General features: G+C 44.4%; 5 protein-coding genes, 2 long non-coding RNA genes and 1 pseudogene across 9 annotated transcripts; 4 read left to right on the top strand and 4 right to left on the bottom strand.

Annotated features, from left to right (window-relative positions):
• Positions 1 to 16,962: 16,962 nt before the first annotated feature.
• On the bottom strand, positions 16,963 to 30,979 carry LOC311131925 (phosphatidylinositol 4-kinase beta-like; the record flags this gene model as incomplete). Its single annotated transcript, XM_084165034.1, has 11 exons — positions 16,963 to 17,335; positions 17,488 to 17,608; positions 17,868 to 18,000; positions 18,288 to 18,439; positions 18,705 to 18,818; positions 18,932 to 19,055; positions 20,747 to 20,851; positions 20,972 to 21,081; positions 21,216 to 21,449; positions 21,711 to 21,938; positions 30,527 to 30,979. 11 exons carry the CDS (start codon positions 30,977 to 30,979, stop codon positions 17,154 to 17,156), a joined length of 1,956 nt encoding a protein of 651 aa, XP_084021160.1. The 3' UTR covers positions 16,963 to 17,153.
• A 5,537-nt stretch (positions 30,980 to 36,516) lies between these two features.
• LOC311132288 (uncharacterized protein) lies at positions 36,517 to 37,420 on the top strand. Its single transcript, XM_084165524.1, has 3 exons — positions 36,517 to 36,997; positions 37,096 to 37,158; positions 37,234 to 37,420. Exons 1-3 carry the CDS (start codon positions 36,610 to 36,612, stop codon positions 37,308 to 37,310), a joined length of 528 nt encoding a protein of 175 aa, XP_084021650.1. The 5' UTR covers positions 36,517 to 36,609; the 3' UTR covers positions 37,311 to 37,420.
• Positions 37,421 to 46,132: 8,712 nt separating this feature from the next.
• On the top strand, positions 46,133 to 47,312 carry LOC311131784. 2 transcript variants are annotated; one of them, XR_014613466.1, is made up of 4 exons: positions 46,133 to 46,156; positions 46,828 to 46,911; positions 47,018 to 47,122; positions 47,201 to 47,312. It is a non-coding gene; the product is annotated as an uncharacterized lncRNA (long non-coding RNA). The 2 variants fall into 2 exon arrangements; XR_014613467.1 differs by having other exon boundaries at positions 46,828 to 47,122.
• Positions 47,313 to 51,658: 4,346 nt separating this feature from the next.
• On the bottom strand, positions 51,659 to 72,485 carry LOC311132456 (phosphatidylinositol 4-kinase beta-like; the record flags this gene model as incomplete). Its single annotated transcript, XM_084165743.1, has 11 exons — positions 51,659 to 51,840; positions 51,993 to 52,113; positions 52,373 to 52,505; positions 53,130 to 53,281; positions 53,527 to 53,640; positions 53,754 to 53,877; positions 55,581 to 55,685; positions 55,806 to 55,915; positions 56,050 to 56,283; positions 56,549 to 56,776; positions 72,033 to 72,485. The coding sequence occupies 11 exons, from the start codon at positions 72,483 to 72,485 to the stop codon at positions 51,659 to 51,661; spliced, it is 1,956 nt and encodes a 651-aa protein (XP_084021869.1).
• A 4,873-nt stretch (positions 72,486 to 77,358) lies between these two features.
• On the top strand, positions 77,359 to 83,468 carry LOC311132455 (uncharacterized protein; the record flags this gene model as incomplete). Its single annotated transcript, XM_084165742.1, has 10 exons — positions 77,359 to 77,554; positions 77,972 to 78,015; positions 80,736 to 80,783; positions 80,906 to 80,986; positions 81,554 to 81,612; positions 82,023 to 82,092; positions 82,180 to 82,269; positions 82,941 to 83,024; positions 83,131 to 83,235; positions 83,334 to 83,468. The coding sequence occupies 10 exons, from the start codon at positions 77,359 to 77,361 to the stop codon at positions 83,466 to 83,468; spliced, it is 912 nt and encodes a 303-aa protein (XP_084021868.1).
• A 4,330-nt stretch (positions 83,469 to 87,798) lies between these two features.
• LOC311132454 (phosphatidylinositol 4-kinase beta-like) lies at positions 87,799 to 107,186 on the bottom strand (annotated as a pseudogene). Its single transcript has 11 exons — positions 106,734 to 107,186; positions 92,510 to 92,737; positions 92,011 to 92,244; positions 91,767 to 91,876; positions 91,542 to 91,646; positions 89,557 to 89,680; positions 89,330 to 89,443; positions 88,933 to 89,084; positions 88,513 to 88,645; positions 88,133 to 88,253; positions 87,799 to 87,980 (listed from the first exon to the last, which is right to left on the bottom strand). The product of its transcript is annotated as a phosphatidylinositol 4-kinase beta-like (transcript).
• A 10,453-nt stretch (positions 107,187 to 117,639) lies between these two features.
• Positions 117,640 to 118,128, top strand: LOC311133019. Its single transcript, XR_014613558.1, has 3 exons — positions 117,640 to 117,711; positions 117,818 to 117,922; positions 118,017 to 118,128. It is a non-coding gene; the product is annotated as an uncharacterized lncRNA (long non-coding RNA).
• Positions 118,129 to 122,694: 4,566 nt separating this feature from the next.
• LOC311132453 (phosphatidylinositol 4-kinase beta-like) lies at positions 122,695 to 140,982 on the bottom strand (the record flags this gene model as incomplete). Its single annotated transcript, XM_084165741.1, has 9 exons — positions 122,695 to 122,743; positions 123,033 to 123,184; positions 123,430 to 123,543; positions 123,657 to 123,780; positions 126,152 to 126,256; positions 126,377 to 126,486; positions 126,621 to 126,854; positions 127,116 to 127,343; positions 140,530 to 140,982. The coding sequence occupies 9 exons, from the start codon at positions 140,980 to 140,982 to the stop codon at positions 122,695 to 122,697; spliced, it is 1,569 nt and encodes a 522-aa protein (XP_084021867.1).
• Positions 140,983 to 144,179: the final 3,197 nt, after the last annotated feature.

Raw genomic sequence — 144,179 nt, 5'->3', positions numbered from 1 at the left:
AACTGTTCGCTGCTCTGGCACCCCAATGGTGGAACAAGCTCCCTCACGACGCCAGGACAGCGGAGTAACTCACCACCTTCCGGAGACATTTGAAACCCCACCTCTTTAAGGCATACCTGGGATAGGATAAAGTAATCCTTCTATCCCCCCCCCACTAATTTAAACGAATCACGACGCGGCATAGGATATCAACAGTGACAACGGTTGGCAGTTATTTAAGTGATAGTTTGACTGTCAAATCCATGAATTGGTGTGTGGCCAACAACTTTTATAGAGAGACCGCCTCAAATTTTCTGTGCCATTTCATTAAATTCTGTGCCATTTCTAAGTCCTGCACATCCCAGTGCGTGTGACAAAATCATCCTTACAAAGACAAAGATATTGATCTGTTTTAAGCAATCAATCTTCTCTTCTCTGTCATCAAGGCAAAGGGTGGCTACTTTTAAGAAAATATATTTTGATTTGTTTAACACTTTTTTGGTTACTACATGATTCCATATGTGTTATTTCATAGTTTTGATGTCTTCAATATTGTTCTACTATGTAGAAAATTGTAAAAATAAAGAAAAACCCTGGAATGAGTAGGTGTGTCCAAACTTTTGACTGTTACTGTACATACAGTATATCTATATTGCATAGTTATAACCCTTAACTAATACTGTTTATATGTGTGCATATCTTTGTCTTATAGAACCACAACAATAAGATTCCAAGTTATTCGGATTACCACAATCATATAAACATCCTCAAATACAAACAGCTGTGTCTGCATGTGTGCGTGTGGTGGTGACCAAGTGTTTAGTATGGGCCTCAACATCATGTTCTAACCGGACAGCACTATAGTGCGCAGAACCAAACCAATCAGTTATAAGTACAGTGGGGGAAAAAAGTTTTTAGTCAGCCACCAATTGTGCAAGTTCTCCCACTTAAAAAGATGAAAGAGGCCTGTAATTTTCATCATAGGTACACGTCAACTATGACAGACAAAATGAGAAAAAAAATCCAGAAAATCACATTGTAGGATTTCTTATGAATTTATTTGCAAATTATGGTGGAAAATAAGTATTTGGTCAATAACAAATGTTTCTCAATACTTTGTTACATACCCTTTGTTGGCAATGACACAGGTCAAACGTTTTCTGTAAGTCTTCACAAGGTTTTCACACACTGTCACTGTTGCTGGTGGACACCAAGTTCCTTGGTGTCCACATCACCAACGAACTATCATGGTCCAAACACACCAAGACAGTCGTGAAGAGGGCACGACAAAGCCTATTCCCCCTCAGGAGACTAAAAAGATTTGGCATGGGTCCTCAGATCCTCAAAAAATTCTACAGCTGCACCATCGAGAGCATCCTGACTGGTTGCATCACCGCCTGGTATGGCAACTGCTTGGCCTCTGACCGCAAGGCACTACAGAGGGTAGTGCGTACGGCCCAGTACATCACTGGGGCAAAGCTCCCCGCCATCAAGGACCTCTATACCAGGCGGTGTCAGAGGAAGGCCCTCAAAATTGTCAAAGACTCCAGCCACCCTAGTCATAGACTGTTCTCTCTGCTACCGCACGGCAAGCGGTACCGGAGTGCCAAGTCTAGGTCCAAAAGACTTCTCAACAGCTTCTACCCCCAAGCCATAAGACTCCTGAACAGCTAATCATGGCTACCCGGACTATTTGCACTGCCCCCCCACCCCATCCTTTTTACGCTGCTGCTACTCTGTTAAGTATTTATGCATAGTCACTTTAACTCTACCCACATGTACATATTACCTCAACTACCTCAACTAGCCGGTGCCCCCGCACATTGACTCTGCAACGGTACCCCCCTGTATATATAGCCTCCCTACTGTCACTTTATTTTACTGTATATATAGCCTCCCTACTGTCACTTTATTTTACTTCTGCTCTTTTTTCTCAACACTTTTTTGTTGTTGTTTTATTCTTACTTTTTTGTTTAAAATGAATGCACTGTTGGTTAAGGGCTGTAAGTAAGCATTTCACTGTAATGTCTGCACCTGTTGTATTCGGCGCATGTGACCAATAAAATTTGATTTGATTTGATTTGATTTTGGCCCATTCCTCCATGCAGATCTCCTCTAGAGCAGTGATGTTTTGGGGCTGTCGCTGGGCAACACAGACTTTCAACTCCCTCCAAAGATTTTCTATGGGGTTGAGATCTGGAGACTGGCTAGGCCACTCCAGGACCTTGAAATGCTTCTTACGAAGCCACTCCTTCGTTGCCCGGGCGGTGTGTTTGGGATCATTGTCATGCTGAAAGACCCAGCCACGTTTCATCTTCAATGCCCTTGCTGATGGAAGGAGGTTTTCACTCAAAATCTCACAATACCTGGCCCCATTAATTCTTTCCTTTACACGGATCAGTCGTCCTGGTCCCTTTGCAGAAAAACAGCCCCAAAGCATGATGTTTCCACCCCCATGCTTCACAGTAGGTATGGTGTTCTTTGGATGCAACTCAGCATTCTTTGTCCTCCAAACACGACGAGTTGAGTTTTTACCAAAAAGTTCTATTTTGGTTTCATCTGACCATATGACATTCTCCCAATCCTCTTCTGGATCATCCAAATGCACTCTAGCAAACTTCAGAGGGGCCTGGACATGTACTGGCTTAAGCAGGGGGACACGTCTGGCACTGCAGGATTTGAGTCCCTGGCGGCGTAGTGTGTTACTGATGGTAGGCTTTGTTATTTTGGTCCCAGCTCTCTGCAGGTCATTCACTAGGTCCCCCCGTGTGGTTCTGGGATTTTTGCTCACCGTTCTTGTGATCATTTTGACCCCACTGGGTGAGATCTTGCGTGGAGCCCCAGATCGAGGGAGATTATCAGTGGTCTTGTATGTCTTCCATTTCCTAATAATTGCTCCCACAGTTGATTTCTTCAAACCAAGCTGCTTACCTATTGCAGATTCAGTCTTCCCAGCCTGGTGCAGGTCTACAATTTTGTTTCTGGTGTCCTTTGACAGCTCTTTGGTCTTGGCCATAGTGGAGTTTGGAGTGTGACTGTTTGAGGTTGTGGACAGGTGTCTTTTATACTGATAACAAGTTCAAAAAGGTGCCATTAATACAGGTAACGAGTGGAGGACAGAGGAGCATCTTAAAGAAGAAGTTACAGGTCTGTGAGAGCCAGAAATCTTGCTTGTTTGTAGGTGACCAAATACTTATTTTCCACCATAATTTGCTAATAAATTCATTAAAAATCCTACAATATGATTTTCTGGAGAAAAAATTCTCAATTTGTCTGTCATAGTTGACGTGTACCTATGATGAAAATTACAGGCCTCTCTCATCTTTTTAAGTGGGAGAACTTGCACAATTGGTGGCTGACTAAATACTTTATTTCCCCACTGTATGCTGGTTAAAAGTATAATTAAAGAAATGCACACATTTTTTTGCCACGCATATATAGTCCATATATTTAGCTTTTTAATTGAACCATGTGTAGTACATCTAATAGAGACAATGAGAAATTCATGGTTCAACAAGACAACATAGCCATCAAAAGGGTAGAAATGTTGCATTGCACTTATGTCACAGTACTTTACAGCTTTGATTGGATACATAGAATATATTACAAAGGGTGATGTAATTATCTGAATTACTGTAGATTTGAATAGTTTAATCAGGAGTGAAGTATGGTTATAAGTCCAATGTGAAAATCTCAATTGAGGATTTCATCAATAAGTGCATCGATGATGTCGTCCCCACAGTGACCGTACGTACATACCCCAACCAGAAGCCATGGATTACAGGAAACATCCGCACTGAGCTAAAGGGTAGAGCTGCCGCTTTCAAGGAACGGGACTCTAACCCGGACGCTTATAAGAAATCCCGCTATGACCTCCGACGAACCATCAAGCAGGCAAAGAGTCAATACAGGTCTAAGATTGAATCAAACTACACTGGCTCTGACGCTCGTCGGATGTGGCAGGGCTTGAAAACTATTACAGACTACAAAGGGAAGCACAGCCGCGAGCTGCCCAGTGACACAAGCCTACCAGACGAGCTAAACCACTTCTATGCTCGCTTCGAGGCAAGCAACACTGAAGCATGCATGAGAGCACCAGCTGTTCCGGACGACTATGTGATCACGCTCTCCGTAGCCGATGTGAGTAAGACTTTTAAGCAGGTCAACATTCACAAGGCCGCAGGGCCAGACGGATTACCAGGACGTGTACTCCGAGCATGTGCTGACCAACTGGCAAGTGTCTTCACTGACATTTTCAACATGTCCCTGACTGAGTCTGTAATACCAACATGTTTCAAGCAGACCACCATAGTCCCCGTGCCCAAGAACTCTAAGATAACCTGCCTAAATGACTACCGACCCGTAGCACTGACGTCTGTAGCCATGAAGTGCTTTGAAAGACTGGTCATGGCTCACATCAACAGCATAATCCCAGAAACCCTAGACCCACTCCAATTTGCATACCGCCCCAACAGATCCACAGATGATGCAATCTCTATCGCACTCCACACTGCCCTTTCCCACCTGGACAAGAGGAACACCTACGTGAGAATGCTATTCATTGACTACAGCTCAGCATTCAACACCATAGTGCCCTCTAAGCTCATCACTAAGCTAAGGATCCTGGGACTAAACACCTCCCTCTGCAACTGGATCCTGGACTTCCTGACGGGCCGCCCCCAGGTGGTAAGGGTAGGTAACAACACATCTGCCACACTGATCCTCAACACGGGGGCCCCTCAGGGGTGCGTGCTCAGTCCCCTCCTGTACTCTCTGTTCACCCATGACTGCATGGCCAGGCACGACTCCAACACCATCATTAAAGTTTGCCGACGACACAACAGTGGTAGGCCTGATCACCGACAACGATGAGAAAGCCTATAGGGAGGAGGTCAGAGATCTGGCCGTGTGGTGCCAGGACAACAACCTCTCCCTCAACGTGACCAAGACAAAGGAGATGATTGTGGACTACAGGAAAAAAAAGAGGACTGAGCACGCCCCCATTCTCATCGACGGGGCTGTAGTGGAACAGGTTGAGAGCTTCAAGTTCCTTGGTGTCCACATCACCAACGAACTATCATGGTCCAAACACACCAAGACAGTCGTGAAGAGGGCACGACAAAGCCTATTCCCCCTCAGGAGACTAAAAAGATTTGGCATGGGTCCTCAGATCCTCAAAAAATTCTACAGCTGCACCATCGAGAGCATCCTGACTGGTTGCATCACCGCCTGGTATGGCAACTGCTTGGCCTCTGACCGCAAGGCACTACAGAGGGTAGTGCGTACGGCCCAGTACATCACTGGGGCAAAGCTCCCTGCCATCCAGGACCTCTATACCAGGCGGTGTCAGAGGAAGGCCCTCAAAATTGTCAAAGACTCCAGCCACCCTAGTCATAGACTGTTCTCTCTGCTACCGCACGGCAAGCGGTACCGGAGTGCCAAGTCTAGGTCCAAAAGACTTCTCAACAGCTTCTACCCCCAAGCCATAAGACTCCTGAACAGCTAATCATGGCTACCCGGACTATTTGCACTGCCCCCCCACCCCATCCTTTTTACGCTGCTGCTACTCTGTTAAGTAAGTATTTATGCATAGTCACTTTAACTCTACCCACATGTACATATTACCTCAACTACCTCAAACAGCCGGTGCCCCCGCACATTGACTCTGCAACGGTACCCCCCTGTATATATAGCCTCCCTACTGTCACTTTATTTTACTGTATATATAGCCTCCCTACTGTCACTTTATTTTACTTCTGCTCTTTTTTTCTCAACACTTTTTTTGTTGTTGTTGTATTCTTACTTTTTTGTTTAAAATAAATGCACTGTTGGTTAAGGGCTGTAAGTAAGCATTTCACTGTAATGTCTGCACCTGTTGTATTCGGCGCATGTGACCAATACAATTTGATTTGATTTGATTTGATTTATGAAGGAGGTGTTATTCATATACCATTCTCAAACTAAATAATCAATATATTATACTGAACAAAAATATAAATGCAACATGTAAAGTGTTGGTCCCATGTTTCATGAGCTGAAATAAAAGATCCCAGAAATGTTCAGTTCGCACAAAAAGCTTATTTCTCTCAGAATTGGTGCACCAATTTGTTTACATCCCTGTTAGTGAGTATTTCTCCTTTGCCAAGATAATCCATCCACCTGACAGGTGTGGCATATCAAGAAGCTGATTAAACAGCACACCTTGTGCTGGGGACAATAACAGGCCACTTTAAAATGTGCAGTTTTGTCACACGACACAATGTCACAGATGTCTCAAGTTTTGAGGGAGCGTGCAGTTGGCATGCTGACTGCAGGAATGGCCACCAGAGCTGTTGCAAGATAATTTAATGTTCATTTCTCTACCATAAGCCGCCTCCAATGTCGTTTTAGAGAATTTGGCCGTAAGTGCAACTGGCCTCACAACCGCAGACCACGTGTAACCACGCCAGCCCCTCCACATCCGGCTTCTTCACCTGCGGGATCATCTGAGATCAGACACCTGGATAGCTGATGAAACTGTGGGATTGCACAACTGAAGAATATCTACACACACTGTAAGAAAAAGTCGCAGGGAAGCCCATCTGCGTGCTCGTTGTACTCACCAAGGTCTTGACCTGACTGCAGTTCGGCATCGTAACTGACTTCAGTGGGCAAATGCTCACCTTCGATGGCCCCTGGCACGCTGAATAAGTGTGCTCTTCACGGATGAATCTCGCGTTGCGTTGCCGAGTGGTTTGCTGATGTCAATGTTGTGAACAGAGTCCCCCATGGTGGCAGTGGGATTACGGTATGGGCAGGCATAAGCTACGGACAACAAACACAGTTGTATTTTATCGATGGCAATTTGAATGCACAGAGATACCGTGACGAGATCCTGAGGCCCATTGTTGTGCCATTCAACAGCTGCCATCACCTCATATTTCAGCATGATAATGCACAGTCCCATGTCGCAAGGATCTGTACACAATTCCTGGGAGCTGAAAATGTCACAATTCTTCCATGGCCTGCATATTCACAAGACATCTCACCCATTGAGCATGTTTGGAATGCTCTGGATCGACATGCATGACAGCGTGTTCCAGTTCCTGCCAGTATCCAGCAACTTTGCAAAACCATCGAAGAGGAGTGGGTCAACATTCTACAGGCCTCAATCAACAGCTTGATCAACTCTATGCTAAGGAGATGTGTCCCGCTGCATGAGGCAAATGGTGGTCACACCAGATACTGACTGGTTTTCTGATCCACGCACCTATCTTTATTTAAAAAGGTATCTGTGACCAACAGATTCACATCTGCATTCCCAGTCATGTTAAATCCATAGATTAGGGCCTAAAGAATATATTTTAATTGACTGATTTCCTTATATGAACTGTAACACAGTAAATCTTTGAAATTGTTGGGTTTATATTTTTGTTCAGTGTAGATACATACTATTTATACACATATTGCCAGATTATTGCTATCAACTGCTGGCTGCAAGGTATATTACCCCGTTTGTATCTTTTGGAACAATGGTAGTCAAGTTTATAAAAATGATGTAGAATAGATGGGCTACCACAGGTGTCACAGGCATCCACAGGTCTTGACCACCATGTTACGATGCTTCTTTAGGATCACATTGTTGTTGTCGTCGTAGAAGAGTACGGAGATGGGACTGAGCTTGGTGGGTGCGCAGCACGCTTTGGGAACCTCGTCCGGCTTCAGAAGGTGAACCTGCCATGAAAAAAGGTCAATCAGACTTATTCATACATGCACTTTTATATAATCAATGATACTATCCTGTTTATAAAAGAGATATGGATTATTATTATGCAGATACTTCAGTGCTCTCCTACCTCAGTGGGCTGTGGCTTTGCCCCCCTTGTCTGAATTTGGTCAATATATTTTAAACCGGGTTGTCTGTGCTCCACAATACTTTATTATCCACTGAGTCAAAGCCTAGACTTTCAGAAGTTCAACAACAACTTCCATGAAACATGCTAAAACATTTCAATGGGCCATTGACCTAGCTAGTGACTTAAAAAGAACATTTGGTATTTTTGTTTTATTTTATACCAACAACATAGGAAATCCTCTGGTGACAAAATAGGGTCAATAGAATTAGAATGATGAGTAGGAATGGAATTGTTATAGAATTATAATGGTAAGCATAGAGTTCCAAACTCATTTCTATGGCAACACAGCTGTCAATTTTGTAAACAACAATTTTCAAAAATATGTGTTGCCAAGAGACATCGAACCGATAGAACATCTCGGCGTTCTATTGAACGTTTTCTGTTCGAAAACAACAACAACTTCAGTTTGCTGTTCAACAACAACAAACATGACAGATTTTTGAGACCTGAGACTGAAAGATCGACTGGAAAATGCCTGGGTGCTTTTCAAAATTGGTGGAGAGAGTGCGTGGACGTCGGCGGTCTACTGCGTCGACAGGTTGTTCAAATTCATTTGTGGGTTGTTTTTGTTGTCTTTTTCCGTTTTGCAGGGTTCGCAATCGTCGGGAGGTGGACAGCGACACCGACTTCGAAGAGGGTATGTTGAGTTTAAACTTCTTATTTTACCACATTTAACAATATAAATGTAATTTGTCAAATGTTGTGTATTTCTGTAATCCATCCTTGCAAGCTAACGTTGACTTTAGTGACTTTTGCTAAGAGATGCACTTTTGAACTAGTAGTACTAGCTAGCTCGCTACGTTTTACATCCTAACATTTGTTTGTTTGTATTCCAATGTTCCTAATTTTAGAATCAACTGTCCTGGATGAGGTCCAGTTGGTTGTGCCATTGGATGATGTGCTGGATGTACCACTGCTGCCAGCCATCCTTGAGGAGGTGCCAGATGTGCCGACTATCCTTGAGGTACAATTTTCAGAAAGTTTAATGTTTGAAAAGTATCCCAGATATTCAATGTGTCACTTTGACATTCTAAAAATCTTTGTTGTCTGCTTTCTGCTTTAGGAGGCCACTGGTAATTGGCAGTTGATACCGATTAGGTTTAGCTCCCTGTACTGTGGGCCTGTTGTGATCAGGGTAAGAGACCCACACACACAGTCACATCACTGTTGCAATGTTTGCTGTTTCTAACCTGAATGTATTGTAATGTCAACCCCCCGTTGTGCAGAACAATGCCGGTCCGGTGGCTAAAGCTTGGAGAACTTTCCAGTTCATCAGCCCCATTATCACCTACATGCGTGGGGGATCCCAGGTATGTGTCTTTGTCACTACCTAATCCTAATCTACATCGTCAGTGTCATGTGATCTTGATGGAAATATGTTAAAGCGATGGCTGATGTTGATTTGTTGATGTTGTCTTGTTGTTTCACTCCACAGCAGGTGGTGGTGAGGATGCACCATGCGAGTAGGGTTCGAGGCCTGGAGACTCAACTGGTGTGGGCCATCTCCAAGGAGACACACAGACTTAGTCCAGAGGGCATCCCCTACTGTGCCACCAAGGTGCAGTCCATCTCTTGGATCCAGGTAAGATGTAAATACTACTGAATTAGTATTAGATTAGGCTTTTCTTCACTTATTCCGTTTGGCCTTAACATGTCGTTTCTCTCTGTCAGTATGTGGCTGGCAGGGTGACCCAGTATGCGTCTCACCTCCGCCACGAGACGTCTGTGGCCGTGACGCATGGCTGCTACCAGGTAAATAAACAATTTCCTATGTGTATAGAATAGAAATTACAGGGCATTTTTCCATTAGATATGGTCTGTTTTCTATTAACGTGTGTTGTGTGTGTGTGTTTTGAGCAGCAAACTGATGTCTCGGTGGTGTACGCCACTCTCCACATGGGGCTGGATGGGCTGCTCTCCTCCTCGGCGTGGTCGGAGGCTGCCTCCGTCTCTACGCCCACCACTCAGCAGTTCACTGAGCCAGAGCCTGAGGGCCACAACTGCTATGAGGTCAGATGTTACACACACACATACTATTGATTAGTAGCATTAAGATCCTTCGATTGACCCATTGTTTGTCATGTCATTACATTGGTCACTGATGTTGAATAATTGTTCTGTTATTGTAGGGCTGGGAGGAGGACCTGCTGCCTGAGGAGAGGGAGGTTCCTCTGCTAAAGTGAGTCCCTCTAAATGTGTGTATAGTCTGAGCTTGTCTGATGCTGAAGGATAGTGGTCACAATGCTGTTATCCCCCATTGACATGCTCCATTCCCTCTCTTCCACAGCCTCTACCTTACCACCAAGAGAGTGGAGGACATCGGCCTGAGGCTCGTCTCCCTGCGCCAGGCCTTTACTGTGAGTGGACCCACTTTTCTTTGACTCTCTGTGTCTTCCTGTTCTGTCTGTCTCCTAGAGTAAGATGGGTGTCTCACCCTAACTCTTCCCTCTTCTCTAGACCCTGCTCGGTTCCACCCTGAGTAGGAACCATCTGTTTGTGGCGGGGAAGGTCCTACTGGGCGCACTGGTTCAGGTCCACCAGATGGTAGCTCACTAACTCATTGTCCTTCAAGGGAAAGAGAGCGTCCTCGGTGGGAAATGTGTTCTGTGCACTAACATCACTGCTCTTTGCTTTGTGATAGGACGAGGCCGAATTCATCCGTGCCTATAACGACTTTGTGGACTACCTGAGTGACCCCTCCAAGCAGATTGACATTGAGAGGGAGCTGGCTGAGGCAAATGTGAGTTAATTAACTCTTTCAAGTCTCACTTTGAGTTCTTCCACATGCATGTCTTTTATACGACACAGTAGCTGATCTATTTGAAATCATTCCTATTTTCTCCAAACGTGTTTTCTTGTCCTAGATCCATCATGTTAACCTGATAGATGTCCTTTTTGAGCTGGTGCTGTTTGGGATGATGACAGCTCAGAAATCCCTGATGGTGGTAAGTAGCATCTCGCTGGTAAATGTTTAGATGTCTGTCTATTAGCAATTTCACTTCAATTTCTCTTCTCTCCTCCTCTGTTTACTTTAGCAACCTGGTGGGTTCATGGAGCGTCTGTACACTCTCCTGTACTCCTTCCTGCCCACTGTTGCCAGCATTGAGCCAAAGGCTGAGAGATACCTGTTGCTGCTCAATGTAAGAGTCAAGAGTTTACTTCCTGTTTTCTTCCTTATTACTAGTTTACTTCCTCTTTACTCGTTCCTGGTTAACAGGGTTTCAATGCCGTTTTAGGGGGAGTAACTCTCATTGTCTCTCTCCTCTTGATAAGCTAGTAGCTCAGAGCCATTTTATATGTGTTGTGTGGTGTTCCCTTCAGGGCGGGCTGATGGCTCTGCTAGATGACATGTTTGGGCAGCAGCTGGCCTGGTATTTTAACCGAGAGTCTCTGGTCACTGAGCTCTCCAGCCTCCTCGAGTACCACCTCGAGTACCTCATGGCCAGCATGTAGTCCTACTGCAGAGACCTGAAGGGCCACACTTCTCCTCCTCTCTCTCTCTCTCTCTCTCTCTCTCTCTCTCTCTCTCTCTCTCTCTCTCTCTCTCTCTCTCTCTCTCTCTCTCTCTCTCTCTCTCTCTCTCTCTCTCTCTCTCTCTCTCTCTCTCTCTCTCTCTCTCTCTCTCTCTCTCTCTCTCATTGAGGACTTGAAGTGCTTCGTTGAACCCTGATTAGTTCACACCTATTAAATTCATGTATTCTCTTGTTTTCTCTCCCCACAGGATTCTTCTGACACTTTGCTCTGAATTTTACATTTTTAAATAAAATAAATAGTAGTTCAAAAGCATTTGTCTCTGTCTTTTCATTTATTTGATTATTTCATCACTATTTCCTATTCCTGGAGTTGTTATGAGGCTAATATTACATTATTACATGAACAATTATGCTTTATTCTTTGCATATGGAAATAAAAACCAACTTTAAGTTGATTTACATGTACTACAGGCCCACGCTTTATGGCATTGTACTGTGATGTGTGATACTGTACTATTTAAAAACATGGAGGCCTACATACACTGAGTGTACAAAACATTAAGAACACCTTGCTAATATTGAGTTGCACCCCCTGTTGCTCAGAACAGCTTCAATTTGTCGGGGCATGGACTCTACAAGGTGTCGAAAGCGTTCCAAAGGGATTCTGGCCCATGTTGACTCCAATGCTTCCCACAGTTGTGTCAAGTTGGCTGAATGACCTTTGGGTGGTGGACAATTCTTGATACACCTACTACCATACCCCGTTCAAAGGATCATAGCTTTCACCTGAATTTACCTGGTCAGTCTATGTCATGGAAAGAGCAGGTGTTCCTAATGTTTTGTACACTCAGTGTATGTTAGTTGTGTAGTAACCTGGTACAGTATAAAGTCCACCACTATAGGGCACAATTGCTTCTGTCTTGAAAGGTACTTCTCACTATCCGTACTCTATTTTAAGACTGCCATTGTAGACTCAGGTAAATTGGTTATTTTAGTTTCAGTTTGCCATAAATGTCTGAGCCATTTACCGTCATTCCCATTGAAACCAATGTTAGAGTTCATGTATAGCCCCTGGTTCACCCCAGACTTGAGTGCCCTTGACCAGCACAAAAACATCCTGTGGCGTACTGCATTAGCATCGAACAGCCCCCGCGATATGCAACTTTTCAGGGAAGTCAGGAACCAATATACACAATCAGTTAGGAAAGCAAAGGCTAGCTTTTTCAAACAGAAATGTGCATCTTGTAGCACTAACTCCAAAACGTTTTGGGACACTGTAAAGTCCATGGAGAATAAGAGCACCTCCTCCCAGCTACCCACTGCACTGAGGCTAGGAAACACTGTCACCACCGATAAATCTACGATAATCGAGAATATCAATAAGCATTTTGCTACGGCTGGCCATGCTTTCCACTTGGCTACCCCTACCCCGGCCACCAGCTCTGCACCCTCCGCTGCAACTTGCCCATGCCCCCCCCCCCACATCTCCTTCACCCAAATACAGATAGCTGATGTCCTGAAAGAGCTGCTAAATCTGGATCCCGCCGAAATTGTCGCAACCCCTATTACTAGCCTGTTCAACCTGTCTTTCGTATCGTCTGAGATCCCCAGAGATTTGGAAAGCTGCCGCGGTCATCCCCCTCTTCGAGCTGGTCATGGGTGCACCTCAGCCAAGCTCAATGTCCTAAACGATATGATAACCGCGATCGATAAAAGACAGTAATGTGCAGCCGTCTTCATCGACCTGGCCAAGGCTTTTGACTCTGTCAATCACTGCATTCTTATTGGCAGACTAAATAGCCTTGGTTTCTCAAATGACTGCCTAACCTGGTTCACCAACTACTTCTCAGATAGAGTTCAATGTGTCAAATCGGAGGGCCTGTTGTCTGGACCTCTAGCAGTCTCTAAGGGGGTGCCACAGGGTTCAAATCTCGGGCCGACTCTATTCTCTGTGTATATCAATGATGTCGCTCTTGCTGCTGGTGACTCTCAGATCTACCTCAACGCAGACGACACCATTTTGTATACATCTGGCCCTTCACTGGACACTGTGTTAACAAACCTCCAAACGAGCTTCAATGCCATACAACACTCCTTCCGTGGCCTCCAACTGCTCTTAAACGCTAGTAAAACTAAATGCATGCTCTTCAATCGAACGCTGCTTGCACCCGCCCGCCCGATTAGAATCACTACTCTCGGCGGGTCTGACTTAGAATATGTGGACAACTACAAATACCTAGGTGTCTGGTTAGACCGTAAACTCTCCTTCCAGACTCACATTAAGCATCTCCAATCCAAAGCTAAATCTACAATCGGCTTCCTATTTCTCAACAAAGTTTCCTTCACTCATGCTGCTAAACATGCCCTCGTAAAACTGACTATCCTACCGATCCTTGACTTCGGTGATGTCATTTACAAAATAGCTTCCAACACTCTACTCAGCAAATTGGATGTAGTCTATCACAGTGCCATCTGTTTTGTCACCAAAGCCCCATATACTACCCACCATTGTGACCTGTACACTCTCGTTGGCTGGCCCTCACTACATATTCGTCGCCAAACCCACTGGCTCCAGGTCATCTATAAATCACTTCTAGGCAAATCCCCGCCTTATCTTAGATCATTGGTCACCATAGCAACACCCACCCATAGTATGCGTTCCAGCAGGTATATCTCACTGGTCATCCCCAAAGTCAACGCCTCCTTTGGCCGCCATTCCTTCCAGTTCTCTGCTGCATATAGCTGGAACGGACTGCAAACATCTCTGAAGCTGGAGACACTTATCTCCCTCACTAACTTGAAGCATCAGTTGTCAGAGCAGCTTACCGATCACTGCACCTGTACACAGCCCATCTGTAATTAGCCCACCCAACTACCTCATCCCCATATTGTGATTTACATTGTTATTTATTTTGCTAATTGTGTGTTACAGCAAATAAGGTGATACAATGTTAGATCATGATATTATCTATTCAGTAGATTGAGTAGTTAAGGGAGACAGAGGCTCACCTTCCAGCCTAGGTCACTAAAGCTCACATATAATTCATGTCTCTTACAAGCCTGACGCCCACTGTTGACGTGGCTGTGATCTGAAAGGGATCAAAAAAGATGTTATGAGACAGGACAGACTGTAAAGCATGCTTTGGATGCATTGGATTTAAAATAAAGACACAATTAAATGTAAACGCAAGTTAAGTAATTTTGTAATTTGGATGAACTATCCCTTTAAACTCTGCAAAAACAAGCTTAACACCAAAAACCAGTGTTGTCCCCTGACCTTGTATGACCTCACCATGTATACTGGGCAGGGGACGGTCATATTTGGGCTTCTTCTTGCGGGGGTTGGGATTCAGGGTGTGACAGGGGGCCTGGCTGGCCCTGAAGAAGGTCACCATGAAGGGCTGTTTGGAGCAGGGGCCCCTTCAACCCAGCAAGCCTACCCACCCAGCTGACAAGGACTGGTCTGATAGAGAGAAAACAATGTGTGTGTGTGTTTGTGTGCGTGTGCGTGTGCGTGTGTGTGTGTGTGTGTGTGTGTGTGTGTGTGTGTGTGTGTGAGAGAGAGAGAGTGATACAATCTTGAGGTACACCAAAACAGCATATCTCCATTTCTATGTATTTACTAAACAATTAAAATACTATATGACATTACATTGCTACTGCACAGGTATTGGTGTAGTATTCTGAGTTAACTTGCCTCTTTATTCAATGGTATAATAATCAAGAAATCCACTTTGTGGGAAATACCCTCCCCATCTGCAGAGCATTTCCTGACCCTGACCATAGTATTAACTCTTTGAGGCTCACCCTCCTCTGTGTCCACATAGAGACTGCAGGGGTGCAGGACGTGACAAATAAACTCGAAACTGGGAATGTTTACTGGTTGCTCATGAGGTCAAGGGTAAGTCAATGTGTGGAATAAATTTAACTAGTTGTGGAAAATATTCTAGATCAAGAAAAATAAGGTAAGGAGCAAGCGCTGCATGCATACTATGTGTGCCAAACAGGTGCTGCGTAGATTACAATATAATTTTCGGACCTTTTGGAACAACGTAAACAACAATAACTACATTATAAGCGTACCAGAGAGTTTGTTATAATGTTTTTTTTGCTAAGCCTTTATCACAGCAAAGACTAAAAACAGTCACATTCATTTGTGAATGCAATTTCCGAAATGTAACGGCTTATTGTTTAAGCTAATTATTCTAAGCTCGCTTTATTTTATTTTAAAACTAACATGCTTGATTGCATTTCAAATCATGAATGACTCATATGCTGTGTGATGACATGAACGAATGAAAGATTGATTGATACAGTAGCCTATATAAGCATTGAAATATAGGCCTAAATAAGTTATAGTATTAAGACTAAACAGGATATGCTCTTAGGCCTACAGCTCGGGCTGCTATACTAAGCCTACTAATGATAATGGCAATACTTATTATAATGATGATCATAATAATATTAGTAATAATAAAAATAAGAAGGATATCAAGAAAAAGCAGGGTTATTATTATTATCATTATTATTAATTCTGACACTTTGGAACAATGTAAACAACACATCAAGTGCATGAGGCTCATTACTACATTAATGTTCCTTCAAGTATGGTGGTTTACAGAGTGAAACTAGAAAATATCTACATGATGCATGTTGGTATGACACAGTCGGCATATTCAAATGGTAAAATGTCCTGCCCTTTCCTGATGGTTTCACATACTAGACAGACTGTTGCATGGTGCTTATTCAGTACGGACAAGAGTCCCTAGAGAATTGAACTGTGACGATAGAGAACAGTCTTTTTTCTATTCATTGCATTTCTATCTATAACAATTGTTTTGGCGTTACAGTGCGTTACAGATGTGCTCTACTGAATGAGCCCCAGTTGTCCAAAACCCAGATTGAAATGAAACTGCACCTGCTATTAAGGATGGGAACAAAAACACATACAACCAGCAGCTTTGCTGCATGCTTGGACCCCTAATAAGAGATTAGTTGGTCCTAGTTAAATTTTCCAGTTTAAGTTTAAACATCGTTCAAAACACATAAAAACCTTGGATTAAGGAGTTGTTTTCCAGACAGATAACACTCATACACCAATGGTTGTTATAGTCCTTTTTCCCCTCTCTTCGGGTTGGCTCATTCTTGATAACCACAGAACTTTCAGAGAACAAAGAAAATGTCCATTAGAAAACCTCAGCAATTGATATGTCTTGTGCTTTTGTTGTCGTTACATAGTGGTTTCTCAACTTCTCAAAGTCAATTTTGCTCTAAGAACAAAAATAAGTACATATATTCTATATGTACTGCTTTGTGATGCTCTTGCACAATTGATCTACAGTTATTCATTTTTCATCCATTCTGAGAAAAGTCTTCTTGGCTCCTCTGAATATAGACCACTACCACATTGCCCCTCCCCCTTTTCAATGAAGTACCTTCTCCGATATTGATACTTATCCTTTTCGTGTGTGATTTGAACTGTGCGTTATGCCTCGTTTTAGAACAGTCAATGCGGTAAATGTCCTATGGATAGGAGGACAAGAGGGAGAGGAGGTGCGGACTCCCCCTCCACAAGGCCAAAACAAGGAGGGGGAAAACAGTGGTCCGTCTAAGACAAAGAACATACCGAGTTTGCAAACAGGTCCTGTAGCACTAGTCTATACACAAGTCCATTTTCCTAAATGTGCTGCTATGGCAAGCACACATGCGTGAGTCCATATGCACATGTTCACCACCATCTTTATATGTATGTTTGCTTGCTCTCCCATGTGGTTGTCCCATGTAGTAGAGTTTGGTGTCGAACTGTTCACATGATGCCGTTGGTGAAGTACTGGAAGCCGTCGTAAAGCTTGGTGGTGATGGAGCGCATGGAGCCATCCACCATCTGCTCCACCAGCACCTGTAGCTGCTCCTCCGTCAGGCTCATGTGGAAACGTTCCTTCAGGTAGCGGATGGTGCTGGAGCCATGGAAGCAGGGTAGGTGAGAGCCTGGTGGGGGAGGAGAGAGGGGAGACCCAGGGAGAGGGAGTCAGAGGAGTTGCAATCCCAAGACCACAGAGAAACCGGGCAGATAGATAATGTTTATGGAAAAACACCACAACACACTGGTCATGCTAATATACCGTTTTAGCTAACAGTACCTTGCTGCATGATCTCCACTATTTGGACCACCTTCTCCATGTGTTTGCGAGCAGCTATCAGGCCCTGGAGCATCAGCATCTTGTAGTAGTTGAACATGTCTCCATCCAGGCCTCCCATCACCTGAGAGAACCACAGACAACAGAGGTTAGTCTTTACACATAAAAAACCAACAGGTTATGCAGGCTACTGCAGCTAACCAGCAAACTCGCTAATAGCATCTTTGAACACTAACAAATGTATGCATTTATGCAGTGAACATTTTGTGAGGTTTCTAGCTAGATTGTTAGGCAGCTAGTTGTATGATCAATTCCACAGTGTTCTCCAGTTTACACTTATATGACAATGCAAATTCGCATGCAGTATAATTCATTTGACTCACATCCACAAATTCGCTGGTGAGCTTAAAAGCGGAGGTCTCAAAGCCCAGGTTCCTGGGCGAGCTGGACAGGATGAAGCCAAAGTCAATGTGGATTATGTGGCCCTCCGAGTCCAGGAGGATGTTTCCATTGTGTCTGGAGAAAGACAGAAAGGAGATGAGGGATAGGGGAACTGAGTAAAGGGTATAGGAATAGAGGAGAGGGTGGGATGTGGTAGTTGATATCAGACCACAAAAACTGTGTTTACACAGGCAGCCCAATTCTGACCTTCTGCCCAATTATTGGCAAAAGATCAGAATTGTGCAGCCTGTGTAAATGTAGCCAAACAGGCTCAAAGACAAAGGAAGCTAAGAGGGGAAATGGAACATGTGAGTAATGTAACGAGTGAAACTGAAGAGGGGTGAAAAGGGAGGGCTGCCCACCTGTCTTTAACCTGCAGCAGGTAGCAGATGAGACTGTAGCCGGCGCAGCTCTCCACAAAGTTGCACTGGGCGGTGAGGAAGGCCTCGGTGGTGTAGCTGCCGTGCTCCTGCAGGAAGTAGTCCAGCAGAGACAGCTGGCTCTGCTTCCTCACCTGGAGCACAGAAACAGCATTTTGTATGAAATAGCAACAGACACAGTATTCCATTAGAAAAAGCTACCGACACGGCATTCCATTAGAATTAGCAACTGACACGAAATTCCAGTGCGTGATCAACCATTACTTAGATTATCAAAATCTTTCATCCCAAGAGGTACTGGATTACATAGCTAAACAACTCGGCTTGAAGTTATTGTTAGGCAACTTTGTCATGAGATTTCAAGTGCACAATTGGGTCCATCTCATTTTCTCTGCTCACCTGGTGCAGAGAGACAGCGTTCAGCACGGGCTCGATCATCCCGCTGTCCGATGACATCACCAGGATCTTATAGGGCTTGATCCACAGGGGGACGTGCTCCTGCTCCCAGATGGACTGGAGAGGAAAGGGGAGTAGTGGAGCGAATTAGTGATTGAACGAATGCTAATAAGAATAAATAATTCAGAGCATTTCTGTGGAATGGGACTCTACTGTGGAGAGTCAAGTACCTGTAGCTGGCTGAGCACCTGGAAGGCCAGTAGCTCTTGCCTCAGGTCGTCCCCACACTTCACGATGACCGACAGCAGCCGCCAGTTTGGCAGGTGACCGTAAGGGGAGCCCTCCCTTATCCGCCTGAGGGATGGAGAGAGCGGAAAGAAATAGTGAGACACAGCAAATGACTTTACAATGCCACAATGTGTTGTCTTCGCTGCACTAAGTGGGACAGACATGTATCCTCGGGTGGGGGATTGTGTATGCCCATCCATTTTGTCTCTTCTAGTAATTACACTGCTCAAAAAAATAAAGGGAACACTTAAACAACACAATGTAACTCCAAGTCAATCACACTTCTGTGAAATCAAACTGTCCACTTAGGAAGCAACACTGATTGACAATATATTTCACATGCTGTTGTGCAAATGGAATAGACAACAGGTGGAAATTATAGGCAATTAGCAAGACACCCCCAATAAAGGAGTGGTTCTGCAGGTGGTGACCACAGACCACTTCTCAGTTCCTATGCTTCCTGGCTGATGTTTTGGTAGTGGTAGCATGAGACGGAGTCTACAACCCACACAAGTGGCTCAGGTAGTGCAGCTCATCCAGGATGGCACATCAATGCGAGCTGTGGCAAGAAGGTTTGCTGTGTCTGTCAGCGTAGTGTCCAGAGCATGGAGGCGCTACCAGGAGACAGGCCAGTACATCAGGAGACGTGGAGGAGGCCGTAGGAGGGCAACAACCCAGCAGCAGGACCGCTACCTCCGCCTTTGTGCAAGGAGGAGCAGGAGGAGCACTGCCAGAGCCCTGCAAAATGACCTCCAGCAGGCCACAAATGTGCATGTGTCTGCTCAAACGGTCAGAAACAGACTCCATGAGGGTGGTATGAGGGCCCGACGTCCACAGGTGGGGGTTGTGCTTACAGCCCAACACCGTGCAGGACGTTTGGCATTTGCCAGAGAACACCAAGATTGGCAAATTCGCCACTGGCGCCCTGTGCTCTTCACAGATGAAAGCAGGTTCACACTGAGCACGTGACCGAGTCTGGAGACGCCGTGGAGAACGTTCTGCTGCCTGCAACATCCTCCAGCATGACCGGTTTGGCGGTGGGTCAGTCATGGTGTGGGGTGGCATTTCTTTGGGGGGCTGCACAGCCCTCCATGTGCTCGCCAGAGGTAGCCTGACTGCCATTAGGTACCGAGATGAGATCCTCAGACCCCTTGTGAGACCATATGCTGGCCCTGGGTTCCTCCTAATGCAAGACAATGCTAGACCTCATGTGGCTGGAGTGTGTCTGCAGTTCCTGCAAGAGGAAGGCATTGATGCTATGACTGAATCCAATTGAGCACATCTGGGACATCATGTCTCGCTCCATCCACCAACGCCACGTTGCACCACAGACTGTCCAGGAGTTGGCGGATGCTTTAGTCCAGGTCTGGGAGGAGATCCCTCAGGAGACCATCCGCCACCTCATCAGGAGCATGCCCAGACGTTGTAGGGAGGGCATACAGGCACGTGGAGGCCACACACACACACTACTGAGCCTCATTTTGACTTGTTTTAAGGACATTACAGCAAAGATGGATCAGCCTGTAGTGTGGTTTTCCACTTTAATTTTGAGGGTGACTCCAAATCCAGACCGCCATGGGTTGATAAATTTGATTTCCATTGATAATTTTTGTGTGATTTTGTTGTCAGCACATTCAACTATGTAAAGAAAAAAGTATTTAATAAGATCATTTCATTCATTCAGATCTAGGATGTGTTATTTTAGTGTTCCCTTAATTTTTTTGAGCAGTGTATATTTCTATGTACCAATCACCCACCTGACTTTCTCCTGCCAGGGCTCCTTGAGCGCAACAGCGGACGGGTCCTCCGGATCTTTCCGGAACGTTGTGGGGGTGTGGGCCAGGTTCTCTGATAGACGTCGCCTAAGACAAAAGAAACATGCGGTTGTAAAACAGCTATCCAGACCAAAACTCTATAACAAGAAAGTCTTAAAGACAAACTACAAGCTAGCAGGGCAATTCTGTCAGGCAGTGACCCTGTACCTGATGTCGCCAGCGGCGATGAAGACAGGCTCCTTGCTCTCCGTGCTGGTGATGCTGTCCACAGAGAACTGGGAGATGTTGTCACTGCTACTGGTGTGGCCTTCTGGGAGCTGGAACCATAGAAGGACCCCAGAGTTAAAAGTACATTCAAATCTGATTCACCTCCTCCTTCCCCAACAACCTAGTCATCAAAATGTGACTTAAAGTCAGACGGTGCCACCATGTGGTTGCCATGGGTACCTACCTCCACTTCCAACTTGCCGATGTCATCCACGGCCCAGGCCTCGTCGTCGTTGTCGTAGTTGGGCACGGTGGAGAAACTGCCGGCGCGCTGCTTGGCTGTGATGCCAACGCACTCCGGGAGGAGGTTGTCCACAGAGCGGACGCTGCGGATGCATGTCTCCGGGATGCGCAGGGGAATGCCGGACGTCTCGAACCTCTCGCACTCCAGCACCTCCACGTAGATGATGTACGGGGCCTGAGAGGAAGGGGAGAATGAAGAGGTCACTGGAGTTCTAGACCTATTTTTGTAAGGTACATTTATGCAGGAAGTCCCATTGACAAAGAGCATTGGGGCCCACTCCATCTAAACTCCAGGCTCCTCAGGAAATAAATAAACTAACAAATGAGTTAACTAATTAATTGTGTCAAACTACTAGGCATTCTGGTCACCTTGTTTTTTGAGCCTGTTGTGTGTGTGTACCTCCTTATACATGTGTATTACAACAAGTTGCCTCACCTTATCTTTGGAGTTGAGCACCACGGCCTGTGTGTGGGGAATGCGCACCACGTGGTGGTCGAAGGCTGCAGTGGGCAGCCAGACGCGGGCTGGCAGCTTGTGGTTGAGCTGTGACAGCTCTGAGATGAGCTGCCAGGTCTTCTGCTCCTTGGTGGGCAGCGTGGCCAGCCGCTTTCCGATGCCCATCAGAGACTTGATGAACTCCCTCTGCAGCGTCAGGCGCAACGGCTACAGAGAGGAGGAGCGAGGTTAGGAGGAGGAGAGCTGGTTAGAATCTAGATCAAGACAGATGGCTTTTTGTGTTCTGAAGACATTTACAACAAGCTACAGCAAATAACAAGTGGCACATCTTTTTTTAGGGTCCTTCCTGGAATGACTGCACACACAAAAAAAAAAAGAGGCTGAGAAAGGAGGGAGGAAGATGGGTATGATGGGAATTGAAAGAAGGATGTTTTAGGAGCGGAATCTGAAGAGAAAACCAAGGGGAGGTATAAGACTAAGAATGCATGGGCACAGGGAGAAAGAAGCAAATAAATTAAATTCTGTCAACCCATTGCAGTACCACATACTAGCACCAGAGATCAGTACCACAATGGTTAAAATGAGAGACTTGAGCGAAACCCAGATACCAAACAAGCTCTTGGGCCTTGGAGATGTTTAGTCAATTTATGGTGTCCAATATCTTCATATTTAAAGTATGAGCAATATTCAATACCATTATAGTAGGTCAAAGTACAAATCTAGGAAGTCCTTTGTTCTACAGTCCACCATTAAGGCTACTTTGAAATTAGATAACATCTCAATCATAAGGTTACTATATAAAAAAAGTACTTACATTTTGTTTTGTTATGGAAACAAGTTCCAATTAAGTAGGCTAACATATGGGACAGTTAACATTTTTGTTAAAATACTTAACACACAAGAAAAAAAGGTTAATTTGTTAGTTCTTAGTTAAAGGTAGACTCAGTGAAATGTATGTTGCCACGAGCAGCACAGGAGATATTGAGATGAGCGAGATAAAATACTTTGCTCACACAGTCGCACTGTTACAGCATGGTAGCCAAGGGACCAAAACAGCGGAGAAGTTGAGCCTCGCACTTCAACGCTCTTAGTTGTTGTGGAAATGGACCCACTATGCTGTTTACTTTCTGCATCTACGTCATCCCACTGAGTCTACCTTTAATACCAGGTAGGCCAATTTTTGCCACATGAACTACTGCCAGTGGCGTATTTGTTGCTTAGGACTACCATGTAAAATGTGTAAACGTGTGTAATTATGACTGACTTTGACTGACTCTCCTTCAGTAAAGGTTACTCCAGGTGTCTTTACATTTAGCTGAGTCTCCCCATTCCAAAACTCCCAGAAGCATTTTTCAAAAACATGAAGCAAGTTATCCGATTACAGAGAGAAAAACAACCCAAGGGGTTGAGACCATTGCACTACATGCCAATGTCCATACTTTTATACCACAAAGAAATCATGCCCAATGCATACATGTGCTAGTTGGTGTGGACATTGAAACAGAGCCTAGAGGTGGCGTTGACACACAGATTAGGGCTAGGGCTGTTGCGGTGACCTTATTACCGCCAGTCACGAGTCGTGACCGCAGTTAAATTCCCGTTGGTAAAGGTACTCCCAATCCAAAACTGCGCAAATGAACGGTGCTGATGGATAGCCTACCAAACTTGCTAATGGCCTGGAACTCAGTGCTCTATTGTCCCTCTAATCACATCATGATTTAATTTGAATAATCTGAATGATGAGGACAAATAATTATGGGAGTTACAGTTCCTGTTCCGAAATGGACACGGGAAAGCCCCGGACCCAATATGCATTCATTTTTAAAAACTCTCCCGAAAGGACAACTGGTCTGATCCGAGTGAGGGAAGCAGCAGAAAAGCCAATTGTTTTGCTACTTTATTCAACCGGACCCATGGGAGGGGAGAGAGCGAGAGCGAGGCCGTTCAGTGTGTGTGTGAATGTATGAGTAAGCACCATGAGCCTGAGAGAGAGACCGCAACCACTGTTAACTTCTTGCTAGTTATTTATCATCCAATCCGATTATTCAGTACCTGTCTTGACTGTATCAAACTGAGAGAAGCTAGCTAACTCGGCTAATTGAGCCTAGCCATAACATTACTGCGCTTTTCACCGTCCTACCGTTAGCCTACACATAACTCCACTCAGACTATAGCGTAAATAGCAGCATACCCGTTGGCTTTTGGTTGTTGTAGCCTCTCATTTCACTTTTAATTCCATCTTCCATTGATTAGATCTCCCCCTCTCCAAATCATCAATATATAGAGTTGCATCATGCAGCCCTTTATGTTTTGATTTCTAAGACATTCCCTGGTTTATTAGCCTATCACAACTAAATCAATAATGGATTTTATTGTGATGGCTATATTAAAAATGTACTTTGACTTTTTAAAATCTAGATGTTCCAAAAGCGCGCTAAACATGTTTATGTTAATTAACGGTCAATTACCGTGAGACCGGCAGTCATTTGCATGACAATTACCGCCTGCCAAAATTTCATGACCGCCACAGCCCTAGTTAGGCCTATTCAAAACCACAGATTTTCCAGGTCGAGGAAACTGTATTTCATAGCATTTCCTTGGTCTTTTTGTGTTGACAGGCAAACCAAGCAGCTTCCTTAGCATTCTACTTTTGTAGTCAAATGTCAAAATGCCTTTCCTGTGAAGAAGTGTATTTTCTGGATCATGACCAAACGTCATGACTTCCTGACATCACTTCCAGAGTGGACAGGACGTTCTGTTGAGGAAGGGTCCCCGAGTGTTACTGGGATCGAATTTCCCTATTCAAAACAACTGATTCTGGACCCATGCTTAACGAGGCAAAATAATTGGTGTTCCAAGTGGCTGGGTAACACTTCCCAAAATTTAATTCATAGATTTGAAAAGGTAGAGTGGATATCTGCTCTATCATATAGAGTCGAGTCCTGTTAGGGCTGGCACAATTACCGTATATATTTTACCTTTATTTAACTAGGCAAAGTCAGTTAAGAACATATTCTTATTTACAATGACGGCCTACACCAGCCAAACCCAGACGACGCTGGGCCAATTCTGCACCGCCCTATGGGACTCCCAATCACGGCAAGTTGTGATACAGCCTGGAATCGAACCAGGGGGTCTGTAGTGACACCTCAAGCACTGAGATGCAGTGCCTTAGACCACTGCGCCACTCGGTTATGGATGAAGCCGGCACAAAAATAAAATAACCCGTCTTTTTTTTTGTGGAACAACTGTTCATGGACTCAACAACATGATGAAACTTTGCTCCTTGCTGAAACAAGCAAGGTGTTGTAGCAAACGAGTCTTCTGCTCTATTGCACTCCATTGTAAAGTGCAAGGGTGACAATATACACTACATTACCAAAAGTATGTAGACACCTGCTTGTCAAATATCTCATTACAAAATCGTGGGCATGTTGGAAGATGTTGGAACATTGCTGCGGGTACTTGCTTCTACTCAACCACAAGAGCATTCGTGAGGTCGGGCACTGATGTTGGGCGATTAGGCCTGGCTCGCAGTCAGCGTTCCAATTCATCCCAAAGGTGTTCGATGGGGTTGAGGACAGGGCTCTGTGCAGGCCAGTCAAGTTCTTCCACACCGATCTCAACAAACCATTTCTGTACAGACCTCGCTTTGTGCACAGGGTCATTGTCATGCTGAAACAGGAAAGGGCCTTCCCCAAACTGTTGCCACAAAGTTGGAAGCACAGAATCGTCTAGAATGTCATTGTATGCTGTAGCGTTAAGATTTCCCTTCACTGGAACTAAAGGGCTTAGCCCGAACCATGAAAAACAGCCCCAGACCATTATTCATCCTCCACCAAACTTTACAGTTGGCACTATGCATTTGGGCAGGTAGCGTTCTCCTGGCATCCGCCAAACCTAGATTAGTCCGTCGGACTGCCAAATGGTGAAGCATGATTCATCACTCCAGAGAACGCGTTTCCACTGCTCCAGAGTCCAATGGCGGTGAGCTTTACACCACTCCAGCCGACACTTGGCATTGCGTATGGTGATCTTAGGCTTGTGTGCAGCTGCTCGGCCATGGGAACCCACTTCACGTTGCTTCCAGAGGCAGTTTGGAACCCGAAGACAGACGATTTTTATGCGCCATGCGCTTCAGCACTCGCCGGTCTCGTTCAGTGAGCTTGTGTGGCCTACCACTTTGCGGCTGAGCCGTTGTTGCTCCTAGACGTTTCCACTTCACAATAACAGTACTTACAGTTTACCGGGGAAGCTCTAGCAGGGCAGGAATTTGACAAACTGACTTGTTGGAAAGGTGGCATCCTATGACGGTGCCACGTAGAAAGTCACTGAGCTCTTCAGTAAGGTAATTCTACTGCCATGGTTTGTCTATGGAGATCACATGGCTGTGCTAAATTTTATACACCTGTCAGCAACAGGTGTGGCTGAAATAGCCAAATCCACTAATTTGAAGGGGTGTCCACATACTTTTGTATATATATATAGTGCATTTGACCGCAACTGGATCCAAAAAACTGAAAATGTAATTCTCATGCTGATTAGATTTTCAAATATGTAATGCATTTCAGGAGTCTAGCCTAAAATGAGCAATTAGCTGTAGGATACTTTCCGGAATGTACCTGTATAGACAGTAACTGCTCACCCAATAGACATGTAACCAAAGTACACGTTGCTGATGACAACTGCCTTGGGGATAGAGTCGACAGGGAGACCGAGCCTGAGGCTTGGGTTACCTGCAGAACACAACAAGGTGTGGCAGAAATGCATTTTCTCTGTGTGCATGTACGTCAGCAGTAGAGCAGACGTCCTTTGCACTTGTTGTCCAGGTGATTGTTGAACACAGGGCGATGTGTTAGAATACCATTTTGTAAGGGCGGAGCTAAAATCGGGTGACAATGCATAGGTCCTCTGTACTAGCCTATCTGATAAGGAAGTCAGTCTAAAGACCTACAACTGATTTTACAGCAGTCAAATCAATGTTGAGGCATTTGCCTGCCACCGAACGTCTTTATGTTCAAGTGAATAATGCTTGACCGAACGGATAAGTAAAAAATAATAATAAATCACGCTAAAAATCACAAAAATCTAACAATTATGCTACCCCAATCAGAATTTGATCAAAGTGTCCTCTGTTATTGTAGGCCTACAGGCACGAGTGGTCTTTCAATCATGCAGTCGCAAGATGTGTTTTTGAGATCAAAGCGAGACTAGCTCCACGTGAACATGTTGATATTGATTGCTAGTTAGTGAGCTATTTACCCAGTTATAGCCAATTTTTGATCAGCAATGAAAATCTTGGAAAAGTCATGGTGTGTCCATCACCTGCATGTGTTCAAGTGGGCAGTTGCCAGAGGAGAGAGGGGGTGAGAGACATTGCGCAGCAGGTAAAATAATGATTTCGCCTATAGACTAACTAGATAGCCATTTCAAAACATAGTGAGTGGCTGGTTCTCGCTAGTTAACTATTAGCATGTATTAATGTCATTGTCATGTCAGATGTCCTATATCCAGATAAACTTTCCACCGGCACTCACGTATAACCGCAAATGGCCGACATGCAGTTGATACAGGTGTGTTGATGAAACCAATATTGCATACTCCGGTTGTAAAACAGTCTCTCAAACGCTCAGAATTTGCTAGGATTCTCCTCTATTCAATACTGGCCATGTAATTCTGACATATATATACACACACACACTACTGTTCAAAAGTTTGGGGTCACTTAGAAATGTCCTTGTTTTCAAAAGAAAAGCAATTTTTTTGTCCATTAAAATAACATCAAATTGATCAGAAATACAGTGTAATACGCGCTTTCTATTCTGGTTAGAGCGCTGTTCTGTGAAGGGAGTAGTACACAGCGTTGTACAAGATCTTCAGTTTCTTGGCATTTCTCGCATGGAATAGCCTTCAGTTCTCAGAACAAGAATAGACTGACGAGTTTCAGAAGAAAGTTGTTTGTTTCTGGCCATTTTGAGCCTGTAATCGAACCCACAATTGCTGATGCTCCAGATACTCAACTAGTCTCAAGAAGGCCAGTTTTATTGCTCCTTTAAAATCAGCACAACAGTTTTCAGCTGTGCTAAAATAATTGCAAAAGGGTTTTCTAATGATCAATTAGCCTTTTAAAATGATAAACTTGGATTAGCAAACACAACGTGCCATTGGAACACAGGACAGATGGTTGCTGATAATTGGCCTCTGTACGCCTATGTAGATATTCCATTAAAAATCTGCCGTTTCCAGCTACAACATTAACAATGTCTACACTGTATTTCTGATCAATTTGATGTTATTTTAAAAATGGACAAAGAAAATGCTTTTCTTTCAAAAACAAGGACATTTCTAAGTGACCCCAAACTTTTGAACGGTAGTGTATATAGAAACAGAAATAATTAGTGTAAAGCGACAGCTGCATCTGTAGTTAAACCCCTCATGTATGTTTCCATTGAATCCCACTCTGGGGGGAAAATGGTGCTATCTGAATCCACCACAGTGCCCCAGCCCGGCGGCTATGTTGCCAAGACGACGCGAGGTGGGCAGGAAGAGGGAAGTAGTGAGGCGGAGAGGGCATACCTGGGCACTGACAGCTGAGCCCAGACTGTAAACAAAAAAGGGCTGTAATGCAACACCCACCCAATCTGCACTGCGGGGGTGGTCCCACTCACATTACAGCGCGGCTCAAAATTGTGGACATATTTCACAGCATTCTTCTTCCTCTTCACTGTGATTGGTGCCTCTTGGTTTTTCCTCACTGTTGCAATCCAGCCAGAGGCCAAGTAAAAAGATCAAAACAAAATTAGTCAGGTCAGTCCTTAGGCCAATAACCAGGACTAACAAGATGGCGTGTGAAGCCTTATCAATAAGGACTATCAGTACAGTATTTATTATCAAAGCAAAATGGACTGCTTGGCATCCAACTAGTGATCACTGTGTACTAATACCACAGAGTTTCTAAACCCAGAGGCGCAACACGCGAGACTTCCCATAATGTTTGCGAAGCAGACTCAGCAGACCAGACCAGGGTTTGGTAAGTTAATGGGAGAAGTGAAAAATGTATTCTTAGTTGTTAAGTTTCTCGAAATCTAAATGCAACACAGATTCAAGCTAGGCTTAAGTAGCGGAAACTGTCATTACTACAACCTCATGAAAGTGACAGGTTTTTATTTGACAAAAACTTTGATATAAAGTTGTTTTTGTTGAAAATAAAAACCTGTCACTTTCATGAGGTTGTAGTAATGACAGTTTCCGCTACTTAAGCCTAGCTTGAATCTATGTGCCTTTGATTTGACGGCCTGCACGACCGTTAAACCCGACGATGTGTTTCTGCACATGAGCTTAGCTAGCTAACGTTGCCAAAACATCACCTACAAGCGTGATCGGGGATTTCTATTGGAGAAGCAGTTTCTGCCCATCTTTGCTAATACATCCTAAAGAGCAAAGTCAATAAAGCGAAGTTCCCTTGAACTCCTTTGGGCTGTTGGTTGCATTCTGTGGATTGTTAATGTGCTCCACCTGCCCTACAGGATTCTTCACAGCACAGACACAGATTAAACAGGGATCACTGGCCACAACAACATCAGCAGGGAGGTTTGATGCAGGCATACGTGGGGAAGGGAGGGGAGGAAAACAGAGTGAGGGAGAGCGAAAGAGAAGGAGAGGAGATTAGCTGAGAGAGGGATGGGTAGAGGATTTTTAAAAAGGATGACAAAAACAGGCACAAAAAACAGAATAGAGAGAGACTAGAGGTGAGAGGAAACATTGGTAGTAGGGAGAAAATGCATAACACAGCAAGATGCCTGGGAGAGTCCAAGAAAGCGTTGAACGAGGGGATAGGGACCATCTTTCTGCTATAGTTCAGGACCTTGTCCCATCTAAAACTACCCAATTTGATTTCTCATAAAATAACTGATCCCCTGATGAGAGAGAGAGAGGACTGACAGAAGGTTGCAAGCCAGACAATCAGTGAGACCGAGAGAAAGGCCAGACAAGAGGAAGCAGAAAACTTCCACAAGAACCATATCGCTCGTCAACACTGACACAAATCCTGCCCCAACACAAACATGCTCACAATAGCATCTGCTAAACAATCCAATGTCTGCAATGATAGAAAGTGACCAATTTTTTCACCAAGCTCTCCATTCGAGAGGGACCCACCCTCAACCTCACACCAGCTGCAGAGCAATCTAGCTGAGAAGTCCAGCCAAAAAGGAGAGGGAGGACACTGCACGCCCAAAACAATAGGGAGGGAACTCTGGAGATGTGGGACAGATGCTACCTAACCCCACCCCCTTCTTTATTAGTTAGACTGAGGGTAGTCTGGCTAGACCATAGAAAGAGCTGTTATAACGCTCCTCAATGTCCAAAACTCGTACTCCTGGGCTCCCAAAGAATATTCAATTTTGACAGAACAGTTTTTGCACAAGTAATATTATTGTGAGACATGGAAGACGAGCCTGCAAGTCGCAAGCAAACGCTGCACCTGCGAATAATAAAAAGTATTGCTGACTCAGCACACTCCAGCATGGCTGATCCAAGTTTCCCTTGCTGAATCCCACAGTGTTCTGTAGGACAACCATTTACTACTGACACACAGATGGAGAAAAACTTGGTATTCAGGTTACTCAGGGTTTCCTGTGCTTTATCATCCATAGGGACTATAAAAGAGAACATGTATGCAACAGGCCTACTATTAAAGATTAAAAACGTACAAAGACATTCTATACTCTACAACTCTGATCCCACTCTCCCTTCCCTCTTTTTGTATGACAAAATATGTTAAAAAAGGTACTCACCTCATCGTAGCCGCTTTCCACCTTGGGGTTGCTGGCTGTTCTCCTGAGGCTACTCCCCAGGCTTGTGCAATGCGTGGCGTCCGACTTGGATCGCTGATGTGTCCGCTTGGAAGGCGAGAGGTAGGCATCGGCAGGGATGATTTGGCTGTCGGGGGCCGGGGGCGGCTCCACGGTGTGCCTCTGGTGGTGTCGAATGTGGGCAACGTCCCGCAGCCCAGGGCTGGCGTCCGCAGCACCGGCGGGACCCATACCTTTAGAAGCTGAGTGGGGCTTTAGTTCGTCTGAGAGGATTAGCTTGCGCAGCTTGGTGCCGCGCGAGTGGCGCTGGGTAGAGATGTGCATGTCGGAGGAGTAGGCGCCGAGCAGCCATGCCGTCTGCAGGGAGAAGGCAATGCTCTGGCGGCAGCGGTGCACCACGTAGGGCCGGATGGCGTCGCCCATATCCTCGTCCATATAGGAGATGCAAAAAAGTTTGGTTAAAATTAGAGCTAAAGTTAAAGATGACTATATGGGAGTAAGAGAAGAAGAGTCCCATTTAAAGGTCCAATGCAGCTGTTTTATCTCAATTTAAAATAGTTTCTGGGTAACAATTAAGTACCTTACTGTGATTTATTTTAAATTAAAATGGTCAAAAAGAAACTAATAGCTTCTTAGCAAAGAGACATTTCTCAAGCAAGAATTTTGATAGGACTGTCTGGGAGTGGTGTGAGTGGGGAGGGGAAAACTAGCTGTTATTGACAGCGGTTTGGAGGTGTGATGTCACCAGGCAGGCCAACATTTCGTCTCACCACCATAGAATGACATTTCAGGCGTCTTTTAAAATGGCTCTTACACTAAAAACGGCATTGTAATCTTTCAGAATTTCACTGTTATTCCAACCTCAGTGTGGAATATATATAAAACACAGGAAAATCATGTTGACTACACTAAGGTTTTTAAGCAAACCTGGGACTTGAACCAACTATGAGAAGTCGGCATTTGATTTACAGTACTTACGAACAAAGGTCAGTTCAGGCGGTTACTGCAGTTTTGCGAAGGTCGGATATACAGGCCCTTTTGAAGTAGCTTCAGGGGGAGGGAATTTCAGCAATACACTACAGTACTAGACCACACCTTGAAGTCTTAATCGTCGCCACTTCTTGCTTTGTATTTAAATTGTCATGTCAGTAAAGGAAAATCTAAACAAACTCATGGTGTCCAATGACTAATTTGTCTGGTGAATGTCATTCATTATTTCACAATTGACTCATTCAACCAATATGTAATGATAATGTACACAGCTGGTTTGATATCTGTTGTTTTTACCTGCCAAGCTCCATTTTCTAATTATTGTGGAAACGTTTTTGAATGTTCTTAAAGGGTTACAGTGGAACCGGACACTAAAATGGAAGTTACTCACGCATACAAACACACATATTTATTTTCCACTTGTTGCAGGACCATTGCAGTTTTTCCAAAACCAATCATAGGTTTTTCTTCCCTTGCAGCCTCTTCTCTTCTGGCTGCCTTTGTGTTCTTTGGTTTCCACCTTTCTCATATCTTCCTTTGTCTTGAGGTCCTCCTGTTTCTTCTAGTCAGCTTTAATCCGTTGCTGTGTAAGTTTGTCCCACTCGTTCTCACTCTTAAAAGCAGCCAGATACTTGTTTCTGACTACCTTGACCCATTTCTCCTTTATGAAATCCTTCTGGGCCTTCTTAAACTTCATATCTTTGTAATGCCTCTTTTGTCCCAACTTCTTGTTCTTCTCCTACTTCTGTCTCTCATTTTCCATCTTTTTCTGCTCCATCTTTGATGGCTCTTTCCATGACAGACCAGGGGAAAGCTATTATCCTATTGATGTCACTTGTTAAATCCACTTCAAATCAGCGTAGATGAAGGGGAGGAGAGGTTAAAGCCTGGAGACATGGATTGTGTATGTGTGCCATTCAGATGGTCAATGGGCAAGACAAAATATTTAAGTGCCTTTGAACGGGGTATGGTACACTGATACGTTCTCATACTTACAGCTATACATACTCACACTTTCATACTCACATTCACACACGAACCCCACCTTCAACAGGTCTGATCACATACAAGGCCCCTGGATAGGCAATCGAGTAGGCTACTTCCTTACATCAAACTAGATGTAGCTCCGGCGCTGATGTGCTCTGGCATTTACAGGACAGAGCGTAATCACCAATTCTTGCCCTCTCACTGTTTATTCTCTTCCCCTTGCGCCTTATCGCTCTATATTTGTATCTGTTTATGCAACCTATCTTCCTTGGCCATGCATGTATGTGATAGAGACAGAGATACTAATACTTTATGGGAATTAACCCTGTTCTTAGAATCAGCACTGTAGAACATAGCGTGTATAATAAGTATAGTGTTAATTGCAGTGTAGCCTAGGTTGCCTCTGGCTATGAATGTTTCTGTACTTGTATCAGTACATTTTTGGCTAATAACATAGACCTAACAATTATTGTAAATGTGTGTTTACCTTGTGTTATAATAACCTATTTTCAATTTAAATGATAGGAATGACTGAAAAGCTGACTTCCTCCATTATAGGCTCCTGGTTGTAATTATTACATGTGTAAGCCCACAACAGCATTGCTGTTAGATAGCTTCATTTATTTAGTTAGCTATACGAAATTAATAATAGCCTAAAACGTATATTAGCTGTATGGCTAGCTTTATTCAAAATAGCAGAACATACCTGCCAGGCGACAAGTCAGCTCTCCCGCGCTGCCTCTCTTTACGCGTAAATCGTCATGCAGACTTGTGCCCTCATGGAGATTCCGTGCAGTGGATAATTAATACTGAGGTATTAATTTGTGATACTTCACTAGGCTAAAACAAGGTTTACTCGTTCATTCGTGTCGGTCAACCACTGAAAACATAAATGTGTCAAACTTTGTCTGCCTCTTCTTATCCATTTGGTGGAATTTCAACCATGCTCCGTCTTCTCTGCTTCCCACCCCTCCTCGTGCACTTCTCCAATCCTTCCTCTCAGTCTCACAACAAGAGGATAATGCTAGTGTCTCGTTTCCCCTAGCAACCAGTTGCTATAGGAATATTCCTTAGTAATTCAAAGTGTTGATGATGATGTTGAAGAGTACAGATGTATGACCACGATAGTTAGATTAGGCTAGTTATTCAATCAAACACATTTATTTTACAATTATAGACCCCTAACCTAGGAAGAAATGTGTCTCTTATAAATGTCTGTGTGCAGTTACAGGTAGCATACTCCAAAAACTAGAGAAAATTCGACAAAAAAATATATTAAATCCACCTTTTGCACAGTCCTCGGCATTTTAGCTGTGCACATCTCACATTTCCCAACACGGTTGCAGTAACTAGTCGTTTCTATGCGAAGCGGCTGCGGCCGCTTGTAGAAGTAGCCTTAATGACAGCACTTCCCACAGTGCGACCAAAAGAAAGATCTACACATATGCAAGAGGTATTTATCGCTCAATACAAAATGTGGATTTAATATTTTTCTGAATATTCTCGCTAATCTTCCCCAAACATCAGACACCCCCTGACCTCGGACACTTTCTAGCGGTTGGAGGACTGAATCACCTCGAGCTCAACATTTAAATGGACTGAAAAATAATGGTAAGTTTTGTGACTAACGACACCCTTTTAGCTAGCTGACCACCGATTTTCAGTGCAATTTATGTAAGTTAAGTTAGGTTTTGAGAGTTTTCAAAAAAGTTATATGTACACATTTTGTGGAACACGCTGCATATTGTAAAATTCGACTGCGCGACAGACCACACCTAATTTAATATCCAACTTTTTACCTCTGAAATATAGCTAACGGATTTTCTAATGTTGCTATCTTAGTTGCTAAATGTTGATAGAACTGCTAAGTAAGCAAAAAGGAAAGAAATTGTAAGTGTTAGATAATACATATCACGAAAACAGCTGCATGTTGTCAAGCTTTACCGTATCAAAATTGGAGTCCTCTGACGGAGGCGTTTTGCACAATCTGCAAAAATGTATTTGGAACTTTGAACCATGAACTTTTCGACACCTATCACTGTTGGCTATATTTCATCTTACAACAGCTACATAGAGGCAGTATTTAGTTAAATGGTACAATGTATGCATCAATATTATACTAATTGGGACACTAATTTTCATTACAGATAACATCAAACAAAAAACGTGGGTACACTTTCAGTTATTGTGAAAACTTTCATCACCTTTCAATGCCTTAGCTTTGAAATGTAAATGTTTATACATATTCAGATTGAGTTATCTTTCTAAAATGTGTATAGTATGCCAAGTTATTTAGCTACATGTATTTACCACTGCAGCATGGAGAAAGTCAAGAGGAAGCAGTGGAGTGAGGTGGACATGTTCCATGCCATGGAGGACTGCGGGGCAGGGATGGCTATCCGCTAGGCTGCCAAGGTTAGGCATCTTTTGTTTATAGGAGATTACCATGTGTATGTGAATTTTATCTGCTAGTAACAGTTTTCTTTTCTTATCTACCAAGGTGCATGGTGTACCTCGGCAGACCCTGGCGGACAGGCTGAGCGGCCGGGTGACCCATGGTTGTCGCAGTGGACCACCCACATTGCTTGCACCAGAGGATGAAAAGTCTCTGGTGCAGTACTGTATCTACTGCGCCAGCCATGGGTTCCCCTTCACCAGACAGAGGCTGATGAAATACGCCGACAAAATACGCAGGTATTTGGTGTTCTATGTGTTTATGTATGTAGAATGCTGGACTGACTGTTATCAATGTGTGTGATGTAAATGTGGATGTGTATGGTGATGCCAAAACAAACATTTTCATCCTGGATGGACAATTATATATTCTATTCTATTGTAGGTTTCGGCACCCAGGGGAAACAATCCCACCACTGGGGAAGAGGTGGTGGGAAATGTTCAGGAGGAGGCACAAGAACCTAAGCATGAGGAGGCCGGACACCCTGGACAGGGGGAGAGCTGAGTGTGCCACACGTCCGACGATGGACACCTTCTTCACTTCTTATGAGAAGCACTTGGAGGAGAGTGGGTTGAGGGAGAAACCCAGACAAATCTATAACTGCGATGAGTCTGGGTTTCGTAGCGACCAGAGCAGGCACAAAGTGCTGGCTCCCCGGGGCGCAAAACACGTGTACCAGCAGGCTCCGGGGACCAAGGAGCACATCACAGTGCTGGCCTGCTTCAACGCAACTGGGGAGGACATCCCCCCGTTTATCATCTACCCCAAGTGTTTCCCCGGTGGCCACTACACACTGGGAGGCCCCCCCCAAGCCTTGTATGGACGGTCAAGCAGTGGCTACATTGACAGGGACCTGTTCAGGAAGTGGTTTCAGCACTTCATTAAGTATGCAGTGAAAGAGCGCCCTCTCCTTCTCCTCTTTGATGGGCACAAGAGCCACATGGACCCGGAAGTGCTCGCGGTGGCACTAAGGGAAGGGGTTATACTTCTTTGTCTTCCACCACACTGCACCCATGTCCTGCAGCCGCTGGACGTGGCATACTTTGGCCCTTTAAAGGCTGAGTTCTCCAAGGTAGCTGGAGACCTTAGCCATTTTGACCACTCCTACATGGTAAACAAATCAGAATTTGCCAGAGTATTCCGCTACCCGTACCAGCGATGCAAGGACATGCGCTATGTGGTGGAAGGGTTTAAGAAGTGTGGCCTCTTCCCTTTTGACCCTTCAGCCATTGAAGGGTCCCGTTTAATGCCGTCTCGGACCCTACCGGGTCCCAACACCGCCTCTACTGGAACCAGCAGCAATGTGCCATCCATCAGCACCTCCTCCCCAGCGACCACAGGAGGACCCTCAGCCCCTGCCCCTGTCCCAGCCGCTGCTCCAGTCCTATCCCTAGCTCTAGAAGAGCACCCCCTAATAGAGGGGGGGCTGATAGCGAAGGACCTGGGGCACATCCTTACTGTCCTGAAGTATCGGCTGGACCGATACAGAAGACTCCCTGTGGTCGCCACATGCCTCACCGGGGAGGAATACAGGCGCCAGTGGCAGGAGAGGGGTGAGAAGGAGAGGGCCGGGGCAGAGGAGAAAGAGCGTCGGGCAGCCCTCAGAACACAGAGGGCACAGGAGAGGGCTGCCATGGATGAGACCATTGACGCCATCGCCTCTGCTGGACCCCCTGCTGGAACCACTCCTGACAGCTGCATCACCACTGCCAGTGCCTCCCAGTGTGCAACACCTGTAGGAGCCGCCGGAGTCCCCAGCTGCAGAAGAAGGCCACATGCCTACTCTCCCGGCCACACCATCGTCGGCCCCTCAACCCCACCATTACAAACACCAGCTCCTCCAAGCCATCGTCGGCGGTTTTGTCCACCACCACCCCAATGCACACCACCCCCCATGTCTGTCACCACCAACACGGCCTCCTCTGGACCAACTTCCTCCTCCGTCTCCCCTGGTCACACCACCATAGCAGCCTCGTCTGGTGTCCCTGCCCCCTGCAATTTGAATACCACCACCTCCACAGGTAAACACATGTTAAATTACGAAAAAATGACTGTTTGTTATCTGTTTTATAAAACAGCAATGTAAAAAAAATATATATATATCTTTATATATCTACAGTAAATAGCACCAGCCCTCAAGTCATCTCCGCCTCCTCCAAAACCTCTGCAGCTTCCTCCAGAGGTATTGATGTAAAAAAGTTGAAAAGGGTTTTCATGCAACATGCTCTGTCTAACACTACTTTATCTCAAACTGCAGCACAGAAAAGGAAGAGAAAAGCTACACCGGTCACATCTGTCACACCACCCATGGCACCACTCTCAGGTACTTCATAATCTGTTTTTCTCGCTCTCTCAGTTGTATCAATTACTATTGTTGTTGAAGAACTTCTACATTTTGCAAAACCATATTAATCAATTTGTATTATTATTTAATTTTTTATAAAAGAAGACACCACCTGTTGTGCTCGCTGCGGGGAGCGTGATCCGCCTGCAAGCTCCCCTCAGGAGTGTAGATCCGAGGTGCCATGGGTGTGCTGTGACTTTTGCCAGCACTGGTTCCACTGCAGGTGTGTGCAGTGGGATCAAGAGGTAGCGGTGGAGCTGGATTTTTATTGTGATTTTTGTGACAATATAGGGATGGAGGTCGAGATTTAATTGTTTGTTTTGTTTGTGTTCATATGAAATTATTTATTTGTTCAAAAAAATAAATGTCTAAAATATAATATATATATTTATTGAACCCATCTTGTGTATTTCTTCCTTCACTTTCCAAGTGCACCTCTGCAACACAAACTCCAACAGTGTTTTCATTGTTTTATGTTAATGCACATAACTGAAATTATATGGAGGACTAAAAGTGCCACAATTAAATAAATAAATACACCATTAAATAATTACTTAAATGTGTCATTAATTAATTCAAATTAGAATTAAATACATAAATGTGTTATTAAATGTGTCATTAATTAATTCAAATACCGATTCATTTTATGTAAAATACATATATAATAATTTCACTATTTACATTTACATTTCATGGTCCTGCGTTGGAGTGCTTCCTGAATTACTTAAAACTGTCAAACTGACCCATCAAAAGTTGGTAGGCGGAACCTAACGCCTGATTGGTTACCCTCTGCATCAAGCCAAGACAAATCAATTCCGGATAATGTCAGCAGGTCCTGCTTCTACATCCTCTGCTAAGTTTAAAATGTCTCTAACCAACTCCCTGGAAAGTTCACGGAGATCCTCCATTGTCTCTATCCAGGTTGGCCTACTCTACTTCAGACCAAAGCAATGGATCAGACTAGATTCGCGTTAGCCCCGCCCACTGACTTTGATGGGTCAGTTTGACAGTTTTAAGTAATTCATGAATCACTGCAATGCAGGATCATGAAATGTAAATGTAAATAGTGAAATAATTATATATGTATTTTACATAAAATGAATCGGTATTTGAATTAATTAATGATACATTTAATTACACATTTATGTATTTAATTCTAATTTGAATTAATTAATGACACATTTAAGTAATTATTTAATGGTGTATTTATTTATTTAATTGTGGCACTTTTAGTCCTCCATAAAATTAAAGTGTATTTGATGTAAATTATTAATACAGTAATCCCTCGTTTATCGCGGGGGTTACGTTCCGAAAATGACCCGCGATAAGTGAAATCCGCGAAATAGAAAACTTTTTTTTTTTTACAATTAGCAACTATTACATGTATACAAATACAGTGACTCACGTGTAGGCCGTTTCGTCGACATTATGGGTTTAGAAGATGTTCGAAATTACAAGATAATTTGGCCAACTTAATGTAAATTTGCCAAGCTGTTTTATGTACGTACACATAACTGCACGAGACGACAAAATGATAGCACAATTCGTAGCATGTTTTGATACAAGAAGCGGGAGTGAGTTTTTAGCGAATCAGAATGCAGAGCACAATGCACCAAAAAAAAAAAAAAAATGCATTATGAAAATCCGCGAAATAGCGAATCCGCGATAAGTGAACCGCGAAGTGGCGAGGGATCACTGTATTCATATTTCATTTGGTTACAACACTGAATATGTTGGTGAAGAACCATTTTTTAAGTGTCCACAAGAGGGCGCACCGGGCTACGCAATGAAAAGTTGACAGGCAAGTCATTATTTTTTACCTGAAGACTAGCCAACTAGTCAGCTATCTAGTAAACACTTCGGGTACGTGGTTGGTGTCTATTTTTTCAACAAAATTAAACGGATATATCTTGTACTTGAACAAAATAGTAAGGTGCCCAATAACTGGGGGCCGTATACAGATAATACGGGACGTATTTTTTTTGCTAAACCGCTTATCAAAAGCAGATAACAGTAATATTTTCAAATGAAATGTCAAACTTGCTAATTGCTAAACCGTTAGTTTACATATTTGACAATGTCTAAATAGTAATAGTCCCAAATGCCACCCAATACCCTATTTCTTATTTTGACCAGGACCCATAGTTCTATGGTTAAAAGGCGCTGGTCAAAAGTAGTGCACTAAATAGGGAATAGGGTGTCATTTAGGTAGCAATCATGGTGATTACATTTTTTACAGTGTAGCCCTAGATTAACAACAACAAACAAACTTGCTCCTTTGAAACCAAACCTTTGCTTTAGGTTTAATTGAACATGTTGGTACATTATGCAGACACATAAATACATTTGATGTCATACAATATAAAACACAAGTAAATATATGATCAGCCTAACTACATGGACAGATGTCTGGTGTCTTGTAGCTAGTATTTCTTAAACTTAGAGAAAACAATCCTTTATTGTTTTTCATAAAGATAATGAGCCCACCCTGGACCAGGAGGACCCAGTCCTTGTTCAGGTAAGAATGCTGCAGGCCTATCAATAGCTTGGGTGCCAGTCTTTCTGCTCTCTTGCCAATTCCATCGTGGCAATATGATATTGGCATCACAATCCCATAAGGAGTGGACAGAGAGCTGAAACAGACTGGCACCCAGGCTATAACAATACTGCTTCATTAGCAGGATTGGTTCAATAACAATCTGTCATTCAAACTGTCATTTTACTGACTCATAAATTGATCCTGATTTTCTTCCTTAGTATGTGGTTGAGGAGGTTGGGCACCGGCCCTGTCTGGCTTTAATCCCTTGGTCTGGACCTCTGTGTGTTCCCAGCTCTGTAAGTCCATCCATTCTGATACTCTTTGGTCTTCTCTCTGGTCTTAAAACTGGTTTATGTACTTTAAACATAAACATGACGTTTTCTGAAGAACAATATGGAAATACATTTCTGTAAACATATTCCCTATTTTTTATAACTGCAGCCAACATATTACCTTACCCATGCTGGGAGGATGCTGGTGAGAGAGCTGGCAGTGTTAAACACGCAGGTAACCATGCAGATTATTGGACAAAGCTCATCTGATCTAATAGGCAGGATTACCTTCAGTATCCACTACGGTAGTGAAATACTTTGATGTTCGTTCCCTCATTTTCTCACAGATATTCAAAGTGGAGCAGCCCATTTTCATCTGTTTCACTCCTGCTAGGAGGATGGTATGGAATGAACTGTCCTCTCAAAATGAACAGGTAGCCATTCATATGCAGGTACCTCAGATGTTTCCTTAACCTTTCAACACAGACCTGTGTAGTGTCTCAGAATCTATCATGCAGTAGCCTCCTCTTGTGATCCTCCCTATAGCAGTCTGTCAGACCTATAGGCTACCTGTCTATCATTCAAACTGACTTTTAATTTGATCCTGTCTTGTTCCTTAGTATGTGGATGAGGAGGTTGGGCAGCGGACCTGTCTGGCTTTAATCCCTTGGTCTGGTCCTCTGTGGGTTCCCAGCTCTGTAAGTCCATCCATTCTGATACTCTTTGGTCTTTAGACTGGTTTATGTAACTTAAACATAAACATGATGCTTTCTGTAGAACAATATGAAAATACATTTCTGTAAACATATTCCCTATTTTTGTAATAGTCTGTAACACTGCAGCCAACTTATTACCTTACCCATGCTGGACGGATGCTGGTGAGAGAGCTGGCAGTGTTAAACACACAGGTAACCATGCAGATTATTGGACAAAGCTCATTTTATCTAATTGGCAGGATTACCTTCAGTATCTACTATGGTAGTGGGATACTTTGATGCCCTTAAAACTGTTCCCTCATTTTCTTACAGATTTGCAAGATTGAGCAGCACATTTTCATCTCTCGTGCTGGCATGATGGTATTGGATGAACTGTTCTCTCAGCTTGAAGAGGTAGCCATTCATCTGCAGGTACTTCAGACATGTTCTTAACATTTATATCTCAGACCTGTGTATTTCAACTATTATCATTGCAGTGGCCTCCTCTTGCAATCTTCCCTATGCCAATATTTTACTCCTATACAGTACCAGTCTATCATTCAAACTGACTCTTAAATTGATCCTGTCTTGTTCCTTAGTACGTGGATGAGGAGGTTCGGCAGCAGCCCTGTCTGGCTTTAATCCCTTGGTCTGGACCTCTGTGGGTTTCAAACGCTGTAAATCCATCCATTCTGATACTCTCTGGTCTTTAGGGGGGCTTAAACATAAACATAACTTTTTCTAAAAGAAACTTCTGGAAATACATTTCTGTAAACATATTCCCTTTTTTTATAGCCTGTCAAACTGCAGCCAATTTATTATCTTACCCACGCTGGGAGGATGCTGGTGAGAGAGATGGAAATGTTAAACACACAGGTAACCATTCAGATTATTAACCATTACTTATCTGATCTAATAGGGATAATTACCTTCAGTATCCACTAGTAGAATGCTTTGATATCTTTAAAGCTGTTCCCTCATTTTCTCAGATTTTCACAATGGAGCAGCCCATTATCATCAGTTTCACTCCTGCTAGGAGGATGGTATGGGAGGAACTGTCCTCTCAAAATGAACAGGTAACCATTCATAGGCAGGGACCTCAGATGTTTCTTTAACCTTTCAACACAGACCTGTGTAGTGTCTCAGAATCTATCATGCAGTAGCCTCCTCTTGTGATCCTCCCTATAGCAGTCTGTCAGACCTATAGGCTACCTGTCTATCATTCAAACTGACTTTTAATTTGATCCTGTCTTGTTCCTTAGTATGTGGATGAGGAGGTTGGGCAGCGGACCTGTCTGGCTTTAATCCCTTGGTCTGGTCCTCTGTGGGTTCCCAGCTCTGTAAGTCCATCCATTCTGATACTCTTTGGTCTTTAGACTGGTTTATGTAACTTAAACATAAACATGATGCTTTCTGTAGAACAATATGAAAATACATTTCTGTAAACATATTCCCTATTTTTGTAATAGTCTGTAACACTGCAGCCAACTTATTACCTTACCCATGCTGGACGCATGCTGGTGAGAGAGCTGGCAGTGTTAAACACACAGGTAACCATGCAGATTATTGGACAAAGCTCATTTTATCTAATTGGCAGGATTACCTTCAGTATCTACTATGGTAGTGGGATACTTTGATGCCCTTAAAACTGTTCCCTCATTTTCTTACAGATTTGCAAGATTGAGCAGCACATTTTCATCTCTCGTGCTGGCATGATGGTATTGGATGAACTGTTCTCTCAGCTTGAAGAGGTAGCCATTCATCTGCAGGTACTTCAGACATGTTCTTAACATTTATATCTCAGACCTGTGTATTTCAACTATTATCATTGCAGTGGCCTCCTCTTGCAATCTTCCCTATGCCAATATTTTACTCTCCTATACAGTACCAGTCTATCATTCAAACTGACTCTTAAATTGATCCTGTCTTGTTCCTTAGTACGTGGATGAGGAGGTTCGGCAGCAGCCCTGTCTGGCTTTAATCCCTTGGTCTGGACCTCTGTGGGTTTCAAACGCTGTAAGTCCATCCATTCTGATACTCTCTGGTCTTTAGGGGGGCTTAAACATAAACATAACTTTTTCTAAAAGAAACTTCTGGAAATACATTTCTGTAAACATATTCCCTTTTTTTATAGCCTGTCAAACTGCAGCCAATTTATTATCTTACCCACGCTGGGAGGATGCTGGTGAGAGAGATGGCAATGTTAAACACACAGGTAACCATTCAGATTATTAACCATTACTTATCTGATCTAATAGGGATAATTACCTTCAGTATCCACTAGTAGAATACTTTGATATCTTTAAAGCTGTTCCCTCATTTTCTCAGATTTTCACAATGGAGCAGCCCATTATCATCAGTTTCACTCCTGCTAGGAGGATGGTATGAGAGGAACTGTCCTCTCAAAATGAACAGGTAACCATTCATAGGCAGGTACCTCAGATGTTTCCTTAACCTTTGAACACAGACATGTGTATTTCAACTGCCAATTGTCTTAGAATCTATCATGCAGTGGCCTCCTCTTGCGATCCTCCCTATTCCAGTCTGTCAGTCCTATAGGCTACCTGTCTATCATTCAAACTGACTCTTAATTTAATCCTGTCTTGTTCCTTAGTATGTGGATGAGGAGGTTGGGCACCGGTCCTGTCTGGCTTTAATCCCTTGGTCTGGACCCTTGTGTGTTCCTATCTTTGTGAGTCTATCCATTCTGATACTCTCTGGTCTTTAGAGGATATTAAAGATTAACATCAAGTCACTAGTTTTCTATAAAACCACATAATGAAAAAACATATTCCCTTGTCTTCATAGCCTGTCTTCTCCAAGGCCAAACCAGTCTACTACCTCACTCGTGCTGGGAGAATGCTGGTAACAGAGCTTGCAGTGTTAAACACACAGGTAACCAAACACATTATTAACCAAAGCTCATCTGATCTTATAGGGAGAATTTACTTTACCCTGTTCCCTTTTTTTTCACAGACTTCCAAATTGGTTATTGAGGAGCCTACCATTCACCTCACTGAAGCTGGGAGGCTAGTGCTTGACGAACTGTCAGCACCTTCAGATAGCCATTCACAGGTAGTCAATCACATTATTAGACAGTCATAGCTGATTAGTAATAGTACACATTACCATGTCCTCTATCTCCACAATTGTGTGTCTTATTAATCACAGAGCAATCTCTATAATTAGGGGATGTCTTTGTTTTTCAGCCAAATAGGGAAGACTCTGGTTTTCCCTATGAGAAGTTGCAGCTGGTTGGGAACTGGGGTTTGTTTCATTTCCATTACTGGAAGATCCATTATGGACGAGTGCAGGTACTTCAGACATATTCTTAACATTTATGAACACACCTGTGTATTTGAACTCCCAATTGTCTCTGGGTTTTCTTTTGTATGTCTGTCCCTAATTGAAACCTAGGGGAAACTTGTCGTACGAACATCATGTGGGCTCTATATCACTTCCAGGGATTATACTCAGAACTGAAATCGCCTGCCAAATGTTATAGACATCTACAGCTAACATATAGAGAGAGGTCTGGAGACTGAAGGAGTTTTTTCTTTATAGCAAAATGAAGAGGACATGCATCACCTGTGCATTGTGAGGGGAGTGGAGAAGCAGCTGTGGTGGAGCAGAGTTATCCAGGAAAAAATCCTGGACCCATGGGTGAGAGATTCTCAACTGGTCTTTCGTCTCAAATGCACCTGATTTGTGTCAAATGACGCACATGCTATAGGTCTACTTATATTTCCTGCATGAAATGTAATGTTTCTCTGTCTCTTTTAAAGGGTCTCGTCCAGGTGGTCCTCACCAACAAGAAGCTGATTGGTATTAAGGTACAGTCAGGCAATTTTTCACAGAAAAAATGTAAAGTGGCAAATGTCCATTTACCTATTTGAATAAATACATGTTGACAGAAAATGAAATTACACGTTCTAATCTCTTGCCTCATTTTTAGTTCCTTGGTAGAAGGATCCATGGACTCATGTCCAGCCTTGTCAAGAGGAGGTCTGAGTTCACCTATTATGAGGATGCCCAGGTACACCCCGTTGTTTCTCTGTGTTATGATTTATTTCAGTGTTTGGTTGAGGGGTTTTCAATATGGTGGTTTTCAGTGTTGGGCTGACAGTGTCACATGTTGTGTGTTAAACAGCAGGTGGATATCTCCACCACAGTGGAGGGGTACCAGGAGAGGGGGGATGAGATGATGGCATATCAGTTCTCCACCTCTGACATCATCACCACCCCTCATGAGCCGTCCTCTGGCTCCTCTCACCAGTTCCCCCAGAATTCTCCGCCTCCCCCTTTCCCTTCCGATTCCCCTCCCAGTCCCCCTCCACCTTACCACTCCACCCAGGACCAGGACCAGACCCCTGACAGCACTCCTCAGGTAAAACTCTTTCTACAGTCAATAATTCTTATTTCATTTGTACTTGTGTGTACAGGTGTGTGTCATTGTTTTGGTATCGATAGGTTTGTGTTGTCTGTCAAGGGTCAAGTTGTTAGGTCAAGATGAAAGTATTGTTATGATGTCACTGAATGTTTTGTCTGCTTCAGTTGATGTTGCAGGTGAAATGCAGTTTAGTAGAGTTTAAGTTAATGTGATGTCTGTTTTAGGAGTTTGAGGAGGAGTTTGTGGAGGAGCAAAATAATGCTGCAGATGTGCCCCAGTTGCGGTGGGTTCGCTTTCATGTGTTCATCTATAGTAAAAACCTTTGCCTTGAAATAATCTGCCCAATATTGTAGTTATACAGATGTAGGATCTTAATTTGAGACAGTTTGCTACAGCAGGAAAATAATCCTGCAGCAACAGGATAAATTTTTCGTTAGGGCAAATCAAGTCTAAAATTTCAAAGTGGAAATCACAAACTTGAAAATTCCAAATACCCTACAAGTTTGCATTTCCTGCCGTGCAGGAAAATTCTCAGCAACAAAAGAGTGATCAAATTAAGATCCTACATTGGTATGGTCTTTCTGAATCCTGCAGTTATAATATAGGCTAACATAAAATTATTTCTTAATTTCATGGCACTGATGTTTTAGCTTCTTAGGTTGAACATTTGTTATTGAACATTTCTATTTACAGGCGTTACTTTGAAAACCAAGGGACAACCAACTTCTCTCTGAGGCTGGCCGCTATCAGACGTGCTATGGAGGTGAGAAAATGTGAATTTAGCACCTTTTGTATTTCACTTCATGAACATTTCTGGACTATTTGTAAATGTACTGTCTTGTTCTCACAGGCTCTGACATCCTCAGACAGTACCTCCCTCAATGACCTCACCCATGCTGGGAGGATGGAGTTGAGTGGACTATCCGAGCTCAACCAGCAGGTAACCAATTACATAATTGTGCAACGTTCATCAGACCAGATATATAGTTCCCACTGGGCACAGATGTCATTTCAACGTCTCGTTTTGATTTACATTTGGTTGAGTTGTCAACTAATGTGAATTCAATGTGAAATCCCCCCCAAAATTAACGTAATTGGATTTAGGTTAAAAGACGAAATTCCCTTACGTTGATGACTTCTTTCAAATCCAATCAGTTTCCCACTTTGATTCAACATCATCACATTGACATTTTTTATTGATACAACATTGATTCAACCAGTTCTTGCACAGTGGGTTACCTTTAGGCAACAGTGATTCATAGGGTTTAGTTGAAAAGTTTCAACGTCATACTAGCCAAACAATCAGAGGCCCTTTGAATTACAGACCTGAATCTTTGAGTTTATGATCTAAGTTTTAAGGAATTTTATGATTGTTTTGTTTTGAGGATGTGAGGCAGTTTCAGCAGGCCTACGACCTACTGGTGAACTTCATTAATGAGCCAGCAAACAGGGAGCGACTAGAGCAGGAGATGGCTCTCGTAGGAGTAGGTCTACATGCAAGCTTGAGCGTTAGCTGCAGACACCGTCTTCTCATCTAACATCTACTCAATGAGACTTTCTAAAGTGCTTGTCAATGAAGATTATGTAATTATCCTATTTGTTTGACTTCAGATCGACCGCATCAACTTCGCAGATGTTTTTTATGAATTCGTTCTACTAAGCCTTCTAGAAGGAAAGACATCTCTTCCTATATCTGTAAGTGGCCCTAAGAATGGAACATCCTGTTGTTTATCTATGCTATACACACTGTTGTCATATCAGATCTGTAGACACTCACTCATGTCCCCTGTTCCTTCTCCAGGAGCCTGGTAGCTTCCTTTATCTGCTCCTGCAAGTCATAATGAGGATTGACCCTCCTGGAGGAGCCTGGACAGAGGCTGCTGAGAACTTCTACCTCCTCGTTAAGGTACATTTGTCTCTCTCTCTCTCTCTCTCTCTCTCTCTCTCTCTCAATAATAGTTGATGATGTGTCTGTTGTCAACAGGACCAGATGAAGGCATGGCTACAATCCATCTTCAACCTCAATGAGTCAATCTATGAAAGCCCAGAGAGGCTCTCGGGGGAGGTGATGCGGAATCTAGAAATACAGGTTGAGTTCCTGCTGTCCAGCCTGGATTAAGGTTCCCAAACTGAGCTGAGGGCCCCATCACAAAATAAAGTATTTTGCATTTAAACATTATCTGTCAATCGTAAACAAATGTTACATCATGTGTAGGGGAGAGTGGGGTAAGTTGAGCCATTTTTTACATTCAGCATTACTCTGTCAAGGGAAATATAGTATTCTTTCAAAAATATACAGTATCTGTCACGACTTCCTCCGAGGCTGCCCCTCTCCTTGTTCGGGCAGGCTTCGGCGTTTGTCATCACTGGCCTTCTAGCCACTGCCGCTCCTCATCTCATCATTCCATTTGTTTTGTCTTGTTTATTACACACACCTGGTTCATATCCACTCATTACTACCTGTATAAGTGTTCCCTCTGCCCCCTTGTCTTTGTGTGTGATTGTTTATTGTGGAGGAGAGAAAAGCTCGGTGGAGCTCCATGTATTTTGTATCGCCGGGAATATTCCCTGTGTGCCTTGTATTTTCCAGTGCCCCTGTTTTGCGCACTGGAGTGTTTTTACTAGGGGTGTAACGATCCATCTACTACATCGATGTATCGATTTATATTCCTATGATCCAACTACATCGATCTGTGCTCGGCGAGTTGGCCTTTTGGACAACATATATCGATCTAACATCGTTTTAAAATGTAATAAATCGATTGTATCGATACTAGGAAATAACCCATTGGATTTAAGCACGTCAGACTTTATATGGATGTTTTTTCTTAGCACTTTTAATGATAAAGGCTTTAAACATTACTCGATTCACTCTGCCTATCCGTGACGTCATCGCGCCAGCAGCAGCGCAAAGGCGCCAAGACAACAAAGCATAGCATGGCGGATGACAGAGGAGAAGCCGACGAGCGAGAAATTATCAAGCCACCATTGCGGTCCTTACAAGAAACAGGAATCTAGGAAACTTCACCTGCACTGTCCAGTATCCAGGTATTTATTTCAGTCACACTGGTTGAATTTTTGGCTAAAAGGTTACTGAATCGATTTCAAGTCACTGAATCGTTTCGGATCGTATCGTTCTAAATGAACCAATATCATCCTTGAATCGTATCAACAACCACGAATCGTGATACAAATCGAATCGTTGTTAAAACGAATCGTTACACCCCTAGTAGTAGGTGCCAGGCACATGCGGTTTGAGTGTGTCAAGGACTGCAACGCTGCTGGGTTGTTCACCCTCAACTGTTTCCTGTGTGTATCAAGAATGGCCCAAGGACATCCAGCCAACTTGAGACAACTGTGGGACGCATTGGAGTCAACATGGGCCAGCATCCCTGTGGAACGCTTTCGACACCTTGTAGAGTCCATGCCCAGACAAAGTAGCTATAACCCTAGCATTAGAAGTTATTGGCTGCATTCACACAGGCAGCCCAATTCTGATATTTTTTCACTAATTGGTCTTTTGACCAATCACATCAGAGCTGATCAGTCAAAAGACCAACTAGTGAAAATACTAGAATTGGGCTGCCCGTCTCAACACAGCCATAGTGGCATCAGCGCTGCAAATTATTAGTATTCATAATATTTATTTAAAATCGCCAGTTGATTACAATAGCCTACCATAGCACGTTGAGCGTCATTCCATATTAAACTGCTGAACTAACAATAGTCGAGGCTAGTCTATCCTTTATGGGAAACTGTATAAATCTACTGCAACACAAACTACTAGTCTGAATGAATGTCTATATATGTCATATTTATCAAAATGTTAAAAACCAAGAAAAGTAAAAAACTAAACAATTTCCGATTTATTGAATGAGTCATGCATTTAGTCTCGACATGATAAAAGGTCAGTCTCTGTACCACGTGAATGAAAAGTGAAACAGAATTAGAACGCTTCTTAAGTGTTAGTGTTTTGATACAATGTAAAGTGGACAATATTTCTTCCCCTGTACATTCTAAATGTCTTTAGTATCAAGGTCAAGGCACTCCATATCAACCATAGTTAATTTACTGGAATAAATGCTTTGCTTGGTGTGAACCAATTCCGTCTAAAACCATGTCTCTTTCAGGAAGGCACAATGTTCAGAACTTTGAAGGCAAAAATCATACATATAGAGCAGACATCACTTTCGATTTGAAACAAGTGTGATCTATACAATACATTTCTATCTGGAGCAGTCTGAACATTGTTCTGCACTGAATATACCCCTTGGCCTCAGGGCCATCTGAATGGACAAGCATTTATCTGGTGTGACACTGGACGAAGACAAAAATTCTGCTTCTCCATGGTTCTGAATGGGGAGACATCAAAATCAACACCCAGGTTTGACTGACAGAACCCGCTCCAGCAAAGATAAATGCACTTTAGTTATTTATATAATCTTACAGAATAATGTTTGGGTTGGAATGAATGAAGGGAAAGGCAATGAAGTAGTATTTAGAGAAAAGTAAGCAGGAGTGTTAAACTGATAAAAGCACTTCCTGGGTACATGACCTGTACACCCTTGTCCCAACTGTTGCATTGATACAAGTTGTACCTCCCGTACATCAAGGCATCTGTTTGCTCACAGGAATGACTGCATTTTGGAGAGACAAGTTGTCCGTTTTTCTACACACAAAAGCCCCCCACCAACGACTTAGCTTTCAAACATAAGACATGAGCAGATAATAAGTTATCCAAGCATGTAGCTCTTGAAACCGCTCTCTTCAATACTGAATACATGCTTGTGTTTGAGACTGAAAAAAAAAAGAAGTAATATTTTAAAAATTCACATAAATCAAGGAAGTTGAATTGTGATAGCGAGCTCATACTGTTCAAAACAAGGAGAAATAAAACAGTCCAACAGACAGAGGAATGAGAGAAACACTCCCATTATTTACATAATCTGCTCAAGGACAACCCTCTCTCTGGATTGGCCCGAGTTATTCACAGGAATGCATCCGAGAGCCAACCAGAGGAACGTTTGAGAATTCTTTAAATATGCAACCTAAGTTAACATAACATACAATAATAATGTGTTAATATACACATTTCGTTAGAGATTAAAGACTAACATTAGTGGAACAGCAATGTTGAGTTTTTGCATAAATCCATTGTAATGGTTTTGTAAATTTAACCACAGGTAGCCATTTTGGTTCAACATAACTGTCATCAAGTGCATGAGGCTCATTACTACATTAATGTTCCTTCAAGTATGGTGGTTTACAGAGTGAAACTAGAAAATATCTACATGATGCATGTTGGTATGACACAGTCGGCATATTCAAATGGTAAAATGTCCTGCCCTTTCCTGATGGTTTCACATACTAGACAGACTGTTGCATGGTGCTTATTCAGTAAGGACAAGAGTCCCTAGAGAATTGAACTGTGACGATAGAGAACAGTCTCTTTTCTATTCATTGCGTTTTCTATCTATAACACTAAGTGCGTTACAGATGTGCTCTACTGAATGAGCCCCAGTTGTCCAAAACCCAGATTGAAATGAAACTGCACCTGCTATTAAGGATGGGAACAAAAACACATACAACCAGCAGCTTTGCTGCATGCTTGGACCCCTAATAAGAGATTAGTTGGTCCTAGTAAAATTTTCCAGTTCAAGTTTAAACATCGTTCAAAACACATAAAAACCTTGGATTAAGGAGTTGTTTTCCAGACAGATAACACTCATACACCAATGGTTGTTATAGTCCTTTTTCCCCTCTCTTCGGGTTGGCTCATTCTTGATAACCACAGAACTTTCAGAGAACAAAGAAAATGTCCATTAGAAAACCTCAGCAATTGATATGTCTTGTGCTTTCGTTGTCGTTACATAGTGGTTTCTCAACTTCTCAAAGTCAATTTTGCTCTAAGAACAAAAATAAGTACATATATTCTATATGTACTGCTTTGTGATGCTCTTGCACAATTGATCTACAGTTATTCATTTTTCATCCATTCTGAGAAAAGTCTTCTTGGCTCCTCTGAATATAGACCACTACCACATTGCCCCTCCCCCTTTTCAATGAAGTACCTTCTCCGATATTGATACTTATCCTTTTCGTGTGTGATTTGAACTGTGCGTTATGCCTCGTTTTAGAACAGTCAATGCGGTAAATGTCCTATGGATAGGAGGACAAGAGGGAGAGGAGGTGCGGACTCCCCCTCCACAAGGCCAAAACAAGGAGGGGGTAAACAGTGGTCCGTCTAAGACAAAGAACATACCGAGTTTGCAAACAGGTCCTGTAGCACTAGTCTATACACAAGTCCATTTTCCTAAATGTGCTGCTATGGCAAGCACACATGCGTGAGTCCATATGCACATGTTCACCACCATCTTTATATGTATGTTTGCTTGCTCTCCCATGTGGTTGTCCCATGTAGTAGAGTTTGGTGTCGAACTGTTCACATGATGCCGTTGGTGAAGTACTGGAAGCCGTCGTAAAGCTTGGTGGTGATGGAGCGCATGGAGCCATCCACCATCTGCTCCACCAGCACCTGTAGCTGCTCCTCCGTCAGGCTCATGTGGAAACGTTCCTTCAGGTAGCGGATGGTGCTGGAGCCATGGAAGCAGGGTAGGTGAGAGCCTGGTGGGGGAGGAGAGAGGGGAGACCCAGGGAGAGGGAGTCAGAGGAGTTGCAATCCCAAGACAACAGAGAAACTGGGCAGATAGATAATGTTTATGGAAAAACACCACAACACACTGGTCATGCTAATATACCGTTTTAGCTAACAGTACCTTGCTGCATGATCTCCACTATTTGGACCACCTTCTCCATGTGTTTGCGAACAGCTATCAGGCCCTGGAGCATCAGCATCTTGTAGTAGTTGAACATGTCTCCATCCAGGCCTCCCATCACCTGAGAGAACCACAGACAACAGAGGTTAGTCTTTACACATAAAAAACCAACAGGTTATGCAGGCTACTGCAGCTAACCAGCAAACTCGCTAATAGCATCTTTGAACACTAACAAATGTATGCATTTATGCAGTGAACATTTTGTGAGGTTTCTAGCTAGATTGTTAGGCAGCTAGTTGTATGATCAATTCCACAGTGTTCTCCAGTTTACACTTATATGACAATGCAAATTCGCATGCAGTATAATTCATTTGACTCACATCCACAAATTCGCTGGAGAGCTTAAAAGCGGAGGTCTCAAAGCCCAGGTTCCTGGGCGAGCTGGACAGGATGAAGCCAAAGTCAATGTGGATTATGTGGCCCTCCGAGTCCAGGAGGATGTTTCCATTGTGTCTGGAGAAAGACAGAAAGGAGATGAGGGATAGGGGAACTGAGTAAAGGGTATAGGAATAGAGGAGAGGGTGGGATGTGGTAGTTGATATCAGACCACAAAAACTGTGTTTACACAGGCAGCCCAATTCTGACCTTCTGCCCAATTATTGGCAAAAGATCAGAATTGTGCAGCCTGTGTAAATGTAGTGTGGTCTATTAACATTATGACTGTTTTGGAGGAACAAAGAATGTTGTTTTATGATCTTAGTTCAAATGTGGCGTTTGAAGGGTGACGCCCCAGGGGAGACTGGTGATTGGCCAGAAGAGGGAGCCACCCATCTTTTTGCATTGTTTATAAGTAAGGGGCAAGACAAAGACAGGCAGAACGAGCAGCCATTCTGAGGCGTCGCTCTCCGGGTGTCATGTCACCTGTCACTTATGCTGAAGCTTGTGATCTGAATAAACTTATGATCAAGGATTCAGTATGAGCAGACTCCTTTGTTTATCAGCAATAATTGCCACCACTCACTCGATACGACAGTAGCCAAACAGGCTCAAAGACAAAGGAAGCTAAGAGGGGAAATGGAACATGTGAGTAATGTAACGAGTGACACTGAAGAGGGGTGAAAAGGGAGGGCTGCCCACCTGTCTTTAACCTGCAGCAGGTAGCAGATGAGACTGTAGCCGGCGCAGCTCTCCACAAAGTTGCACTGGGCGGTGAGGAAGGCCTCGGTGGTGTAGCTGCCGTGCTCCTGCAGGAAGTAGTCCAGCAGAGACAGCTGGCTCTGCTTCCTCACCTGGAGCACAGAAACAGCATTTTGTATGAAATAGCAACAGACACAGTATTCCATTAGAAAAAGCTACCGACACGGCATTCCATTAGAATTAGCAACTGACACGAAATTACTTAGATTATCAAAATCTTTCATCCCAAGAGGTACTGGATTACATAGCTAAACAACTCGGCTTGAAGTTATTGTTAGGCAACTTTGTCATGAGATTTCAAGTGCACAATTGGGTCCATCTCATTTTCTCTGCTCACCTGGTGCAGAGAGACGGCGTTCAGCACGGGCTCGATCATCCCGCTGTCCGATGACATCACCAGGATCTTATAGGGCTTGATCCACAGGGGGACGTGCTCCTGCTCCCAGATGGACTGGAGAGGAAAGGGGAGTAGTGGAGCGAATTAGTGATTGAATGAATGCTAATAAGAATAAATAATTCAGAGCATTTCTGTGGAATGGGACTCTACTGTGGAGAGTCAAGTACCTGTAGCTGGCTGAGCACCTGGAAGGCCAGTAGCTCTTGCCTCAGGTCGTCCCCACACTTCACGATGACCGACAGCAGCCGCCAGTTTGGCAGGTGACCGTAAGGGGAGCCCTCCCTTATCCGCCTGAGGGATGGAGAGAGCGGAAAGAAATAGTGAGACACAGCAAATGACTTTACAATGCCACAATGTGTTGTCTTCGCTGCACTAAGTGGGACAGACATGTATCCTCGGGTGGGGGATTGTGTATGCCCATCCATTTTGTCTCTTCTAGTAATTACACTGCTCAAAAAAATAAAGGGAACACTTAAACAACACAATGTAACTCCAAGTCAATCACACTTCTGTGAAATCAAACTGTCCACTTATGAAGCAACACTGATCGACAATATATTTCACATGCTGTTGTGCAAATGGAATAGACAACAGGTGGAAATGATAGGCAATTAGCAAGACACCCCCAATAAAGGAGTGGTTCTGCAGGTGGTGACCACAGACCACTTCTCAGTTCCTATGCTTCCTGGCTGATGTTTTGGTAGTGGTAGCATGAGACGGAGTCTACAACCCACACAAGTGGCTCAGGTAGTGCAGCTCATCCAGGATGGCACATCAATGCGAACTGTGGCAAGAAGGTTTGCTGTGTCTGTCAACGTAGTGTCCAGAGCATGGAGGCGCTACCAGGAGACAGGCCAGTACATCAGGAGACGTGGAGGAGGCTGTAGGAGGGCAACAACCCAGCAGCAGGACCGCTACCTTTGCCTTTGTGCAAGGAGGAGCAGGAGGAGCACTGCCAGAGCCCTGCAAAATGACCTCCAGCAGGCCACAAATGTGCATGTCTCTGCTCAAACGGTCAGAAACAGACTCCATGAGGGTGGTATGAGGGCCCGACGTCCACAGGTGGGGGTTGTGCTTACAGCCCAACACCGTGCAGGACGTTTGGCATTTGCCAGAGAACACCAAGATTGGCAAATTCGCCACTGGCGCCCTGTGCTCTTCACAGATGAAAGCAGGTTCACACTGAGCACGTGACAGAGTCTGGAGACGCCGTGGAGAACGTTCTGCTGTCTGCAACATCCTCCAGCATGACCGGTTTGGCGGTGGGTCAGTCATGGTGTGGGGTGGCATTTCTTTGGGGGGCCGCACAGCCCTCCATGTGCTCGCCAGAGGTAGCCTGACTGCCATTAGGTACCGAGATAAGATCCTCAGACCCCTTGTGAGACCAAATGCTGGCCCTGGGTTCCTCCTAATGCAAGACAATGCTAGACCTCATGTGGCTGGAGTGTGTCAGCAGTTCCTGCAAGAGGAAGGCATTGATGCTATGGACTGGCCCGCCCGTTCCCCAGACCTGAATCCAATTGAGCACATCTGGGACATCATGTCTCGCTCCATCCACCAACACCACGTTGTACCACAGACTGTCCAGGAGTTGGCGGATGCTTTAGTCCAGGTCTGGGAGGAGATCCCTCAGGAGACCATCCGCCACCTCATCAGGAGCATGCCCAGGCGTTGTAGGGAGGACATACAGGCACGTGGAGGCCACACACACACACTACTGAGCCTCATTTTGACTTGTTTTAATGACATGACATCAAAGATGGATCAGCCTGTAGTGTGGTTTTTCACTTTAATTTTGAGGGTGACTCCAAATCCAGACCTCCATGGGTTGATACATTTGATTTCCATTGATCATTTTTGTGTGATTTTGTTGTCAGCACATTCAACTATGTAAAGAAAAAAGTATTGAATAAGATTATTTCATTCATTCAGATCTAGGATGTGTTATTTTAATTTTTTTGAGCAGTGTATATTTCTATGTACCAATCACCCACCTGACTTTCTCCTGCCAGGGCTCCTTGAGCGCCACAGTGGACGGGTCCTCCGGATCTTTCCGGAACGTTGTGGGGGTGTGGGCCAGGTTCTCTGATAGACGTCGCCTAAGACAAAAGAAACATGCGGTTGTAAAACAGCTATCCAGACCAAAACTCTATAACAAGAAAGTCTTAAAGACAAACTACAAGCTAGCAGGGCAATTCTGTCAGGCAGTGACCCTGTACCTGATGTCGCCAGCGGCGATGAAGACAGGCTCCTTGCTCTCCGTGCTGGTGATGCTGTCCACAGAGAACTGGGAGATGTTGTCACTGCTACTGGTGTGGCCTTCTGGGAGCTGGAACCATAGAAGGACCCCAGAGTTAAAAGTACATTCAAATCTGATTCACCTCCTCCTTCCCCAACAACCTAGTCATCAAAATGTGACTTAAAGTCAGACGGTGCCACCATGTGGTTGCCATGGGTACCCACCTCCACTTCCAACTTGCCGATGTCATCCACGGCCCAGGCCTCGTCGTCGTTGTCGTAGTTGGGCACGGTGGAGAAACTGTCGGCGCGCTGCTCGGCTGTGATGCCAACGCACTCCGGGAGGAGGTTGTCCACAGAGCGGGCGCTGCGGATGCATGTCTCCGGGATGCGCAGGGGAATGCCGGACGTCTCGAACCTCTCGCACTCCAGCACCTCCACGTAGATGATGTACGGGGCCTGAGAGGAAGGGGAGAATGAAGAGGTCACTGGAGTTCTAGACCTATTTTTGTAAGGTACATTTATGCAGGAAGTCCCATTGACAAAGAGCATTGGGGCCCACTCCATCTAAACTCCAGGCTCCTCAGGAAATGAATAAACTAACAAATGAGTTAACTAATTAATCGTGTCAAACTACTAGGCATTCTGGTCACCTTGTTTTTGGAGCCTGTTGTGTGTGTGTGTGTACCTCCTTATACATGTGTATTACAACAAGTTGCCTCACCTTATCTTTGGAGTTGAGCACCACGGCCTGTGTGTGGGGAATGCGCACCACGTGGTGGTCGAAGGCTGCAGTGGGCAGCCAGACGCGGGCTGGCAGCTTGTGGTTGAGCTGTGACAGCTCTGAGATGAGCTGCCAGGTCTTCTGCTCCTTGGTGGGCAGCGTGGCCAGCCGCTTTCCGATGCCCATCAGAGACTTGATGAACTCCCTCTGCAGCGTCAGGCGCAACGGCTACAGAGAGGAGGAGCAAGGTTAGGAGGAGGAGAGCTGGTTAGAATCTAGATCAAGACAGATGTCTTTTTGTGTTCTGAAGACATTTACAACAAGCTACAGCAAATAACAAGTGGCACATCTTTTTTTAGGGTCCTTCCTTGAATGACTGCACACACAAAAAATAAAATAAATAAATAAAAAGAGGCTGAGAAAGGAGGGAGGAAGATGGGTATGATGGGAATTGAAAGAAGGATGTTTTAGGAGCGGAATCTGAAGAGAAAACCCAGGGGAGGTATAAGACTAAGAATGCATGGGCACAGGGAGAAAGAAGCAAATAAATTAAATTCTGTCAACCCATTGCAGTACCACATACCAGCACCAGAGATCAGTACCACAATGGTTAAAATGAGAGAGACTTGAGCGAAACCCAGATACCAAACAAGCTCTTGGGCCTTGGAGATGTTTAGTCAACTTATGGTGTCCAATATCTTCATATTTAAAAGTATGAGCAATATTCAATACCATTATAGTAGGTCAAAGTACAAATCTAGGAAGTCCTTTGTTCTACAGTCCACCATTAAGGCTACTTTGAAATTAGATAACATCTCAATCATAAGGTTACTATATGAAAAAAAGTACTTACATTTTGTTTTGTTATGGAAACAAGTTCCAATTAAGTAGGCTAACATATGGGACAGTTAACATTTTTGTTAAAATACTTAACACACAAGAAAAAAATGTTAATTTGTTAGTTCTTAGTTAAAGGTAGACTCAGTGAAATGTATGTTGCCACGAGCAGCACAGGAGATATTGAGATGAGCGAGATAAAATACTTTGCTCACACAGTCGCACTGTTACAGCATGGTAGCCAAGGGACCAAAACAGCGGAGAAGTTGAGCCTCGCACTTCAACGCTCTTAGTTGTTGTGGAAATTGACCCACTATGCTGTTTACTTTCTGCATCTACGTCATCCCACTGAGTCTACCTTTAATACCAGGTAGGCCAATTTTTGCCACATGAACTACTGCCAGTGGCGTATTTGTTGCTTAGGACTACCATGTAAAATGTGTAAACGTGTGTAATTATGACTGACTTTGACTGACTCTCCTTCAGTAAAGGTTACTCCAGGTGTCTTTACATTTAGCTGAGTCTCCCCATTCCAAAACTCCCAGAAGCATTTTTCAAAAACATGAAGCAAGTTATCCGATTACAGAGAGAAAAACAACACAAGGGGTTGAGACCATTGCACTACATGCCAATGTCCATACTTTTATACCACAAAGAAATCATGCCCAATGCACACATGTGCTAGTTGGTGTGGACATTGAAACAGAGCCTAGAGGTGGCGTTGACACACAGATTAGGGCTAGGGCTGTTGCGGTGACCTTATTGCCGTCAGTCACGAGTCGTGACCGCAGTTAAATTCCCGTTGGTAAAGGTACTCCCAATCCAAAACTGCGCAAATGAACGGTGCTGATGGATAGCCTCCCAAACTTGCTAATGGCCTGGAACTCAGTGCTCTATTGTCCCTCTAATCACATCATGATTTAATTTGAATAATCTGAATGATGAGGACAAATAATTATGGGAGTTACAGTTCCTGTTCCGAAATGGACACGGGAAAGCCCCGGACCCAATATGCATACATTTTTAAAACCTCTCCCGAACGGACAACTGGTCTGATCCGAGTGAGGGAAGCAGCAGAAAAGCCAATTGTTTTGATACTTTATTCAACCGGACCCATGGGAGGGGAGAGAGCGAGAGCGAGGCCGTTCAGTGTGTGTGTGAATGTATGAGTAAGCACCATGAGCCTGAGAGAGAGACCGCAACCACTGTTAACTTCTTGCTAGTTATTTATCATCCAATCCGATTATTCAGTACCTGTCTTGACTGTATCAAACTGAGAGAAGCTAGCTAACTCGGCTAATTGAGCCTAGCCATAACATTACTGCACTTTTCACCGTCCTACCGTTAGCCTACACATAACTCCACTCAGACTATTGTCACGACCCGGTGCGAGAAACAGTCACTAATAATTGTCAGAACCCAGAAGATGAGGCAGACACAGCAGTACTAGAGATGGTGGTTTAATAAAGAACAAAATCTTCAGGCAAAGAAGCTAAATCCACAATGTCCAAAAATAAAGCCAAGAGGCACAAAGAGGAAAACCTCCAAAAACAAAAGAAACTCCACAAAGTGGGAAAAAACAGCAGGGAAAAAACAAACCTCAAAAGACTACTCAAACAAAACACAAGAACTAAACCAGAGAACCTCTGGAAAATCCCACCAGAGAAATATCTATATAACACAAGGCTTGGGCTGGGGCTGGGTGCTAACTTACAAACACTGAGCAAGGAACTGAGGAACACACAGGGTTTAAATACTAACAAGGGAATGACCTACAGGTGCAAACAATAATTAGAGCAAGAAAAACAAAAGGTACAAAAAGGTGCAATGGGGACATCTAGTGACCAAAACCCGAACAGTCATGGCCAAAACCTGACAGAATCCCCCTCCTAGGAACGGCTCCTGACGTTCCTACCAGCCTTCTCAGGGTGGAGGGCCCTGAACTGACGAATGAGGTCAGGGTCCAGTATGTCCTTGGCAGGAACCCAGGAGCGCTCCTCGGGACCGTAGCCTTCCCAGTCCACCAGATACTGCCAGGACCGCTGCACCCGGCGGGAATCCAGTATCCGGTGGACGGTATAAGCCGACTGGCCACCGATGACACGGGGCGGAGGGGGAGGTCTGCCTGCCGGGATAAGGGGAGAAAAAACAACAGGTTTTAATAAAGAAATGTGAAATGTTGGATTGATCTTAAGTGATCTGGGTAAGTGCAGGCGAAAAGTAACGGGATTGACTCTCCTGGCAATCTTAAAGGGACCGATGAACCTCTGGGACAGCTTGCGAGACTCCACCCGTAGTGGTAGGTTCTTAGTTGAGAGCCATACTCTCTGGCCGGGGTACAGGGTAGGACCGGGACGGCGACCTCTGTTGGCTTGTCGTTGGTACTGCTGAGAGGAACGCAGAAGATTAAGACGTGCCTTCTTCCACGTAAGCCGACAGCGTCTGATGAACCTCGAGGCTGAAGGCACTCTGACTTCTGCCTCCTGGTCCGGGAACAATAGAGGCGCATAGCCAAACTGACACTCATGCGGGGACATACCAGTGGAGGAGGAGCACAAGGTGTTGTGCGCGTACTCGGCCCAAACAATGAAGGATGACCAAGTGGACGGGTTGTTGGAAACCATGCATCTGAGGGTGGTTTCCAGCTCCTGATTCATCCTCTCAGTTTGGCCATTGGACTCCGGATGGTACCCTGAAGATAAACTGGCCGTGGCCCCTATGAGTTGGCAGAAGGCCTTCCAAAACCTTGAGGCGAACTGGGGACCTCTGTCGGAAACCATATCTTGCGGAATCCCAAAGACTCGGAACACATGGTTAATCACCAACTCAGCTGTTTCCTTGGCAGAAGGTAATTTGGTCAAAGGAACAAACCTGGCCGCCTTAGAAAACCTGTCGATGATGACTAGGATCGTAGTATTACCATGGGACGGAGGAAGGCCAGTAATAAAGTCCAACGAGATATGGGACCAGGGTCGGTGGGGAATAGATAGAGGGTGAAGGAGTCCTTGAGGGCGGAGGTGAGAAGATTTGCCCTGGCAGCACACGGAACAGGCCTTGATGAAAGTGGCAACGTCTTCTTTTATGGTGGGCCACCAGAACTTACGCTGGATGAACTCCAAGGTGCGGCCTACGCCCGGGTGACAGGTGAGGCGAGAGGAGTGCCCCCACCGAAGGACTTGGGACCTTGCTGCCTTGGGAACAAACAACCGATTAGCAGGACCTCCTCCAGGGCCCGGTTCGAAGGCTTGAGCTTGTTTCACGGTATCCTCCACTTGCCACGAGATCGGAGCCACGATCTTAGCGGCCGGAAGGACAGTCATGTCAGTATCTTCTCGAATGGCAGGAGAGTAGATTCGTGACAAGGCGTCCGGTTTGAGATTCTTCGACCCGGGTCTATAGGTGAGGATAAACTGAAATCGGCTGAAGAAAAGAGACCATCGAGCTTGTCTGGCGTTCAACCGCTTCGCCTGCTGGATATACTCCAGATTCTTGTGGTCCGTAAGCACTTGAAACGGTTGAGAAGCCCCCTCGAGCCAGTGTCTCCATTCCTTCAATGCCATCTTAACCGCTAGGAGTTCACGATCCCCCACATCGTAATTCCTCTCGGCCGGGGTAAGCCGGTGAGAGAAGAAGGCGCAAGGATGAAGCTTCTTGTCTTCACCCCTCTGAGACAGGACAGCTCCAACCCCAACCTCTGATGCGTCTACCTCCACCACAAAAGGTTCATCCGCCGTTGGTAGTGTCAGGATGGGAGCAGAGAGGATGCGCTGCTTGAGTCCTTGGAAGGCCGTCTCAGCTTCTCTTCCCCACAGAAACCTTGTGTTGCCACCCTTGGTTACCGCCGAGAGAGGGGCTGCCACCGAGCTGAAGTTCTTGATGAACTTGCGGTAAAAGTTGGTGAAGCCCAGGAAACGCTGAACTTCCTTAACGGATTTGGGGGTGGGCCAATCCGCTACCGCCTCTACCTTCTTGGGGTCCATCTGGACTCGTCCGGGTTCCACTATAAATCCCAGGAATTGTACTCGAGAGGAATGGAATTCACACTTCTCCGGCTTAACGTACAAATGGCTGTCTAGGAGGCGTTTGAGCACTTGTCTGACATGCTTAGTGTGTTCCTGAAGGGAGCTCGAAAAGATGAGGATGTCATCCAAGTAAACAAACACAAAGATGTTAAGCATATCCCTAAGCACATCGTTTATGAGCGCTTGGAACACAGCCGGAGCGTTGGTCAGGCCGAAGGGCATCACCGAGTATTCGTAGTGACCAGTAGGCGTGTTGAAAGCGGTCTTCCACTCGTCCCCGGGTTTGATCCGCACAAGATGGTATGCGTTCCGCAGGTCAAGCTTAGTGAAGACAACTGCTTCCTGGAGCAGCTCAAAGTCTGTGGCCATAAGAGGTAGCGGGTAGCGGTTACGGACGGTTATGGCATTGAGTCCCCGGTAGTCGATGCAAGGTCGTAATCCACCGTCTTTCTTGGCCACAAAGAAAAACCCTGCTCCCGCCGGCGAGGTAGATGGACGCATGAGGCCTGCTGTCAGAGCGTCCTTGATGTAGGTATCCATAGCAGCTCGTTCGGGAGGGGAAAGGGAAAAGATCCGACCCCTGGGAGGGCAGGTCCCCGGCAACAGGTCGATGGTGCAATCGTAAGGTCTATGGGGTGGTAGTTTGGTGGCCCTCTGTTTGCTAAATACCAGTTTGAGGTCATGGTAACACTCGGGAACTCGGGACAAGTCGATGGATTCTAGAGACTCGGAAGGAGAACTCTGGGAACTCGGGAAGATACAAGTGGCTTGGCACGTAGGACCCCACTGCTTGATAGTGCCCACAGACCAGTCGATGTGAGGGTTATGGCTGTGAAGCCAGGGATAACCAAGGACGAGAGGAAACTCGGAACAGGAGATCAGATGAAAGTTCATCACTTCCTGGTGTTGGGAAACTGAAAGTCGTAAGGGGGTAGTGGCACGAGTGACAAGTCCAGATCCCAAAGGACTTCTATCCAACGTAGTAACCCTTATGGGGTCACTTAGAGGTTCAGAAGGAACGCCATTCTCCTTCGCCCAGATCCCATCCATGAAGTTACCTGCGGCTCCAGAGTCTACCAAGGCTTGAAGAGAAAACTTGTGGTCGTCCCAGGAGAGGGTAACTGGAATGAGCAGGCGGGAGTTGGATGGATGGGAGGAGGTTATGTTTCCCGTTACAGTCCTCCCAGGCCTGCACGGGAGAGTGCGTTTCCCTGGAGCCCGGGACACGTGGAGCGGAAATGGCCCGGTTTGCCGCAATATAGACAGCATCGCTCCCTCATCCGGCGGTCTCTCTCAGCCTGGGAGATGCGTCCAACCTGCATGGGTTCTGGTGGAGCCAGCGAGGATAAAGGTGGAGACTCGGAGCTGGAACCGATAGGAGCTGGGGTGAGCGGTCTATGGTTTTGTTCTCTCTCTCTCAGACGCTGGTCTATGCGTGAAGCCAACTTGATAAGGGACTCGAGGTTGTCCGGTGGTTCCCGAGTGGCCAGTTCATCTTGGATGGTGTCAGAAAGACCCTTCAAAAAACACACTGTGAGCGCCTCGTCGTTCCAGCCACTTGCTGCTGCCACAGTGCGGAACTGGATGGCATAGTCCGTCACGCTGCGCCGACCTTGGCGGAGAGTCAGGAGCTGTTTGGCTGAGTCAGGGCCGTTGGTAGGACCTTGAAACACTCGCTTGAATTCTTCAGCAAAGGTAGAGTAGCTGGCACAGCAGGGACTTTGGGCATCCCACACAGCAGTAGCCCAGGCTAGGGCCTTTTCCGACAGCAGGGTGATGATATATGCTATCTTGGACCGGTCGGTGGGAAACGACGATGGTTGCAGCTCAAAGGAGAGAGAACATTGGGTGAAAAACCCCTTACAAACACTCGGATCCCCTGAGAACCGTTGGGGAGGCGGCAGACGAGGTTCAGCCAGGGGATTAACTGCCAGGGGCCCTTGAATCGGATGAACTGGAGCAGAAGCGGTTGCCGGGGAAAGTCGATCCGAAATCTGCTTTATGGAAGTCAGCATCTCTGACAGAAGTTGAGAATGTCTAGCCATTAAGGCCTCTTGCTGAACCAGAGCAGCTTCGTGGCGTTGGACAGTCCCCTCATGGTGGGACAGCATGGAAAAAAGATCCTGGGTACTGGCTGCCTCTGGGTTCATAATACTGGCTCAGTGTTTCTGTCACGACCCGGTGCGAGAAACAGTCACTAATAATTGTCAGAACCCAGAAGATGAGGCAGACACAGCAGTACTAGAGATGGTGGTTTAATAAAGAACAAAATCTTCAGGCAAAGAAGCTAAATCCACAATGTCCAAAAATAAAGCCAAGAGGCACAAAGAGGAAAACCTCCAAAAACAAAAGAAACTCCACAAAGTGGTAAAAAACAGCAGGGAAAAAACAAACCTCAAAAGACTACTCAAACAAAACACAAGAACTAAACCAGAGAACCTCTGGAAAATCCCACCAGAGAAATATCTATATAACACAAGGCTTGGGCTGGGGCTGGGTGCTAACTTACAAACACTGAGCAAGGAACTGAGGAACACACAGGGTTTAAATACTAACAAGGGAATGACCTACAGGTGCAAACAATAATTAGAGCAAGAAAAACAAAAGGTACAAAAAGGTGCAATGGGGACATCTAGTGACCAAAACCCGAACAGTCATGGCCAAAACCTGACAACTATAGCATAAATAGCAGCATACCCGTTGGCTTTTGGTCGTTGTAGCCTCTCATTTCACTTTTAATTCCATCTTCCATTGATTAGATCTCCCCCTCTCCAAATCATCAATATATAGAGTTGCATCATGCAGCCCTTTATGTTTTGATTTCTAAGACATTCCCTGGATTATAAGCCTATCACAACTAAATCAATAATGGATTTTATTGTGATGGCTATATTAAAAAGTCCCTAGTTAGGCCTATTCAAAACCACAGATTTTCCAGGACGAGGAACCTGTATTTCATAGCATTTCCTTGGTCTTTTTGTGTTGACAGGCAAACCAAGCAGCTTCCTTAGCATTCTACTTTTGTAGTCAAATGTCAAAATGCCTTTCCTGTGAAGAAGTGTATTTTCTGGATCATGACCAAACGTCATGACTTCCTGACATTACTTCCAGAGTGGACAGGACGTTCTGTTGAGGAAGGGTCCCCGAGTGTTACTGGGATCGGATTTCCCTATTCAAAACAACTGATTCTGGACCCATGCTTAACGAGGCAAAATAATTGGTGTTCCAAACAAATAAAGTGGCTGGGTAACACTTCCCAAAATGTAATTCATAGATTTGAAAAGGTAGAGTGGATTCCTGCTCTATCATATAGAGTCGAGTCCTGTTAGGGCTGGCACATTTACCGTATACATATTTTTTTAACCTTTATTTAACTAGGCAAGTCAGTTAAGAACATATTCTTATTTACAATGGACAGCCTACACCAGCCAAACCCAGATGACACTGGGCCAATTCTGCGCCGCCCTATGGGACTCCCAATCACAGCAAGATATGATACAGCCTGGAATCGAACCAGGGGGTCTGTAGTGACACCTCAAGCACTGAGATGCAGTGCCTTAGACCACTGCGCCACTCGGTTATGGATGAAGCAAGCACAAAAATAAAATAACCTGTCTTTTTTTTTGTGGAACAACTGTTCATGGACTCAACAACATGATGAAACTTTGCTCCTTGCTGAAACAAGCAAGGTGTTGTAGTAAACGAGTCTTCTGCTCTATTGCACTCCATTGTAAAGTGCAAGGGTGACAATGTACACTACATTACCAAAAGTATGTAGACACCTGCTTGTCAAATATCTCATTACAAAATCGTGGGCATGTTGGAAGATGTTGGAACATTGCTGCGGGTACTTGCTTCTACTCAACCACAAGAGCATTCGTGAGGTCGGGCACTGATGTTGGGCGATTAGGCCTGGCTCGCAGTCAGCGTTCCAATTCATCCCAAAGGTGTTCGATGGGGTTGAGGACAGGGCTCTGTGCAGGCCAGTCAAGTTCTTCCACACCGATCTCAACAAACCATTTCTGTACAGACCTCGCTTTGTGCACAGGGGCATTGTCATGCTGAAACAGGAAAGGGCCTTCCCAAAACTGTTGCCACAAAGTTGGAAGCACAGAATCGTCTAGAATGTCATTGTATGCTGTAGCGTTAAGATTTCCCTTCACTGGAACTTAAGGGCTTAGCCCGAACATTGAAAAACAGCCCCAGACCATTATTCATCCTCCACCAAACTTTACAGTTGGCACTATGCATTTGGGCAGGTAGCGTTCTCCTGGCATCCGCCAAACCTAGATTAGTCCGTCGGACTGCCAAATGGTGAAGCATGATTCATCACTCCAGAGAACGCGTTTCCACTGCTCCAGAGTCCAATGGCGGTGAGCTTTACACCACTCCAGCCGACACTTGGCATTGCGTATGGTGATCTTAGGCTTGTGTGCAGCTGCTCGGCCATGGGAACCCACTTCACGTTGCTTCCAGAGGCAGTTTGGAACCCGAAGACAGGCGATTTTTATGCGCCATGCGCTTCAGCACTCGCCGGTCTCGTTCAGTGAGCTTGTGTGGCCTACCACTTTGCGGCTGAGCCGTTGTTGCTCCTAGACGTTTCCACTTCACAATAACAGTACTTACAGTTTACCGGGGAAGCTCTAGCAGGGCAGGAATTTGACAAACTGACTTGTTGGAAAGGTGGCATCCTATGACGGTGCCACGTAGAAAGTCACTGAGCTCTTCAGTAAGGTCATTCTACTGCCATGGTTTGTCTATGGAGATCACATGGCTGTGCTCGATTTTATACACCTGTCAGCAACAGGTGTGGCTGAAATAGCCAAATCCACTAATTTGAAGGGGTGTCCACATACTTTTGTATATATAGTGTATTTGACCGCAACTGGATCCAAATAACTGAAAATGTAATTCTCATGCTGATTAGATTTTCAAATATGTAATGCATTTCAGGAGTCTAGCCTAAAATGAGCAATTAGCTGTAGGATACTTTCCGGAATGTACCTGTATAGACAGTAACTGCTCACCCAATAGACATGTAACCAAAGTACACGTTGCTGATGACAACTGCCTTGGGGATAGAGTCGACAGGGAGACCGAGCCTGAGGCTTGGGTTACCTGCAGAACACAACAAGGTGTGGCAGAAATGCATTTTCTCTGTGTGCATGTACGTCAGCAGTAGAGCAGACGTCCTTTGCACTTGTTGTCCAGGTGATTGTTGAACACAGGGCGACGTGTTAGAATACCATTTTGTAAGGGCGGAGCTAAAATCGGGTGACAACGCATAGCTCCTCTGTACTAGCCTATCTGATGAGGAAGTCAGTCTAAAGACCTACAACTGATTTTACAGCAGTCAAATCAATGTTGAGGCATTTGCCTGCCACCGAACGTCTTTATGTTCAAGTGAATAATGCTGGGCCCGACATTGATGCTTGACCGAACGGATAAGTAAAAAATAATAAATCACGCTAAAAATCAAACAATTATGCTACCCCAATCAGAATTTGATCAAAGTGTCCTCTGTTATTGTAGGCCTACAGGCACGAGTGGTCTTTCAATCATGCAGTCGCAAGATGTGTTTTTGAGATCAAAGCGAGACTAGCTCCACGTGAACATGTTGATATTTAATGCTAGTTAGTGAGCTATTTACCCAGTTATAGCCAATTTTTGGTCAGCAATGAAAATCTTGGAAAAGTCATGGTGTGTCCATCACCTGCATGTGTTCAAGTGGGTAGTTGCCAGAGGAGAGAGGGGGTGAGAGACATTGCGCAGCAGGTAAAATAATGATATCGCCTATAGACTAACTAGATAGCAATTTCAAAACATAGTGAGTGGCTGGTTCTCGCTAGTTAACTATTAGCATGTATTAATGTCATTGTCATGTCAGATGTCCTATATCCAGATAAACTTTCCACTGGCACTCACGTATAACCGCAAATGGCCGACATGCAGTTGATACAGGTGTGTTGATGAAACCAATATTGCATACTCCGGTTGTAAAACAGTCTCTCAAACGCTCAGAATTTGCTAGCATTCTCCTCTATTCAATACTGGCCATGTAATTCTGACATATATATACACACACATATATACAGTGGGGAAATAAAGTATTTAGTCAGCCACCAATTGTGCAAGTTCTCCCACTTAAAAAGATGAGAGAGGCCTGTAATTTTCATCATAGGTACACGTCAACTATGACAGACAAAATGAGGAAAAAAAATCCAGAAAATCACATTGTAGGATTTTTAATGAATTTATTTGCAAATTATGGTGGAAAATAAGTATTTGGTCACCTACAAACAAGCAAGATTTCTGGTTCTCACAGACCTGTAACTTCTTCTTTAAGAGGCTCCTCTGTCCTCCACTCGTTACCTGTATTAATGGCACCTGTTTGAACTTGTTATCAGTATAAAAGACACCTGTCCACAACCTCAAACAGTCACACTCCAAACTCCACTATGGCCAAGACCAAAGAGCTGTCAAAGGACACCAGAAACAAAATTGTAGACCTGCACCAGGCTGGGAAGACTGAATCTGCAATAGGTAAGCAGCTTGGTTTGAAGAAATTAACTGTGGGAGCAATTATTAGGAAATGGAAGACATACAAGACCACTGATAATCTCCCTCGATCTGGGGCTCCACGCAAGATCTCACCCTGTGGGGTCAAAATGATCACAAGAACGGTGAGCAAAAATCCCAGAACCACACGGGGGGACCTAGTGAATGACCTGCAGAGAGCTGGGACCAAAGTAACAAAGCCTACCATCAGTAACACACTACGCCGCCAGGGACTCAAATCCTGCAGTGGCAGACGTGTCCCCCTGCTTAAGCCAGAACATGTCGAGGCCCGTCTGAAGTTTGCTAGAGTGCATTTGGATGATCAAGAAGATGATTGGGAGAATGTCATATGGTCAGATGAAACCAAAATAGAACTTTTTGGTAAAAACTCAACTCGTCGTGTTTGGAGGACAAAGAATGCTGAGTTGCATCCAAAGAACACCATACCTACTGTGAAGCATGGGGGTGGAAACATCATGCTTTGGGGCTGTTTTTCTGCAAAGGGACCAGGACGACTGATCCGTGTAAAGGAAAGAATGAATGGGGCCATGTATCGTGAGATTTTGAGTGAAAACCTCCTTCCATCAGCAAGGGCATTGAAGATGAAACGTGGCTGGGTCTTTCAGCATGACAATGATCCCAAACACACCGCCCGGGCAACGAAGGAGTGGCTTCGTAAGAAGCATTTCAAGGTCCTGGAGTGGCCTAGCCAGTCTCCAGATCTCAACCCCATAGAAAATCTTTGGAGGGAGTTGAAAGTCTGTGTTGCCCAGCGACAGCCCCAAAACATCACTGCTCTAGAGGAGATCTGCATGGAGGAATGGGCCAAAATACCAGCAACAGTGTGTGAAAACCTTGTGAAGACTTACAGAAAACGTTTGACCTGTGTCATTGCCAACAAAGGGTATGTAACAAAGTATTGAGAAACATTTGTTATTGACCAAATACTTATTTTCCACCATAATTTGCAAATAAATTCATAAGAAATCCTACAATGTGATTTTCTGGATTTTTTTTCTCATTTTGTCTGTCATAGTTGACGTGTACCTATGCTGAAAATTACAGGCCTCTTTCATCTTTTTAAGTGGGAGAACTTGCACAATTGGTGGCTGACTAAAAACTTTTTTTCCCCACTGTATACACACACACACACACACTACTGTTCAAAAGTTTGGGGTCACTTAGAAATGTCCTTGTTTTCAAAAGAAAAGCAATTTTTCATCCATTAAAATAACATCAAATTGATCAGAAATACAGAGTAATACGCGCTTTCTATTCTGGTTAGAGCGCTGTTCTGTGAAGGGAGTAGTACACAGCGTTGTACAAGATCTTCAGTTTCTTGGCATTTCTCGCATGGAATAGCCTTCATTTCTCAGAACAAGAATAGACTGACGAGTTTCAGAAGAAAGTTCTTTGTTTCTGGCCATTTTGAGCCTGTAATCGAACCCACAATTGCTGATGCACCAGATACTCAACTAGTCTCAAGAAGGCCAGTTTTATTGCTCCTTTAAAATCAGCACAACAGTTTTCAGCTGTGCTAACATAATTGCAAAATGGTTTTCTAATGATCAATTAGCCTTTTAAAATGATAAACTTGGATTAGAAAACACAACGTGCCATTGGAACACAGGACAGATGGTTGCTGATAATTGACCTCTGTACGCCTATGTAGACATTCCATTAAAAATCTGCCGTTTCCAGCTACAACATTAACAATGTCTACACTGTATTTCTGATCAATTTGATGTTATTTTAAAAATGGACAAAGAAAATGCTTTTCTTTCAAAAACAAGGACATTTCTAAGTGAACCCAAACTTTTTAACGGTAGTGTATATAGAAACAGAAATAATTTGTGTAAAGCGACAGCTGCATCTGTAGTTAAACTCATCATGTATGTTTACATTGAATCCCACTCTGGGGGGGAAATGGTGCTATCTGAATCCACCACAGTGCCCCAGCCCGGCGGCTATGTTGCCAAGACGACGCGAGGTGGGCAGGAAGAGGGAAGTATTGTGGCGGAGAGAGCATACCTGGGCACTGACAGCTGAGCCCAGACTGTAAACAAAAAAGGGCTGTAATGCAACACCCACCCAATCTGCACTGCGGGGGTGGTCCCACTCACATTACAGCGCGGCTCAAAATTGTGGACATATTTCACAGCATTCTTCTTCCTCTTCACTGTGATTGGTGCCTCTTGGTTTTTCCTCACTGTTGCAATCCAGCCAGAGGCCAAGTAAAAAGATCAAAACAAAATTAGTCAGGTCAGTCCTTAGGCCAATAACCAGGACTAACAAGATGGCGTGTGAAGCCTTATCAATAAGGACTATCAGTACAGTATTTATTATCAAAGCAAAATGGACTGCTTGGCATCCAACTAGTGATCACTGTGTACTAATACCACAGAGTTTCTAAACCCAGAGGCGCAACACGCGAGACTTCCCATAATGCTTGCGAAGCAGACTCAGCAGACCAGACCAGGGTTTGGTAAGTTAATGGGAGATGTGAAAAATGTATTCTTAGTTGTTAAGTTTCTCGAAATCTAAATGCAACACAGATTCAAGCTAGGCTTAAGTAGCGGAAACTGTCATTACTACAACCTCATGAAAGTGACAGGTTTTTATTTGACAAAAACTTTGATATAAAGTTGTTTTTGTTGAAAATAAAAACCTGTCACTTTCATGAGGTTGTAGTAATGACAGTTTCCGCTACTTAAGCCTAGCTTGAATCTATGTGCCTTTGATTTGACGGCCTGCACGACCGTTAAACCCGACGATGTGTTTCTGCACATGAGCTTAGCTAGCTAACGTTGCCAAAACATCACCTACAAGCGTGATCGGGGATTTCTATTGGAGAAGCAGTTTCTGCCCATCTTTGCTAATACATCCTAAAGAGCAAAGTCAATAAAGCAAAGTGCCCTTGAACTCCTTTGGGCTGTTGGTTGCGTTCTGTGGATTGTTAATGTGCTCCACCTGCCCTACAGGATTCTTCACAGCACAGACACAGATTAAACAGGGATCACTGGCCACAACAACATCAGCAGGGAGGTTTGATGCAGGCATACGTGGGGAAGGGAGGGGAGGAAAACAGAGTGAGGGAGAGCGAAAGAGAAGGAGAGGAGATTAGCTGAGAGAGGGATGGGTAGAGGATTTTTAAAAAGGATGACAAAAACAGGCACAAAAAACAGAATAGAGAGAGGTGAGAGAGACTAGAGGTGAGAGGAAACATTGGTAGTAGGGAGAAAATGCATTACACAGCAAAATGCCTGGGAGAGTCCAAGAAAGCTTTGAACGAGGGGAGAGGGACCGTCTTTCTGCTATAGTTCAGGACCTTGGCCCATCTAAAACTACCCAATTTGATTTCTCATAAAATAACTGATCCCATGATGAGAGAGAGAGAGGACTGACAGAAGGTTGCAAGCCAGACAATCAGTGAGACCGAGAGAAAGGCCAGACAAGAGGAAGCAGAAAACTTCCACCAGAACCATATCGCTCGTCAACACTGACACAAATCATGCCCCAACACAAACATGCTCACAATAGCATCTGCTAAACAATCTAATGTCTGCAATGATAGAAAGTGACCAATTTTTTCACCAAGCCCTCCAATCGAGAGGGACCCACCCTCAACCTCACTCTGACACCAGCTGCAGAGCAATCTGGCTGAGAAGTCCAGCCAAAAAGGAGAGGGAGGACACTGCACGCCCAAAACAATAGGGAGGGAACTCTGGAGATGTGGGACAGATGCTACCTAACCCCACCCCCTTCTTTATTAGTTAGACTGAGGGCACACTCCAGCATGGCTGATCCAAGTTTCCCTTGCTGAATCACACAGTGTTATGTAGGACAACCATTTACTACTGACACACAGATGGAGAAAAACTTGGTATTCAGGTTACTCAGGGTTTCCTGTGCTTTATCATCCATAGGGACTATAAAAGAGAACATGTATGCAACAGGCCTACTATTAAAGATTAAAAACGTACAAAGACATTCTATACTCTACAACTCTGATCCCACTCTCACTTCCCTCTTTTTGTATGACAAAATATGTTAAAAAAGGTACTCACCTCATCGTAGCCGCTTTCCACCTTGGGGTTGCTGGCTGTTCTCCTGAGGCTACTCCCCAGGCTTGTGCAATGTGTGGCGTCCGACTTGGATCGCTGATGTGTCCGCTTGGAAGGCGAGAGGTAGGCATCGGCAGGGATGATTTGGCTGTCGGGGGCCGGGGGCGGCTCCACGGTGTGCCGCTGGTGGTGTCGAATGTGGGCAACGTCCCGCAGCCCAGGGCTGGCGTCCGCAGCACCGGCGGGACCCACACCTTTAGAAGCTGAGTGGGGCTTTAGTTCGTCTGAGAGGATTAGCTTGCGCAGCTTGGTGCCGCGCGAGTGGCGCTGGGTAGAGATGTGCATGTCGGAGGAGTAGGCGCCGAGCAGCCATGCCGTCTGCAGGGAGAAGGCAATGCTCTGGCGGCAGCGGTGCACCACGTAGGGCCGGATGGCGTCGCCCATATCCTCCTCCATATAGGAGATGCAAAAAAGTTTGGTTAAAATTACAGCTAAAGTTAAAGATGACTATATGGGAGTAAGAGAAGAAGAGTCCCATTTAAAGGTCCAATGCAGCTGTTTTATCTCAATTTAAAATAGTTTCTGGGTAACAATTAAGTACCTTACTGTGATTTATTTTAAATTAAAATGGTCAAAAAGAAACTAATAGCTTCTTAGCAAAGAGACATTTCTCAAGCAAGAATTGTCTGGGAGTGGTGTGAGTGGGGAGGGGAAAACTAGCTGTTATTGACAGCGGTTTGGAGGTGTGATGTCACCAGGCAGGCCAACATTTCGTCTCACCACCATAGAATGACATTTCAGGCGTCTTTTAAAATGGCTCTTACACTAAAAATGGCATTGTAATCTTTCAGAATTTCACTGTTATTCCAACCTCAGTGTGGAATATATATAAAACACAGGAAAATCATGTTGACTACACTAAGGTTTTTAAGCAAACCTGGGACTTGAACCAACTATGAGAAGTCGGCATTTGATTTACAGTACTTACGAACAAAGGTCAGTTCAGGCGGTTACTGCAGTTTTGCGAAGGTCGGATATACAGGCCCTTTTGAAGTAGCTTCAGGGGGAGGGAATTTCAGCAACACACTACTGTACTAGACCACACCTTGAAGTCTTAATCGTCGCCACTTCTTGCTTTGTATTTAATTTGTCATGTCAGTAAAGGAAAATCTAAACAAACTCATGGTGTCCAATGACTAATTTGTCTGGTGAATGTCATTCATTATTTCACAATTGACTCATTCAACCAATATGTAATGATACTGTACACAGCTGGTTTTATATCTGTTGTTTTTACCTGCCAAGCTCCATTTTCTAATTCTTGTGGAAACGTTTTTGAATGTTCTTAAAGGGTTACAGTGGAATCGGACACTAAAATGGAAGTTACTCACGCATACAAACACACAGATTTATTTTCCACTTGTTGCAGGACCATTGCAGTTTTTCCAAAACCAATCATAGGTTTTTCTTCCCTTGCAGCCTCTTCTCTTCTGGCTGCCTTTGTGTTCTTTGGTTTCCACCTTTCTCATATCTTCCTTTGTCTTGAGGTCCTCCTGTTTCTTCTAGTCAGCTTTAATCCGTTTCTGTGTAAGTTTGTCCCACTCGTTCTCACTCTTAAAAGCAGCCAGATACTTGTTTCTGACTACCTTGACCCATTTCTCCTTTATGAAATCCTTCTGGGCCTTCTTAAACTTCATATCTTTGTGATGCCTCTTTTGTCCCAACTTCTTGTTCTTCTCCTACTTCTGTCTCTCATTTTCCATCTTTTTCTGCTCCATCTTTGATGGCTCTTTCCATGACAGACCAGGGGAAAGCTATTATCCTATTGATGTCACTTGTTAAATCCACTTCAAATCAGCGTAGATGAAGGGGAGGAGAGGTTAAAGCCTGGAGACATGGATTGTGTATGTGTGCCATTCAGAGGGTCAATGGGCAAGACAAAATATTGAAGTGCCTTTGAACGGGGTATGGTACACTGATACGTTCTCATACTTACAGCTATACATACTCACACTTTCATACTCACATTCACACACGAACCCCACCTTCAACAGATCTGATCACATACAAGGCCCCTGGATAGGCAATCGAGTAGGCTACTTCCTTACATCAAACTAGATGTAGCTCCGGCGCTGATGTGCTCTGGCATTTGCAGGACAGAGCGTACTCACCAATTCTTTCCCTCTCACTGTTTATTCTCTTCCCCTTGCGCCTTATCGCTCTATATTTGTATCTGTTTATGCAACCTATCTTCCTTGGCCATGCATGTATGTGATAGAGACAGAGATACTAATACTTTATGGGAATCAACCCTGTTCTTAGAATCAGCACTGTAGAACATAGCGTGTATAATAAGTATAGTGTTAATTGCAGTATAGCCTAGGTTGCCTCTGGCTATGAATGTTTCTGTACTTTTATCAGTACATTTTTGGCTAATAACATAGACCTAATAATTATTGTAAATGTGTGTTTACCTTGTGTTATAATAACCTATTTTCAATTTAAATGATAGGACTGACTGAAAAGCTGACTTCCTCCATTATAGGCTCCTGGTTGTAATTATTAAATGTGTAAGCCCACAACAGCATTGCTGTTAGATAGCTTCATTTATTTAGTTAGCTATACGAAATTAATAATAGCCTAAAACGTATATTAGCTGTATGGCTAGCTTTATTCAAAATAGCAGAACATACCTGCCAGGCGACAAGTCAGCTCTCCCGCGCTGCCTCTCTTTACGCGAAAATCGTCATGCAGACTTGTGCCCTCATGGAGATTCCGTGCAGTGGATAATTAATACTGAGGTATTAATTTGTGATACTTCACTAGGCTAAAACAAGGTTTACTCGTTCATTCGTGTCGGTCAACCACTGAAAACATAAATGTGTCAAACTTTGTCTGCCTCTTCTTATCCATTTGGTGGAATTTCAACCATGCTCCGTCTTCTCTGCTTCCCACCCCTCCTCGTGCACTTCTCCAATCCTTCCTCTCAGTCTCACAACAAGAGGATAATGCTAGTGTCTCGTTTCCCCTAGCAACCAGTTGCTATAGGAATATTCCTTAGTAATTCAAAGTGTTGATGATGATGATGAAGAGTCCAGATGTATGACCACGATAGTTAGATTAGGCTAGTTATTCAATCAAACACATTTATTTTACAATTATAGACCCCTAACCTAGGAAGAAATGTGTCTCTTATAAACGTCTGTGTGCAGTTACAGGTAGCATACTCCAAAAACTAGAGAAAATTCGACAAAAAATATATTAAATCCACCTTTTGCAAAGTCCTCGGCATTTTAGCTGTGCACATCTCACATTTCCCAACACCGTTGCAGTAACTAGTCGTTTCTATGCGAAGCGGCTGCGGCCGCTTGTAGAAGTAGCCTTAATGACAGCACTTCCCACAGTGCGACCAAAAGAAAGATCTACACATATGCAAGGGGTATTTATCGCTCAATACAAAAAGTGGATTTAATATTTTTCTGAATATTCTGTTTTTTGGAGTTCCACCTGCAACTGCACACAGATGTTCATAAGAGACAAGTTTCTTCCGAATCGAGAACAAAGAAAGTATCGCCAAGGTTTGTAAAAAAATATCCTGATTATGGTAAACAGCAGCCTATGCAAGATCTCAGATGAGCTTTAGCTCTGCCACTGAGGTTCGTGTTTACATGGCTATCTAGGAGTAATGTTAGAGGCTTTGATTCAGTTAGTCTACTGGGAGGAGAAGATGTATCTTTCCCCAGGATACCCTTGCTTGTGGAGATAATGCTAGCAACCGAATGCCTTAATAAAGGATGAAGGTATAGTAGACCCAAGTAGCCTATTGTAAACTGTAACACATCTCACAATTAGAGTAACATGCAATTTTATCATTGGGGACATCACACTTTGTGCTATAGAGTATAGACTGTTGGGTTTAACAACATTTCCAAAACTCCATATCTGATCATAGGCTTTTGTTTTGAAATGTGTATGCCAGTAATGTTAATTTTATCACCAGCACTTTTGGAACCATAGCACCACTGTAGCTATATAATCCAACCACCTTGACTGATGACTGTCAATTCCTGCTGGAAGTTTCTAACTTTCACAGACTAACCAACCTTTTCTAACTTTCACAGACTGACCAAACTTTTTTCACAAACGTTTTTAGAGTAAGATTGTTGGTCATGAAGATGTCCCTTTCCTAAAATAGTGTAGCAAACAAGGGGCGGGGAAGCGAACCCAGGTTACATGCGTGAAAGGCACACACCCTACGCATCGCTCCAACAGACTTAACCCACTTGGTCAGAATTGTAATGTGGCTCACTGTATTAGCGAGGATCACTACACCGTTTCGACCACTTTGACCACCAATATGCAGCCTACAGTTTTTTAGAGAGACAATAGATTTGTGGGAGTCCTTCGTAATTAAAACACTAACCAGCCGTAACATACGCATTCGATTTCTATTGTCTGCCATTTTCTTTTAGCCTCTGATTACTTTTATCTCCTAATGAAGATTTGTGTTGGTGTACTGGTTTTCCTTAACAGCCACCCTCTTTGGATGTATTATTGTTGCCGGCTGTACAGCCAGAGCTTGTGTGCTCGCCCAGGGTTTCAATTTTAGTCTATTTTAGGATTAGGGTTATGTCATGAAACGTGGGCTACTAGGCCTACATTATAAATATGATACAATCAGCATTTCACTTTGGATATGAATAATCCAAATTATCAATCAGTTATCAAAACGCTCAGATATAACCACCAGGGCAGGAGGGCGAAGAGATGAGAAGAGTAGGCTATCTCAGCTGATTTATGCAGGAGATTTAAAATAATAATGTAAAACATATCTGTAGGCTTTTTAGTAACTATTTGAATGATGTTTTAGTCCAATGCATGTTGGTTGAACGCTTTGACACCTTGAACGTGAAAGTGAGTGGTTCAGTGAGTGTCTCCGCCTAGAACATCACAGAGCTGATGAACGCAGCAACGTTCTTTTTCAGAACCATGGCGAGCGCATTGTGACGCTGTCCCTTCTACTCCTACTCAGAGCCATTGATACAGTATTTTCTAAATGGTTATACTCCTACTGTTCTCTAAACAATGGTTTCATAGTTTACAATTGTATAAACTCCCAAATCATGCTCAAAATTCAATTTAATTGATGTCACTGTTGAGTGTTTTTTAATCAGTTTGATAAACATGTTTGTCCCATTGTGACATAGCCAACCATGACTTATGGAAGAATTTGACGTATTAATGGTCCCTATAAAACCCTGTAATTCTAAGAAAGAATTGTCAGATGGTTTTGAACTCAGTCAAAATCACTGCAGTATGTAGAGCGATAATGAGTAGGTCTATGTTCAGTCGTTTGTTGACAGCGACCCCGCTGAGATTCCTCCGCGAGAGGCAGCTTCTGAGTGCAGCTGGCCTGTTGTTTGCGTCCGGTTCGGCAGTCTACTTTTATAGCAAATATTACGGTATCGGTGAGGATGCACTGGCCACCGTGGAGAGCGTGGACCGTGTTGTCACGGTTGAGGAGGGTAAGTTTACATATTTGACAATGTCTAAATAGTAATAGTCCCAAATGCCACCCAATACCCTATTTCTTATTTTGACCAGGACCCATAGTTCTATGGTTAAAAGGCGCTGGTCAAAAGTAGTGCACTAAATAGGGAATAGGGTGTCATTTAGGTAGCAATCATGGTGATTACATTTTTTACAGTGTAGCCCTAGATTAACAACAACAAACAAACTTGCTCCTTTGAAACCAAACCTTTGCTTTAGGTTTAATTGAACATGTTGGTACATTATGCAGACACATAAATACATTTGATGTCATACAATATAAAACACAAGTAAATATATGATCAGCCTAACTACATGGACAGATGTCTGGTGTCTTGTAGCTAGTATTTCTTAAACTTAGAGAAAACAATCCTTTATTGTTTTTCATAAAGATAATGAGCCCACCCTGGACCAGGAGGACCCAGTCCTTGTTCAGGTAAGAATGCTGCAGGCCTATCAATAGCTTGGGTGCCAGTCTTTCTGCTCTCTTGCCAATTCCATCGTGGCAATATGATATTGGCATCACAATCCCATAAGGAGTGGACAGAGAGCTGAAACAGACTGGCACCCAGGCTATAACAATACTGCTTCATTAGCAGGATTGGTTCAATAACAATCTGTCATTCAAACTGTCATTTTACTGACTCATAAATTGATCCTGATTTTCTTCCTTAGTATGTGGTTGAGGAGGTTGGGCACCGGCCCTGTCTGGCTTTAATCCCTTGGTCTGGACCTCTGTGGGTTCCCAGCTCTGTAAGTCCATCCATTCTGATACTCTTTGGTCTTCTCTCTGGTCTTAAAACTGGTTTATGTACTTTAAACATAAACATGACGTTTTCTGAAGAACAATATGGAAATACATTTCTGTAAACATATTCCCTATTTTTTATAACTGCAGCCAACATATTACCTTACCCATGCTGGGAGGATGCTGCTGAGAGAGCTGGCAGTGTTAAACACGCAGGTAACCATGCAGATTATTGGACAAAGCTCATCTGATCTAATAGGCAGGATTACCTTCAGTATCCACTACGGTAGTGAAATACTTTGATGTTCGTTCCCTCATTTTCTCACAGATAGCTAGGAGGATGGTATGGAATGAACTGTCCTCTCAAAATGAACAGGTAGCCATTCATATGCAGGTACCTCAGATGTTTCCTTAACCTTTCAACACAGACCTGTGTAGTGTCTCAGAATCTATCATGCAGTAGCCTCCTCTTGTGATCCTCCCTATAGCAGTCTGTCAGACCTATAGGCTACCTGTCTATCATTCAAACTGACTTTTAATTTGATCCTGTCTTGTTCCTTAGTATGTGGATGAGGAGGTTGGGCAGCGGACCTGTCTGGCTTTAATCCCTTGGTCTGGTCCTCTGTGGGTTCCCAGCTCTGTAAGTCCATCCATTCTGATACTCTTTGGTCTTTAGTCTGGTTTATGTAACTTAAACATAAACATGATGCTTTCTGTAGAACAATATGAAAATACATTTCTGTAAACATATTCCCTATTTTTGTAATAGTCTGTAACACTGCAGCCAACTTATTACCTTACCCATGCTGGACGGATGCTGGTGAGAGAGCTGGCAGTGTTAAACACACAGGTAACCATGCAGATTATTGGACAAAGCTCATTTTATCTAATTGGCAGGATTACCTTCAGTATCTACTATGGTAGTGGGATACTTTGATGCCCTTAAAACTGTTCCCTCATTTTCTTACAGATTTGCAAGACTGAGCAGCACATTTTCATCTCTCGTGCTGGCATGATGGTATTGGATGAACTGTCCTCTCAGCTTGAAGAGGTAGCCATTCATCTGCAGGTACTTCAGACATGTTCTTAACATTTATATCTCAGACCTGTGTATTTCAACTATTATCATTGCAGTGGCCTCCTCTTGCAATCTTCCCTATGCCAATATTTTACTCCTATACAGTACCAGTCTATCATTCAAACTGACTCTTAAATTGATCCTGTCTTGTTCCTTAGTACGTGGATGAGGAGGTTGGGCACCGGTCCTGTCTGGCTTTAATCCCTTGGTCTGGACCCTTGTGTGTTCCTATCTTTGTGAGTCTATCCATTCTGATACTCTCTGGTCTTTAGAGGATATTAAAGATTAACATCAAGTCACTAGTTTTCTATAAAACCACATAATGAAAAAAACATATTCCCTTGTCTTCATAGCCTGTCTTCTCCAAGGCCAAACCAGTCTACTACCTCACTCGTGCTGGGAGAATGCTGGTAACAGAGCTTGCAGTGTTAAACACACAGGTAACCAAACACATTATTAACCAAAGCTCATCTGATCTTATAGGGAGAATTTACTTTACCCTGTTCCCTTTTTTTTCACAGACTTCCAAATTGGTTATTGAGGAGCCTACCATTCACCTCACTGAAGCTGGGAGGCTAGTGCTTGACGAACTGTCAGCACCTTCAGATAGCCATTCACAGGTAGTCAATCACATTATTAGACAGTCATAGCTGATTAGTAATAGTACACATTACCATGTCCTCTATCTCCACAATTGTGTGTCTTATTAATCACAGAGCAATCTCTATAATTAGGGGATGTCTTTTTTTTTCAGCCAAATAGGGAAGACTCTGGTTTTCCCTATGAGAAGTTGCAGCTGGTTGGGAACTGGGGTTCGTTTCATTTCCATTACTGGAATATCCATTATGGACGAGTGCAGGTACTTCAGACATATTCTTAACATTTATGAACACACCTGTGTATTTGAACTCCCAATTGTCTCTGGGTTTTCTTTTGTATGTCTGTCCCTAATTGAAACCTAGGGGAAACTTGTCGTACGAACATCATGTGGGCTCTATATCACTGCCAGGGATTATACTCAGAACTGAAATCGCCTGCCAAATGTTATAGACATCTACAGCTAACATATAGAGAGAGGTCTGGAGACTGAAGGAGTTTTTTCTTTATAGCAAAATGAAGAGGACATGCATCACCTGTGCATTGTGAGGGGAGTGGAGAAGCAGCTGTGGTGGAGCAGAGTCATCCAGGAAAAAATCCTGGACCCATGGGTGAGAGATTCTCAACTGGTCTTTCGTCTCAAATGCACCTGATTCGTGTCAAATGACGCACATGCTATAGGTCTACTTATATTTCCTGGATGAAATGTAATGTTTCTCTGTCTCTTTTAAAGGGTCTCGTCCAGGTGGTCCTCACCAACAAGAAGCTGATTGGTATTAAGGTACAGTCAGGCAATTTTTCACAGAAAAAATGTAAAGTGGCAAATGTCCATTTACCTATTTGAATAAATACATGTTGACAGAAAATGAAATTACACGTTCTAATCTCTTGCCTCATTTTTAGTTCCTTGGTAGAAGGATCCATGGACTCATGTCCGGCCTTGTCAAGAGGAGGTCTGAGTTCACCTATTATGAGGATGCCCAGGTACACTCCGTGTTATGATTTATTTCAGTGTTTGGTTGAGGGGTTTTCAATATGGTGGTTTTCAGTGTTGGGCTGACAGTGTCACATGTTGTGTGTTAAACAGCAGGTGGATATCTCCACCACAGTGGAGGGGTACCAGGAGAGGGGGGATGAGATGATGGCATATCAGTTCTCCACCTCTGACATCATCACCACCCCTCATGAGCCGTCCTCTGGCTCCTCTCACCAGTCCCCCCAGAATTCTCCGCCTCCCCCTTTCCCTTCCGATTCCCCTCCCAGTCCCCCTCCACCTTACCACTCCACCCAGGACCAGGACCAGACCCCTGACAGCACTCCTCAGGTAAAACTCTTTCTACAGTCAATAATTCTTATTTCATTTGTACTTGTGTGTAAAGGTGTGTGTCATTGTTTTGGTATCGATAGGTTTGTGTTGTCTGTCAAGGGTCAAGTTGTTAGGTCAAGATGAAAGTATTGTTATGATGTCACTGAATGTTTTGTCTGCTTCAGTTGATGTTGCAGGTGAAATGCAGTTTAGTAGAGTTTAAGTTAATGTGATGTCTGTTTTAGGAGTTTGAGGAGGAGTTTGTGGAGGAGCAAAATAATGCTGCAGATGTGCCCCAGTTGCGGTGGGTTCGCTTTCATGTGTTCATCTATAGTAAAAACCTTTGCTTTGAAATAATCTGCCCAATATTGTAGTTATACAGATGTAGGATCTTAATTTGAGACAGTTTGCTACAGCAGGAAAATAATCCTGCAGCAACAGGATACATTTTTCGTTAGGGCAAATCGAGTCTAAAATTTCAAAGTGGAAATTACCAACTTGAAAATTCCAAATACGCTACAAGTTTGCATTTCCTGCCGTGCAGGAAAATTCTCAGCAACAAAAGAGTGATCAAATTAAGATCCTACATTGGTATGGTCTTTCTGAATCCTGCAGTTATAATATAGGCTAACATAAAATGATTTCTTAATTTCATGGCACTGATGTTTTAGCTTCTTAGGTTGAACATTTGTTATTGAACATTTCTATTTACAGGCGTTACTTTGAAAACCAAGGGACAACCAACTTCTCTCTGAGGCTGGCCGCTATCAGACGTGCTATGGAGGTGAGAAAATGTGAATTTAGCACCTTTTGTATTTCACTTCATGAACATTTCTGGACTATTTGTAAATGTACTGTCTTGTTCTCACAGGCTCTGACATCCTCAGACAGTACCTCCCTCAATTACCTCACCCACGCTGGGAGGATGGTGTTGAGTGGACTATCCGAGCTCAACCAGCAGGTAACCAATTACATAATTGTGCAACGTTCATCAGACCAGATATATAGTTCCCACTGGGCACAGATGTCATTTCAACGTCTCGTTTTGATTTACATTTGGTTGAGTTGTCAACTAATGTGAATTCAATGTGAAATCCCCCCAAAAATTAACGTAATTGGATTTAGGTTAAAAGACGAAATTCCCTTACGTTGATGACTTCTTTCAAATCCAATCAGTTTCCCACTTTGATTCAACATCATCACATTGACATTTTTTATTGATACAACATTGATTCAACCAGTTCTTGCACAGTGGGTTACATTTAGGCAACAGTGATTCATAGGGTTTAGTTGAAAAGTTTCAACGTCATACTAGCCAAACAATCGGAGGCCCTTTGAATTACAGACCTGAATCTTTGAGTTTATGATCTAAGTTTTAAGGAATTTTATGATTGTTTTGTTTTGAGGATGTGAGGCAGTTTCAGCAGGCCTACGACCTACTGGTGAACTTCATTAATGAGCCAGCAAACAGGGAGCGACTAGAGCAGGAGATGGCTCTCGTAGGAGTAGGTCTACATGCAAGCTTGAGCGTTAGCTGCAGACACCGTCTTCTCATCTAACATCTACTCAATGAGACTTTCTAAAGTGCTTGTCAATGAAGATTATGTAATTATCCTATTTGTTTGACTTCAGATCGACCGCATCAACTTCGCAGATGTTTTTTATGAATTCGTTCTACTAAGCCTTCTAGAAGGAAAGACATCTCTTCCTATATCTGTAAGTGGCCCTAAGAATGGAACATCCTGTTGTTTATCTATGCTATACACACTGTTGTCATATCAGATCTGTAGACACTCACTCATGTCCCCTGTTCCTTCTCCAGGAGCCTGGTAGCTTCCTTTATCTGCTCCTGCAAGTCATAATGAGGATTGACCCTCCTGGAGGAGCCTGGACAGAGGCTGCTGAGAACTTCTACCTCCTCGTTAAGGTACATTTGTGTGTCTCTCTCTCTCTCTCTCTCTCTCTCTCTCTCTCTCTCTCTCTCTCTCTCTCAATAATAGTTGATGATGTGTCTGTTGTCAACAGGACCAGATGAAGGCATGGCTACAATCCATCTTCAACCTCAATGAGTCAATCTATGAAAGCCCAGAGAGGCTCTCGGGGGAGGTGATGCGGAATCTAGAAATACAGGTTGAGTTCCTGCTGTCCAGCCTGGATTAAGGTTCCCAAACTGAGCTGAGGGCCCCATCACAAAATAAAGTGTTTTGCATTCAAACATTATCTGTCAATCGTAAACAAATGTTACATCATGTGTAGGGGAGAGTGGGGTAAGTTGAGCCATTTTTTACATTCAGCATTACTCTGTCAAGGGAAATATAGTATTCTTTCAAAAATATACAGTATCTGTCACGACTTCCTCCAAGGCTGCCCCTCTCCTTGTTCGGGCAGGCTTCGGCGTTTGTCGTCACCGGCCTTCTAGCCACTGCCGCTCCTCATCTCATCATCTCATCATTCCATTTGTTTTGTCTTGTTTATTACACACACCTGGTTCATATCCCCTCATTAGTACCTGTATAAGTGTTCCCTCTGCCCCCTTGTCTTTGTGTGTGATTGTTTATTGTGGAGGAGAGAGAAGCTCGGTGGAGCTCCATGTATTTTGTATCGCCGGGAATATTCCCTGTGTGCCTTGTATTTTCCAGTGCCCCTGTTTTGCGCACTGGAGTGTTTTTACTAGGGGTGTAACGATCCATCTACTACATCGATGTATCGATTTATATTCCTATGATCCAACTACATCGATCTGTGCTCGGCGAGTTGGCCTTTTGGACAACATATATCGATCTAACATCGTTTTAAATGTAATAAATCGATTGTATCGATACTAGGAAATAACCCATTGGATTTAAGCACGTCAGACTTTATATGGATGTTTTTTCTTAGCACTTTTAATGATAAAGGCTTTAAACATTACTCGATTCACTCTGCCTATCCGTGACGTCATCGCGCCAGCAGCAGCGCAAAGGCGCCAAGACAACAAAGCATAGCATGGCGGATGACAGAGGAGAAGCCGACGAGCGAGAAATTATCAAGCCACCATTGCGGTCCTTACAAGAAACAGGAATCTAGGAAACTTCACCTGCACTGTCCAGTATCCAGGTATTTATTTCAGTCACACTGGTTGAATTTTTGGCTAAAAGGTTACTGAATCGATTTCAAGTCACTGAATCGTTTCGGATCGTATCGTTCTAAATTAACCAATATCGTCCTTGAATCGTATCGACAACCACGAATCGTGATACAAATCGAATCGTTGTTAAAACGAATCGTTACACCCCTAGTAGTAGGTGCCAGGCACATGCGGTTTGAGTGTGTCAAGGACTGCAACGCTGCTGGGTTGTTCACCCTCAACTGTTTCCCGTGTGTATCAAGAATGGCCCAAGGACATCCAGCCAACTTGAGACAACTGTGGGACGCATTGGAGTCAACATGGGCCAGCATCCCTGTGGAACGCTTTCGACACCTTGTAGAGTCCTTGCCCAGACAAAGTAGCTATAACCCTAGCATTAGAAGTTATTGGCTGCATTCACACAGGCAGCCCAATTCTGATATTTTTTCACTAATTGGTCTTTTGACCAATCACCTCAGAGCTGATCAGTCAAAAGACCAACTAGTGAAAATACTAGAATTGGTCTGCCCGTCTCAACACAGCCATAGTGGCATCAGCGCTGCAAATTATTAGTATTCATAATATTTATTTAAAATCGCCAGTTGATTACAATAGCCTACCATAGCGTGTTGAGCGTCATTCCATATTAAACTGCTGAACTAACAATAGTCGAGGCTAGTCTATCCTTTATGGGAAACTGTATAAATCTACTGCAACACAAACTACTAGTCTGAATGAATGTCTATATATGTCATATTTATCAAAATGTTAAAAACCAAGAAAAGTAAAAAACTAAACAATTTCCGATTTATTGAATGAGTCATGCATTTAGTCTCGACATGATAAAAGGTCAGTCTCTGTACCACGTGAATGAAAAGTGAAACAGAATTAGAACGCTTCTTAAGTGTTAGTGTTTTGATACAATGTAAAGTGGACAATATTTCTTCCCCTGTACATTCTAAATGTCTTTAGTATCAAGGTCAAGGCACTCCATATCAACCATAGTTATTTTTACTGGAATAAATGCTTTGCTTGGTGTGAACCAATTCCGTCTAAAACCATGTCTCTTTCAGGAAGGCACAATGTTCAGAACTTTTAAGGCAAAAATCATACATATAGAGCAGACATCACTTTCGATTTGAAACAAGTGTGATCTATACAATACATTTCTATCTGGAGCAGTCTGAACATTGTTCTGCACTGAATATACCCCTTGGCCTCAGGGCCATCTGAATGGACAAGCATTTATCTGGTGTGACACTGGACGAAGACAAAAATTCTGCTTCTCCATGGTTCTGAATGGGGAGACATCAAAATCAACACCCAGGTTTGACTGACAGAACCCGCTCCAGCAAAGATAAATGCACTTTAGTTATTTATATAATCTTACAGAATAATGTTTGGGTTGGAATGAATGAAGGGAAAGGCAATGAAGTAGTATTTAGAGAAAAGTAAGCAGGAGTGTTAAACTGATAAAAGCACTTCCTGGGTACATGACCTGTACACCCTTGTCCCAACTGTTGCATTGATAAAAGTTGTACCTCCCGTACATCAAGGCATCTGTTTGCTCACAGGAATGACTGCATTTTGGAGAGACAAGTTGTCCGTTTTTCTACACACAAAAGCCCCCCACCAACGACTTAGCTTTCAAACATAAGACATGAGCAGATAATAAGTTATCCAAGCATGTAGCTCTTGAAACCGCTCTCTTCAATACTGAATACATGCTTGTGTTTGAGACTGCAAAAAAAAAGAAGTAATATTTTAAAAATTCACATAAATCAAGGAAGTTGACTTGTGATAGCGAGCTCATACTGTTCAAAACAAGGAGAAATAAAACAGTCCAACAGACAGAGGAATGAGAGAAACACTCCCATTATTTACATAATCTGCTCAAGGACAACCCTCTCTCTGGATTGGCCCGAGTTATTCACAGGAATGCATCCGAGAGCCAACCAGAGGAACGTTTGAGCATTCTTTAAATATGCAACCTAAGTTAACATAACATACAATAATAATGTGTTAATATACACATTTCGTTAGAGATTAAAGACTAACATTAGTGGAACAGCAATGTTGAGTTTTTGCATAAATCCATTGTAATGGTTTTGTAAATTTAACCACAGGTAGCCATTTTGGTTCAACATAACTGTCATCAAGTGCATGAGGCTCATTACTACATTAATGTTCCTTCAAGTATGGTGGTTTACAGAGTGAAACTAGAAAATATCTACATGATGCATGTTGGTATGACACAGTCGGCATATTCAAATGGTAAAATGTCCTGCCCTTTCCTGATGGTTTCACATACTAGACAGACTGTTGCATGGTGCTTATTCAGTAAGGACAAGAGTCCCTAGAGAATTGAACTGTGACGATAGAGAACAGTCTCTTTTCTATTCATTGCATTTCTATCTATAACACTAAGTGCGTTACAGATGTGCTCTACTGAATGAGCCCCAGTTGTCCAAAACCCAGATTGAAATGAAACTGCACCTGCTATTAAGGATGGGAACAAAAACACATACAACCAGCAGCTTTGCTGCATGCTTGGACCCCTAATAAGAGATTAGTTGGTCCTAGTTCAATTTTCCAGTTCAAGTTTAAACATCGTTCAAAACACATAAAAACCTTGGATTAAGGAGTTGTTTTCCAGACAGATAACACTCATACACCAATGGTTGTTATAGTCCTTTTTCCCCTCTCTTCGGGTTGGCTCATTCTTGATAACCACAGAACTTTCAGAGAACAAAGAAAATGTCCATTAGAAAACCTCAGCAATTGATATGTCTTGTGCTTTCGTTGTCGTTACATAGTGGTTTCTCAACTTCTCAAAGTCAATTTTGCTCTAAGAACAAAAATAAGTACATATATTCTATATGTACTGCTTTGTGATGCTCTTGCACAATTGATCTACAGTTATTCATTTTTCATCCATTCTGAGAAAAGTCTTCTTGGCTCCTCTGAATATAGACCACTCCCACATTGCCCCTCCCCCTTTTCAATGAAGTACCTTCTCCGATATTGATACTTATCCTTTTCGTGTGTGATTTGAACTGTGCGTTATGCCTCGTTTTAGAACAGTCAATGCGGTAAATGTCCTATGGATAGGAGGACAAGAGGGAGAGGAGGTGCGGACTCCCCCTCCACAAGGCCAAAACAAGGAGGGGGTAAACAGTGGTCCGTCTAAGACAAAGAACATACCGAGTTTGCAAACAGGTCCTGTAGCACTAGTCTATACACAAGTCCATTTTCCTAAATGTGCTGCTATGGCAAGCACACATGCGTGAGTCCATATGCACATGTTCACCACCATCTTTATATGTATGTTTGCTTGCTCTCCCATGTGGTTGTCCCATGTAGTAGAGTTTGGTGTCGAACTGTTCACATGATGCCGTTGGTGAAGTACTGGAAGCCGTCGTAAAGCTTGGTGGTGATGGAGCGCATGGAGCCATCCACCATCTGCTCCACCAGCACCTGTAGCTGCTCCTCCGTCAGGCTCATGTGGAAACGTTCCTTCAGGTAGCGGATGGTGCTGGAGCCATGGAAGCAGGGTAGGTGAGAGCCTGGTGGGGGAGGAGAGAGGGGAGACCCAGGGAGAGGGAGTCAGAGGAGTTGCAATCCCAAGACCACAGAGAAACCGGGCAGATAGATAATGTTTATGGAAAAACACCACAACACACTGGTCATGCTAATATACCGTTTTAGCTAACAGTACCTTGCTGCATGATCTCCACTATTTGGACCACCTTCTCCATGTGTTTGCGAGCAGCTATCAGGCCCTGGAGCATCAGCATCTTGTAGTAGTTGAACATGTCTCCATCCAGGCCTCCCATCACCTGAGAGAACCACAGACAACAGAGGTTAGTCTTTACACATAAAAAACCAACAGGTTATGCAGGCTACTGCAGCTAACCAGCAAACTCGCTAATAGCATCTTTGAACACTAACAAATGTATGCATTTATGCAGTGAACATTTTGTGAGGTTTCTAGCTAGATTGTTAGGCAGCTAGTTGTATGATCAATTCCACAGTGTTCTCCAGTTTACACTTATATGACAATGCAAATTCGCATGCAGTATAATTCATTTGACTCACATCCACAAATTCGCTGGTGAGCTTAAAAGCGGAGGTCTCAAAGCCCAGGTTCCTGGGCGAGCTGGACAGGATGAAGCCAAAGTCAATGTGGATTATGTGGCCCTACGAGTCCAGGAGGATGTTTCCATTGTGTCTGGAGAAAGACAGAAAGGAGATGAGGGATAGGGGAACTGAGTAAAGGGTATAGGAATAGAGGAGAGGGTGGGATGTGGTAGTTGATATCAGACCACAAAAACTGTGTTTACACAGGCAGCCCAATTCTGACCTTCTGCCCAATTATTGGCAAAAGATCAGAATTGTGCAGCCTGTGTAAATGTAGCCAAACAGGCTCAAAGACAAAGGAAGCTAAGAGGGGAAATGGAACATGTGAGTAATGTAACGAGTGAAACTGAAGAGGGGTGAAAAGGGAGGGCTGCCCACCTGTCTTTAACCTGCAGCAGGTAGCAGATGAGACTGTAGCCGGCGCAGCTCTCCACAAAGTTGCACTGGGCGGTGAGGAAGGCCTCGGTGGTGTAGCTGCCGTGCTCCTGCAGGAAGTAGTCCAGCAGAGACAGCTGGCTCTGCTTCCTCACCTGGAGCACAGAAACAGCATTTTGTATGAAATAGCAACAGACACAGTATTCCATTAGAAAAAGCTACCGACACGGCATTCCATTAGAATTAGCAACTGACACGAAATTACTTAGATTATCAAAATCTTTCATCCCAAGAGTTACTGGATTACATAGCTAAACAACTCGGCTTGAAGTTATTGTTAGGCAACTTTGTCATGAGATTTCAAGTGCACAATTGGGTCCATCTCATTTTCTCTGCTCACCTGGTGCAGAGAGACAGCGTTCAGCACGGGCTCGATCATCCCGCTGTCCGATGACATCACCAGGATCTTATAGGGCTTGATCCACAGGGGGACGTGCTCCTGCTCCCAGATGGACTGGAGAGGAAAGGGGAGTAGTGGAGCGAATTAGTGATTGAATGAATGCTAATAAGAATAAATAATTCAGAGCATTTCTGTGGAATGGGACTCTACTGTGGAGAGTCAAGTACCTGTAGCTGGCTGAGCACCTGGAAGGCCAGTAGCTCTTGCCTCAGGTCGTCCCCACACTTCACGATGACCGACAGCAGCCGCCAGTTTGGCAGGTGACCGTAAGGGGAGCCCTCCCTTAACCGCCTGAGGGATGGAGAGAGCGGAAAGAAATAGTGAGACACAGCAAATGACTTTACAATGCCACAATGTGTTGTCTTCGCTGCACTAAGTGGGACAGACATGTATCCTCGGGTGGGGGATTGTGTATGCCCATCCATTTTGTCTCTTCTAGTAATTACACTGCTCAAAAAAATAAAAGGGAACACTTAAACAACACAATGTAACTCCAAGTCAATCACACTTCTGTGAAATCAAACTGTCCACTTAGGAAGCAACACTGATTGACAATATATTTCACATGCTGTTGTGCAAATGGAATAGACAACAGGTGGAAATTATAGGCAATTAGCAAGACACCCCCAATAAAGGAGTGGTTCTGCAGGTGGTGACCACAGACCACTTCTCAGTTCCTATGCTTCCTGGCTGATGTTTTGGTAGTGGTAGCATGAGACGGAGTCTACAACCCACACAAGTGGCTCAGGTAGTGCAGCTCATCCAGGATGGCACATCAATGCGAGCTGTGGCAAGAAGGTTTGCTGTGTCTGTCAACGTAGTGTCCAGAGCATGGAGGCGCTACCAGGAGACAGGCCAGTACATCAGGAGACGTGGAGGAGGCTGTAGGAGGGCAACAACCCAGCAGCAGGACCGCTACCTTTGCCTTTGTGCAAGGAGGAGCAGGAGGAGCACTGCCAGAGCCCTGCAAAATGACCTCCAGCAGGCCACAAATGTGCATGTCTCTGCTCAAACGGTCAGAAACAGACTCCATGAGGGTGGTATGAGGGCCCGACGTCCACAGGTGGGGGTTGTGCTTACAGCCCAACACCGTGCAGGACGTTTGGCATTTGCCAGAGAACACCAAGATTGGCAAATTCGCCACTGGCGCCCTGTGCTCTTCACAGATGAAAGCAGGTTCACACTGAGCACGTGACAGAGTCTGGAGACGCCGTGGAGAACGTTCTGCTGTCTGCAACATCCTCCAGCATGACCGGTTTGGCGGTGGGTCAGTCATGGTGTGGGGTGGCATTTCTTTGGGGGGCCGCACAGCCCTCCATGTGCTCGCCAGAGGTAGCCTGACTGCCATTAGGTACCGAGATGAGATCCTCAGACCCCTTGTGAGACCAAATGCTGGCCCTGGGTTCCTCCTAATGCAAGACAATGCTAGGACCTCATGTGGCTGGAGTGTGTCAGCAGTTCCTGCAAGAGGAAGGCATTGATGCTATGGACTGGCCCGCCCGTTCCCCAGACCTGAATCCAATTGAGCACATCTGGGACATCATGTCTCGCTCCATCCACCAACACCACGTTGTACCACAGACTGTCCAGGAGTTGGCGGATGCTTTAGTCCAGGTCTGGGAGGAGATCCCTCAGGAGACCATCCGCCACCTCATCAGGAGCATGCCCAGGCGTTGTAGGGAGGACATACAGGCACGTGGAGGCCACACACACACACTACTGAGCCTCATTTTGACTTGTTTTAAGGACATGACATCAAAGATGGATCAGCCTGTAGTGTGGTTTTCCACTTTAATTTTGAGGGTGACTCCAAATCCAGACCTCCATGGGTTGATACATTTGATTTCCATTGATCATTTTTGTGTGATTTTGTTGTCAGCACATTCAACTATGTAAAGAAAAAAGTATTTAATAAGATTATTTCATTCATTCAGATCTAGGATGTGTTATTTTAGTGTGGTGACTCAAAATCCAGACCTCCATGGGTTGATACATTTGATTTCCATTGATAATTTTTGTGTGATTTTGATGTCAGCACATTCAACTATGTAAAGAAAAAAGTATTGAATAAGATTATTTCATTCATTCAGATCTAGGATGTGTTATTTTAATTTTTTTGAGCAGTGTATATTTCTATGTACCAATCACCCACCTGACTTTCTCCTGCCAGGGCTCCTTGAGCGCCACAGTGGACGGGTCCTCCGGATCTTTCCGGAACGTTGTGGGGGTGTGGGCCAGGTTCTCTGATAGACGTCGCCTAAGACAAAAGAAACATGCGGTTGTAAAACAGCTATCCAGACCAAAACTCTATAACAAGAAAGTCTTAAAGACAAACTACAAGCTAGCAGGGCAATTCTGTCAGGCAGTGACCCTGTACCTGATGTCGCCAGCGGCGATGAAGACAGGCTCCTTGCTCTCCGTGCTGGTGATGCTGTCCACAGAGAACTGGGAGATGTTGTCACTGCTACTGGTGTGGCCTTCTGGGAGCTGGAACCATAGAAGGACCCCAGAGTTAAAAGTACATTCAAATCTGATTCACCTCCTCCTTCCCCAACAACCTAGTCATCAAAATGTGACTTAAAGTCAGACGGTGCCACCATGTGGTTGCCATGGGTACCCACCTCCACTTCCAACTTGCCGATGTCATCCACGGCCCAGGCCTCGTCGTCGTTGTCGTAGTTGGGCACGGTGGAGAAACTGTCGGCGCGCTGCTCGGCTGTGATGCCAATGCACTCCGGGAGGAGGTTGTCCACAGAGCGGGCGCTGCGGATGCATGTCTCCGGGATGCGCAGGGGAATGCCGGACGTCTCGAACCTCTCGCACTCCAGCACCTCCACGTAGATGATGTACGGGGCCTGAGAGGAAGGGGAGAATGAAGAGGTCACTGGAGTTCTATACCTATTTTTGTAAGGTACATTTATGCAGGAAGTCCCATTGACAAAGAGCATTGGGGCCCACTCCATCTAAACTCCAGGCTCCTCAGGAAATGAATAAACTAACAAATGAGTTAACTAATTAATCGTGTCAAACTACTAGGCATTCTGGTCACCTTGTTTTTGGAGCCTGTTGTGTGTGTGTGTGTACCTCCTTATACATGTGTATTACAACAAGTTGCCTCACCTTATCTTTGGAGTTGAGCACCACGGCCTGTGTGTGGGGAATGCGCACCACGTGGTGGTCGAAGGCTGCAGTGGACAGCCAGACGCGGGCTGGCAGCTTGTGGTTGAGCTGTGACAGCTCTGAGATGAGCTGCCAGGTCTTCTGCTCCTTGGTGGGCAGCGTGGCCAGCCGCTTTCCGATGCCCATCAGAGACTTGATGAACTCCCTCTGCAGCGTCAGGCGCAACGGCTACAGAGAGGAGGAGCAAGGTTAGGAGGAGGAGAGCTGGTTAGAATCTAGATCAAGACAGATGTCTTTTTGTGTTCTGAAGACATTTACAACAAGCTACAGCAAATAACAAGTGGCACATCTTTTTTTTAGGGTCCTTCCTTGAATGACTGCACACACAAAAAAAAAAGAAAAAAAGAAAGAGAGGCTGAGAAAGGAGGGAGGAAGATGGGTATGATGGGAATTGAAAGAAGGATGTTTTAGGAGCGGAATCTGAAGAGAAAACCCAGGGGAGGTATAAGACTAAGAATGCATGGGCACAGGGAGAAAGAAGCAAATAAATTAAATTCTGTCAACCCATTGCAGTACCACATACCAGCACCAGAGATCAGTACCACAATGGTTAAAATGAGAGAGACTTGAGCGAAACCCAGATACCAAACAAGCTCTTGGGCCTTGGAGATGTTTAGTCAACTTATGGTGTCCAATATCTTCATATTTAAAAGTATGAGCAATATTCAATACCATTATAGTAGGTCAAAGTACAAATCTAGGAAGTCCTTTGTTCTACAGTCCACCATTAAGGCTACTTTGAAATTAGATAACATCTCAATCATAAGGTTACTATATGAAAAAAAGTACTTACATTTTGTTTTGTTATGGAAACAAGTTCCAATTAAGTAGGCTAACATATGGGACAGTTAACATTTTTGTTAAAATACTTAACACACAAGAAAAAAAGGTTAATTTGTTAGTTCTTAGTTAAAGGTAGACTCAGTGAAATGTATGTTGCCACGAGCAGCACCGCAGATATTGAGATGAGCGAGATAAAATACTTTGCTCACACAGTCGCACTGTTACAGCATGGTAGCCAAGGGACCAAAACAGCAGAGAAGTTGAGCCTCGCACTTCAACGCTCTTAGTTGTTGTGGAAATTGACCCACTATGCTGTTTACTTTCTGCATCTACGTCATCCCACTGAGTCTACCTTTAATACCAGGTAGGCCAATTTTTGCCACATGAACTACTGCCAGTGGCGTATTTGTTGCTTAGGACTACCATGTAAAATGTGTTAACGTGTGTAATTATGACTGACTTTGACTGACTCTCCTTCAGTAAAGGTTACTCCAGGTGTCTTTACATTTAGCTGAGTCTCCCCATTCCAAAACTCCCAGAAGCATTTTTCAAAAACATGAAGCAAGTTATCCGATTACAGAGAGAAAAACAACCCAAGGGGTTGAGACCATTGCACTACATGCCAATGTCCATACTTTTATACCACAAAGAAATCATGCCCAATGCATACATGTGCTAGTTGGTGTGGACATTGAAACAGAGCCTAGAGGTGGCGTTGACACACAGATTAGGGCTAGGGCTGTTGCGGTGACCTTATTACCGCCAGTCACGAGTCGTGACCGCAGTTAAATTCCCGTTGGTAAAGGTACTCCCAATCCAAAACTGCGCAAATGAACGGTGCTGATGGATAGCCTACCAAACTTGCTAATAGCCTGGAACTTAGTGCTCTATTGTCCCTCTAATCACATCATGATTTAATTTGAATAATCTGAATGATGAGGACAAATAATTATGGGAGTTACAGTTCCTGTTCCGAAATGGACACGGGAAAGCCCCGGACCCAATATGCATACATTTTAAAAACCTCTCCCGAAAGGACAACTGGTCTGATCCGAGTGAGGGAAGCAGCAGAAAAGCCAATTGTTTTGCTACTTTATTCAACGGGACCCATGGGAGGGGAGAGAGCGAGAGCGAGGCTGTTAGGGAGTGGAGGCCGTTCGGTGTGTGTGTGAATGTATGAGTAAGCACCATGAGCCTGAGAGAGAGACCGCAACCACTGTTAACTTCTTGCTAGTTATTTATCATCCAATCCGATTATTCAGTACCTGTCTTGACTGTATCAAACTGAGAGAAGCTAGCTAACTCGGCTAATTGAGCCTAGCCATAACATTACTGCGCTTTTCACCGTCCTACCGTTAGCCTACACATAACTCCACTCAGACTATAGCGTAAATAGCAGCATACCCGTTGGCTTTTGGTTGTTGTAGCCTCTCATTTCACTTTTAATTCCATCTTCCATTGATTAGATCTCCCCCTCTCCAAATCATCAATATATAGAGTTGCATCATGCAGCCCTTTATGTTTTGATTTCTAAGACATTCCCTGGTTTATAAGCCTATCACAACTAAATCAATAATGGATTTTATTGTGATGGCTATATTAAAAATGTACTTTGACTTTTTAAAATCTAGATGTTCCAAAAGCGAGCTAAACATGTTTATGTTAATTAACGGTCAATTACCGTGAGACCGGCAGTCATTTGCATGACAATTACCGCCTGCCAAAATTTCATGACCGCCACAGCCCTAGTTAGGCCTATTCAAAACCACAGATTTTCCAGGACGAGGAACCTGTATTTCATAGCATTTCCTTGGTCTTTTTGTGTTGACAGGCAAACCAAGCAGCTTCCTTAGCATTCTACTTTTGTAGTCAAATGTCAAAATGCCTTTCCTGTGAAGAAGTGTATTTTCTGGATCATGACCAAACGTCATGACTTCCTGACATCACTTCCAGAGTGGACAGGACGTTCTGTTGAGGAAGGGTCCCCGAGTGTTACTGGGATTGGATTTCCCTATTCAAAACAACTGATTCTGGACCCATGCTTAACGAGGCAAAATAATTGGTGTTCCAATCAAATAAAGTGGCTGGGTAACACTTCCCAAAATGTAATTCATAGATTTGAAAAGGTAGAGTGGATATCTGCTCTATCATATAGAGTCGAGTCCTGGCACAATTACCGTATATATATTTTTATTTTACCTTTATTTAACTAGGCAAGTCAGTTAAGAACATATTCTTATTTACAATGACGGCCTACACCAGCCAAACCCAGACGACGCTGGGCCAATTCTGCGCCGCCCTATGGGACTCCCAATCACGGCATGTTGTGATATAGCCTGGAATCGAACCAGGGGGTCTGTAGTGACGCCTCAAGCACTGAGATGCAGTGCCTTAGACCACTGCGCCACTCGGTTATGGATGAAGCCGGCACGAAAATAAAATAACCCGTCTTTTTTTTTGTGGAACAACTGTTCATGGACTCAACAACATGATGAAACTTTGCTCCTTGCTGAAATGTACACTACATTACCAAAAGTATGTAGACACCTGCCTGTCAAATATCTCATTACAAAATCGTGGGCATGTTGGAAGATGTTGGAACATTGCTGCGGGTACTTGCTTCTACTCAACCACAAGAGCATTCGTGAGGTCGGGCACTGATGTTGGGCGATTAGGCCTGGCTCGCAGTCAGCGTTCCAATTCATCCCAAAGGTGTTCGATGGGGTTGAGGAAAGGGCTCTGTGCAGGCCAGTCAAGTTCTTCCACACCGATCTCAACAAACCATTTCTGTACAGACCTCGCTTTGTGCACAGGGGCATTGTCATGCTGAAACAGGAAAGGGCCTTCCCCAAACTGTTGCCACAAAGTTGGAAGCACAGAATCGTCTAGAATGTCATTGTATGCTGTAGCGTTAAGATTTCCCTTCACTGGAACTAAAGGGCTTAGCCCGAACCATGAAAAACAGCCCCAGACCATTATTCATCCTCCACCAAACTTTACAGTTGGCACTATGCATTTGGGCAGGTAGCGTTCTCCTGGCATCCGCCAAACCTAGATTAGTCCGTCGGACTGCCAAATGGTGAAGCATGATTCATCACTCCAGAGAACGCGTTTCCACTGCTCCAGAGTCCAATGGCGGTGAGCTTTACACCACTCCAGCCGACACTTGGCATTGCGTATGGTGATCTTAGGCTTGTGTGCAGGTGCTCGGCCATGGGAACCCACTTCACGTTGCTTCCAGAGGCAGTTTGGAACCCGAAGACAGACGATTTTTATGCGCCATGCGCTTCAGCACTCGCCGGTCTCGTTCAGTGAGCTTGTGTGGCCTACCACTTTGCGGCTGAGCCGTTGTTGCTCCTAGACGTTTCCACTTCACAATAACAGTACTTACAGTTTACCGGGGAAGCTCTAGCAGGGCAGGAATTTGACAAACTGACTTGTTGGAAAGGTGGCATCCTATGACGGTGCCACGTTGAAAGTCACTGAGCTCTTCAGTAAGGTCATTCTACTGCCATGGTTTGTCTATGGAGATCACATGGCTGTGCTCGATTTTATACACCTGTCAGCAACAGGTGTGGCTGAAATAGCCAAATCCACTAATTTGAAGGGGTGTCAACATACTTTTGTATATATAGTGTATTTGACCGCAACTGGATCCAAATAACTGAAAATGTAATTCTCATGCTGATTAGATTTTCAAATATGTAATGCATTTCAGGAGTCTAGCCTAAAATGAGCAATTAGCTGTAGGATACTTTCCGGAATGTACCTGTATAGACAGTAACTGCTCACCCAATAGACATGTAACCAAAGTACACGTTGCTGATGACAACTGCCTTGGGGATAGAGTCGACAGGGAGACAGAGCCGGAGGCTTGGGTTACCTGCAGAACACAACAAGGTGTGGCAGAAATGCATTTTCTCTGTGTGCATGTACGTCAGCAGTAGAGCAGACTTCCTTTGCACTTGTTGTCCAGGTGATTGTTGAACACAGGGCGACGTGTTAGAATACCATTTTGTAAGGGCGGAGCTAAAATCGGGTGACAACGCATAGCTCCTCTGTACTAGCCTATCTGATGAGGAAGTCAGTCTAAAGACCTACAACTGATTTTACAGCAGTCAAATCAATGTTGAGGCATTTGCCTGCCACCGAACGTCTTTATGTTCAAGTGAATAATGCTGGGCCCGACATTGATGCTTGACCGAACGGATAAGTAAAAAATTATAAATCACGCTAAAAATCAAACAATTATGCTACCCCAATCAGAATTTGATCAAAGTGTCCTCTGTTATTGTAGGCCTACAGGCACGAGTGGTCTTTCAATTATGCAGTCGCAAGATGTGTTTTTGAGATCAAAGCGAGACTAGCTCCACGTGAACATGTTGATATTGATTGCTAGTTAGTGAGCTATTTACCCAGTTATAGCCAATTTTTGGTCAGCAATGAAAATCTTGGAAAAGTCATGGTGTGTCCATCACCTGCATGTGTTCAAGTGGGTAGTTGCCAGAGGAGAGAGGGGGTGAGAGACATTGCGCAGCAGGTAAAATAATGATATCGCCTATAGACTAACTAGATAGCCATTTCAAAACATAGTGAGTGGCTGGTTCTCGCTAGTTAACTATTAGCATGTATTAATGTCATTGTCATGTCAGATGTCCTATATCTGTTAGGCCTACTGCTGCTAGGTAGCTCTCTCTGCTCTCTCCCTCCCCTCTGTCTGTCCTTGATTGCAGGAGTGAAGTCTGGTGTGCGGGAGTCAGGGTTCCAGCTGCAGCTCATTCACCATAATCACCTCAGCCTTTAAGACCCGGTCAAACTTACCACTCATCGTCAGATCATAGTCAAGACGACCATGTTAGTCTCGCTGCCGACTCAACCTGGTTATTTTTGCTCTCTGTGTTTTTGGCCTGTTCTATTTACTTTTTCTCCTGTGCCACAGATATTTGGAACCTGACTCCTGCCTCCGCTTCACTCCTGCCACCACCATCCTGCTCTCCACTACCGGACCTCTCTTTTGGACTCACCACGGACACTAGGACATTACGGTACCACACCTGCCCTGATCTGGATCTGTTACCCTCCCTGTAACCTGGACTTGCTCTTCCCCTATATTTGGAAACCTGGACTTTGAACATTGTAAATAAACCTGTTAAAACTTCTCTGGCTTGGTGTACTTGTCTGCATTTGGGTTCTTATCCAGTTAAATCATAACAGTATGATCTGACCATCATGAACCCAGCAGACAGTAGCTCGGATACCACCCCAGAGTGCACTCAAATTTGGACTGCCATAGCCAATCAGGGCATTTTACTTGGCCAACATGATACCCTGTTTAAGACGATTGCTGAGGACAGTCAGGTGCTGCTTAATCAGGTTCAATTACTCTCCAATCAAGTGTCTGCCCTTACTACCCCTTCAGCCCAGATCAGAGAGCCTTTTGTTCCTGCTCCAGAGCGCTATGACGGGAACATGGGAACCTGTGGCGATTTTTTGACTCAATGCTCGTTAGTGTTTGAACAACAGCCCCTCACCTACGCCTCAGAAAGAGCCCGTATTGCCTAGCTTATCAACTCTACTAGCGGTTCCGCTCGTGCCTGGGGATCCGCGGTCTGGGAGAGTCAGTCGGACATTTGCAACGCTTACGTTGCCTTCACCACGGAGATGAGGAAGGTTTTTGACCACCCCGTACGAGGCAAGGAGGCTGCGAAACGGTTGTTTTCTCTTCGGCAGGGGGCTCGTAGTGTGGCGGAGATGGCAGTGGAGTTTCGGACTTTAGCAGCAGTGAGTGGTTGGAATGACGAGGCATTACAAGGAGTGTTCATCAATGCTTTGTCTGAGACTTTAAAAGATGAATTGGTGTCATATGATGAATCGCCTACGCTGGATAATCTTATTTCACTCACTATCAGGTTGGATAATCGGATTCGGGAGCGCCGCCGGGAGAGGAGTGTTAGTTCCAAGCAACCTGTCTGTCATCAACAAACTCCTCCCTGCATCTTCCCTACGGAGAAAGCCGTGTCTTCCCGAGTCGATACGAGGAGCACTGAACCCGAAGCCATGGAGGTGGGTCGTGCACGGTTGTCCTCAGAGGAGCGTGCACGTCGTATTCAGGCTCGGGTCTGCCTGTATTGTGGAGAAGCTGGTCATCTCGTTCCTTCCTGCCCAGTTCGTCCGGGAAAAGGGCCGGCTCATCATTAATGGGAGAAGTTTTGGTGAGCCGAGCAGCGGATTCTTCCTCTTCTCCCCGCATTCTGCTCCAGGCATCCCTCCAGTGGCAGTCCCAGAATTTCTCTGTTAGTGCGCTGATTGACTCTGGTGCCGACGAAAGCTTTTTGGATAGAGAGTGGGCTCAACAAATGGATTTGGAGACTGTTCCTATGGACTGTCCGCTGCAGGCTAAGGGTCTAAATGGACAATTGTTGACCCGTATTACCCATCAGACTGTTCCTGTTTGTCTTAGAGTGTCGGGAAATCATCAGGAGAACATTCAATTCCATATTATCGACTGCCCACAGACCCCCCTGGTCCTTGGTATCCCCTGGCTCATAAGACACAATCCACACATTGATTGGGTGACAGGTAGCATTGTTTCATGGAGCACATTTTGTCATGTGAATTGTTTGTGTTCTGCTCAGACTCCTGCCAGTACTGTGCCTCAACCTCCACTGGAGTCCATGAATCTTTCTGCTGTTCCTGACGTGTATCATGACCTGGCATCCGTTTTCTGCAAACACAGAGCTACTTCTCTTCCTCCTCACCGGCCTTACGACTGCGCCATTGACCTCCAGCCAGGAGCCCCGCTCCCCAGCAGTCACCTGTACAATCTCTCCCGGCCGGAGACGGAGGCTATGGAGAACTACATTCGGGACTCCTTGGCGGCAGGTATTATGCGTCCTTCCTCGTCACCTGTAGGAGCGGGATTCTTTTTTGTTGCTAAGAAGGATAAGACCCTCAGACCCTGTATTGATTACCGTGGACTTAACAACATCACCATTAAGAACAAGTATGCTCTGCCTTTGATTAATTCTGCTTTTCCCCTCCTTCATGGTGCTACCATCTTTACGAAACTGGATCTACGAAATGCGTATCACCTGGTGCGCATTCGTAAGGGTGATGAATGGAAGACTGCCTTCAACACACCCTTGGGACATTTTGAGTATCTGGTTATGCCTTTTGGGTTGTCCAATGCCCCTGCTGTTTTTCAGGCACTAGTCAATGATGTCCTTCGGGACATGTTGAATCGGTTTGTTTTTGTCTATCTGGATGATATCTTGATTTTCTCAGAGTCCTCCCAGGAACATGAACTGCATGTGCGCCAGGTGTTGCAAAGGTTGTTGGAGAACAAACTGTTTGTAAAGATGGAGAAATGTGAATTTCATGTGTCTGAGACCTCTTTTTTGGGTTACATCATAGCTCAGGGGGAGTTGCGGATGGACCCAGCTAAGATCTCTGCTGTCACGGACTGGCCAGCTCCCTCTACCCGCAAACAACTTCAACGATTCCTGGGGTTTGCGAACTTCTATAGGAGGTTCATCAAGGACTACAGCCGCATTGCGGCGCCACTCACCGCTCTCACCTCCATCTCACGACCGTTCGCTTGGAATGAAGGGGCCGACTCAGCGTTCGAAGAACTGAAACATCGCTTCGCCTCGGCTCCCATTCTGATGCAGCCGGACCCCGACCGCCAGTTTGTCGTGGAGGTGGATGCATCCGACACTGGGGTAGGTGCGGTGTTGTCACAACGTTCTCCTGAAGATAACAAACTGCATCCCTGTGCTTTTCTCTCAAGGAAACTTTCTCAGGCAGAGAGGAATTATGATGTTGGCAATCGTGAACTGCTCGCCGTTAAGCTGGCTCTCGAGGAGTGGCGACATTGGTTGGAGGGGGCGGAACAACCCTTCATCGTTTGGACGGATCATAAGAATCTGGCTTACCTCCAGTCAGCGAAGCAGCTCAACCCCCGTCAAGCCAGGTGGGCACTATTTTTTGGGAGATTCAATTTTTCTCTGTCTTACCGTCCTGGGTCACGCAACGTCAAGCCTGACGCCCTGTCTCGTGTTCATTCGGCTGTTGATACTGGTAGTAACCCTGAACCCATTTTGCCTCCTACCTGTAGTATTGCGGTCATCACATGTGACATCGAGGGGATTGTTAGACAGGCTCAACATCATCAAGCTGACCCTGGGAGGGGTCCTCCTAACCGGATGTTTGTCCCTGAGTCTGCTCGCTCCCAGGTACTTCAGTGGGCTCACTCGTCTCCCCTTACCTGTCACCCTGGAGTTTCGCGGACCCTTGACTTTGTGCGACGGAAGTTCTGGTGGGCCACGATGGAGGCGGACACTCGAGCCTTCATTGCTGCTTGTACGGTATGTGCACGAAGTAAAAACTCCACCCAGGCCAGCGCTGGTCATCTACGACCTCTACCTATACCCAGCCGGCCCTGGTCGCATATCGCTATGGATTTTGTCACTGGACTTCCCCCCTCGTCTGGAAAGACTGTCATTCTTACGGTGATTGATCGTTTTTCTAAGTTCGCTCATTTTTTGGCCCTACCTAAACTGCCCACTGCCAGAGAGACGGCTGATATTTTGGTTGAACATGTGTTCCGCTCTCATGGTCTACCCACGGATATTGTCTCTGACAGGGGTCCCCAGTTTGTCTCCCAGGTGTGGAAAGCTTTCTGTAAAGCTTTGGGCATTAGATCCAGCCTGTCCTCTGGATATCACCCCCAGACCAACGGGCAAGCCGAGAGAGCGAACCAGGAGATGGAGACCGCTCTTCGCTGTGTCACTGGGTCTAACCCTGGGTCATGGAGCTCCATGCTCCCCTGGGTGGAATATGCTCATAACACCTTGACTAACGCTTCCTCTGGTTTGTCTCCTTTTCTGTGTGCTCTGGGTTATCAACCTCCCCTGTTCCCTTCCCAAGAGAGGGAACTGGCGGTACCCTCGGTGCAGTCCCACATGCGCCGCTGCTTCAAGGTCTGGAGGAAGGCCAGGGTAGCTCTGTCCCGAGCTTCGGCGTACATGCAGAGGCAAGCCACCGGTCCCAGGCTCCCGGTTACTCTCCTGGTCAAGAGGTATGGCTGAAGTCACGGGACCTTCCATTGAAGGTGGAGTCTAAGAAGATGGCGCCTCGTTTTATAGGACCGTTCAAGATACTGTCTATTGTTAACCCCTGCGCGGTTAAGCTACAGCTTCCTGCCTCCCTACGGGTTCATTCTACCTTTCATGTTTCCCAGATTAAGCCTGTGTCGGTTAGCCCTCTGTGCCCGCCCTCTCGTCCCCCTCCTCCGCCCAGGATCGTGGGTGGGGGTCCGGTCTACACTGTCCGGCGACTTCTGGATGTTCGCCGCCGAGGTCGTGGTTTCCAGTACCTGGTGGATTGGGAGGGTTATGGTCCTGAGGAACGTTCCTGGGTGCCCAGGAGCTTCATTGTGGATCCTGCTCTGGTCCGAGAGTTTCATAGGTTACATCCCGATAAACCACGTCGGCCGCCAGGTGGCGTCCGTAGAGGGGGGGGGTACTGTTAGGCCTACTGCTGCTAGGTAGCTCTCTCTGCTCTCTCCCTCCCCTCTGTCTGTCCTTGATTGCAGGAGTGAAGTCTGGTGTGCGGGAGTCAGGGTTCCAGCTGCAGCTCATTCACCATAATCACCTCAGCCTTTAAGACCCGGTCAAACTTACCACTCATCGTCAGATCATAGTCAAGACGACCATGTTAGTCTCGCTGCCGACTCAACCTGGTTATTTTTGCTCTCTGTGTTTTTGGCCTGTTCTATTTACTTTTTCTCCTGTGCCACAGATATTTGGAACCTGACTCCTGCCTCCGCTTCACTCCTGCCACCACCATCCTGCTCTCCACTACCGGACCTCTCTTTTGGACTCACCACGGACACTAGGACATTACGGTACCACACCTGCCCTGATCTGGATCTGTTACCCTCCCTGTAACCTGGACTTGCTCTTCCCCTATATTTGGAAACCTGGACTTTGAACATTGTAAATAAACCTGTTAAAACTTCTCTGGCTTGGTGTACTTGTCTGCATTTGGGTTCTTATCCAGTTAAATCATAACAATATCCAGAAACTTTCCACCGGCACTCACGTATAACCGCAAATGGCCGACATGCAGTTGATACAGGTGTGTTGATGAAACCAATATTGCATACTCCGGTTGTAAAACAGTCTCTCAAACGCTCAGAATTTGCTAGGATTCTCCTCTATTCAATACTGGCCATGTAATTCTGACATATATATATATATATACACACACACACTACTGTTCAAAAGTTTGGGGTCACTTAGAAATGTCCTTGTTTTCAAAAGAAAAGCAATTTTTCGTCCATTAAAATAACATCAAATTGATCAGAAATACAGTGTAATACGCGCTTTCTATTCTGGTTAGAGCGCTGTTCTGTGAAGGGAGTAGTCACAGCGTTGTACAAGATCTTCAGTTTCTTGGCATTTCTCGCATGGAATAGCCTTCATTTTTCAGAACAAGAATAGACTGACGAGTTTCAGAAAGTTTTTTGTTTCTGGCCATTTTGAGCCTGTAATCGAACCCACAATTGCTGATGCACCAGATACTCAACTAGTCTCAAGAAGGCCAGTTTTATTGCTCCTTTAAAATCAGCACAACAGTTTTCAGCTGTGCTAACATAATTGCAAAATGGTTTTCTAATGATCAATTAACCTTTTAAAATGATAAACTTGGATTAGCAAACACAACGTGCCATTGGAACACAGGACAGATGGTTGCTGATAATTGGCCTCTGTACGCCTATGTAGACATTCCATTAAAAATCTGCCGTTTCCAGCTACAACATTAACAATGTCTACACTGTATTTCTGATCAATTTGATGTTATTTAAAAAATGGACAAAGAAAATGCTTTTCTTTCAAAAACAAGGACATTTCTAAGTGACCCCAAACTTTTGAACGGTAGTGTATATAGAAACAGAAATAATGTGTGTAAAGCGACAGCTGCATCTGTAGTTAAACCCCTCATGTATGTTTACATTGAATCCCACTCTGGGGGGAAAATGGTGCTATCTGAATCCACCACAGTGCCCCAGCCCGGCGGCTATGTTGCCAAGACGACGCGAGGTGGGCAGGAAGAGGGAAGTAGTGAGGCGGAGAGGGCATACCTGGGCACTGACAGCTGAGCCCAGACTGTAAACAAAAAAGGGCTGTAATGCAACACCCACCCAATCTGCACTGCGGGGGTGGTCCCACTCACATTACAGCGCGGCTCAAAATTGTGGACATATTTCACAGCATTCTTCTTCCTCTTCACTGTGATTGGTGCCTCTTGGTTTTTCCTCACTGTTGCAATCCAGCCAGAGGCCAAGTAAAAAGATAAAAACAAAATTAGTCAGGTCAGTCCTTAGGCCAATAACCAGGACTAACAAGATGGCGTGTGAAGCCTTATCAATAAGGACTATCAGTACAGTATTTATTATCAAAGCAAAATGGACTGCTTGGCATCCAACTAGTGATCACTGTGTACTAATACCACAGAGTTTCTAAACCCAGAGGCGCAACACGCGAGACTTCCCATAATGCTTGCGAAGCAGACTCAGCAGACCAGACCAGGGTTTGGTAAGTTAATGGGAGAAGTGAAAAATGTATTCTTAGTTGTTAAGTTTCTCGAAATCTAAATGCAACACAGATTCAAGCTAGGCTTAAGTAGCGGAAACTGTCATTACTACAACCTCATGAAAGTGACAGGTTTTTATTTGACAAAAACTTTGATATAACGTTGTTTTTGTTGAAAATAAAAACCTGTCACTTTCATGAGGTTGTAGTAATGACAGTTTCCGCTACTTAAGCCTAGCTTGAATCTATGTGCCTTTGATTTGACGGCCTGCACGACCGTTAAACCCGACGATGTGTTTCTGCACATGAGCTTAGCTAGCTAACGTTGCCAAAACATCACCTACAAGCGTGATCGGGGATTTCTATTGGAGAAGCAGTTTCTGCCCATCTTTGCTAATACATCCTAAAGAGCAAAGTCAATAAAGCGAAGTGCCCTTGAACTCCTTTGGGCTGTTGGTTGCATTCTGTGGATTGTTAATGTGATCCACCTGCCCTACAGGATTCTTCACAGCACAGACACAGATTAAACAGGGATCACTGGCCACAACAACATCAGCAGGGAGGTTTGATGCAGGCATATGTGGGGAAGGGAGGGGAGGAAAACAGAGTGAGGGAGAGCGAAAGAGAAGGAGAGGAGATTAGCTGAGAGAGGGATGGGTAGAGGATTTTAAAAAAGGATGACAAAAACAGGCACAAAAAAACAGAATAGAGAGAGGTGAGAGAGACTAGAGGTGAGAGGAAACATTGGTAGTAGGGAGAAAATGCATAACACAGCAAGATGCCTGGGAGAGTCCAAGAAAGCTTTGAACGAGGGGAGAGGGACCGTCTTTCTGCTATAGTTCAGGACCTTGTCCCATCTAAAACTACCCAATTTGATTTCTCATAAAATAACTGATCCCCTGATGAGAGAGAGAGAGGACTGACAGAAGGTTGCAAGCCAGACAATCAGTGAGACCGAGAGAAAGGCCAGACAAGAGGAAGCAGAAAACTTCCACCAGAACCATATCGCTCGTCAACACTGACACAAATCCTGCCCCAACACAAACATGCTCACAATAGCATCTGCTAAACAATCTAATGTCTGCAATGATAGAAAGTGACCAATTTTTTCACCAAGCTCTCCATTCGAGAGGGACCCACCCTCAACCTCACTCTGACACCAGCTGCAGAGCAATCTGGCTGAGAAGTCCAGCCAAAAAGGAGAGGGAGGACACTGCACGCCCAAAACAATAGGGAGGGAACTCTGGAGATGTGGGACAGATGCTACCTAACCCCACCCCCTTCTTTATTAGTTAGACTGAGGGTAGTCTGGCTAGACCATAGAAAGAGCTGGAATAACGCTCTTCAATGTCCAAAACTCGTACTCCTGGGCTCCCAAAGAATGTTCAATTTTGACAGAACAGTTTTTGCACAAGTAATATTATTGTGAGACATGGAAGATGAGCCTGCAAGTCGCAAGCAAACGCTGCACCTGCGAATAATAAAAAGTATTGCTGACTCAGCACACTCCAGCATGGCTGATCCAAGTTTCCCTTGCTGAATCCCACAGTGTTCTGTAGGACAACCATTTACTACTGACACACAGATGGAGAAAAACTTGGTATTCAGGTTACTCAGGGTTTCCTGTGCTTTATCATCCATAGGGACTATAAAAGAGAACATGTATGCAACAGGCCTACTATTAAAGATTAAAAACGTACAAAGACATTCTATACTCTACAACTCTGATCCCACTCTCCCTTCCCTCTTTTTGTATGACAAAATATGTTAAAAAAGGTACTCACCTCATCGTAGCCGCTTTCCACCTTGGGGTTGCTGGCTGTTCTCCTGAGGCTACTCCCCAGGCTTGTGCAATGCGTGGCGTCCGACTTGGATCGCTGATGTGTCCGCTTGGAAGGCGAGAGGTAGGCATCGGCAGGGATGATTTGGCTGTCGGGGGCCGGGGGCGGCTCCACGGTGTGCCGCTGGTGGTGTCGAATGTGGGCAACGTCCCGCAGCCCAGGGCTGGTGTCCGCAGCACCGGCGGGACCCACACCTTTAGAAGCTGAGTGGGGCTTTAGTTCGTCTGAGAGGATTAGCTTGCGCAGCTTGGTGCCGCGTGAGTGGCGCTGGGTAGAGATGTGCATGTCGGAGGAGTAGGCGCCGAGCAGCCATGCCGTCTGCAGGGAGAAGGCAATGCTCTGGCGGCAGCGGTGCACCACGTAGGGCCGGATGGCGTCGCCCATATCCTCCTCCATATAGGAGATGCAAAAAAGTTTGGTTAAAATTAGAGCTAAAGTTAAAGATGACTATATGGGAGTAAGAGAAGAAGAGTCCCATTTAAAGGTCCAATGCAGCTGTTTTATCTCAATTTAAAATAGTTTCTGGGTAACAATTAAGTACCTTACTGTGATTTATTTTAAATTAAAATGGTCAAAAAGAAACTAATAGCTTCTTAGCAAAGAGACATTTCTCAAGCAAGAATTTTGATAGGACTGTCTGGGAGTGGTGTGAGTGGGGAGGGGAAAACTAGCTGTTATTGACAGCGGTTTGGAGGAGTGATGTCACCAGGCAGGCCAACATTTCGTCTCACCACCATAGAATGACATTTCAGGCGTCTTTTAAAATGGCTCTTACACTAAAAACGGCATTGTAATCTTTCAGAATTTCACTGTTATTCCAACCTCAGTGTGGAATATATATAAAACACAGGAAAATCATGTTGACTACACTAAGGTTTTTAAGCAAACCTGGGACTTGAACCAACTATGAGAAGTCGGCATTTGATTTACAGTACTTACGAACAAAGGTCAGTTCAGGCGGTTACTGCAGTTTTGCGAAGGTCGGATATACAGGCCCTTTTGAAGTAGCTTCAGGGGGAGGGAATTTCAGCAACACACTACAGTACTAGACCACACCTTGAAGTCTTAATCGTCGCCACTTCTTGCTTTGTATTTAATTTGTCATGTCAGTAAAGGAAAATCTAAACAAACTCATGGTGTCCAATGACTAATTTGTCTGGTGAATGTCATTCATTATTTCACAATTGACTCATTCAACCAATATGTAATGATACTGTACACAGCTGGTTTTATATCTGTTGTTTTTATCTGCCAAGCTCCATTTTCTAATTCTTGTGGAAACATTTTTGAATGTTCTTAAAGGGTTACAGTGGAACCGGACACTAAAATGGAAGTTACTCACGCATACAAACACACATATTTATTTTCCACTTGTTGCAGGACCATTGCAGTTTTTCCAAAACCAATCATAGGTTTTTCTTCCCTTGCAGCCTCTTCTCTTCTGGCTGCCTTTGTGTTCTTTGGTTTCCACCTTTCTCATATCTTCCTTTGTCTTGAGGTCCTCCTGTTTCTTCTAGTCAGCTTTAATCAGTTTCTGTGTAAGTTTATCCCACTCGTTCTCACTCTTAAAAGCAGCCAGATACTTGTTTCTGACTACCTTGACCCATTTCTCCTTTATGAAATCCTTCTGGGCCTTCTTAAACTTCATATCTTTGTGATACCTCTTTTGTCCCAACTTCTTGTTCTTCTCCTACTTCTGTCTCTCATTTTCCATCTTTTTCTGCTCCATCTTTGATGGCTCTTTCCATGACAGACCAGGGGAAAGCTATTATCCTATTGATGTCACTTGTTAAATCCACTTCAAATCAGCGTAGATGAAGGGGAGGAGAGGTTAAAGCCTGGAGACATGGATTGTGTATGTATGCCATTCAGAGGGTCAATGGGCAAGACAAAATATTTAAGTGCCTTTGAACGGGGTATGGTACACTGATACGTTCTCATACTTACAGCTATACATACTCACACTTTCATACTCACATTCACACACGAACCCCACCTTCAACAGATATGATCACATACAAGGCCCCTGGATAGGCAATCGAGTAGGCTACTTCCTTACATCAAACTAGATGTAGCTCCGGCGCTGATGTGCTCTGGCATTTACAGGACAGAGCGTACTCACCAATTCTTTCCCTCTCACTGTTTATTCTCTTCCCCTTGCGCCTTATCGCTCTATATTTGTATCTGTTTATGCAACCTATCTTCCTTGGCCATGCATGTATGTGATAGAGACAGAGATACTAATACTTTATGGGAATTAACCCTGTTCTTAGAATCAGCACTGTAGAACATAGCGTGTATAATATGTATAGTGTTAATTGCAGTGTAGCCTAGGTTGCCTCTGGCTATGAATGTTTCTGTACTTGTATCAGTACATTTTTGGCTAATAACATAGACCTAACAATTATTGTAAATGTGTGTTTACCTTGTGTTATAATAACCTATTTTCAATTTAAATGATAGGAATGACTGAAAAGCTGACTTCCTCCATTATAGGCTCCTGGTTGTAATTATTACATGTGTAAGCCCACAACAGCATTGCTGTTAGATAGCTTCATTTATTTAGTTAGCTATACGAAATTAATAATAGCCTAAAACGTATATTAGCTGTATGGCTAGCTTTATTCAAAATAGCAGAACATACCTGCCAGGCGACAAGTCAGCTCTCCCGCGCTGCCTCTCTTTACGCGAAAATCGTCATGCAGACTTGTGCCCTCATGGAGATTCCGTGCAGTGGATAATTAATACTGAGGTATTAATTTGTGATACTTCACTAGGCTAAAACAAGGTTTACTCGTTCATTCGTGTCGGTCAACCACTGAAAACATAAATGTGTCAAACTTTGTCTGCCTCTTCTTATCCATTTGGTGGAATTTCAACCATGCTCCCCTGTCTTCTCTGCTTCCCACCCCTCCTCGTGCACTTCTCCAATCCTTCCTCTCAGTCTCACAACAAGAGGATAATGCTAGCGTCTCGTTTCCCCTAGCAACCAGTTGCTATAGGAATATTCCTTAGTAATTCAAAGTGTTGATGATGATGATGAAGAGTCCAGATGTATGACCACGATAGTTAGATTAGGCTAGTTATTCAATCAAACACATTTATTTTACAATTATAGACCCCTAACCTAGGAAGAAATGTGTCTCTTATAAACGTCTGTGTGCAGTTACAGGTAGCATACTCCAAAAACTAGAGAAAATTCGACAGAAAATATATTAAATCCACCTTTTGCAAAGTCCTCGGCATTTTAGCTGTGCACATCTCACATTTCCCAACACCGTTGCAGTAACTAGTCGTTTCTATGCGAAGCGGCTGCGGCCGCTTGTAGAAGTAGCCTTAATGACAGCACTTCCCACAGTGCGACCAAAAGAAAGATCTACACATATGCAAGGGGTATTTATCGCTCAATACAAAAAGTGGATTTAATATTTTTCTGAATATTCTCTGTTTTTTGGAGTTCCACCTGCAACTGCACACAGATGTTCATAAGAGACAAGTTTCTTCCGAATCGAGAACAAAGAAAGTATCGCCAAGGTTTGTAAAAAAATATCCTGATTATGGTAAACAGCAGCCTATGCAAGATCTCAGATGAGCTTTAGCTCTGCCACTGAGGTTCGTGTTTACATGGCTATCTAGCAGTAATGTTAGAGGCTTTGATTCAGTTAGTCTACTGGGAGGAGAAGATTTGTCTTTCCCCAGGATACCCTTGCTTGTGGAGATAATGCTAGCAACCGAATGCTTTAATAAAGGATGAAGGTATAGTAGACCCAAGTAGCCTATTGTAAACTGTAACACATCTCACAATTAGAGTAACATGCAATTTTATCATTGGGGACATCACACTTTGTGCTATAGAGTATAGACTGTTGGGTTTAACAACATTTCCAAAACTCCATACCTGATCATAGGCTTTTGTTTTGAAATGTGTATGCCAGTAATGTTAATTTTATCACCAGCACTTTTGGAACCATAGCACCACTGTAGCTATATAATCCAACCACCTTGATTGATGACTGTCAATTCCTGCTGGAAGTTTCTAACTTTCACAGACTAACCAACCTTTTCTAACTTTCACAGACTGACCAAACTTTTTTCACAAACGTTTTTAGAGTAAGATTGTTGGTCATGAAGATGTCCCTTTCCTAAAATAGTGTAGCAAACAAGGGGCGGGGAAGCGAACCCAGGTTACATGCGTGAAAGGCACACACCCTACGCATCGCTCCAACAGACTTAACCCACTTGGTCAGAATTGTAATGTGGCTCACTGTATTAGCGAGGATCACTACACCGTTTCGACCACTTTGACCACCAATATGCAGCCTACAGTTTTTTAGAGAGACAATAGATTTGTGGGAGTCCTTCGTAATTAAAACACTAACCAGCCGTAACATACGCATTCGATTTCTATTGTCTGCCATTTTCTTTTAGCCTCTGATTACTTTTATCTCCTAATGAAGATTTGTGTTGGTGTACTGGTTTTCCTTAACAGCCACCCTCTTTGGATGTATTATTGTTGCCGGCTGTACAGCCAGAGCTTGTGTGCTCGCCCAGGGTTTCAATTTTAGTCTATTTTAGGATTAGGGTTATGTCATGAAACGTGGGCTACTAGGCCTACATTATAAATATGACACAATCAGCATTCAATCAGTTATCAAAACGCTCAGATATAACCACCAGGGCAGGAGGGCGAAGAGATGAGAAGAGTAGGCTATCTCAGCTGATTTATGCAGGAGATTTAAAATAATAATGTAAAACATATCTGTAGGCTTTTTAGTAACTATTTGAATGATGTTTTAGTCCAATGCATGTTGGTTGAACGCTTTGACACCTTGAACGTGAAAGTGAGTGGTTCAGTGAGTGTCTCCGCCTAGAACATCACAGAGCTGATGAACGCAGCAACGTTCTTTTTCAGAACCATGGCGAGCGCATTGTGACGCTGTCCCTTCTACTCCTACTCAGAGCCATTGATACAGTATTTTCTAAATGGTTATACTCCTACTGTTCTCTAAACAATGGTTTCATAGTTTACAATTGTATAAACTCCCAAATCATGCTCAAAATTCAATTTAATTGATGTCACTGTTGAGTGTTTTTTAATCAGTTTGATAAACATGTTTGTCCCATTGTGACATAGCCAACCATGACTTATGGAAGAATTTGACGTATTAATGGTCCCTATAAAACCCTGTAATTCTAAGAAAGAATTGTCAGATGGTTTTGAACTCAGTCAAAATCACTGCAGTATGTAGAGCGATAATGAGTAGGTCTATGTTCAGTCGTTTGTTGACAGCGACCCCGCTGAGATTCCTCCGCGAGAGGCCGCTTCTGAGTGCAGCTGGCCTGTTGTTTGCGTCCGGTTCGGCAGTCTACTTTTATAGCAAATATTACGGTATCGGTGAGGATGCACTGGCCACCGTGGAGAGCGTGGACCGTGTTGTCACGGTTGAGGAGGGTAAGTTTACATATTTGACAATGTCTAAATAGTAATAGTCCCAAATGCCACCCAATACCCTATTTCTTATTTTGACCAGGACCCATAGTTCTATGGTTAAAAGGCGCTGGTCAAAAGTAGTGCACTAAATAGGGAATAGGGTGTCATTTAGGTAGCAATCATGGTGATGACATTTTTTACAGTGTAGCCCTAGATTAACAACAACAAACAAACTTGCTCCTTTGAAACCAAACCTTTGCTTTAGGTTTAATTGAACATGTTGGTACATTATGCAGACACATAAATACATTTGATGTCATACAATATAAAACACAAGTAAATATATGATCAGCCTAACTACATGGACAAATGTCTGGTGTCTTGTAGCTAGTATTTCTTAAACTTAGAGAAAACAATCCTTTATTGTTTTTCATAAAGATAATGAGCCCACCCTGGACCAGGAGGACCCAGTCCTTGTTCAGGTAAGAATGCTGCAGGCCTATCAATAGCTTGGGTGCCAGTCTTTCTGCTCTCTTGCCAATTCCATCGTGGCAATATGATATTGGCATCACAATCCCATAAGGAGTGGACAGAGAGCTGAAACAGACTGGCACCCAGGCTATAACAATACTGCTTCATTAGCAGGATTGGTTCAATAACAATCTGTCATTCAAACTGTCATTTTACTGACTCATAAATTGATCCTGATTTTCTTCCTTAGTATGTGGTTGAGGAGGTTGGGCACCGGCCCTGTCTGGCTTTAATCCCTTGGTCTGGACCTCTGTGGGTTCCCAGCTCTGTAAGTCCATCCATTCTGATACTCTTTGGTCTTCTCTCTGGTCTTAAAACTGGTTTATGTACTTTAAACATAAACATGACGTTTTCTGAAGAACAATATGGAAATACATTTCTGTAAACATATTCCCTATTTTTTATAACTGCAGCCAACATATTACCTTACCCATGCTGGGAGGATGCTGCTGAGAGAGCTGGCAGTGTTAAACACGCAGGTAACCATGCAGATTATTGGACAAAGCTCATCTGATCTAATAGGCAGGATTACCTTCAGTATCCACTACGGTAGTGAAATACTTTGATGTTCGTTCCCTCATTTTCTCACAGATAGCTAGGAGGATGGTATGGAATGAACTGTCCTCTCAAAATGAACAGGTAGCCATTCATATGCAGGTACCTCAGATGTTTCCTTAACCTTTCAACACAGACCTGTGTAGTGTCTCAGAATCTATCATGCAGTAGCCTCCTCTTGTGATCCTCCCTATAGCAGTCTGTCAGACCTATAGGCTACCTGTCTATCATTCAAACTGACTTTTAATTTGATCCTGTCTTGTTCCTTAGTATGTGGATGAGGAGGTTGGGCAGCGGACCTGTCTGGCTTTAATCCCTTGGTCTGGTCCTCTGTGGGTTCCCAGCTCTGTAAGTCCATCCATTCTGATACTCTTTGGTCTTTAGACTGGTTTATGTAACTTAAACATAAACATGATGCTTTCTGTAGAACAATATGAAAATACATTTCTGTAAACATATTCCCTATTTTTGTAATAGTCTGTAACACTGCAGCCAACTTATTACCTTACCCATGCTGGACGGATGCTGGTGAGAGAGCTGGCAGTGTTAAACACACAGGTAACCATGCAGATTATTGGACAAAGCTCATTTTATCTAATTGGCAGGATTACCTTCAGTATCTACTATGGTAGTGGGATACTTTGATGCCCTTAAAACTGTTCCCTCATTTTCTTCCAGATTTGCAAGATTGAGCAGCACATTTTCATCTCTCGTGCTGGCATGATGGTATTGGATGAACTGTCCTCTCAGCTTGAAGAGGTAGCCATTCATCTGCAGGTACTTCAGACATGTTCTTAACATTTATATCTCAGACCTGTGTATTTCAACTATTATCATTGCAGTGGCCTCCTCTTGCAATCTTCCCTATGCCAATATTTTACTCCTATACAGTACCAGTCTATCATTCAAACTGACTCTTAAATTGATCCTGTCTTGTTCCTTAGTACGTTGATGAGGAGGTTGGGCACCGGTCCTGTCTGGCTTTAATCCCTTGGTCTGGACCCTTGTGTGTTCCTATCTTTGTGAGTCTATCCATTCTGATACTCTCTGGTCTTTAGAGGATATTAAAGATTAACATCAAGTCACTAGTTTTCTATAAAACCACATAATGAAAAAACATATTCCCTTGTCTTCATAGCCTGTCTTCTCCAAGGCCAAACCAGTCTACTACCTCACTCGTGCTGGGAGAATGCTGGTAACAGAGCTTGCAGTGTTAAACACACAGGTAACCAAACACATTATTAACCAAAGCTCATCTGATCTTATAGGGACAATTTACTTTACCCTGTTCCCTTTTTTTTCACAGACTTCCAAATTGGTTATTGAGGAGCCTACCATTCACCTCACTGAAGCTGGGAGGCTAGTGCTTGACGAACTGTCAGCACCTTCAGATAGCCATTCACAGGTAGTCAATCACATTATTAGACAGTCATAGCTGATTAGTAATAGTACACATTACCATGTCCTCTATCTCCACAATTGTGTGTCTTATTAATCACAGAGCAATCTCTATAATTAGGGGATGTCTTTGTTTTTCAGCCAAATAGGGAAGACTCTGGTTTTCCCTATGAGAAGTTGCAGCTGGTTGGGAACTGGGGTTCGTTTCATTTCCATTACTGGAATATCCATTATGGACGAGTGCAGGTACTTCAGACATATTCTTAACATTTATGAACACACCTGTGTATTTGAACTCCCAATTGTCTCTGGGTTTTCTTTTGTATGTCTGTCCCTAATTGAAACCTAGGGGAAACTTGTCGTACGAACATCATGTGGGCTCTATATCACTGCCAGGGATTATACTCAGAACTGAAATCGCCTGCCAAATGTTATAGACATCTACAGCTAACATATAGAGAGAGGTCTGGAGACTGAAGGAGTTTTTTCTTTATAGCAAAATGAAGAGGACATGCATCACCTGTGCATTGTGAGGGGAGTGGAGAAGCAGCTGTGGTGGAGCAGAGTCATCCAGGAAAAAATCCTGGACCCATGGGTGAGAGATTCTCAACTGGTCTTTCGTCTCAAATGCACCTGATTTGTGTCAAATGACGCACATGCTATAGGTCTACTTATATTTCCTGGATGAAATGTAATGTTTCTCTGTCTCTTTTAAAGGGTCTCGTCCAGGTGGTCCTCACCAACAAGAAGCTGATTGGTATTAAGGTACAGTCAGGCAATTTTTCACAGAAAAAATGTAAAGTGGCAAATGTCCATTTACCTATTTGAAAAAATACATGTTGACAGAAAATGAAATTACACGTTCTAATCTCTTGCCTCATTTTTAGTTCCTTGGTAGAAGGATCCATGGACTCATGTCCGGCCTTGTCAAGAGGAGGTCTGAGTTCACCTATTATGAGGATGCCCAGGTACACCCCGTGTTATGATTTATTTCAGTGTTTGGTTGAGGGGTTTTCAATATGGTGGTTTTCAGTGTTGGGCTGACAGTGTCACATGTTGTGTGTTAAACAGCAGGTGGATATCTCCACCACAGTGGAGGGGTACCAGGAGAGGGGGGATGAGATGATGGCATATCAGTTCTCCACCTCTGACATCATCACCACCCCTCATGAGCCGTCCTCTGGCTCCTCTCACCAGTTCCCCCAGAATTCTCCGCCTCCCCCTTTCCCTTCCGATTCCCCTCCCAGTCCCCCTCCACCTTACCACTCCACCCAGGACCAGGACCAGACCCCTGACAGCACTCCTCAGGTAAAACTCTTTCTACAGTCAATAATTCTTATTTCATTTGTACTTGTGTGTACAGGTGTGTGTCATTGTTTTGGTATCGATAGGTTTGTGTTGTCTGTCAAGGGTCAAGTTGTTAGGTCAAGATGAAAGTATTGTTATGATGTCACTGAATGTTTTGTCTGCTTCAGTTGATGTTGCAGGTGAAATGCAGTTTAGTAGAGTTTAAGTTAATGTGATGTCTGTTTTAGGAGTTTGAGGAGGAGTTTGTGGAGGAGCAAAATAATGCTGCAGATGTGCCCCAGTTGCGGTGGGTTCGCTTTCATGTGTTCATCTATAGTAAAAACCTTTGCTTTGAAATAATCTGCCCAATATTGTAGTTATACAGATGTAGGATCTTAATTTGAGACAGTTTGCTACAGCAGGAAAATAATCCTGCAGCAACAGGATACATTTTTCGTTAGGGCAAATCGAGTCTAAAATTTCAAAGTGGAAATTACAAACTTGAAAATTCCAAATACGCTACAAGTTTGCATTTCCTGCCGTGCAGGAAAATTCTCAGCAACAAAAGAGTGATCAAATTAAGATCCTACATTGGTATGGTCTTTCTGAATCCTGCAGTTATAATATAGGCTAACATAAAATGATTTCTTAATTTCATGGCACTGATGTTTTAGCTTCTTAGGTTGAACATTTGTTATTGAACATTTCTATTTACAGGCGTTACTTTGAAAACCAAGGGACAACCAACTTCTCTCTGAGGCTGGCCGCTATCAGACGTGCTATGGAGGTGAGAAAATGTGAATTTAGCACCTTTTGTATTTCACTTCATGAACATTTCTGGACTATTTGTAAATGTACTGTCTTGTTCTCACAGGCTCTGACATCCTCAGACAGTACCTCCCTCAATTACCTCACCCATGCTGGGAGGATGGTGTTGAGTGGATTATCCGAGCTCAACCAGCAGGTAACCAATTACATAATTGTGCAACGTTCATCAGACCAGATATATAGTTCCCACTGGGCACAGATGTCATTTATACGTCTCGTTTTGATTTACATTTGGTTGAGTTGTCAACTAATGTGAATTCAATGTGAAATCCCCCCAAAAATTAACGTAATTGGATTTAGGTTAAAAGACGAAATTCCCTTACGTTGATGACTTCTTTCAAATCCAATCAGTTTCCCACTTTGATTCAACATCATCACATTGACATTTTTTATTGATACAACATTGATTCAACCAGTTCTTGCACAGTGGGTTACATTTAGGCAACAGTGATTCATAGGGTTTAGTTGAAAAGTTTCAACGTCATACTAGCCAAACAATCGGAGGCCCTTTGAATTACAGACCTGAATCTTTGAGTTTATGATCTAAGTTTTAAGGAATTTTATGATTGTTTTGTTTTGAGGATGTGAGGCAGTTTCAGCAGGCCTACGACCTACTGGTGAACTTCATTAATGAGCCAGCAAACAGGGAGCGACTAGAGCAGGAGATGGCTCTCGTAGGAGTAGGTCTACATGCAAGCTTGAGCGTTAGCTGCAGGCACCGTCTTCTCATCTAACATCTACTCAATGAGACTTTCTAAAGTGCTTGTCAAAGAAGATTATGTAATTATCCTATTTGTTTGACTTCAGATCGACCGCATCAACTTCGCAGATGTTTTTTATGAATTCGTTCTACTAAGCCTTCTAGAAGGAAAGACATCTCTTCCTATATCTGTAAGTGTCCCTAAGAATGGAACATCCTGTTGTTTATCTATGCTATACACACTGTTGTCATATCAGATCTGTAGACACTCACTCATGTCCCCTGTTCCTTCTCCAGGAGCCTGGTAGCTTCCTTTATCTGCTCCTGCAAGTCATAATGAGGATTGACCCTCCTGGAGGAGCCTGGACAGAGGCTGCTGAGAACTTCTACCTCCTCGTTAAGGTACATTTGTGTGTCTCTCTCTCTCTCTCTCTCTCTCTCTCTCTCTCTCTCTCTCTCTCTCAATAATAGTTGATGATGTGTCTGTTGTCAACAGGACCAGATGAAGGCATGGCTACAATCCATCTTCAACCTCAATGAGTCAATCTATGAAAGCCCAGAGAGGCTCTCGGGGGAGGTGATGCGGAATCTAGAAATACAGGTTGAGTTCCTGCTGTCCAGCCTGGATTAAGGTTCCCAAACTGAGCTGAGGGCCCCATCACAAAATAAAGTGTTTTGCATTCAAACATTATCTGTCAATCGTAAACAAATGTTACATCATGTGTAGGGGAGAGTGGGGTAAGTTGAGCCATTTTTTACATTCAGCATTACTCTGTCAAGGGAAATATAGTATTCTTTCAAAAATATACAGTATCTGTCACGACTTCCTCCGAGGCTGCCCCTCTCCTTGTTCGGGCAGGCTTCGGCGTTTGTCGTCACCGGCCTTCTAGCCACTGCCGCTCCTCATCTCATCATTCCATTTGTTTTGTCTTGTTTATTACACACACCTGGTTCATATCCCCTCATTAGTACCTGTATAAGTGTTCCCTCTGCCCCCTTGTCTTTGTGTGTGATTGTTTATTGTGGAGGAGAGAGAAGCTCGGTGGAGCTCCATGTATTTTGTATCGCCGGGAATATTCCCTGTGTGCCTTGTATTTTCCAGTGCCCCTGTTTTGCGCACTGGAGTGTTTTTACTAGGGGTGTAACGATCCATCTACTACATCGATGTATCGATTTATATTCCTATGATCCAACTACATCGATCTGTGCTCGGCGAGTTGGCCTTTTGGACAACATATATCGATCTAACATCGTTTTAAATGTAATAAATCGATTGTATCGATACTAGGAAATAACCCATTGGATTTAAGCACGTCAGACTTTATATGGATGTTTTTTCTTAGCACTTTTAATGATAAAGGCTTTAAACATTACTCGATTCACTCTGCCTATCCGTGACGTCATCGCGCCAGCAGCAGCGCAAAGGCGCCAAGACAACAAAGCATAGCATGGTGGATGACAGAGGAGAAGCCGACGAGCGAGAAATTATCAAGCCACCATTGCGGTCCTTACAAGAAACAGGAATCTAGGAAACTTCACCTGCACTGTCCAGTATCCAGGTATTTATTTCAGGCACACTGGTTGAATTTTTGGCTAAAAGGTTACTGAATCGATTTCAAGTCACTGAATCGTTTCGGATCGTATCGTTCTAAATGAACCAATATCGTCCTTGAATCGTATCGACAACCACGAATCGTGATACAAATCGAATCGTTGTTAAAACGAATCGTTACACCCCTAGTAGTAGGTGCCAGGCACATGCGGTTTGAGTGTGTCAAGGACTGCAACGCTGCTGGGTTGTTCACCCTCAACTGTTTCCCGTGTGTATCAAGAATGGCCCAAGGACATCCAGCCAACTTGAGACAACTGTGGGACGCATTGGAGTCAACATGGGCCAGCATCCCTGTGGAACGCTTTCGACACCTTGTAGAGTCCATGCCCAGACAAAGTAGCTATAACCCTAGCATTAGAAGTTATTGGCTGCATTCACACAGGCAGCCCAATTCTGATATTTTTTCACTAATTGGTCTTTTGACCAATCACATCAGAGCTGATCAGTCAAAAGACCAACTAGTGAAAATACTAGAATTGGGCTGCCCGTCTCAACACAGCCATAGTGGCATCAGCGCTGCAAATTATTAGTATTCATAATATTTATTTAAAATCGCCAGTTGATTTCAATAGCCTACCATAGCACGTTGAGCGTCATTCCATATTAAACTGCTGAACTAACAATAGTCGAGGCTAGTCTATCCTTTATGGGAAACTGTATAAATCTACTGCAACACAAACTACTAGTCTGAATGAATGTCTATATATGTCATATTTATCAAAATGTTAAAAACCAAGAAAAGTAAAAAACTAAACAATTTCCGATTTATTGAATGAGTCATGCATTTAGTCTCGACATGATAAAAGGTCAGTCTCTGTACCACGTGAATGAAAAGTGAAACAGAATTAGAACGCTTCTTAAGTGTTAGTGTTTTGATACAATGTAAAGTAGACAATATTTCTTCCCCTGTACATTCTAAATGTCTTTAGTATCAAGGTCAAGGCACTCCATATCAACCATAGTTAATTTACTGGAATAAATGCTTTGCTTGGTGTGAACCAATTCCGTCTAAAAGCCCTCCACCAACGACTTAGCTTTCAAACATAAGACATGAGCAGATAATAAGTTATCCAAGCATGTAGCTCTTGAAACCGCTCTCTTCAATACTGAATACATGCTTGTGTTTGAGACTGCAAAAAAAAAGAAGTAATATTTTAAAAATTCACATAAATCAAGGAAGTTGACTTGTGATAGCGAGCTCATACTGTTCAAAACAAGGAGAAATAAAACAGTCCAACAGACAGAGGAATGAGAGAAACACTCCCATTATTTACATAATCTGCTCAAGGACAACCCTCTCTCTGGATTGGCCCGAGTTATTCACAGGAATGCATCCGAGAGCCAACCAGAGGAACGTTTGAGCATTCTTTAAATATGCAACCTAAGTTAACATAACATACAATAATAATGTGTTAATATACACATTTCGTTAGAGATTAAAGACTAACATTAGTGGAACAGCAATGTTGAGTTTTTGCATAAATCCATTGTAATGGTTTTGTAAATTTAACCACAGGTAGCCATTTTGGTTCAACATAACTGTCATCAAGTGCATGAGGCTCATTACTACATTCAAGTATGGTGGTTTACAGAGTGAAACTAGAAAATATCTACATGATGCATGTTGGTATGACACAGTCGGCATATTCAAATTGTAAAATGTCCTGCCCTTTCCTGATGGTTTCACATACTAGACAGACTGTTGCATGGTGCTTATTCAGTAAGGACAAGAGTCCCTAGAGAATTGAACTGTGACGATAGAGAACAGTCTCTTTTCTATTCATTGCATTTCTATCTATAACACTAAGTGCGTTACAGATGTGCTCTACTGAATGAGCCCCAGTTGTCCAAAACCCAGATTGAAATGAAACTGCACCTGCTATTAAGGATGGGAACAAAAACACATACAACCAGCAGCTTTGCTGCATGCTTGGACCCCTAATAAGAGATTAGTTGGTCCTAGTTCAATTTTCCAGTTCAAGTTTAAACATCGTTCAAAACACATAAAAACCTTGGATTAAGGAGTTGTTTTCCAGACCGATAACACTCATACACCAATGGTTGTTATAGTCCTTTTTCCCCTCTCTTCGGGTTGGCTCATTCTTGATAACCACAGAACTTTCAGAGAACAAAGAAAATGTCCATTAGAAAACCTCAGCAATTGATATGTCTTGTGCTTTCGTTGTCGTTACATAGTGGTTTCTCAACTTCTCAAAGTCAATTTTGCTCTAAGAACAAAAATAAGTACATATATTCTATATATGTACTGCTTTGTGATGCTCTTGCACAATTGATCTACAGTTATTAATTTTTCATCCATTCTGAGAAAAGTCTTCTTGGCTCCTCTGAATATAGACCACTCCCACATTGCCCCTCCCCCTTTTCAATGAAGTACCTTCTCCGATATTGATACTTATCCTTTTCGTGTGTGATTTGAACTGTGCGTTATGCCTCGTTTTAGAACAGTCAATGCGGTAAATGTCCTATGGATAGGAGGACAAGAGGGAGAGGAGGTGCGGACTCCCCCTCCACAAGGCCAAAACAAGGAGGGGGTAAACAGTGGTCCGTCTAAGACAAAGAACATACCGAGTTTGCAAACAGGTCCTGTAGCACTAGTCTATACACAAGTCCATTTTCCTAAATGTGCTGCTATGGCAAGCACACATGCGTGAGTCCATATGCACATGTTCACCACCATCTTTATATGTATGTTTGCTTGCTCTCCCATGTGGTTGTCCCATGTAGTAGAGTTTGGTGTCGAACTGTTCACATGATGCCGTTGGTGAAGTACTGGAAGCCGTCGTAAAGCTTGGTGGTGATGGAGCGCATGGAGCCATCCACCATCTGCTCCACCAGCACCTGTAGCTGCTCCTCCGTCAGGCTCATGTGGAAACGTTCCTTCAGGTAGCGGATGGTGCTGGAGCCATGGAAGCAGGGTAGGTGAGAGCCTGGTGGGGGAGGAGAGAGGGGAGACCCAGGGAGAGGGAGTCAGAGGAGTTGCAATCCCAAGACCACAGAGAAACCGGGCAGATAGATAATGTTTATGGAAAAACACCACAACACACTGGTCATGCTAATATACCGTTTTAGCTAACAGTACCTTGCTGCATGATCTCCACTATTTGGACCACCTTCTCCATGTGTTTGCGAGCAGCTATCAGGCCCTGGAGCATCAGCATCTTGTAGTAGTTGAACATGTCTCCATCCAGGCCTCCCATCACCTGAGAGAACCACAGACAACAGAGGTTAGTCTTTACACATAAAAAACCAACAGGTTATGCAGGCTACTGCAGCTAACCAGCAAACTCGCTAATAGCATCTTTGAACACTAACAAATGTATGCATTTATGCAGTGAACATTTTGTGAGGTTTCTAGCTAGATTGTTAGGCAGCTAGTTGTATGATCAATTCCACAGTGTTCTCCAGTTTACACTTATATGACAATGCAAATTCGCATGCAGTATAATTCATTTGACTCACATCCACAAATTCGCTGGTGAGCTTAAAAGCGGAGGTCTCAAAGCCCAGGTTCCTGGGCGAGCTGGACAGGATGAAGCCAAAGTCAATGTTGATTATGTGGCCCTGAGTCCAGGAGGATGTTTCCATTGTGTCTGGAGAAAGACAGAAAGGAGATAAGAGGGATAGGGGAACTGAGTAAAGGGTATAGGAATAGAGGAGAGGGTGGGATGTGGTAGTTGATATCAGACCACAAAAACTGTGTTTACACAGGCAGCCCAATTCTGACCTTCTGCCCAATTATTGGCAAAAGATCAGAATTGTGCAGCCTGTGTAAATTTAGCCAAACAGGCTCAAAGACAAAGGAAGCTAAGAGGGGAAATGGAACATGTGAGTAATGTAACGAGTGAAACTGAAGAGGGGTGAAAAGGGAGGGCTGCCCACCTGTCTTTAACCTGCAGCAGGTAGCAGATGAGACTGTAGCCGGCGCAGCTCTCCACAAAGTTGCACTGGGCGGTGAGGAAGGCCTCGGTGGTGTAGCTGCCGTGCTCCTGCAGGAAGTAGTCCAGCAGAGACAGCTGGCTCTGCTTCCTCACCTGGAGCACAGAAACAGCATTTTGTATGAAATAGCAACAGACACAGTATTCCATTAGAAAAAGCTACCGACACGGCATTCCATTAGAATTAGCAACTGACACAAAATTACTTAGATTATCAAAATCTTTCATCCCAAGAGGTACTGGATTACATAGCTAAACAACTCGGCTTGAAGTTATTGTTAGGCAACTTTGTCATGAGATTTCAAGTGCACAATTGGGTCCATCTCATTTTCTCTGCTCACCTGGTGCAGAGAGACAGCGTTCAGCACGGGCTCGATCATCCCGCTGTCCGATGACATCACCAGGATCTTATAGGGCTTGATCCACAGGGGGACGTGCTCCTGCTCCCAGATGGACTGGAGAGGAAAGGGGAGTAGTGGAGCGAATTAGTGATTGAATGAATGCTAATAAGAATAAATAATTCAGAGCATTTCTGTGGAATGGGACTCTACTGTGGAGAGTCAAGTACCTGTAGCTGGCTGAGCACCTGGAAGGCCAGTAGCTCTTGCCTCAGGTCGTCCCCACACTTCACGATGACCGACAGCAGCCGCCAGTTTGGCAGGTGACCGTAAGGGGAGCCCTCCCTTATCCGCCTGAGGGATGGAGAGAGCGGAAAGAAATAGTGAGACACAGCAAATGACTTTACAATGCCACAATGTGTTGTCTTCGCTGCACTAAGTGGGACAGACATGTATCCTCGGGTGGGGGATTGTGTATGCCCATCCATTTTGTCTCTTCTAGTAATTACACTGCTCAAAAAAATAAAAGGGAACACTTAAACATTTACATTTACATTTTAGTCATTTAGCAGACGCTCTTATCCAGAGCGACTTACAGGAGCAATTAGGGTTAAGTGCCTTGCTCAAGGGCACATTTACGTCATTTAGCAGACGCTCTTATCCAGAGCGACTCACCAATTGGTGCGTTCACCCTATAGCCAGTGGGATAATCACTTTACAATTTTTTTTGGGGGGGGGGGTAGAAGGATTACTTTATCCTATCCCAGGTATTCCTTAAAGAGGTGGGGTTTCAAATGTCTCCGGAAGGTGGTGAGTGACTCCGCTGTCCTGGCGTCGTGAGGGAGCTTGTTCCACCATTGGGGTGCCAGAGCAGCGAACAGTTTAGACTGGGCTGAGCGGGAACTATGCTTCCGCAGAGGAAGGGGAGCCAGCAGGCCAGAGGTGGATGAACGCAATGCCCTCGTTTGGGTGTAGGGACTGATCAGAGCCCGAAGGTACAGAGGTGCCGTTCCCCTCACTGCTCCATAGGCAAGCACCATGGTCTTGTAGCGGATGCGAGCTTCAACTGGAAGCCAGTGGAGTGTGCGGAGGAGGGGGGTGACGTGAGAGAACTTGGGTAGCGCCTCCATGCTCTGGACACTACGCTGACAGACACAGCAAACCTTCTTGCCACAGCTCGCATTGATGTGCCAACACAATGTAACTCCAAGTCAATCACACTTCTGTGAAATCAAACTGTCCACTTAGGAAGCAACACTGATCGACAATATATTTCACATGCTGTTGTGCAAATGGAATAGACAACAGGTGGAAATTATAGGCAATTAGCAAGACACCCCCCAATAAAGGAGTGGTTCTGCAGGTGGTGACCACAGACCACTTCTCAGTTCCTATGCTTCCTGGCTGATGTTTTGGTAGTGGTAGCATGAGACGGAGTCTACAACCCACACAAGTGGCTCAGCTAGTGCAGCTCATCCAGGATGGCACATCAATGCGAGCTGTGGCAAGAAGGTTTGCTGTGTCTGTCAGCGTAGTGTCCAGAGCATGGAGGCGCTACCAGGAGACAGGCCAGTACATCAGGAGACGTGGAGGAGGCCGTAGGAGGGCAACAACCCAGCAGCAGGACCGCTACCTCCGCCTTTGTGCAAGGAGGAGCCGGAGGAGCACTGCCAGAGCCCTGCAAAATGACCTCCAGCAGGCCACAAATGTGCATGTGTCTGCTCAAACGGTCAGAAACAGACTCCATGAGGGTGGTATGAGGGCCCGACGTCCACAGGTGGGGGTTGTGCTTACAGCCCAACACTGTGCAGGACGTTTGGCATTTGCCAGAGAACACCAAGATTGGCAAATTCGCCACTGGCGCCCTGTGCTCTTCACAGATGAAAGCAGGTTCACACTGAGCACATGTGACAGACGTGACAGAGTCTGGAGACGCCGTGGAGAACGTTCTGCTGCCTGCAACATCCTCCAGCATGACCGGTTTGGCGGTGGGTCAGTCATGGTGTGGGGTGGCATTTCTTTGGGGGGCCGCACAGCCCTCCATGTGCTCGCCAGAGGTAGCCTGACTGCCATTAGGTACCGAGATGAGATCCTCAGACCCCTTGTGAGACCATATGCTGGCCCTGGGTTCCTCCTAATGCAAGACAATGCTAGACCTCATGTGGCTGGAGTGTGTCAGCAGTTCCTGCAAGAGGAAGGCATTAATGCTATGGACTGGCCCGCCCGTTCCCCAGACCTGAATCCAATTGAGCACATCTGGGACATCATGTCTCGCTCCATCCACCAACGCCACGTTGCACCACAGACTGTCCAGGAGTTGGCGGATGCTTTAGTCCAGGTCTGGGAGGAGATCCCTCAGGAGCCACCTCATCAGGAGCATGCCCAGGCGTTGTAGGGAGGGCATACAGGCACGTGGAGGCCACACACACACACACTACTGAGCCTCATTTTGACTTGTTTTAAGGACATTACATCAAAGATGGATCAGCCTGTAGTGTGGTTTTCCACTTTAATTTTGAGGGTGACTCCAAATCCAGACCTCCATGGGTTGATACATTTCATTTCCATTGATAATTTTTGTGTGATTTTGTTGTCAGCACATTCAACTATGTAAAGAAAAAAGTATTTAATAAGATTATTTCATTCATTCAGATCTAGGATGTGTTATTTTAGTGTTCCCTTTATTTTTTTGAGCAGTGTATATTTCTATGTACCAATCACCCACCTGACTTTCTCCTGCCAGGGCTCCTTGAGCGCCACAGCGGACGGGTCCTCCGGATCTTTCCGGAACGTTGTGGGGGTGTGGGCCAGGTTCTCTGATAGACGTCGCCTAAGACAAAAGAAACATGCGGTTGTAAAACAGCTATCCAGACCAAAACTCTATAACAAGAAAGTCTTAAAGACAAACTACAAGCTAGCAGGGCAATTCTGTCCGGCAGTGACCCTGTACCTGATGTCGCCAGCGGCGATGAAGACAGGCTCCTTGCTCTCCGTGCTGGTGATGCTGTCCACAGAGAACTGGGAGATGTTGTCACTGCTACTGGTGTGGCCTTCTGGGAGCTGGAACCATAGAAGGACCCCAGAGTTAAAAGTACATTCAAATCTGATTCACCTCCTCCTTCCCCAACAACCTAGTCATCAAAATGTGACTTAAAGTCAGACGGTGCCACCATGTGGTTGCCATGGGTACCCACCTCCACTTCCAACTTGCCGATGTCATCCATGGCCCAGGCCTCGTCGTCGTTGTCGTAGTTGGGCACGGTGGAGAAACTGCCGGCGCGCTGCTCGGCTGTGATGCCAACGCACTCCGGGAGGAGGTTGTCCACAGAGCGGGCGCTGCGGATGCATGTCTCCGGGATGCGCAGGGGAATGCCGGACGTCTCGAACCTCTCGCACTCCAGCACCTCCACATAGATGATGTACGGGGCCTGAGAGGAAGGGGAGAATGAAGAGGTCACTGGAGTTCTAGACCTATTTTTGTAAGGTACATTTATGCAGGAAGTCCCATTGACAAATAGCATTGGGGCCCACTCCATCTAAACTCCAGGCTCCTCAGGAAATAAATAAACTAACAAATGAGTTAACTAATTAATTGTGTCAAACTACTAGGCATTCTGGTCACCTTGTTTTTGGAGCCTGTTGTGTGTGTGTACCTCCTTATACATGTGTATTACAACAAGTTGCCTCACCTTATCTTTGGAGTTGAGCACCACGGCCTGTGTGTGGGGCACGCGCACCACGTGGTGGTCGAAGGCTGCAGTGGGCAGCCAGACGCGGGCTGGCAGCTTGTGGTTGAGCTGTGACAGCTCTGAGATGAGCTGCCAGGTCTTCTGCTCCTTGGTGGGCAGCGTGGCCAGCCGCTTTCCGATGCCCATCAGAGACTTGATGAACTCCCTCTGCAGCGTCAGGCGCAACGGCTACAGAGAGGAGGAGCGAGGTTAGGAGGAGGAGAGCTGGTTAGAATCTAGATCAAGACAGATGTCTTTTTGTGTTCTGAAGACATTTACAACAAGCTACAGCAAATAACAAGTGGCACATCTTTTTTTTAGGGTCCTTCCTTGAATGACTACACACACAAAAAAAAAAAAAAGAGGCTGAGAAAGGAGGGAGGAAGATGGGTATGATGGGAATTGAAAGAAGGATGTTTTAGGAGCGGAATCTGAAGAGAAAACCAAGGGGAGGTATAAGACTAAGAATGCATGGGCACAGGGAGAAAGAAGCAAATAAATTAAATTCTGTCAACCCATTGCAGTACCACATTCCAGCACCAGAGATCAGTACCACAATGGTTAAAATGAGAGACTTGAGCGAAACCCAGATACCAAACAAGCTCTTGGGCCTTGGAGATGTTTAGTCAACTTATGGTGTCCAATATCTTCATATTTAAAGTATGAGCAATATTCAATACCATTATAGTAGGTCAAAGTGGTGTGAGCTGTGGTCGGGAGAGGTTGTGTTTTCTCTAGCAGGAGGTAAGCTTGGCTTCTTATATGGTGTTGAGTAAAGCTTAAACCATGCATTTAGATCGTAGGTAGGTAGTTGTAGTTAGGTATTGTAGGTAGTTTATTTAGGTAGTTATTTAGGTAGTTATTGTAGGTTTCCGTAGGTAATTATTGTAGGTAAGTATTGTTTACGGCGGAGCCCGGCGAAGCACGAGGCTAGCTAGCTAGCGGGTAGCTACTGGTAACGTTTAGCAACGGTGGAGAGTTGTTTCCAATGTTAATGTGCTAGCTAGCCAACGTTTAATTTTTGCTGCGTTATGAAAGGAACTAGACACGGACACGAATTATCTGTTTAGTGTGTTAACACACTATTGGTAGTTTGTTGTAACCAAGTATTGGTGCTAAACTGTGTGTTATTGGATGCTAGCATGCTAGTTAGCTATGGCGTCATAGTTAGGCATCGTGGGCTGTTGTGGGTAGTTACTGTAGGTTAGCATTGTTTTTCGGCGGTGCCGGGTGTAGCACGAAGCTAGCTAGCTAGCCGTTCTTCAAACAAGTCAACACAGTAGCCATTGCTAGCTAGCCAACACGACCAGCTAACTGTACTGTAGTAGCTAAATACAATATACTTGTGCTAGCTAGCCAACGTTTAATTATTGCTGCGTTATGAAAGGAACTAGACACGGACACGAATGATCTGTTTAGTGTGTTAACACACTATTGGTAGTTTGTTGTAACCAAGTATTGGTGCTAAACTGTGTGTTATTAGATGCTAGCATGCTAGTTAGCTATGGTGTCATAGTTAGGCATCGTGGGCTGTTGTGGGTAGTTACTGTAGGTTGGCATTGTCTTCGGCGGTGCCGGGTGTAGCACGAAGCTAGCTAGCTAGCCGTTTTTCGAACAGAGTCAACACAGTAGCCATTGTGTGCTGTACTGTGGCAGCTAAATACAATATATTTGTGCTAAGCTAGCCAACGTTTAATTATTGCTGCGTTATTAAAGGAACTAGACACGGACACGAATTATCTGCTTAGTGTGTTAACACACTATTGGTGGTTTGTTGTGACCAAGTGTTGGTGCTAAACTGTGTGTTATTGGATGCTAGCATGCTAGTTAGCTATGGTGTCATAGTTAGCTAGCTGAATAAAGTGGGTTGAGTCTATTCCTTTAAACATTGAACCGCTGTGGTTCACAACAATTCTGATTTCTAAAGGTGGAAGTTGGGAGAGTTTTTGTTCGGGTGGTTCAGTGAAACAATTATAGTTTCAGAGGTGGACGTTTTGGTGAGGGAGGCCCTGCTCTCTCCTCTCCCAGATGTTTAGTTCATTTCATTCCGATCTCCTCTGCATTATTGTAGCCATTTGCTACAGCCTGTCAACTATGCCTCTGCCTATCCCTGTTCTCTCCTCTCTGCACAGGCTACACAAACGCCTCACACCGGGTGGCTGCTGCCTCTCTAACCTGGTGGTCCCTGCACGCACCCCACACCTGGAGTTCCAGGTCTCAGGCAGCCTCTGGAACTGCCGTTCTGCTGCCAACAAAGCTGACTTCATCCCAGCCTATGCTAACCTCCAGTCCCTCGACTTCCTGGCGCTAACGGAAACATGGATTACCACTGAAAACACTGCTACTCCTACTGCTCTCTCCTCGTCTGACCATGTGTTCTCGCATACCCCGAGAGCATCTGGTCAGAGGGGTGGTGGCACAGGAATCCTCATCTCTCCCAAGTGGACATTCTCAATTTTTCCCCTAACCCACCTGTCTATCTCCTCATTTGAATTCCATGCTGTCACAGTCACTAGCCCATTTAAGCTTAATATCCTTGTCATCTATCGCCCTCCAGGTTCCCTTGGAGAGTTCATCAATGAGCTTGACGCCTTGATAAGTTCCTTTCCTGAGGATGGCTCACCCCTCACAGTTTTGGGGGATTTCAACCTCCCTATGTCCACATTTGACTCATTTCTCTCTGCCTCCTTCTTTCCACTCCTCTCCTCTTTTGACCTCACCCTCTCACCGTCCCCCCCTACTCACAAGGCAGGCAATACGCTTGACCTCATCTTTACTAGATGCTGCTCTTCTACTAATCTCACTGCAACTCCCCTCCATGTCTCCGACCACTACTTTGTTTCCTTTTCTCTCTCGCTCTCCTCCAACACTACTCACTCTGCCCCTACACAGATGGTAATGCGCCGCCGCAACCTTCGCTCTCTCTCTCCTCTTCCATCCTATCATCTCTTCCCTCTGCTCAATCCTTCTCCCTCCAATCTCCTGATTCTGCCTCCTCAACCCTCCTCTCCTCCCTTTCTGCATCCTTTGACTCTCTGTGTCCCCTATCCTCCCGGCCGGCTCGGTCCTCCCCTCCAGCTCCGTGGCTTGATGACTCATTGCGAGCTCACAGAACAGAGCTCCGGGCAGCGGAGCGGAAATGGAAGAAAACTAAACTCCCTGCCGACCTGGCATCTTTTCACTCCCTCCTCTCTACATTTTCTTCATCTGTTTCTGCTGCTAAGGCCACTTTCTACCACTCTAAATTCCAAGCATCTGCCTCTAACCCTAGGAAGCTCTTTGCCACATCTTCCTCGCTCCTGAATCCTCCTCCCCCCCCCCCTCCTCTCTCTCTGTGGATGACTTCGTCAACCACTTTGAAAAGAAGGTTGACGACATCCGATCCTCGTTTGTTAAGTCTAATGACACTGCTGGTCCTACACACACTGCCCTACCCTATGCTTTGACTTCTTTCTCCCCTCTCTCTCCAGATAAAATCCTGCGACTTGTGACTGAAGGCCGCCCAACAACCTGCCCGCTTGACCCCATCCCCTCCTCTCTTCTCCAGACCATCTCCGGTGACCTTCTCCCCTACCTCACCTCGCTGATCAACTCATCCTTGACCGCTGGCCATGTCCCTTCCGTCTTCAAGAGAGCGAGAGTTGCTCCCCTTCTCAAAAAACCAACACTCGATCCCACTGATGTCAACAACTACAGACCAGTATCCCTTCTTTCTTTTCTTTCCAAAACTATTGAGCGTGCCGTCTTTAGCCAACTCTCTTGCTATCTCTCTCAGAATGACCTTCTTGATCCAAACCAGTCAGGTTTCAGGACTGGTCATTCAACTGAGACTGCTCTTCTCTGTGTCACGGAGGCTCTCCGCACTGCTAAAGCTAACTCTCTCTCCTCTGCTCTTGTCCTTCTAGACCTGTCTGCTGCCTTTGATACTGTGAACCATCAGATCCTCCTCTCCACCCTCTCCGAGCTGGGCATCTCCGGCGCGGCTCACTCCTGGATTGCGTCCTACCTGACCGGTCGCTCCTACCAAGTGGCGTGGCGAGAAGCTGTCTCCGCACCACGTGCTCTCACCACTGGTGTCCCCCAGGGCTCAGTTCTAGGCCCTCTCCTTTTCTCCCTATACACCAAGTCACTTGGCTCTGTCATATCCTCACATGGCCTCTCCTATCATTGCTACGCTGATGATACACAACTAATCTTCTCCTTTCCCCCTTCTGATAACCAGGTGGCGAATCGCATCTCTGCATGTCTGGCAGACATATCAGTATGGATGACGGATCACCACCTCAAGCTGAACCCTGGCAAGACGGAGCTGCTCTTCCTCCCGGGGAAGGACTGCCTGTTCCATGATCTCGCCATCACGGTTGACAACTCCGTTGTGTCCTCCTCCCAGAGTGCGAAGAGCCTTGGCGTGACCCTGGACAACACCCTGTCGTTCTCCGCTAACATCAAGGCGGTGACCCGCTCCTGCAGGTTCATGCTCTACAACATTCGGAGAGTACGACCCTGCCTTACACAGGAAGCGGCACAGGTCCTAATCCAGGCACTTGTCATCTCCCGTCTGGATTACTGCAACTCGCTGTTGGCTGGCCTCCCTGCCTGTGCCATTAAACCCCTACAACTCATCCAGAATGCCGCAGCCCGTCTGGTGTTCAACCTTCCCAAGTTCTCTCACGTCACCCCCTCCTCCGCACACTCCACTGGCTTCCAGTTGAAGCTCGCATCCGTTACAAGACCATGGTGCTTGCCTATGGAGCAGTGAGGGGAACGGCACCTCTGTACCTTCGGGCTCTGATCAGTCCCTACACCCAAACGAGGGCATTGCGTTCATCCACCTCTGGCCTGCTGGCTCCCCTTCCTCTGCGGAAGCATAGTTCCCGCTCAGCCCAGTCAAAACTGTTCGCTGCTCTGGCACCCCAATGGTGGAACAAGCTCCCTCACGACGCCAGGACAGCGGAGTCACTCACCACCTTCCGGAGACATTTGAAACCCCACCTCTTTAAGGAATACCTGGGATAGGATAAAGTAATCCTTCTACCCCCCCCCCAAAAAAAATGTAAAGTGGTTATCCCACTGGCTATAGGGTGAATGCACCAATTTGTGAGTCGCTCTGGATAAGAGCGTCTGCTAAATGACGTAAATGTGCCCTTGAGCAAGGCACTTAACCCTAATTGCTCCTGTAAGTCGCTCTGGATAAGAGCGTCTGCTAAATGACTAAAATGTAATGTAAATGTAAAGTACAAATCTAGGAAGTCCTTTGTTCTACAGTCCACCATTAAGGCTACTTTGAAATTAGATAACATCTCAATCATAAGGTTACTATATAAAAAAAGTACTTACATTTTGTTTTGTTATGGAAACAAGTTCCAATTAAGTAGGCTAACATATGGGACAGTTAACATTTTTGTTAAAATACTTAACACAAGAAAAAAAAGGTTAATTTGTTAGTTCTTAGTTAAAGGTAGACTCAGTGAAATGTATGTTGCCACGAGCAGCACCGCAGATATTGAGATGAGCGAGATAAAATACTTTTCTCACACAGTCGCACTGTTACAGCATGGTAGCCAAGGGACCAAAACAGCGGAGAAGTTGAGCCTCGCACTTCAACGCTCTTAGTTGTTGTGGAAATTGACCCACTATGCTGTTTACTTTCTGCATCTACGTCATCCCACTGAGTCTACCTTTAATACCAGGTAGGCCAATTTTTGCCACATGAACTACTGCCAGTGGCGTATTTGTTGCTTAGGACTACCATGTAAAATGTGTAAACGTGTGTAATTATGACTGACTTTGACTGACTCTCCTTCAGTAAAGGTTACTCCAGATGTCTTTACATTTAGCTGATCTCCCCATTCCAAAACTCCCAGAAGCATTTTTCAAAAACATGAAGCAAGTTATCCGATTACAGAGAGAAAAACAACCCAAGGGGTTGAGACCATTGCACTACATGCCAATGTCCATACTTTTATACCACAAAGAAATCATGCCCAATGCATACATGTGCTAGTTGGTGTGGACATTGAAACAGAGCCTAGAGGTGGCGTTGACACACAGATTAGGGCTAGGGCTGTTGCGGTGACCTTATTACCGCCAGTCACAAGTCGTGACCGCAGTTAAATTCCCGTTGGTAAAAGGTACTCCCAATCCAAAACTGCGCAAATGAACGGTGCTGATGGATAGCCTACCAAACTTGCTAATGGCCTGGAACTCAGTGCTCTATTGTCCCTCTAATCACATCATGATTTAATTTGAATAATCTGAATGATGAGGACAAATAATTATGGGAGTTACAGTTCCTGTTCCGAAATGGACACGGGAAAGCCCCGGACCCAATATGCATACATTTTTAAAACCTCTCCCGAAAGGACAACTGGTCTGATCCGAGTGAGGGAAGCAGCAGAAAAGCCAATTGTTTTGCTACGTTATTCAACCGGACCCATGGGAGGGGAGAGAGCGAGAGCGAGGCTGTTAGGGAGTGGAGGCCGTTCGGTGTGTGTGTGAATGTATGAGTAAGCACCATGAGCCTGAGAGAGACCGCAACCACTGTTAACTTCTTGGTAGTTATTTATCATCCAATCCGATTATTCAGTACCTGTCTTGACTGTATCAAACTGAGAGAAGCTAGCTAACTCGGCTAATTGAGCCTAGCCATAACATTACTGCGCTTTTCACCATCCTACAGTTAGCCTACACATAACTCCACTCAGACTATAGCGTAAATAGCAGCATACCCGTTGGCTTTTGGTCGTTGTAGCCTCTCATTTCACTTTTAATTTCATCTTCCATTGATTAGATCTCCCCCTCTCCAAATCATCAATATATAGAGTTGCATCATGCAGCCCTTTATGTTTTGATTTCTAAGACATTCCCTGGTTTATAAGCCTATCACAACTAAATCAATAATGGATTTTATTGTGATGGCTATATTAAAAATGTACTTTGACTTTTTAAAATCTAGATGTTCCAAAAGCGCGCTAAACATGTTTATGTTAATTAACGGTCAATTACCGTGAGACCGGCAGTCATTTGCATGACAATTACCGCCTGCCAAAATTTCATGACCGCCACAGCCCTAGTTAGGCCTATTCAAAACCACAGATTTTCCAGGACGAGGAACCTGTATTTCATAGCATTTCCTTGGTCTTTTTGTGTTGACAGGCAAACCAATCAGCTTCCTTAACATTCTACTTTTGTAGTCAAATGTCAAAATGCCTTTCCTGTGAAGAAGTGTATTTTCTGGATCATGACCAAACGTCATGACTTCCTGACATTACTTCCAGAGTGGACAGGACGTTCTGTTGAGGAAGGGTCCCCGAGTGTTACTGGGATCGGATTTCCCTATTCAAAACAACTGATTCTGGACACATGCTTAACAAGGCAAAATAATTGGTGTTCCAAGTGGCTGGGTAACACTTCCCAAAATGTAATTCATAGATTTGAAAAGGTAGACTGGATATCTGCTCTATCATATAGAGTCAAGTCCTGTTAGGGCTGGCACAATTACCGTATATATATTTTTATTTTACCTTTATTTAACTAGGCAAGTCAGTTAAGAACATATTCTTATTTACAATGACGGCCTACACCAGCCAAACCCAGACGACGCTGGGCCAATTCTGCGCCGCCCTATGGGACTCCCAATCACGGCAAGTTGTGATATAGCCTGGAATCGAACCAAGGGGTCTGTAGTGACGCCTCAAGCACTGAGATGCAGTGCCTTAGACCACTGCGCCACTCGGTTATGGATGAAGCCGGCACGTAAATAAAATAACCCGTCTTTTTTTTTGTGGAACAACTGTTCATGGACTCAACAACATGATGAAACTTTGCTCCTTGCTGAAACAAGCAAGGTGTTGTAGCAAACGAGTCTTCTGCTCTATTGCACTCCATTGTAAAGTGCAAGGGTGACAATATACACTACATTACCAAAAGTATGTAGACACCTGCTTGTCAAATATCTCATTACAAAATCGCGGGCATGTTGGAAGATGTTGGAACATTGCTGCGGGTACTTGCTTCTACTCAACCACAAGAGCATTCGTGAGGTCGGGCACTGATGTTGGGCGATTAGGCCTGGCTCGCAGTCAGCGTTCCAATTCATCCCAAAGGTGTTCGATGGGGTTGAGGACAGTGCTCTGTGCAGGCCAGTCAAGTTCTTCCACACCGATCTCAACAAACCATTTCTGTACAGACCTCGCTTTGTGCACAGGGGCATTATCATGCTGAAACAGGAAAGGGCCTTCCCCAAACTGTTGCCACAAAGTTGGAAGCACAGAATCGTCTAGAATGTCATTGTATGCTGTAGCGTTAAGATTTCCCTTCACTGGAACTAAAGGGCTTAGCCCGAACCATGAAAAACAGCACCAGACCATTATTCATCCTCCACCAAACTTTACAGTTGGCACTATGCATTTGGGCAGGTAGCGTTATCCTGGCATCTGCCAAACCTAGATTAGTCCGTCGGACTGCCAAATGGTGAAGCATGATTCATCACTCCAGAGAACGCGTTTCCACTGCTCCAGAGTCCAATGGCGGTGAGCTTTACACCACTCCAGCCGACACTTGGCATTGCGTATGGTGATCTTAGGCTTGTGTGCAGCTGCTCGGCCATGGAAACCCATTTAACGTTGCTTCCAGAGGCAGTTTGGAACCCGAAGACAGACGATTTTTATGCGCCATGCACTTCAGCACTCGCCGGTCTCGTTCGGTGAGCTTGTGTGGCCTACCACTTTGCGGCTGAGCCGTTGTTGCTCCTAGACGTTTCCACTTCACAATAACAGTACTTACAGTTTACCGGGGAAGCTCTAGCAGGGCAGGAATTTGACAAACTGACTTGTTGGAAAGGTGGCATCCTATGACGGTGCCACGTTGAAAGTCACTGAGCTCTTCAGTAAGGTCATTCTACTGCCATGGTTTGTCTATGGAGATCACATGGCTGTGCTCGATTTTATACACCTGTCAGCAACAGGTGTGGCTGAAATAGCCAAATCCACTAATTTGAAGGAGTGTCCACATACTTTTGTATATATAGTGTATTTGACCGCAACTGGATCCATATATCTGAAAATGTAATTCTCATGCTGATTAGATTTTCAAATATGTAATGCATTTCAGGAGTCTAGCCTAAAATGAGCAATTAGCTGTAGGATACTTTCCGGAATGTACCTGTATAGACAGTAACTGCTCACCCAATAGACATGTAACCAAAGTACACGTTGCTGATGACAACTGCCTTGGGGATAGAGTCGACAGGGAGACCGAGCCTGAGGCTTGGGTTACCTGCAGAACACAACAAGGTGTGGCAGAAATGCATTTTCTCTGTGTGCATGTACGTCAGCAGTAGAGCAGACGTCCTTTGCACTTGTTGTCCAGGTGATTGTTGAACACAGGGCGACGTGTTAGAATACCATTTTGTAAGGGCGGAGCTAAAATCGGGTGACAACGCATAGCTCCTCTGTACTAGCCTATCTGATGAGGAAGTCAGTCTAAAGACCTACAACTGATTTTACAGCAGTCAAATCAATGTTGAGGCATTTGCCTGCCACCGAACGTCTTTATGTTCAAGTGAATAATGCTGGGCCCGACATTGATGCTTGACCGAACGGATAAGTAAAAAATAATAAATCACGCTAAAAATCAAACAATTATGCTACCCCAATCAGAATTTGATCAAAGTGTCCTCTGTTATTGTAGGCCTACAGGCACGAGTGGTCTTTCAATCATGCAGTCGCAAGATGTGTTTTTGAGATCAAAGCGAGACTAGCTCCACGTGAACATGTTGATATTGATTGCTAGTTAGTGAGCTATTTACCCAGTTATAGCCAACTTTTGGTCAGCAATGAAAATCTTGGAAAAGTCATGGTGTGTCCATCACCTGCATGTGTTCAAGTGGGTAGTTGCCAGAGGAGAGAGGGGGTGAGAGACATTGCGCAGCAGGTAAAATAATGATATCGCCTATAGACTAACTAGATAGCCATTTCAAAACATAGTGAGTGGCTGGTTCTCGCTAGTTAACTATTAGCATGTATTAATGTCATTGTCATGTCAGATGTCCTATATCCAGATAAACTTTCCACCGGCACTCACGTATAACCGCAAATGGCCGACATGCAGTTGATACAGGTGTGTTGATGAAACCAATATTGCATACTCCGGTTGTAAAACAGTCTCTCAAACACTCAGAATTTGCTAGGATTCTCCTCTATTCAATACTGGCCATGTAATTCTGACATATATATATACACACACATATATATACACACACACACTACTGTTCAAAAGTTTGGGGTCACTTAGAAATGTCCTTGTTTTCAAAAGAAAAGCAATTTTTTTGTCCATTAAAATAACATCAAATTGATCAGAAATACAGTGTAATACGCGCTTTCTATTCTGGTTAGAGCGCTGTTCTGTGAAGGGAGTAGTACACAGCGTTGTACAAGATCTTCAGTTTCTTGGCATTTCTCGCATGGAATAGCCTTCATTTCTCAGAACAAGAATAGACTGACGAGTTTCAGAAGAAAGTTGTTTGTTTCTGGCCATTTTGAGCCTGTAATCGAACCCACAATTGCTGATGCTCCAGATACTCAACTAGTCTCAAGAAGGCCAGTTTTATAGCTTCTTTAATCAGCCCAACAGTTTTCAGCTGTGCTAACATAATTGCAAAAGGGTTTTCTAATGATCAATTAGCCTTTTAAAATGATAAACTTGGATTAGCAAACACAACGTGCCATTGGAACACAGGACAGATGGTTGCTGATAATTGGCCTCTGTACGCCTATGTAGATATTCCATTAAAAATCTGCCGTTTCCAGCTACAACATTAACAATGTCTACACTGTATTTCTGATCAATTTTATGTTATTTAAAAAATGGACAAAGAAAATGCTTTTCTTTCAAAAACAAGGACATTTCTAAGTGACCCCAAACTTTTGAACGGTAGTGTATATAGAAACAGAAATAATGTGTGTAAAGCGACAGCTGCATCTGTAGTTAAACCCCTCATGTATGTTTCCATTGAATCCCACTCTGGGGGGAAAATGGTGCTATCTGAATCCACCACAGTGCCCCAGCCCGGCGGCTATGTTGCCAAGACGACGCGAGGTGGGCAGGAAGAGGGAAGTATTGTGGCGGAGAGGGCATACCTGGGCACTGACAGCTGAGCCCAGACTGTAAACAAAAAAGGGCTGTAATGCAACACCCACCCAATCTGCACTGCGGGGGTGGTCCCACTCACATTACAGCGCGGCTCAAAATTGTGGACATATTTCACAGCATTCTTCTTCCTCTTCACTGTGATTGGTGCATCTTGGTTTTTCCTCACTGTTGCCATCCAGCCAGAGGCCAAGTAAAAAGATCAAATCAAAATTAGTCAGGTCAGTCCTTAGGCCAATAACCAGGACTAACAAGATGGCGTGTGAAGCCTTATCAATAAGGACTATCAGTACAGTATTTATTATCAAAGCAAAATGGACTGCTTGGCATCCAACTAGTGATCACTGTGTACTAATACCACAGAGTTTCTAAACCCAGAGGCGCAACACGCGAGACTTCCCATAATGCTTGCGAAGCAGACTCAGCAGACCAGACCAGGGTTTGGTAAGTTAATGGGAGAAGTGAAAAATGTATTCTTAGTTGTTAAGTTTCTCGAAATCTAAATGCAACACAGATTCAAGCTAGGCTTAAGTAGCGGAAACTGTCATTACTACAACCTCATGAAAGTGACAGGTTTTTATTTGACAAAAACTTTGATATAAAGTTGTTTTTGTTGAAAATAAAAACCTGTCACTTTCATGAGGTTGTAGTAATGACAGTTTCCGCTACTTAAGCCTAGCTTGAATCTATGTGCCTTTGATTTGACGGCCTGCACGACCGTTAAACCCGACGATGTGTTTTTGCACATGAGCTTAGCTAGCTAACGTTGCCAAAACATCACCTACAAGCGTGATCGGGGATTTCTATTGGAGAAGCAGTTTCTGCCCATCTTTGCTAATACATCCTAAAGAGCAAAGTCAATAAAGCGAAGTGCCCTTGAACTCCTTTGGGCTGTTGGTTGCATTCTGTGGATTGTTAATGTGCTCCACCTGCCCTACAGGATTCTTCACAGCACAGACACAGATTAAACAGGGATCACTGGCCACAACAACATCAGCAGGGAGGTTTGATGCAGGCATACGTGGGGAAGGGAGGGGAGGAAAACAGAGTGAGGGAGAGCGAAAGAGAAGGAGAGGAGATTAGCTGAGAGAGGGATGGGTAGAGGATTTTTTAAAAGGATGACAAAAACAGCCACAAAAAAACAGAATAGAGAGAGGTGAGAGAGAGACTAGAGGTGAGAGGAAACATTGGTAGTAGGGAGAAAATGCATAACACAGCATGATGCCTGGGAGAGTCCAAGAAAGCGTTGAACGAGGGGAGAGGGACCATCTTTCTGCTATAGTTCAGGACCTTGTCCCATCTAAAACTACCCAATTTGATTTCTCATAAAATAACTGATCCCCTGATGAGAGAGAGAGAGGGCTGACAGAAGGTTGCAAGCCAGACAATCAGTGAGACCGAGAGAAAGGCCAGACAAGAGGAAGCAGAAAACTTCCACCAGAACCATATCGCTCGTCAACACTGACACAAATCCTGCCCCAACACAAACATGCTCACAATAGCATCTGCTAAACAATCTAATGTCTGCAATGATAGAAAGTGACCCATTTTTTCACCAAGCTCTCCATTCGAGAGCGACCCACCCTCAACCTCACTCTGACACCAGCTGCAGAGCAATCTGGCTGAGAAGTCCAGCCAAAAAGGAGAGGGAGGACACTGCACGCCCAAAACAATAGGGAGGGAACTCTGGAGATGTGGGACAGATGCTACCTAACCCCACCCCCTTCTTTATTAGTTAGACTGAGGGTAGTCTGGCTAGACCATAGAAAGAGCTGGAATAACGCTCTTCAATGTCCAAAACTCGTACTCCTGGGCTCCCAAAGAATGTTCAATTTTGACAGAACAGTTTTTGCACAAGTAATATTATTGTGAGACATGGAAGATGAGCCTGCAAGTCGCAAGCAAACGCTGCACCTGCGAATAATAAAAAGTATTGCTGACTCAGCACACTCCAGCATGGCTGATCCAAGTTTCCCTTGCTGAATCCCACAGTGTTCTGTAGGACAACCATTTACTACTGACACACAGATGGAGAAAAACTTGGTATTCAGGTTACTCAGGGTTTCCTGTGCTTTATCATCCATAGGGACTATAAAAGAGAACATGTATGCAACAGGCCTACTATTAAAGATTAAAAACGTACAAAGACATTCTATACTCTACAACTCTGATCCCACTCTCCCTTCCATCTTTTTGTATGACAAAATATGTTAAAAAAGGTACTCACCTCATCGTAGCCGCTTTCCACCTTGGGGTTGCTGGCTGTTCTCCTGAGGCTACTCCCCAGGCTTGTGCAATGCGTGGCGTCCGACTTGGATCGCTGATGTGTCCGCTTGGAAGGCGAGAGGTAGGCATCGGCAGGGATGATTTGGCTTTCGGGGGCCGGGGGCGGCTCCACGGTGTGCCGCTGGTGGTGTCGAATGTGGGCAACGTCCCGCAGCCCAGGGCTGGCGTCCGCAGCACCGGCGGGACCCACACCTTTAGAAGCTGAGTGGGGCTTTAGTTCGTCTGAGAGGATTAGCTTGCGCAGCTTGGTGCCGCGCGAGTGGCGCTGGGTAGAGATGTGCATGTCGGAGGAGTAGGCGCCGAGCAGCCATGCCGTCTGCAGGGAGAAGGCAATGCTCTGGCGGCAGCGGTGCACCACGTAGGGCCGGATGGCGTCGCCCATATCCTCGTCCATATAGGAGATGCAAAAAAGTTTGGTTAAAATTTGAGCTAAAGTTAAAGATGACTATATGGGAGTAAGAGAAGAAGAGTCCCATTTAAAGGTCCAATGCAGCTGTTTTATCTCAATTTAAAATAGTTTCTGGGTAACAATTAAGTACCTTACTGTGATTTATTTTAAATTAAAATGGTCAAAAAGAAACTAATAGCTTCTTAGCAAAGAGACATTTCTCAAGCAAGAATTTTGATAGGACTGTCTGGGAGTGGTGTGAGTGGGGAGGGGAAAACTAGCTGTTATTGACAGCGGTTTGGAGGTGTGATGTCACCAGGCAGGCCAACATTTCGTCTCACCACCATAGAATGACATTTCAGGCGTCTTTTAAAATGGCTCTTACACTAAAAACGGCATTGTAATCTTTCAGAATTTCACTGTTACGAAATTAATAATAGCCTAAAACTTATATTAGCTGTATGGCTAGCTTTATTCAAAATAGCAGAACATACCTGCCAGGCGACAAGTCAGCTCTCCCGCGCTGCCTCTCTTTACGCGAAAATCGTCATGCAGACTTGTGCCCTCATGGAGATTCCGTGCAGTGGATAATTAATACTGAGGTATTAATTTGTGATACTTCACTAGGCTAAAACAAGGTTTACTCGTTCATTCGTGTCGGTCAACTACTGAAAACATAAATGTGTCAAACTTTGTCTGCCTCTTCTTATCCATTTGGTGGAATTTCAACCATGCTCCGTCTTCTCTGCTTCCCACCCCTCCTCGTGCACTTCTCCAATCCTTCCTCTCAGTCTCACAACAAGAGGATAATGCTAGTGTCTCGTTTCCCCTAGCAACCAGTTGCTATAGGAATATTCCTTAGTAATTCAAAGTGTTGATGATGATGATGAAGAGTCCAGATGTATGACCAAGATAGTTAGATTAGGCTAGTTATTCAATCAAACACATTTATTTTACAATTATAGCCCCCTAACCTAGGAAGAAATGTGTCTCTTATAAACGTCTGTGTGCAGTTACAGGTAGCATACTCCAAAAACTAGAGAAAATTCGACAAAAAATATATTAAATCCACCTTTTGCAAAGTCCTCGGCATTTTAGCTGTGCACATCTCACATTTCCCAACACCGTTGCAGTACCTAGTCGTTTCTATGCGAAGCGGCTGCGGCCGCTTGTAGAAGTAGCCTTAATGACAGCACTTCCCACAGTGCGACCAAAAGAAAGATCTACACATATGCAAGAGGTATTTATCGCTCAATACAAAAAGTGGATTTAATATTTTTCTGAATATTCTCTGTTTTTTGGAGTTCCACCTGCAACTGCACACAGATGTTCATAAGAGACAAGTTTCTTCCGAATCGAGAACAAAGAAAGTATCGCCAAGGTTTGTAAAAAAATATCCTGATTATGGTAAACAGCAGCCTATGCAAGATCTCAGATGAGCTTTAGCTCTGCCACTGAGGTTCGTGTTTACATGGCTATCTAGGAGTAATGTTAGAGGCTTTGATTCAGTTAGTCTACTGGGAGGAGAAGATTTGTCTTTCCCCAGGATACCCTTGCTTGTGGAGATAATGCTAGCAACCGAATGCTTTAATAAAGGATGAAGGTATAGTAGACCCAAGTAGCCTATTGTAAACTGTAACACATCTCACAATTAGAGTAACATGCACTTTTATCATTGGGGACATCACACTTTGTGCTATAGAGTATAGACTGTTAGGTTTAACAACATTTCCAAAACTCCATACCTGATCATAGGCTTTTGTTTTGAAATGTGTATGCCAGTAATGTTAATTTTATCACCAGCACTTTTGGAACCATAGCACCACTGTAGCTATATAATCCAACCACCTTGACTGATGACTGTCAATTCCTGCTGGAAGTTTCTAACTTTCACAGACTAACCAACCTTTTCTAACTTTCACAGACTGACCAAACTTTTTTCACAAACGTTTTTAGAGTAAGATTGTTGGTCATGAAGATGTCCCTTTCCTAAAATAGTGTAGCAAACAAGGGGCGGGGAAGCGAACCCAGCTTACATGCGTGAAAGGCACACACCCTACGCATCGCTCCAACAGACTTAACCCACTTGGTCAGAATTGTAATGTGGCTCACTGTATTAGCGAGGATCACTACACCGTTTCGACCACTTTGACCACCAATATGCAGCCTACAGTTTTTTAGAGAGACAATAGATTTGTGGGAGTCCTTCGTAATTAAAACACTAACCAGCCGTAACATACGCATTCGATTTCTATTGTCTGCCATTTTCTTTTAGCCTCTGATTACTTTTATCTCCTAATGAAGATTTGTGTTGGTGTACTGGTTTTCCTTAACAGCCACCCTCTTTGGATGTATTATTGTTGCCGGCTGTACAGCCAGAGCTTGTGTGCTCGCCCAGGGTTTCAATTTTAGTCTATTTTAGGATTAGGGTTATGTCATGAAACGTGGGCTACTAGGCCTTCATTATAAATATGATACAATCAGCATTTCACTTTGGATATGAATAATCCAAATTATCAATCAGTTATCAAAACGCTCAGATATAACCACCAGGGCAGGAGGGCGAAGATATGAGAAGAGTAGGCTATCTCAGCTGATTTATGCAGGAGATTTAAAATAATAATGTAAAACATATCTGTAGGCTTTTTAGTAACTATTTGAATGATGTTTTAGTCCAATGCATGTTGGTTGAACGCTTTGACACCTTGAACGTGAAAGTGAGTGGTTCAGTGAGTGTCTCCGCCTAGAACATCACAGAGCTGATGAACGCAGCAACGTTCTTTTTCAGAACCATGGCGAGCGCATTGTGACGCTGTCCCTTCTACTCCTACTCAGAGCCATTGATACAGTATTTTCTAAATGGTTATACTCCTACTGTTCTCTAAACAATGGTTTCATAGTTTACAATTGTATAAACTCCCAAATCATGCTCAAAATTCTATTTAATTGATGTCACTGTTGAGTGTTTTTTAATCAGTTTGATAAACATGTTTGTCCCATTGTGACATAGCCAACCATGACTTGTGGAAGAATTTGACGTATTAATGGTCCCTATAAAACCCTGTAATTCTAAGAAAGAATTGTCAGATGGTTTTGAACTCAGTCAAAATCACTGCAGTATGTAGAGCGATAATGAGTAGGTCTATGTTCAGTCGTTTGTTGACAGCGACCCCGCTGAGATTCCTCCGCGAGAGGCCGCTTCT

Source organism: Coregonus lavaretus (assembly GCF_964263955.1).
Source record: "Coregonus lavaretus genome assembly, chromosome: 7".
NCBI classification, from domain to species: domain Eukaryota; kingdom Metazoa; phylum Chordata; class Actinopteri; order Salmoniformes; family Salmonidae; genus Coregonus; species Coregonus lavaretus.
This window is presented reverse-complemented; position numbering and strand designations above follow the sequence as displayed.

Coding starts and splice junctions, on each gene's coding strand:
- LOC311132288 (XM_084165524.1), top strand. CDS start 36,610: ATGGATGAGACCATTGACGCCATCGCCTCTGCTGGACCCCCTGCTGGA. Junction 36,998..37,095: donor GAATACCACCACCTCCACAG/GTAAACACATGT, acceptor ATATATCTACAG/TAAATAGCACCAGCCCTCAA. Junction 37,159..37,233: donor CTCTGCAGCTTCCTCCAGAG/GTATTGATGTAA, acceptor CTCAAACTGCAG/CACAGAAAAGGAAGAGAAAA.